Source organism: Oryctolagus cuniculus, chromosome 2, assembly GCF_964237555.1.
Source record: "Oryctolagus cuniculus chromosome 2, mOryCun1.1, whole genome shotgun sequence".
Taxonomy (NCBI): Eukaryota; Metazoa; Chordata; class Mammalia; order Lagomorpha; family Leporidae; genus Oryctolagus; species Oryctolagus cuniculus.
This window is the reverse complement of record NC_091433.1, coordinates 197,782,671-197,887,504: the sequence shown is the minus strand read 5'-3', so window position 1 is coordinate 197,887,504 and position 104,834 is coordinate 197,782,671. Positions and strand designations below refer to the sequence as shown.

Below are 104,834 nucleotides of genomic sequence, written 5' to 3'. Positions count from 1 at the left end.
CATTGTACTGACAAGTACTTCTTGTTCAGTGAGGTCACATTGTACTGACAAGTACTTCTTGTTCAATGAGGTCACATTGTACTGACAAGTACTTCCTGTACTATGAGGTCACCTTGTATTGACAAGTACTTCTTGTTCAGTGAGGTCACACTGTTTTATTGACAAGTACTTCTTGTTCAATGAGGTCACATTGTACTGACAAGTACTTCCTGTACTATGAGGTCACATTGTACTGACAAGTACTTCTTGTTCAATGAGGTCACATTGTACTGACAAGTACTTCCTGTACTATGAGGTCACCTTGTATTGACAAGTACTTCTTGTTCAGTGAGGTCACACTGTTTTATTGACAAGTACTTCTTGTTCAATGAGGTCACATTGTACTGACAAGTACTTCCTGTACTATGAGGTCACCTTGTATTGACAAGTACTTCTTGTTCAGTGAGGTCACACTGTTTTATTGACAAGTACTTCCTGTACTATGGGGTCATGAGATACTGACAAGCGGTCACATTGTACTGACTAGTACTTCCTGTACAGTGAGGTCAGAGAATGTGTCTGAAGGGGCTGTCAGTGCCTGGTCTGCTGGGTGGAGAGGGACGGCTGGGATGAGGGGCACCACGACAGTCTTCCAGCGTCCCGAAGCCGCCCTCCCCTCCCTGAGTGCCGCTTCTGTCATTCCCAAGAAAGCTAACATTGTGCTGGGTGAGATTTTACAGATTTTCTTTTCCTTATTTTTTCAAACGTTTTTTGTTCCTGAAATGAACCTTGTATTTTTTTTTATGGGCAGAGTGCTGGCCTCTCTCTGAAGTGCACGCCTTTGTTTCCCTGGCTGGGGGGGGGGGGGGGGAGGAGTGCTGCGCTTTGGAAGAGCAGGATGACCGGGACGCCCTGAGGAATTGTCTAGGAAGCCAGCGCTGTCGGAGCAGCCGGCTGAGATGAGAGCAGCACTCGTTATTTTCCTATGGACATCGCTGGCCCACAGGAGCCCTCCTTTGAAGGGGAAGCTTTTGAACTTGAACTGCTCCTTCCGGAACAGCCGGCAGCAGCCCAGGAATACATTTCATGACCAGAATTTATCACCCCAATGTAGGGCACGTGGAGGAATCTGTCAGGATGTCTTGGTGACATATGGGCTCTGTCGCTGTGGCTGCACAGGCTGCTTCCCATGCCAGCGGGGGAAGGGCTCCTGGCCAGTTCCTGTGCAGCCCACGAGGGGACAGAGCAGAGCTGAGCAAGACCAGGGCACTCGGGCTGTGGAAGCGTGAAGAGCAGGACGAGTCTCCGTCCCCATGGGCAGTGTTCAGGCTCAGCAGGCCAAGGAGCAAAGCTGGGGGCAGGACCACCGGTGCTTCTGTAACAAGCGTTTGGTTTTTTTTTTTTTTTAAGATTTTTTTATTTATTTATTTGACAGGTAGAGTTTACAGACAGTGAGAAGGAGAGACAGAGAGAAAGGTCTTCCTTCCATTGGTTCACCCCCCAGATGGCCGCCACAGCTGGTGCGCTGCACCGATCCGAAGCTAGGAGCCAGGTGCTTCCTTCTGGTCTCCCATGCGGGTGCAGGGGCCAAGCACTTGGGACATCCTCCACTGTCTTCCTGGGCCACAGCAGAGAGCTGGACTGGAAGAGCAGCAACGGGGACTAGAACCCGGGGCCCATATGGGATTCCGGCGCCACAGGCGGAGGATTAGCCAAGTGAGCCACAGCACCGGCCCCAACAAGCGTTTTAAAATGCAGAGGTTACAGGGCCGGTGCTGTAACACAGCAGGTTAAAGATAGGGTCTGCAGCGTCGGCATCCTATAGGGGTGTCACTTTGAGTCCCAGCTGCTCCACTTCCGATCTAGCCCCCTGCTAATGCACCTGGGAAAGTAGAGGAGGACCCTGCACCCATGTGGGAGACCTGGAAGAAGCTCCTGGCTTCAGCCTCATCCAGCCCTGGCTGTTGTGGCCATTGGGGAGTGAACCCTTGGGTGGAAGACCTCTCTCTCTCTCTGTCTCTCCTCTCTCTCACTAACTCTGCCTTTCAAATCAATCAATCAATCAATCCTTTTTTTAAAAATGCTGAGGTTATTCTGGAGCTGTGGGACGCGCAGACGCAGGCAGCAGGCTGAGTTTCACTCCTGCTGTACTATTTTTATTTAAAGATTTATTTATTTATTTGAAAGTCAGAGTTACACAGAGAGAGGAGAGGCAGAGAAAGAAGTCTTCCATCTGCTGGTTCACTCCCCAGTTGGCCACAATGGCGGGAGCTGCACCAATCTGAAGCAGAAGCCAGGAGGTTCTTCTGGGTCTCCTATGTGGTTGCAGGGGCCCAAGGACTTGAGCCATCTTCCACTGCTTTCCCAGGCAGTAGCAGAGAGCTGGATCGGAAGAGGAGCAGCCGGGACTCGAACCAGCACCAATATGGGATCCCAGATCTGCAGGTGGTGGCTTTACCAGCTGGGCCCCTGCTGTGTGCTATTAATACAAGCTACATTGTAGCTGATCCTCTGTACTTTACTGGTCCTCCTCTGGGGGAAGAACTGAAGAGTCTGGGATTTGACCCCACTTGCACACCAACTGTTAGCCTGTCCCAGATTCCTGGCTGCTGGGGTCAGAGACGAAGCGCAGCGCGCTGCTCCATAGCAGGACAGTCAGCGCCTGTGTTTTCATGCAGGTCCCTGAGCACCAGTCCCCACTGGGGGCATGCAGGGAATGGCTTCTGCGTCCTCAGTGGCCGCATCACAGGAGGAGAGCCCAGAGCCTAGGAACCAAAGCACCCTTGGGACAACAGGCTCGGCAGCGGCACTTCCAGTCTCCTTCCCGTTCTGTCAGAGTAGTAAAAAGTGTCCACGTGGGACCGAGACTTAACAAAATCAACCATTCTGACCATGCCACTAAGGCATTCTTAGGAGACTCCGGGGTCTCTTTCTGCTGTTTCATGGCACGTATGAAGAACACAGAGCCGGGCGCTGGGACAGGCTGTGCTGTCATCTCTGGGCACTGAGCCGGGTGGACTCTGCCCGGCCCTGTGACTGCCACACACAGGACGGTGGAGCAGCAGTGGCGTCCTCGTGTCCTTGCTACAGTAGTGCTCACTTCAAGCAGCCCCCACCTGCAGAGCCACAGTTCTCATATTCACTCTTCAGGGCATTTTAGACTGAGAGTAACAGAAACCCAATTTGCTGTACTGGCTACCGAAGGAAATGGTTGGAGTGGATCCTGAGCTCAAAAACTGTTAGCATCTCTGCGTGTGTGTGTGTCTCCATGTGTGTCTGCCGTGTCTGTGTGCATGTCTCTGTCCGTGTGTGTCTGTCTCTGTGTGCAAGTCTCTCTCTCCATGTTTGTATGTCTCTGTGTGCGTGTCTGTGTCTCTCCCTCCCCCTCCCCCTCTCCCCTGCCCCCTCTGCTGTCCCATCTCAAGCACTGCTTCCCACCCCACCCCACCCCCACCACGGCTGAATTCCCATCTACCATAAGGAGCTTTCTGTATATGTCAGGATACAGCCACCAGAACCTCTGAAACTCCGCTTGCGTGTAATTCGAGGAAAAGGAGCTCTTTTGTGTAACATTTGGGCACGTGCCCCAGCTACCCCTGTGCCTTGTGGAGGAACCCCGAAATGCAGGCACCCAGGGCCGGGGCCAGGCCGTGCTCCGGCAGCCGCACCGCGCAGGGAGAGGGGAAGGGCAGGGGCAGACCCCCGCAGACGTTCTTGACAAATGTCCAGCTGCCAGGGCCTCCTGCCTGTGAGTGTTTCCAACAGAGACAACAAAGGAAACCAGCAGACTGCTCTCCCCGGGGTCTCCAGGACTTCTTCCCTGGGGGCTGCTCCTGCTAAAAGCCAGCCGTGTGGAGGAACCCGTGTCCCAGCGGCCTTGCTGGTTACAGCCAAAGCTGAGTCAGTGTCTTCTCAAAGGCACAACCAGGGGCCCTCTGGGACGTGGAGAAGACGGGAAGCATGGTCAGGCAGTGCTGGGAGCCACGAGGGAGGCCCTGGTGGAAAGCATCATCTCAGGAGAACTGGACAGCACAGTGCTAAAACCAAGAGGCTGCTGGGAACCCCAGGGCCCAACCACAGACAAGCGTGAGGTTAACGACACGACCCAGACCACGAACAGCGTGGACTGTCCCAGAGCCTACAAGTCAAGGAAACGTGGCAAGTTCACTAGAAGATGTGTAAAAATGAAAGACTTGAGTATGTTCCCATATCAGGGGTCATTGGTCTGCTTAGGCCTTCTGTGTCCTCGTGGCTCAAGTTAGGTGGGTTGTATGTGTCCAGGAATCTATCCATTTCTTCTAGGTTTCCCAATTTGTTGGCATACATGTTCCACTTCTGATCCAGCTCCCTGCTAACACACTTGGGAAAGCAGTGGCAGTCATTTGGGGAGTGAACTAGCAGATGGAAGATCCTCTCTCCTTCTCTCCCTCTCTAACTCTGCCTTCCAAATAAATAAATAATAATTAAAAAAAAAAAAAATGCACGCCCAGGCCGGCGCCGTGGCTCAGTAGGCTAATCCTCCACCTAGCGGCGCCGGCACACTGGGTTCTAGTCCCGGTCGGGGCGCTGGATTCTGTCCCGGTTGCCCCTCTTCCAGTCCGGCTCTCTGCTGTGGCACGGGAGTGCAGTGGAGGATGGCCCAAGTGCTTGGGCTCTGCACGCCATGGGAGACCAGAAAAAGCACCTGGCTCCTGCCTTCGGATCAGCGCAGCGCACCGGCCGTAGTGGCTATTGGAGGGTGAACCAACGGCAAAAAGAAGACCTTTCTCTCTGTCTCTCTGTCTCTCTGTCTCTCTCTCTCTCTCTCTCTCTCACTGTCCACTCTGCCTGTAAAAAAAAATGTATGCCTGCTGTTGAACATGAAAAGAGAAACACTTCCCAAATATTATTCACAGTTAGGGGACAGGTGTTTGGCCTGGCAGAGAAGACTCCAGATGGGACAGCTGCACCCCAAATCAGAGTGCCTGGGTTTAAGCCCAGCTCCCAGCTCCTGATTCTGGCTTCCTGCTAACATAGCGAACCCTGGGAGGCAGCAGGTCATGGTTCAATTAGTAAGTTCCCTGCCACCTAGAGCTAGACTGAGTTTCTGGCTCCAAGCTTCAGGCTAGCCCAGCCCTGGTAGGTTGCAGGCACTTAAGGAGTGAAACAATGGATGGGAGCTTGCTCTGTCTCTCTGTATGGATGTAGCCTTCTGCATCTAAAATTAAATAAATAAATAAATAATTTTAAAAATTAGGTATTAAATGGGGCTGGTATTTTGGCATCACAGGTAAAGCCACCGCCTGCAACACTCTCATCCCATATGGGTGCTGGTTAAGTCCTAGCTGCTCCACTTCTGATCCAGCTCCCTATTAATGCACCTAGGAAAGCAGCGGAAGCTGGCCCAAGTGCTTTGGGTCCCTGCACCCACATAAGAGACCTGGAAGAAGCTCCTGGCTTCAGCCTAGCCCAGCTCTGGCCATCATGGCCATTTGGGGAGTGAATCAGTGGATGAAGATCTCGCTCTTTCTGTAACTCTTTGAAATAAAAAAATATATATATTTTGAAAAGGTGAACAATTACTGAAGCTGAGTGACAGGGAGGTAGGCAACCATCAAATTATTTATTTTCGGAGGAGAGAACCTCCACTTTGACTATGACCTTGTCTAAACAAGATAAGAGTCGGAGAACTCAGAGGGCTTCCATAGCCTTGGAAACTCATGACTGGAGCATAGGGAAATTACTGATGCCATAAACAGGAGTGTCAATTTGTAAAGTCAACAACAGGAGTCACTGTGCACTTACTCCTCATGTAGGATCTCTGTCCTTAATGTGCTGTGCATTGAGATTTAATGCTATAACGAGTACTCAAACAATATATTTCACTTTGTGTTTCTATGGGGGTGCAAACTGTTGAAATCTTTACTTAATGCATACTAAACTGATCTTCTGTAAAAAAAAAAAAAAAAGAAATTATCAATTCCCAACTTGACTCTCACTGGGATTAAACATGACAATAGGTCTGATGTGATTTCATCATCATTTAAAAAAAATCATCTATTATTTTTCACTTTATGTTTCTGTGTGGGAGCAAACTGTTGAAATCCTTACTTAATGTATACTAAGCTGATCTTCTGTATATTAAGATAATCGAAAATGAATCTTGATGTGAATGGAAGGGGAGAGGGAATGGGAAAGGGGAGGGTTGTAGGTGGGAGGGACGTTATGGGGGGGAAGCCATTGTAATCCATAAATCGTACTTTGGAAATTTATATTCATTAAATAAAAGTTAAAAAAATTAGTTATTTTCTGTGTGGTTTTGAAAATTTTCAATAAAAATTTAAGTTATGTTATCTGTGAATTCAGAAGCCATCTGTGCACGTATTTTCTGTAATGAAACAGGGAGCATGGGTCTGGATTTCTCAACTGAGAAGCAACATGCAGAAACAGCTGCCTGGAGGCCACAGTCAGCACAATTTTATTCAAACTAATTAAAAGGAAAACATTTCTCTTGGTCATAATATATCTTGGAAGTAAAGATGGATGGCATGTATAGGGCTCCAGGCTCTTTCTCCTAGGAGAAAAATGCATGTTTATTTACAGTGTTTCCGTGAGTTATCCCAAACCTGCGTGCTCCCTGGATGAAAATCAAGCCAAAGTGTTACTCCGGTGTGAGATCGCTGGTGTCAATCTCCATTTGTCATACATTCAGGGTCATAATGTCCCCCAAACACATGTTCCACGTGAAATAAATTAACAGAGGGGTGGAGAACCCCCAAACTTGGGTCTACTTGGCCAGTCACTGACTTTGGGGTGGCAGAAGAAAGTAGGAGTTTATTTCCACAGTGAGGGAATGGGCAGTGTGGCTAGCAGCTAACTGCAGGCTTCCTTGAGGAGCTTGGGGTTAGGACCGTGCAGACAAGCTGGGGCTGAGAGGTGCCTTCTCAGCTCCTGTGTGGATTGGGCCACAGTGCTCCTAGACTTCCTCTGATTGGTCAGCAATGTCATGTGATTTGGGAGTTTTTTTTTTTTAATAATTTATCTATTTGACTACTTATTTGAAAAACAGTGACAGAGACTGCAGGAGAGACAGAAACAGAGATCGCCATCTACTGGTCCACTCCCCAAGTGGCCAGAACAGGCCAGGCCAAAGCCAGGATCTAGTAACTCCATCTGGGTCTCCCACATGGGAGATAGGGACCCAAGTACTTGGACCACCACCCATTGTTTGCCAAGTGCAATAGCAGGAAGCTGAGTGGAAGTGAAGCAGCCAGGACCCCAGCCGATGATCAGACACGGGACGTGGGTGTCCCAGGCAGCGGCTTAGCCGTCTCGTGACTTGTCGGGCACTCCACTTCATAAGGGTGATCTGCGGCCATTCAGACAGAAACTCCGGGCTGATGGAGCGGGAGTGAGCTGTGGGAGAGCAGGCCCTGTGAGGACGCAGTATCTATACCACGGGCATGTGGGGCACTGTTTCTAGACAATTAGCAACAAGTTTTGAGGCCAGAAAATGTGAGGAGACTCTGAAAAGTGGTGGGGCCAGTGTCTCTGTCTGCTTCCTGCTGCTGTGACCAAAGCCCTGGGACCGGGTCACTGGTGAGAAATGGGCACTTGTTCAGCTCATGGTCCTGGGGAGCACACAGCACAGCAGTGGCATCTGGTGAGGGCCTCGCGCTGCTTCGGATGTGGTGGAGGTGGAGGTGGAGGTGGCGGAGGCGCCGCGTGGCAGGCCAGAGGCAGTCACCAGAGAGGACTCCCTTCCTCTTCCTGTGAAGCCCTGGTGACACCAAGGGGCTCCACCTCATCCTCGTCCAATCCTGCCTACTCCCCAGAGGCCCCACTTTCACATCTGAGCTTTGGGCTTTAGTGTCCAACCCATGAAGCTCTGGGCAAGACATTCACACTGCAGCAACGAAGATAACAAAGAAACCTTGCTGGTCATGAACTTCCACTGTTCTGAGACAACACCTCCTAATCCCCAAATGTTCCCCAGGGCAGGGGAGGCAGGCAGGGCCAAGGGGGGAGGGAGAAACCTGAGACTCAAATAAGGATTAGGAGGGTGTATACTGCTCTGTAGTCATCTCCTTAGTGATGAAAACCAGGAGAATGTGTAAATAATAGGTATTGAAACGTGAACTGTAAGGGTAGTGTTTCAGAAAGCCAATCTCCCCCTGATGAAAGTGAGGCTCTTGCCACCACGGTAAGAATCTCAGCCGTCCACGGCATCAGGTGCCTGGCGCGGCCCCAGCACTTGTTAAAGGCATTCTCTGCACACTCTGCCTCTGCGGGCCACACCGTTCACACCATTCCCCAGGGGTGTGGGCTTGCGATAGTTCATTTTGAGGCGTCAGCCCGGTGGGGAGAGCATTACGATGGGTGTGTCTGTGCATGTGCTTCCAAATGAGGCTGGCATGTGAGGCTGAGTGGGTGGGTGGGCAGACCCAGCCTCTGAGGGGTTGGGGGTCCGAGAAGCTAAATGGGAAGGCGGTTCTGGGACCTGGCAGGCTGGGGGTGGGGGCGCTGGATGCTGGACACGTTGTCTCCAGATGTCAGCTGCTGGCCTTTGGATCCCAGGACCACAGCTGAGGCCCCTGCAGGCGCTGACTTTCAGCCTTGAACTGACACTCACATCCTTAGCTTCTCTGGTGCTGGGCCCTCGGACTCAGGCTGAGCCACGCTACCTGGCCTGGTCTCTCCAGCTTACGGGGCACCTGTCATGGGACTCCTCAGCTGCCACTCCCTACCAAATTCTCCTTCAGCCACTCAGGTGCATATGCTGTCGATTCTGTCTAGAGAACCTGATATAAGGTGTGGGGAGCAACTCGGACTAGACTAAGTTACTGGAATTAAGACTTATTCTATGCATCTGCTCTCCCACAATATGGCGCTGGGAGAGGAGAAAACAGCTTCTACACAGCTGCCTCCAGTTCAACCAATAAACAGCAGGACCTGCTCCTGATTGGAGGAGAGCAGCGTACTCGGCGTGTGGGTAGCAGAGTTGGGATTGGTGGAAGAGGACTATAAAGGAGGAGAGAGACAACATGCACGAGGAACATCTAAGGGGAACATCTATCTGAAGGAACACCTGTGCAGCCGCCGCGGAAGTGGGGAAAGTGGCAGGGGGAACCGCCCTTCCACGGAGGTGGAAGGGTCGGTAGCCAACCCGGGAAGAACCAGCAGCAAACCTGGGGAGGGCCGAGCAGACAAAAGAACAGCGCAGGGTCCTGTGTCGTTCCTCCACGAAGACGGGGAGCGACATAATGGTGCCGTGACTCGGATATGAAGCCCAGGCAGGGTTTAGTGTCGTTCCTCCATGAAGAGGGGGAGTGACAATAAGGCTCCTCACTCCGGGGACAGAGGCAGTTACACTCTGATGTCCCAAAAGCCCCACCAATGGGTTGTTCAGCGTCTGCTTGCCCCAAGAGCACACGTCGCCCAATAACTCCGTCTCCTGTCAGAACCAGCCAGCCGCTCCCAACACTCCTCCGTACTGCCTGCCCCCAAACCCCAGCTGAGAGCCTGGAGTCTCCGGATTAGTCCTGTTTGCCATTTTATTCCACAATCACTGGGTACCTACTCTGCCAGGCGCCAGCTCAGGCCCTGGGAATACAACAGTTTGCAAATAGGATAAAAGCCTCCTCCCACAGAGCTTAAATTCTGATGACTGAGACTAAGAGAATTAGGTACACATATGGTGGTCAGATGGCAGTGAGCTGCAATAAGAATTTAACATGGGTAAGGAGAGAGGAGTGCTAGGGGCATGTGTCTTGCAGTGTTTGTGTTGTGTATTTGTGGTGTGGGGTGGGGGCGTGTCTCAGGTCTATGCCTGGATGCTTGGGAGCTGTCAGTCAGCAGAGGCTGCAGCTGGGCATGGTGACCCAGCCCGGGGGTGAGAGGAGTGGGGTAGCCACAGCTGTGCGGTGGGAGGAGCTCTGAGGAGGGCACCAGGGACCCCCCACCCCAACACACACCATATTGCACTGGGCACTGACTCGACGTGGGCTGCCGTGGTGGCCCTGGCACTGGAGTTTATTCTTCTTGGCTCTGGGGCTCCACCCAAGGAACCTGCACCAGGTACAGCACCAGTTCCCAAGCTGGCAAATCAGAGGGGCAGGACATAAACCATCAATGTTCCTCTTTAACATATGTGTTCAACTCGCAGATATCTGTATCAAACACAAGTTAGTTTAGAAAAAGCAGAGACAGTTCAGCCAGTGATTTTGAAAAAACAGTTTTGGGTCATCTGAGAAGAAACTGCTCCTAAAACATCTTCAGAGCATTCCAGAGGAACCCCACCTGCTGAGCCCCGTGTGTGCGGCGCCTGGTGGAGGCGTCTCAGCCACCAGGGCGCAGGGCTGATGTGCACACGGGCTCTGCTTCTTCTGGGCCCCCTGGGGCAGCCGCACACGGCCCTGCCCGGTCCACTGCCAGACGTGGCCTCTTGAAACTCGTCAGCGGCCTGCTTTCCCGCACATGCAGCCTCTGAGATGGGTGTGACCAGTCACGCTGACAACAGCAACCTCCGACCGCCAAATTCACCCCAGCTTACTGGGAGCATTCACCATGTGATGACAATGAAAAATGGACTAGGGCCGGCGCTGTGGCCCAGCGGGTTAACGCCCTGGCCTGAAGCGCCAGCATCCCATCTGGGTGCCAGATACACACCTGGCTACTCCACTTCCAATCCAGCTCTCTGCTATGGCTTGGGAAAGCAGTAAAAGATGGCCCAAGTCCTTGGGCTCCTGCACCCACGTGGGAGACCCAGAAGAAGCTCCTGGCTTCGATTTGATGCAGTTCTGGCTGTCACGACCAACTGGGGAGTGAACCATTGGAAGACCTCTCTCTCTCACTGTGCCTCTCCTCTCTCTGTGTAACTCTGACTTTCAAATAAATAAATAAATCTTTAAAAAAAAAAAGAGAGAGAAAGAGAGAGAAATGTACTGTGACAGAATACATCAGTGCTAAAATTTGACCACTCGAACAATTTCCAAGCCTCATCACAAGGCACTGGGCTGTCTCCCGAGTTGTGGTCACTCATTCCTCCCCGAATCAGCCTTTTTATTAACCTTTCTACAGAGCTGTCTGTTGACCCAGCCATGATCCCACCAGCCACAGTCACCACTGTTAAGCTCTTGGTATAGAATCTTCTGGTATCTCGCCTACATATCTGCTTGATTAGGGCTGCCGTAACAAAACACCACAGGCTGGACGATTTCAACAGCAGAAACTTCTGCCCGCTCTGAAGGCTCAAATCCGAGATCAAGGTGTGGCCTCCTCCCCTGGCCTGCAGATGGCGCCTTCTGGCCACGCTCTCATGAGCTCCTCCCTTGGTGCCCCCATCCCTGGTGTCCGCATTTCCCTCTCCCATGAGGACTCCAGTCAGGCTGGATGGGGCCTGTGGCAATGATCTCATCCGCCTTAATCGCCTCCAAGTGAACCACACTCGGGGCCCCCAACTATGAACCCGGGGAGACACAGTTCAGCCCAGAACAAAACCTCTCCACAGACACGTGTCACGTTCCATCTTCTAGATCCTTACCAGTTTGTTTAAGAAATGCTGGGTGGTCCCTGCTCAGAACCTCCGTGACTGACTTCTGCCCGGCTTCTCCCCAGCTGCAGCCAGCAGTGCTCACCTGTTTGTTCTTGCTCTGCCCTCGGCCCCGGCACTCTGCCTGGATTCCTGCACGGAGTCCCTCCTGCAATCCTCCACATCTCTGCTCCAGTGTTGCTTCTAGCACTCGGCGCAGCACCTGGGGCATCTGGCTCTCATCCTGGCTCTCTGAGCTGGCCCACGTATTGGGGAGCAGGATACTAACCCAGATACTGAGTCCCAGCTCCACCCAGCTGGGACTGAATTCAAATTGTACCAGAGGCTCTGTGGTATGTGTAAACATAATTCCTTTTCCTCGTCCCTCATTTTCAAAGCTGGGATCAGGCTCCGCACAATGTTATGGATTCAAAGTCCTTCCCAAATTCCTATATCGAAACCCTAACTACTCTCTGTGATCTAATCACACCCAAAGGGCCCCACAACATTCTTCCATCCGCTGGCTCACTCCCTCAAATGTCTGCAACAGGGGCTGGAGTAGGCCCAAGTCAGGAGCCTACAACTCCATCTGGGTCCTCCACATGGGTGACAGAACCCAAGTACCTGGGCCATCATCCACTGCCTTCCTGGCTGCCTTAGGAAGCTGGATCTGAATTGCAGTAGCCAGGAGGCTGGCGCTGTGGTGCACTGTTTAAGCTTCCACTGTGCCACAACACCAGCCCCAAGTCTATTTAACCGAGTGGATTTGGATTCAGAAGACAGAGTACACTTTGAACAGCTCAGCTAAGCCCACGAGGACCCAGGGTCCCTGCTGCAGGCCTGTCCTCTCTGGAGCAGTTCTATCTTGACAGATATCCCAACCGGACTGAAGGATGAGAGGCCATCTGATGACATGTGAACAAGCAGGATCTGCACCGTCAGAGATTCACCCCCCACTCCCAGGACATCTCGGTGCCTCCCTGAATTTTGTTTACCCCCTCCTACTACAGGCAGTCTGTGGTGCCGGCAGCCAGTGCCCACTTCCCACTTAGTCCCCACAGAATCTCCTACATCAGAACTTAGAGCTGGCACTCAAGACTGCTGCTCTGTGGCCATGCCCCAGGTCCCGAGCCTGTGCCCAGCTTCCTGGCACCACAAGCGTCTGCCTTCCCTTCAACCAAGCTGTGGCTGAGCATCCTCACTGCAGGCCTGAAACACCCAGCGCACCAGAGATCTGGGAGAAGCAACAGCTGCAGCAGATGTTCAAGGCGGGCCTGGTGCACTCCACTCTGATGTGCCAGGCTGCAGGGGGCTGTCAATGGCTGTGTGTGTTCGCATGTGTATGTCTGCACATGTGGGCACACACATTATCAAAGCTGACCTGAGAAGGCTCTCACCATCCAAAGAAACTACAATTTGAGTTTAATGAAGACAAAAACTGCAATGGCTTGACATGCATCAGACATGCTTGACAGTGAGTTCTTGATAAAATAAAAAACCTGAATTGTTCCCTTTCTAAGAATGACAGGGAACTAACTCGTTCTCTTGGAGATCAGAAGAGAGGCACAAAGGATCAAGTATTTATCCTGCCTTTCCATTAACTGCACTGTTTGGCGAATAGTGGATGAGGGAAGCACTGTCTTAGGAAACGAATCCAGCCAACAAACAGCAGCAACAAGATGGAATTCGGACTTCACCGCTTGCAGCCCTGAAGAATTAGACGCCAGGCACCGCGCATCAGCAGTTCTCAACATCAGGACTCCCAACCACAGCACCTACCACCTATCGTCTTGCCAAATGGATCCAACCTGGGTCTGGTCGAGCCTTCAGAGCCAGCAACTCTGAGAAGACAGAGGACCAAGGAACATTCTGACTGCATGAGTGCAGTCAGCAAGGTCCAGATGGTGGGGAGCAACAGGGCAGTGGCCCAGGTCCTCCAGCGTGTTCTAGGGAAAACAACAGGGCGGAGGGGACTGTCAGTTAAGAGAGTTAATGCCAAGTTTAAAAAAGCAAGTGACAGGGCTGGCATTTTGCATGGCGTTTAAGATGCTGCTTTAGGATATTCTCCCCTTTACTGGAATGCCTGAGCTCCAGCCTGGCTGTCTTTGACTCCTGCTAATGTGCACCCTCGGAGGCAGCACGTGATGGCTCAAGGACCTGGGTCCCTGCCCACACAAGTGGGGAACCCAGATGGAGAATCTGGCTCCTGGCTTTGAGTGGGCTCACCCCTGGCTGCTGGGGGCACTTGGAGTGAACCAGCTGGTGGGAACCTATCTCTGTCTGCTTTTCAAAATAAAATGGTAAACGTAACAATTTTTTGAATGAACTTAAAAGAAAATGTGCATTTAAGAAATGTAAGGAAGTCATTTCTGTGAAAGTCAGGACTGCTTTTGAAGGCCAGGGGGAAGCTCTGGGGCATCTGGAGAAACTATTTCTTACCAGGACGGCAGACCCAAGGGTATTCACTTATAAGTAAGCCATGTATTTGTTCTGTCACTTCACATATATAAAATTTAAGCATAACTGACTGTATCCTTTTCTTGAAAAAAAAAATCGAGTAGTGTTTTTAACAAAAAGAGAACAAAATACATTTTTAAAAAAGATTTATTTATTTATTTAAAAGGCAGAGAGGAGAAAGAGAGAAAGAGCAACAGAGACCTTCCAACCACTGGTTCACTTCCCAGATTGGTTCCCAAATGCCCACAACAGCTAGGTTGTGGCCAACATACAGCCAGGAGCCAAGGACTCCATCCTGGTCTCCCTTGTAGGTGGCAGGGGTCCAGGTATTCCATCCATCATCCATTGCTTTCCCAGGTGCATTAGCAGGAAGTTAGATTGGAAGCAGAACAGTTGGGATTTGAACCAGTGCTCCATTATGGAATGCCATTGTCACAAATGGTGGCATAATCCACTGGTCCGTATGGCTGGCTTATGCCAAAAATTTCTACGAGATTTGTTTCTCCATTTTGGTCTTTAAAAGATGTATGTGTTTCTTTGTAATGATGTAGGAGCCAGGGTCATGTGACTGCAGGCTCTGCCCTATACACAGTACTGGGCACCTGGGGCTGAAATGAGACCCAGCTCACGTTCTCCCTCAGAGCTGGGGGCCCCTCCAGCTGCATTTTCTCTTGTGTGCACACTGTCTGTCAAAGCAGGAGACCCAATCTATACCAATTCTTTCAGGATACTTCTGGGTTTCTGGTCTGAATCTCTGATTGATTCTTTATTGATTCCTTATAAAAATCAAAGCCTAAGATGATGGGCCAGACTGCAATAAAACAAACAAGAACGGTATGAGCCCAATAAGCATAATGGTAAAATCTCAGATCTCAAAGCTGTTTAGTTTATTATACACGTAACCACTTTTCACCACACCACATCTCGAGTCCAGCCTTCCTGGTGAGTCAGAGGTGTGTCACCCACGGAACGCAGTGGTGCATCCTGCAGGCTCAGCTCCATACCAGGAGGCGCGCGCCACAGCCTCCGGCCAGGTCTTCCCAAGTCCTAAAATTACTTCAGTCTTCAGCTTGCTTAGCTCCCTCTCTTGCTAATCTATCCGCTTCTTCATTGCCTGTGAATCCCGAATGACCAGGAACGTGCATCTGGTAAAAGAAAGTTTTATTTTTCCTAACTTTTACATAAGCAACAGCTCACCACATTCTCACTGTTTAACAACTCCACGATTCCTGGGTCTGCCAAAGCTCACCTCAGAGCACTCCTTCCCGACAGCATGCTGCACTGAACTGTATATATACAAATATATCTCCTTAACGCATTTATGTAATGAGTGCTTTCCTTAAAATTCTATTTTATTTCTCTACAAATTGGATTTTACTTTTTATGTGGCTTTTTTCTCACTTAAAACTAGCACTAGTTCAGCTTCTCAGGCAAAGCACATGTATGTACAGATGGGCAGAAGTGTATATCCTACAACCCAAAGCACATGTACATATATGTAGGTGGATGTTTATGTACACCACACACACACAGCACACATATGTACATATGTACAACAATCTTTTAAGTAAAAATTATCTTTTATAGAAAAGCCACTTCCATTTTGGAAAAAAGTCATATTAATAAGGTCGTAACACAAAACTTTATTATTGTTCTAAACAAAATACATTACATTATGGCTGATTCCAAAGAAACTGACAGGCTGTTCTGGGCATTCCTGTGTGTGCCTGACCTCATGCAGGGGTGCAGAACACCCCTAGGTCACACCATATCTCACACCTATCACACTCTCAGTAAGACCAGCATTACCCAGCTGACAACCAAAGGAATCTAAAGTGTTCAATATGTACTGTGGTACTTACTTCACAGAAACTGCTAATCCATAAACCACTCCTCTCCTCTCCAGCTGATGAGACTACCTGGGCACAATGAACGCTGGGAACTCACCCACTGGATGTCCATGCCCTGTGTGAGGCTCTCCAGCTGCATGAAGTCCTCCTTGTTGATCACCTCCTTCCCAGCACTTGTTCTCCAGCCGTTCTTCTTCCAGCCTTCCACCCAGTTAGTGATCCCTGGAGAACGCACACCCACCAGCTCATCAAGCTTGGGCACCCAGCCCTTCTTGCATCTCTGGTCATCCTCTCGCAACCGCTCAGCCTGGGCTCTCTACGTCTTTGGCCAGCCTTCATGGCGTTGCCCTTTGGCACAAACTTGAAATATCCCCATCTCCTCCCTTCCCTCTACCTCATATTTGATCTGCAGCTCCCAACCAAAGATGTCACTTCTTCCAAGTCTTCCCTGATCTCTTCCGCATCCCCCAACACTCTCCAAAACTGTGGGGAGCAACTCGGACTAGACTAAGTTACTGGAATTAAGACTTATTCTATGCATCTGCTCTCCCACAATGTGGCGCTGGGAGAGGAGCGTACAGCTTCTACCCAGCTGCCTCTTACCAACTTGATAAGCTGCAAGAGCCGCTCCTGATTGGAGGAGAGCGGCGCGCTCGGCGTGTGGGTAGCAGAGCACGGATTGGTGGCGAGGACTATATAGGAGGAGAGAGACGGCATGGTTGTGTGGGTTGGTTGGAGAGTGCGTTGGAGAGTTCGCGGGGAAGTTCGTTACTTCGTTCTTTCTCACTTCTCTCTACTCATTCTTGCTTTGGGAGTTTGCTGTTTACTTATTCTTACTTTACTATAGAAAGGACTTGTAAAAAAAGGGAACAACAAGCGTCCGGTCCGGTGCAGCTCCTCCGCGTGCGGAGGAGCAGCACAAAACACATACCCCATAGAAGCTATCAACACAGTGACTGTAGGTCACTTATCAATGTTCAGACTCTAAGTGCCCTGAGCATACCTTAGGGTCTACCTTCTGTTTGCACCTTCAGTGTGTGTCGCACAAGCATGGGAATATCAAGCAGCAGGACTGGGACTCCACACTCCTCTCTCCTTCCCTGACCTGACTAACCAGAGGCCATCCCTGCTACCATCCGGGTCCTGCTCTGTTACAATACTTCCTACTAGAGAAAGAAAGGTCTGTCTCCCTGCAGTACTGGGAAAACACTAAAGAAATACAACGTGTGGGGTCCATGCTTGGCGCAGTAGGTAAAGCCACCGCCTGCAACACCAGCATCCCATATGTACCAGTTTGTGTCTCCAATTCCACTCCAGACCCCTGGTAAAAGGAAAAGCAGAAGATGGCCCAAGTGTTTGGGCCCCTGCCACCCATGTGGGAGACCCAGAAGGAGCTCCTGGATCTTAGCTTCAGCCTGGCTCAGCACTGGCTGTCACAGCCATCTGTGAAGTGAATCAATGGATGGAAGATTGTTCTCTCTGTCTCTCGTTCTCTGTAACTGACTTTAAAAATAAATAAATCTTAAGAAAATTGAAACACAATGTGAAAGCTTACCATTTATAGTAAACATACTGTCTGTATACAGAACCAACTTATGGATGTTCTGAGCCTTTGCTTGTTCAATGGCTTTGCAGGCTGCCTTGAAAAAACACAAGCAGACAGTCACAGGTAAAGAATATTTAACCTCGACATAGATGTTCACAATGACTTCAAAATTCAAATATCCCTTTTTTTGTACTGACAATTTTATTCTCTATATGAAGTAATGCTACACATATTTCTGTTCATACCTATTTATGTTACGAGAATTTTTCTACAAAATTCCTCTCTTTCAGCATTGTTACTAATCACAAAGTACATTCTGGATGTTGAGCCTCACACAGATAGTAAAAACAAAAACAAAATTAACTGATAGGGGGCCAGCACTGTGGCATGGTAGGTTAAGTCTCTGCTGGTAGTACTGGCATCCCATATCGGTGCTGGTTTGAGTCCTGGCTGCTCTACTTCCAATCCAGTTCCCTGCTAATGCACTTGGGAAGGCAGTGGAAGATGGCCCAGGTGCTTGGGCCCCTCGCACCCACGTGGGAGACCAGGAGGAATCTCCTGGCTCCTGGCTTCAGATTAGCCAGCCCCAGCCATTAAAGCCACTTGGGGAGTGAACCAGTGATGGAAGATATCTCTCTCTCCTCTGTATCTCTGCCTTTCAAATACATAAATTTTAAAACAAAATTGATAGGCTCACAGTTGATGCTGAATAATGACCTATTTAAATATATCTGAAAACTTACATGAATTTCTGCTCTTTGATTCGTCTGTCGCCCAGGAAGTCTAATGCTGAGGTTTCTGTTTCAAAACAATGCAAAAGAAAATTATAAAGCTAATGCTCAAAGTAATTTTTCTTTCTTAATGGGAAACAATAAACTAGCATATATTTTTCTTATTGAAATGTAAAACAATAATATAAATACACAGCATTTTGGGGGCCAGTGCTGCGATCTGCAATGTAGAGGGTAAAGCTGCTGCCTGCCATGCAGGCATCCCATATGGCCATCAGTTTGTGCCTCAGCTGCTCCATTTCTGATCCTGCTCCTTGCTAATGCACCTGGAAAAACAGCAGAGGTTGGCCAAAGTGCTTGGGCCTCTGCACCCAGGTAGGAGACCCAGAACTTCTCGGCTCCCGGCTTCAGTCTGGCCCAGTCCTGGCCATTGAGACTATTTTGGAATGAACCAGCAGATGGAAGATCTGTCTTTTCCTCTCTCTGTAACTCTGCCTTTCAAAAAATAAAATAAATCTATCAAAAAAACAAAAACAAAACAACCAGCCTTTTTATAGCTGCCATTGTGGTACAATGGGTTTTGCCACTTCCTGCAAAGCCAACATCCCATATGAGTGCTAGTTTGTGTCCTGGATGTTCTACTTCTGATCCAACCTACCTGCTAAGGCACCTGGGAGAGCAGTGGAAGATGGCTCAAGTGCTTGGGCCTCTGCCACTCTCCAAGGAGACCTAAATGGAGTTCCCGGCTCCTGGCTTCAGCCTGGCCTAGCCCTGGATGTTGTGGTCGATTATGGAGTACACCAGTCAACGGGAGAGATCTAACTTTGTCTTTCAAATAAAGAAAAAATAAATCTTAAAGAAAACCCACAAACTTAAGGAAAAACACTATGCTTTTTAATATTGAAGTAATTTTTTTAAAATACTGAAGCACAGTTTAATGAAGAGAAGTACACCTGACAGCCCAGGGAGGCGTGTCGGGAGAGAACTGAGAGCCAGTCTGCTTTCAGACTGCAGTGTCTATGGATAAGGCAAAGGTGCTCCACTGTCTCCCCGCTCCTCTCAGTCTCAGACGTCTCTCTGCGTGGAAGGCTTTCTGAGTGTGAATTACTTTTTTTTTTTTTTAATTTAAAGATTTTTATTTATTTATTTGCAAGTCAGAGTTACACAGAGAGAGGACAGGCAGAGAGAGGTCTTCCATCCGATGGTTCACTCCCTAGCTGGCTGCAACAGCCGGAGCTGCACCGATCCGAAGCCAGGAGCTTCTTCTGGGTCTCCCATGCGGGTGCAGGGGCCCAAGGACTTGGGCCATCTCCCACTGCTTTCCCAGGGCACATCAGAGAGCTGGATTGGAAGTGGAGCAGCTGGGTCTCGAACTGGCGCCCATATGGGATGCCGGCACTTCAGGCTAGAGCATTAACCGCTGTGCCACAGTGCCGGCCCCCTGAGTGTGAATTACCATTTATTTATTTATTTATTTGACAGGCAGAGTGGACAGAGAGAGAGAGAGAGACAGAGAAAGGTCTTCCTTTGCCGTTGGTTCACCCTCCAATGGCCGCCGCGGCCGGCGCGCTGCAGCCGCCCCTGAGTGTGAATTACTAAAACTCTCCCCAGAACTTCTTAACAGCCCCCTTGGTGCAGGAAGATGAGATTCCCCTAAGCTCTGGGACTTAAGCAAAGAACTGGGACTCACCCAACCAGACTACTGATCAGTCAAACCAACAATATTATCAGCACAAAGACACCATGGTATGGTAATTTAGAGGGAACACTGGGCACAAGTCAAAAGCTGACTTTTCTTGTGAAAAACACATCAGCGTTCACTCCCCCCACCCTAATCTAGGGTTGGAAGCTAAAATGAGACGACAAAGTGAAATAAAGTGCCGTCATGGGGCCAGCACTGTTCTTCTGATCCAGCTTCCTGCTAATGGCCTGGGAGAGCCAAGGAAGACAGACATGTGGGAGACCTGGAGGAAGCTCCTGGCTCCTGGCTCTGGCCTGGCCCAGCTCCAGCTGTTGCAGTCATTTGGGGAGTGAATCAGTGGATGGAGGATCTCTATCTCTCCCTCTCTGCTTTTCAAATAAATAAAATACATTTTTTTAAAAAGACAGTGCAGTCACCTTTCCCAGCAATGGCAGTCACAGTGCCTGGGAGCATGGTGAACACTGCAGAGGGAAACTCAGAACTGGCGCAGGGCCACGCCACTTTCCCACATGGAGGTCCAAGGCCCTCACCGCCAGGGACCGAGTGTCTGTGAATGACGGCATCTCACATCACGCAGACTGGGCGCCTTGGGAAAGCCAGGAGTCCAGGGACCTGCCCCAGCCCACCCCTGCAAGGACCATCTCCCAGGGCCCCAAGTGAATCTTGGGTTAGAAGGCAGTGAGGCCATTCTGCAGTAAAAGCTTGTCAGTGAGACAGATGCCTAAAGTCAGGGCCAGGAAGCTGACATTCCAGAGAACAAAGCCACTCAGCACCAACACAAACCCAAGCTCTGTTCTGCTATGCTCCAACAAAGCTGCTTATTCGGCAGATTTTCCAAACAATCCATCAACAAGCAGATGCTGAGTCACCTTTACACAAGGTGTGGAACATGACCCAGTAAAACAAAGTTTAAAATTTCAGCTTTCTGGGAGATTGGCATTGTGGCACCAATGCCAGTATCCAATACAGGCACCGGTTTGAGTCCTAGCTACCCTGCTTCCCACTCAGCTCCCTGCTAATGCACCTGGAAAGGCAGTGGGAGACAGCCTGAGTGCTTGAGCCCCTGCCGCCCACAGGGGAGACCTGGATGGAATTCTTGACTCCTGGCTTTGGCTTGGCCCAGCCTCAACTGTTGCTGCCATTTGGGGAGTGAACCAGCAGATGGAAGATTTCTTTCTCTCTCTGTCATTCTGTCTTTCAAATAAGAAATTTAAAAAAAATTTTTTAATGTTTACTTGAAAGGCAGAGTGACAGAGAGATGACAAGGCAGAGAGATCTTCCATCTGCTGGTTGATTCCTCAAAGGGCTAAAACAGCCTGGGCACTGAAGCCAGGAGCCAGGTGTGGGTGCAGGGGCTGAAGCACCTGGGCCATCTTCTGCTGCTTTCCCAGGTGCATTAGCAGGGAGCTGGATTGGAAGTGGAGCAGTGGGGACACAAATTGGCGACCATACGGGATGCCAGTGTATAGCTGCAATGCCTATACCCGCTATGCCACAATGACAGCCCTAATAATTTTTTTTTTTTAATTTAGCTTTCCTGAGCAGGTGATTGGCACAGCACTTAAGATGCTGCTTTGGTTGGCCACATCCCGTTTCGGTTGCCAAGGTTCAAGTCCCAGCACCGCTTCCTTTTCCAGCTTCCTGCTAATGTGCAGCCCGGAAGGCAGCAGGTGATAGCTCAAGTAGCTGCGTCTCTGACACCCAGGTGGGAGACCCAAATTGAGAGTTCAACTCCTGGCTTTGGCTTGACCTAGCCCCAGCTGTTGTGGGCTTTGGGGGCAGTGAACCGATGGATAGAACACCTGCTTGTATCTGTCTCCGTCTCAGATTTCCATCAAACAAAAACTTTACAAACCTTAGTTTTCTCTCTTTACTTACAAAGGATGTCCTGGCCCCCAGTAAACACCAATTCCTGCTCGTGCCCTCCTCCGCCCGTTGCTGGAGCAGCAGCCATCAGTGTAGACAACAACAAATTCTCCTGTGAGAGGGGAACAGGAAGTATAGTTGGCCTGATATCAGTAGTAACTAAAATTCACCTCAAAAAGACTGGAGCTGAATTAGCATTTTAAACCATGAGGGTATCTCACGAACTAAGTTTCCTGTCCAGGGAAATGTGCTCAGCTCCTAGGTGGGGTTGCTGACACTTTCTGTGGGGAAACACTCGTTCTGGTGCCACATGACAGACAAGTTCTAGTCAAAGCTCTCCCTCTATAGAACCAGTGAGACCTCTTTCTTACAGCCCACGCAAAGGGTCAAAGGACAATGACACTGCCCTTCTGTGCCACAGCCACATTCTCTCTCAGGAAGCCTGGCCTAGCTCCTCCTGGCACATCTTCCCATACTGAAATGGACTTCCCATCTCTGCTTCTTTGCAACAGAAATCAGGGCTTGTGCCACACACCACGCTGTGCCGAGCAGACAGAAGAGGCCTGGCCTTGACCAGCAGCGCACTTTCAGCCCAGCAGCGGGGTGTGGGAGCCAACAGTGGCAATACATGCCAACATCATTCCAGCGGGTGGTGGGGAAACAGAGGCCAAGGCACAGGAGGGAGCGGAGCATGGATGGGCCCGTGTTCCTCCCAGGACCGTGGCGTTCGGGCGAGCCTCTGTGGCTCAGCTGGACTCATCCATCTCCAAGACCACAAGCTTCCTTCCAGCCCCAACATGAGGCCAGTGCTGTGTCAGGGGCCCTGGGCCTCAGGCAACTGTCAGTGCCCCAGGGGGCTGATGTGCTTCACACACTACTGGTAACTAACCAAATCAAGGGTATTTGATTGACTTTTTATTTATTTACAACTCCAAACTGATTTACAAGTACAGCTTGACAAAACATTTTCTATTGTTTCTCCTGAAGTTATGAGATTTTTAATTTTAAGAAAATTTTAATTTTTTAAAGATTTGCTTTTATCTATTGAGAGAGAGAGAGAGAGAGAGAGAGAGATGAAAAGAAAGGAGAGACATCTTCCATCTGCTGTTCACTCCCCCAAATGGCCACAATGACTGGGGATAGATTGAACTGGGTCAGGCCAAACTCAGGAACCAGGAATTCCATCTGGGTCTCCTACATGAGTGGCAGGGGCCCAAGTACTTGGGCCATCTTCTGCTGTTTTCCCAGGTGCATTAGCAGGGAGCTGGATAGGAAGTGGAGTAGCTGGGACTCAAACTGGCACTGGGATGTGGGTGCCACAGGTGGAAGATTGACCCGCTGTGTCACAACACCAGACCCATATTTTTTTTAAAGATCTTTCGGCACACCGGGTTCTAGTCCCGGTCGGGGCGCTGGATTCTGTCCCAGTTGCCCCTCTTCCAGGCCAGCTCTCTGCTGTGGCCAGGGAGTGCAGTGGAGGATGGCCCAAGTCCTTGGGCCCTGTACCCCATGGGAGACCAGGGTAAGTACCTGGCTCCTGCCATCGGATCAGCGCGGTGCGCTGGCCGCAGTGCGCCAGCCGCGGTGGCCATTGCCATTGGAGGGTAAACCAATGGCAAAAGGAAGACCTTTCTCTCTGTCTCTCTCTCTCTCTCACTGTCCACTCTGCCTGTCAAAAAAAAAAAAATTTTTTTTTGGGGATCCAGCATTGTGCCAGTGTCTTAAGTCATCACCTATGACACCAACATCACATATGGGAGACCTGGGAGAAGCTCCTGGCTTCAGATCAGCGCAGCTCTGGCCATAGAGGCCAGTTGGGGAGTGAACCAGCAGATGGAAGACCTCTCTCTCTCTTATTTATTTATTTGACAGGCAGCGTTAGGCAGTGAGAGAGAGAGACAGAGAGAAAGGTCTTCCTTCCATTGGTTCACCCCCAAAATGGCTGCTACGGCTGGCGCACTGTGCCACGCCAATCCAAAGCCAGGAGCCAGGTGCTTCCTCCTGGTCTCCCATGCGGATGCAGGGCCCAAGCACTTGAGCCATCCTCCACTGCCTTCCAGGGCCACAGCAGAGAGCTGGACTAGAAGAGGAGCAACTGGGACAGAATCTGGCGCCCCAACCGGGACTAGAACCTGGGGTGCCAGCGCTGCAGGTGGATGATTAGCCAAGTGAGCTGCGGTGCCAGCCGAAGACCTCTCTCTCTGCCTCTCCTTCTCTCTGTGTAACTCTTTCAAATAAATAAAAAAATCCTTAAAAAAAAAAAAAAAAAAAAGACAACAGCTGCCACTTGTAGACTACACAATGGCTTCTCTAAGAACACCCAGAAGTTTGCTATCTGCACACTTGATCATTTACAAAGTCTGACTCTGGAGATTTCCAAATAACCTGACAGATGAGGACAGGACCATCAGCTCAAATGCCCCTGCTAAGATGGGGGAGTTTACACACAGACATATTCTCGTAACTGCAGCCTTACCTAAGTAAGAAAACGCGTCTCTGCTAACTAAAGGCGCCGTCACCGGGCTCTGCTTCACATGCTTTGCGCTTGGCTCTGCACCTTCCTCTTCATTTTCATCCGTTGGCTCCCGGAGTCGCTTGCTGGCTTTCACCTGTGATTCTTGTTCATGGTTATTTTTCTGCCCTGAAAGAGAGCCTCCTGGTGAGCCAGAAACATTAAACATCACTCGAAACACTGAAGAATCAAGAGCCTCGGAGGTCACTTAACACTGGATCAGACTGAAGCACACTCTGCGCTCTCCCAGGAACAGGGAGGACTTGGTACACACTATCACAGACTCAGCCATCCTGGGAAAGAATTCTGAGGTCTGCATTTTCCAAGGCATCTGCCAAAACCAAAACTGGGATTTGATGGAGATAACAGACACCAAAGGTTGTCAACCCTTCAACGATCATAGATGTGGGAAATTGAGGGGCTCTTTCCTCAGGAGAAACTGGAACCAAAATTTTATGTAACATCAGTGATGTCCCTGAGTTAGCCCCTCCCTGACCCAAATACTACAATCATATGCACTCCAATATTGTAGTTTTTTATTTATTCATTTATTTATTTGGTAGAGTGCTAAAGAAATACTTATTTTCCACACATTTGGTTTCCACATTTGGTTCATTTCCCAAATGCCAGCTAAAGCCAGGAGCCAGGAACTCCATTTGGGTCTTCCACATGGGTGGCAGGAACCAAGTACTTGCACTATCACCCCCTGCCTCCCAAGTACATTAGCAGGAAGCTGGATAAGGAGAAGTGGGACTTGATCCCAGGGACTCCAATATGGTTGATGGCATCCCAGGCAGTGGCTGACCTGTTGCACCTCAATGCCACCCTCATGGACTCTAATTTGAGGACATCTAAGGAAGCGCAGGTAAGTCCAGTTTCAATAAACAGGCAGTAGGATATGTCAAGAAAAGGAAAGAGGGGCTGGCACTGTGGTGTAGTAGGCTAAGCCTCTCCCCGCAGCACGAGCATCCCATATGGGTGCCGGTGCTACTCCCAACTGCTCCTCTTCCAAACCAGCTCTCTACTATGGCCTGAGAAAATAGTAGAAAATGGATCAAGTAAGTCCTTGGGCCCTTGAACCTGCTGAGTGACCCAGAAGAAGCTCCTGGCTCCTGGTTTCGGATTGGCCCAGCTCTGGCCATTGAGGCCATCTGGGGAGTAAACAAGTGGATGGAAGATCTTTCTCTCCCTCTGTCTATAACTCTCTCTCTCTCTCTCAAATAAGTAAATAAATCTTTATAAAAAGCAAAAAAAAAAAAAAAAAAGACAGGAAACAGAAACAAAAAAGGTAAAATAGACTGGGTCTCCTCAGGGGCAGTACTGTTGCATTTTTTATTTCAGGGTGGACTCAGGGTTAACCCCAAGGGGGATTCAGGGTGATCTGGGAGTGGCCAGCAGCTCACAGGACTGAACTAGAGGATGAATTAGCAGCATGTAAAAGCATGGTGTCAATTTGAGTTAAATTTTTTTATCAGCTGTGAACTCTAGCAACTGAAATAAACCTCTAGTCTTGGTAAAATGAGGCATTGGACTAAACGACCTGAAACAACTTTCCATGTATCACTGTTTTATCAGGGGGGATAAGGGGCACAGAAGGAGCTGCTGACTCTCAAACTCACCACACCTGCCTGTATTTGCACCTAACGCCCTCATCCCAGCATTCACCTTTACCGAGCACCTGCTAAACAAGCCTAAGACAAGATCTCCAGTCTAGCAAGTACTCTGCTCACACACAGGCACGCATGTGAGTGCAATTCTGCAGAAACTGAACACTGATATAAATGACTTTATTTACTCTATCAGAAAAAGTTAAATTCAACTGAAGAATTTTACAGAACAGATAAAACTTGAAAGGGAAATCACAGCAGGCAGTTAATTTATACTTCTGAAGATGGTGATTTTTCCTTTTGGAAAATTAAACTTATATCAGCTTATAGAAATCATAACTAGCAAATATCTCAATAATTCTACATTATAATATCAAAAAATGGTAAAAGGAATTAATACTTTTGCTTTGATATGGCCCCTGATCACTCAAGATATTAAATCCAATTTACAAGTTAGTAACAAGAGTTCTCTGTAAACTTTTAAGAAAGTAGATTCACAGCTACACAAACTGATAACCAGCTTGCCTTGAGATTTAAAAAAATAATCAAAAACATACTTATATTGGAAGAACTGGTACATTAAATTACTGACTGGATAAAAACATAAACCCGCCTGAAGAACTATTAAGAACCCAACCATGGAGCCATACTTCCAAACTTGCTGTCTGTCCTGAACTGACTTCTCCGTGTGGATAGAAAGTGCAGCTGTCACACTCAAAGTCCTTTACAAGCTGCCAGAAGACAGAGGAGGCAGATGCACCGAGTGAGGCTTCCCACTCTAGAAATCAGCCCTTCAGGAGTGGATTCTGAGCATGACCTGCCTCTCCCCGGGCTCCGCTGTCAGGATCGCTGTGACGTGAGGTCAGTGTTACGGCATAGCAGGTAAAGCTGCTGTCTGCAATGCCAGTGTTCCACATGGGTGACAGAGTCCTGGCTGCTCCACCTCTGACCCAGCTCTCTGCTAAAGGCCTCGGAAAGCAGCAGAAAATGGCCTAAGTCTCTTGCGGGAGGCCAGGAAGAAGCTCTGGCTCTGGGCTTCAGCCTGGCCCAGTCCTAGTTGCTGCAGCCATCTGAGGAGTGAATTAGCAGATGGAAGATCTCCTTCTCCATCTCTCCTTCCATCTCTCTGTATCTCAGCCTTTCAAATAAACAAACCTTCAAAAAAAAGTTGTTATGACATCCCAAAAGAGCAGTTGCTCTCTGTGCAAGTATCTCAGTGTGTCCTCTAGAGAGACACTGTTTTGGAGAAGCTGGTTAGCACTATGCTTTGCTCAGTCTTATATATATAATACATATATGTGTGTGTATATGTATATATATATATATGATATATTTATTTGAAAAGCAGAGAGTTAGAGAGAGGGAGACACAGAGAGAGATCTTTCATCCACTGGTTCACTCCCCAAACGGCTGAGGTTGGGCCATTCTGAAGCCAGGAGCCTGGAACCTCATCTGTGTCTCCCACATGGGTGACAGGGGCCCAAGCACTTGGGCCATCTTCTGCTACCTTCCCAGTGCCTTAGCAGGGAGTTAGACCAGAAGCAGAGCTGCCGGGACTCCAACTACTGCTCATATGGGATGCTGGCGTTGTAGGTGGTGGCTTAACTGCTGCCACAATGCCAGCCACTCTGCTCAGTCTTACTTGGTGATATTACAACAGTTCCAGTTGAGGGGGGAGAAAAACACTTCTTCAAAGTCAGTTCCGGGCTCCCTTTTTTCAGGGACCCCTCTTGGTGCTGCTGGGAGCATTTTCTTTCACTTCTGCTTTCTCTCAATAAATCACTTCTGCTTTCATTCTCAAAACAAAATGTAGGTTCAAATATGTATTTTTAAAAATCTGTGTCCTTGGGGACAAGTACTTGGCCTAGCAATTAAGACACCTGTGTATCCGGGTTGAAGCCCTGCCTTCAGCTTTCTGCTAACGTGTACCCTGGAAGGCAGCAGCTGACGGCTTAAGCTGCAAGCCAGTCCCTGCCACCCACGTGGGAGCCTTGAAATGAGTCCTGAGCTCTGGGATTCAGCTCAGCCTAACCACACCTGTTGAGGGAAACGGAAGCGTGGGAGGAAGATGGGCGATTTCTCTCTGCCTCTCAACTAAAGCAAAATAAAAATGCTGTAGTAAAGAGTCACCCTGCTTATCTGAGTCCTGCATATCTGATGTCCCTTTTATTAGGCCTTGAACTTCAAATAACTATATTTTCTGTAATACATGGAACTGGAAGAAATTCATACTGTGGAGGGGCTGGCGCTGTGGCGCAGCAGGTTAAAGCCCTGGCCTGAAGTGCCAGAACTTCTTCCTGGCCTCCCACGTGGCAGGTGCTCAGAGACTTGGGCCATCCCATATGGGCACCAGTTCAAGTTCCGGCTGCCCCACTTCTGATCCAGCTCTCTGCTGTGGCCTGGGAAAGCAGTAGAAGATGGCCCAAGTCCTTGGGCCCCTGCACTCATGTGGGAAACCTGGAGAAGGCTCCTGGCTTTGGACCAGCGCAGCTCTGGCCATTGTGACCATCTGGGGAGTAAACCAGCAGATGGAAGACCTCTCTCCCTGTCTCTATCTCTCTCTGTAACTCTGTATTTCAAATAAATAGATAAAAGAAAGACAGAAATTCATACTGTATAGTTCTGTTCTAAATAAAAAGGCAACTCCACACAGGTCCATGACATTACAGGAACCATGCACATCCTTTAAAGTTTAAACCACAGCCCAGTGGGTCCAGTAAATGCCACTTTTTTTTCCTTCAAGATTTATTTGAAAGGCAGAATTGGGGGGGCAGGGATACAGAGACATCTTCCATCCACTGGTTCATTCCCCAAATGGCCAACGACCAGGGCTGAGCCAGGTCAAAGCCACAAGCCAGGAGCTTCTTCCAGGTCTCTCACGTGGGTGCAGAGGCCCAAGCACTTGGGGCATCTTCAGCTGCTCTTCCCAGGCCGTTAGCAGAGAACTGGATCCCAAGTGGAGTAGCAGGTACAAGAACCAGTGCCCACAAGGGATGTTGGTGTTGCAGTCAGCGGTTTACCCCACTACACCACAATGCTGGTCCCCAATAACTATTCTTTTTTTTTTTTTTAAAAAAAGATTTACATTATTTAATCGGAAGGCAGAGTTACACAGAGAGGTAGAGACAGAGACAGAGAGAGAGGTCTTCATCTGCTGGTTCACTAGCTATATGGCTGAAACAACTGGCTGGGCCAAGCCTGAAGCCAGGAACCAGGTCTCTGGGTCACCCATATGGGTACAAGGGCCCAAGCACTTGGGCCATCCTCTGCTACCTTCACAGGTGAATTAGCAGAGAGCTGGATGGAAAGTGGAGCAGCTGGGACTTAAACCGGTGCCCATATGGGATGCCAGAGCTGCAGGCCAAGGCTTTAACCCACTGCACCACAGCGCTGACACCAGGAAGTATACGTTTTAAAGACAAGGGATTCTGGCACGGTGGACACTGCATGGACGAGGAGCTCTGTGTCTTGGCATGTCTCAAACACTGTAACTGCCATGAACTACTATTCTTAACTGCTTTCTGCCCGTTTTCTAACCTGTGAAGCAGAAACAGTGACAGCATCCTCTGTGCGCCTGGAGTGTGGCCACAAAGATCAAATGACATCTGAGGACACAGAATGGGTGCAATAGGTCCAATCACAACACTGCCACGAGAACTGATACCTTCAGAACCATCTGGGCTTGTGGAGTTCCTGACAAAGGCCCAGGCCTCATCTTCCGTGGCAAACTTCTTAAATCTGGCAGCAGGAAACCGGTTCACCTGGGCTCGGCACTCATCCCTGGAAAACACATGCAATACCGTTTCCTCCCTCCCTCTCTCCCTCCCTCCTAACTTACATTTTGAACTGACCTAGATTCTTTTCTTAGGTTGGACACAGCTTGACAAAGGATGAACTGTTAGTTCCTTGGGGCAAAGGGACCGACTGTGAGGCAAACCCTATGGGCTTATTGTTTTGTCTTGCAGGTCAGACTCTACACCCAGTGCTATGCCAGCCGGAGAGTACGCCAGCAGTGGCTTCCCTGAACCCCACAGCATCCTAAACACTCACTGAAGCTTTAGCAGAAAACAGTATTTTCTTTTTTTTTGACAGGCAGAGTGGACAGTGAGAGAGAGAGACAGAGAAAAAGGTCTTCCTTTGCCGTTGGTTCACCCTCCAATGGCCGCCGCGGCCAGCGCGCTGCGGCCGTCGCACCGCGCTGATCCAAAGCCAGGAGCCAGGTGCTTCTCCTGGTCTCCCATGTGGGTGCAGGGCCCAAGCACCTGGGCCATCCTCCACTGCACTCCCTGGCCACAGCAGAGAGCTGGCCTGGAAGAGGGGCAACCGGGACAGAATCCGGCGCCCCAACTGGCACTAGAACCCGGTGTGCCGGCGCCGCAAGAAAACAGTATTTTCATGCCGGCATGAGGCTCAAGCCGGATTCCTATCCAACCAGCTGAGACCGGAGGACGGACACGTCCTATACACCTTTCAGCTTCTCTGCCCCCCACAAATGGCTACGTCCATTTCGATGGGATGTTATAATGCTACACGGCGGCTCTAGGGATGGCTGTAAGGCTGGACACGCCTACAGTTACCGATTATGTTAACTAGCTGCTCTCAGTAGGTCTCACGCTTTTCGCCCACTGGTAGTGAACTGTACGCTGAGTGGCTAACAGTGAACAGGCCGGCACCGTGCTGACGAGCAGACGCGGGAACTGCCGCAGGCAGGCTGGTACTGCTGCACTCCGCGCCCACGTGAAGTCCTTTTCCTTCTCTACTTCGGGAAGGCCCCTACCGCAAGCTCCACGTCGCAAACGCTTCTTTCTCAGTGCCAGAACACACGTGTGCGGGAAGCGTGGTGGTCGTGCGGTCGCAACTCCGGGGCTCGAGGCTCTCATTTGCCTGCCCCGGGAACTACCTAACATCAACACGGGATCCAGCCGCAAGCGCGAGCTTGAAGAAAGTGTCTTTCAAACAGGGAGGTGCTAGTCAGGCTGGGCACTATCTGAGAGGCGGCCCCCGCTTAGCGGACATCAAACATCTTCGGGGAGCGCTGGCTGGTGCTGGGGAATTCTGAGTCCCCGGTCACCTCCCAGCTCTCGCAGGCGTTTCTGAGTCCTAGCATACCAAGGGAGTCGAGCCAGCCGGGCTGACGCCGGCCGGGCACCCCCGCGTCCCCCCGGACCTGAGGGCTCGCGCGGGAGGGAGACGCCGGGCCCGCTCTCACCAGCTCAGGAAGACGCCGGTCTTGCGGCCCCTCCTGACGGCATAGAACATCCCGAGCCCGCAACAGCAGCAACGGCAGCGCACGGCGGCCAGGCCGACTCTGTGGGCCAGAGACAGGAGCCCGGGCATCGCTCACTCCCGGGCACCGGGAACCATCTCGAGCCGGAGCCACATCGGCCTCAGCCCAGTAGAGTACACGACCACGCTTCCGGCGGCGGCGCGGAGATATGACGCAAGCAGGGGCGGGCCCCGGGGCGGGGCCTGACGGTGCTGTGGGCGCTCCCGGGGCCGGACCTAAAGAGGGGTGTGCAGATTGGTGTTTCTCCCTGGACGAATGTCGCTTTTGCTTGTTTCTCAATTTATGTTTGAGGGCGAGAACAGAGACAGGCCGAAGCTGGGGGCTGGGGCCCTGGCGGGCAGGGGCTCGAGCCAGGGCAGCGCGCGACGGCGGAGGCGGGAGTCGGCAGTCGGCCTGCGCGGGCGCCCGCCGCCTGTGTTCCCGCGGGCGGTGCTCCCTGGGTGCCGCGGAGGCCCCACCTGGCAGTCGGCGTGCGGGGTGAGGACCCGGCGCCGAGGCCAGAAGAGGCTCCCAGTGGTGCCGAGGTGGCTGAGGCCGCGAAGGAGGTGGCACGTGCTGAGGAGAAGGCCACCGGCAGACGCGGGCATTGGGGTCCACTTTGCCGACGCGCCTTGGCGCGGCCTGTCGCTGTCACCCCTCCTCCCGCTGCTATCCGCCCTGCACGTCCTAGGAAGCAGCAGTACTTAGGAGCCGGCCGCGAGGGCCTCTGTCTCCTGCGTGGGCGCCTGCGAAGCAGACTGGCCGGGGCGGCCCTCAGGACCCTTGGCTGCTCGGGGTCAGGCCCACTCAGGACTTGCTTCTCTGCCGGGTGGCTGGCGGGGCTGCTTGACCACAGGGCGCTCCTGCTCCCCATAGGTGGCGGGGTGGCGGGCGGGAATTACCTTCTGGAATTTCATTGGTTACTCTTCCTGAAGATCTATCCTACACTCTGACTTACACTGGGCAAAAACTAATCCATTCTCAAAGGACTAAAAGCAAGTAGATACCAATGAGGGGATACAACACCTCCTTCAAGCCACTTATATGATTGTCTCTGATCACGTGAGGCTGCTGAGCACATATATGTTCCCTAAGTTCACATACAGATTTGAAAAAACATATACAGGAAAGAAAAAGAACTTGCATTATTTAATTTCTTTCTGTGATGTTAGGTGTGTAAAAAAAAGGAGTGAAAAGCAGTGAGAAAGACAAGGTGAAGCATTTTTGTTAATGTGCAGATTCTAGCTTATACATTATCTTTGTGAATGTGGACAATGGCTTAATTTGAAAGAAACAGTGAGAAAGGTCTTTCTTCCATTGGTTCACTCCCTAAATGGCTACGGTGGCCGGCGCGCTGCGCCGATCCGAAGCCAGAAGCCAGGTGCTTTCTTCTGCTCTCCCATGTGGGTGCAGGGGCCCAAGCACTTGGGACATCCTCCACTGCCTTCCCGGGCCACAGCAGAGAGCTGGACTGGAAGAGGAGCAACTGGGACTAGAACCCAGGGCCCATATGGAATGCCGGCGCCACAGGTGGAGGATTAACCAAATGAGCCACGGTGCCAGCCCCTGAAATATATTCTTTTTAAACATAATTGTTGGTTTTTAAACCAAGGAGTGAATTAAGGAAAATGATGATACTTACCATTACATGATTATAACTGAAAATACTTTTGTTGCATAGAACAAGCAAGATGTTAAAATAACCCACCCTGGATATCAAATGTGCTTAGACTGTCAGTGTCTCCTATCCTTTCATATGCGCACCAACCCAGGAATTTGCTGGATGTGGGAAACCTTTCCAGTCCATCTGGACAGGTAGTGGTGGGAAATACCCCCCTTGCAGTCCTAAGAATGATAAATTACTGTGTGATGATAGTTTAACTGCAGTCTTCCAGGGACAATGTACTTCTGTTAATCCATTTAAGTGATGTGTCCTAAAGATGAGCTGTGGATGAGCACAAGGTTAGTGAATCTGACACCTGGTTCTCTTTTCAGAAGGTGTTATCAAATGACCGACTCAACCATTCCAGACTTCAGTTTCCTCACTGGCAAAGCAGGGATGAAGTGTCTGTCCGGTGTGCTAAAGCTGCAGGGTTGTTGAGGTCCACCAGAGGGGTTAATGTGGAGCCCCTGGAGAACTGAATGATGAAAACGCAGGTTTGTGTGAACCATTTCTCACCTGTCTCCTTCTGTCACTGAGCTGTGACGTGCTCGTGCATTGACTTCAAATTCCAAGTCTGCAATTTACTGGCACTATAAATCTGTAGTCTCTGTTCTGTGAAAAATGGAGACAGTGACAGTGCACACTGTGGCCATGAATATCAACTAAGACAGTCTGTGTAGTGCCTCCAACATTGCCTGCTGCTCCAGCACATTTTCAGTGTCACATCGTTTTCATCTTGCACCTAGCTCTTGAAAATTAATGGTAAGAATGTGGTGCTTCTGATAAATGTATTGAAGATGAGCAAATGGTCAGTTCATGATAAAAGTCAAAAGTTTAAAGATTTCTCTATTTTAAATGTTGTTACCTTCCAACCACCTGAAGGTCACTGATGTCTAAAGATCATGAACTATTGCACAGGAAAAAGACCTTGAAGTCTTGCAAACAGGCCAATGGCCTCGTTTTGGTTTAAGCTAACCCAGGCTTTTCACCTTCATTACAGACTTGCACATTCATTTCCCTTACAGTGGCCAATAGATAGCAATAATAAAAACTCTGTCTGCTGTAAATGGAGGAGAGCTAAAGGACCTTCTGTTAAATTCAGCCCGTAAATTCTTGATCAGACAGGCCCATAAATCCATCCTGCATGCAAGGACTTGTCATGAGCTCTCACCCATCAGTTACTGTTCACATTAAGATTTGAAGGGGGAAAGGATGACTTTGAAGCTGTGGGCTCTCTCAGCTGTGTGACCTCTGGGTTCTGTGTATCACAGGTGCTGTGATTTCATATCCCCAACACAAGACCCTTCTTAAGGGTCCAGAGTTTTGTACCTGGACCAGTCATCAGTATCACTGAAGAGTGAGTTAGAAATGAAAACTTTTGGGCTTAGCTGCAGGTTGATTGCTTGTGCTCCCTCAAAATGCATATGTAATTGCTACCTGGCAATTGATGGCATTGAGAAGTGGTGCCTTTGTGAGGTAGTTGGGGCGTGGAGAGGTCAGTGCCCTCATAAAAGAGGCCCAAATTGATAAGTGACACAGCAGAAACACATTGCAAACAAGGAAACTGAATCAGGTGCCTGCAATCTTGGGCTTCCAGACTCTAGAAGGGTTAGGAATGAAAACCTGTGGTTTAGAAGGCACCCAGTCTATGGGAGTTTGTTATAGCTGCAGGAATGAACCCAGCCAGAACTTATTTTTAAGATTTATTGGGGGCTGGCGCTGCAGCTCAATAGGCTAATCCTCTGCCTGTGGCGCCGGCACACCGGGTTCTAGTCCCGGTCGGGGCACTGGATTCTGTCCCGGTTGCTCCTTTTCCAGTCCAGCTCTCTGCTGTGGCCTGGGAGTGCAGTGGAGGATGGCCCAAGTCCTTGGGCCCTGCCCCAGCATGGGAGACCAGGAGAAGCATCTGGCTCCTGGCTTCGGTTCAGCGCGGTGCGCCAGCCGCAGCAGCCATTGTGGGGTGAACCAACGGAAAAGGAAGACCTTTCTCTGTCTCTCTCTCTCACTGTCCACTCTGCCTGTTAAAAAAACAAAACAAAACAAAAACAAACAAAAAAAAAAACACAAAGATTTATTGGGGCTGGCGCTGTGGCATATTGAGTTAACACCCAGGCCTGCAGTGCCGGCATCCCATATGGGCGCCAGTTTGAGAGCCGGCTGCTCCACTTCTGATCCAGCTCTCTGCTATGGCCTGGGAAAGCAGTAGAAGATGGCCCAAGTCCTTGGGCCCCTGCATCCGCATGGGAGACCCAGAAGAAGCTCCTGGCTCCTGGCTTCGGATCAGCACAGTTCCGGCCATTGCGGCCAATTGGGGAGTGAACCATCAGATGGAAGACCTCTCTCTGCCTCTCCTCTCTGACCTTCAAGTAAATAAATAAATCTTAAAAAAATAGATATATTTATTTATTTAATTTGAAATAGTTACAGAGAAGGAGATACATGCATACACATACACACACAATCTTACATCTGCTGGTTCACTCCTCAAATGTCTGCAACAGTGAGGGCTAGACCAGGCTGAACTAGGAACCCAGAAGTCAATCCAGGTCTCCCACATGGATGGTGGGAACCTAGATAGTTGGGCCATTACCTGCTGCCTTCTCAGGTGTTTTAACAGGAAGTTAGGTCAGAAGCAGAGTAGCAGGAACTGGAACCAGCACTCTGATATGGAATGTGGGCATCTCGAAGGTGGCTTAGTGTGCTGTGCCACCATACCCATCCTATCCCAGAACTATTGAATCAACAGCTGCATTGACCACAGATCCCAGGCTGTTTGTGGTTTGTACATGGGCATTGGAGGTTCTTTTAGAGATTATTTAACTAGTAGGAAGATGAAGTTAAGAATCCCAAAAGTTGGATAACCTGACCCAATCAGAAGTTAAGTTTGTTCTGTAAAAATAATGGTAAAAGGGGCTGGCATCATGACACAGAGGGTTAAGCTGCCTTCTGTGGTGCCAGCATCCCATATGAGCATTGGTTTCGGTCCCAGCTGCTCCTTTTCTGATCTAGTTTCCTTCTTTTTTTAAAATGCTTTGATTAATTTTAATTGTTTTAGTAAATAGGAGCTCCAACTTTGGTTATTTAAAACTTTTTCATGAGAAATTAGACTCATTTATATATTTACGAAATATAGTGATCGTCGTAAGTGCTTTTTTCCAGATTGTCAGTATTACATAGATAATGAACACATATTCAACTTGCTTTGAGTAACATCCCTACATCAAGTTTGAAATTTAATTTGTAGAATAATTAGATGAAAAAAACACAGAAGAATGTTAAGCAAATGATTACTACCTTCATACATGCAACTTACAGAGCACAATTAAGCACCTAATTGCGTAAGTGTATCACCACAGATGCATGCCCATTTTCTTACTGCTTCTTCCATCAGTTTCTGTGAAAACAGAAAAGAAGGCTTTGGCATTCCAGTTCACAAAGCTTGTGGTAGTTAATCTTTGGCTCCACTGCCCTTTTCATGTGTAATAAAAAGGAATCATTGTCTACATTTCAGCTCCCCTTCTTAATGTTCCCTAACTACTAATGTAAAAGTTCAGAAGTACAAGAACTGAACTGTGATGTTAAGGCTCCGAGTGTAGTGGGGCAGCCTAGGATTAGAATGTAGGTGTCCAGAGGGTAAGACAGGCCTGCCTCCCATTCCTCGCAGAAGGCTTTCCTTCTGTGAGTGCCCAGTGGGAAGTGGACTGACATGCTCAGTGGGTGACGTGGCCTGATTTCTTCCCCATGGCACTTCTCTTGCAGCAAAAACAAGCACTGCAAATGCACAAGGGTCCCGGGAACCAAGTGGTCTGTTTTCAGTTGTCCTAAGATGCCAGAGTCCTGGCCTGGCCATGGCAAACCTCTTCCCATAATTTCCAAATCCTTGTGATGAATGCCAGCATGTCAAAAGTGGACTTGAATGGCTAGGATGAAAATAGACTTTCCAGTTCACTACAGTTCATCCTTATGGCCTCAAAGGGCCAAGAGGCTTCTGCTAACCACTCAATTTGTAGACTTCCCTGTGCTGTATGGATTATGGATGGCTAGAACAGTGGTTTAGTCTATCATCAAGAAAATGGAGTCAACCATTGTATGGATCAGTGAGCTTTGCTCTGATCCCTGGCTAGAGAACTTGGTACATCTAATTTTTCCCCTAAAGAAACTTTTTATTTAATGAGTACAAACTTCATAAATAAAACTTTAGGAATATAGTGATTCTTTCCATGTTGGAATATTCTTTTTTAATTCTATTATTATTATCAAACACTTGATTTTATTTATATGATCCCTTTAACACTTTATCCTATCTATATGATCACTTTAACATTTGATGTCATTTTAACACTTAAGATGGCATTTTTATCACCCATCTTAATGGGATTTGGGGTCCCATGGAAAGTTTTTAAACTGTACCCTTAGAAATAAGTCCATAGGAATGTATGCAGAACTATACAGCTTTACAAACTTCCTCCTCCTACTCTTATTTTTTTTACTGAGATCTATTTTCAATTCACTTTATACACATATGATTAACTTTGTGTTAAGAGTTCAACAAATAGTATAAAGAAGAGAAAAAAAATTGTTCCTCAACAGTCAAGACAAGGGCTGTTCAGGTCATTGCTTCTCAAAGTGTCAATTTCACTCCTACAAATTTTCCTTTAGGTGCTCTATTAGTTATCACAGATCAGGGAGAACATATGGTATTTGTTCCTTTGCGACTAGCTTATTTCACTAAGTATGATGTTTTCCAGATTGGTCCATTTTGTTGCAAATGATGGATTTCATTTTATTTTTTTACCACTGTGTGGTGTTCCATAGAGTACATATCCCATAATTTCTTTATCCAGTCTTTGGTTGATGGGCATTTAGGTTGATTCCATGTCTTAACTATTGTGAATTGAGCTGCAATAAACATAGGGGTGTAGCTAACTCTTTTATTTGCTGATTTCATTTCCCCTGGGTAAATTCCCAGGAGTGGGACAGCTGGGTCATATGGTGGGGCTATACTCAGATTGCTGAGATATCTCCACACTTTCTTCCACAGTGGTTTTACCAGTTTACATTCCCACCAGCAGTGGATTAGAGCACCTTTCACCCCACATCCTGCCAGCATTTGTTGTTTGTTTAGGTTTTCTATGTCTTCATGGCTCAATTTAGGTAGGTTGTATGTGTTCAGGAGTCTATCCATTTTTTTCTAGGTTTCCCAGTTTGTTGGCATACAGCTCTTTATAGACATTTCTGATGATTCTTTTTATTTTATTTATGTGGTGTCAGTTGTTAATTTCCTTTTCCATCTCTAATTTTATTGATTGGGGTCTTCTCTCTCCTTTATTTGGTTAATTGGGCCAATTTTGCTGATCTTTTGTATTTTTTATTCAATTTTGTTTAGTCTCTGATTTTAAATATTTCTTTTCTCCTACTAGTTTTGGGTTTGATAAGTTCTTGTTTTGCTAGATCCTTGAGATGCATTGATAACTCATTTATTTGGTGCCTTTCCAATTTCTTGATGTGGGCACCAATTACTAGAAACTTTCCTGTTAACACTGCTTTTGCTGTATCCCATACTTTTTGATATGTTCTATTGTCATCTTCATTTGTTTCCAGACTTTTTTTATTTCTCTTTTGATTTCTTCTATGACCCACTCTTCATTTGGGAGCATGTTGTTCAGTCTCCATGTGTTTGCTTATGTTCTGGAGATTCCTGAGTTGCTGACATCCAGCTTCATTGCATTGTGTTCCAAGAAGATGCACGGTATGATTGATTTTTTGAATTTGCTGAGACTTGCTTTATGGCCTAGCATGTGGTCAATCCTAGAGAAAGTTCCATTCACTGCTGAGAAGAATGTGTATGCTGTGGCCGTAGGGTAGACGCTCTGTAGGTATCTACTAGGTCTATTTTGCCTGTAGTGTCAATGAACTCTGCTGTTTCCTTGCTGATTTTCTGTGTTGTTGATCTGTCCATTGCTGAAAGTGGGGTATTACAGTCCCCCATGACTATTGTATTTGAGTCTATCTCCCTTTAGATCCCTTAACATTTCTTTTCAATAGCCAGGTGCCCTGTAATTAGGTGCAAATACATTTATAATAGTAACACTGTCCTGTTTAATTGATCCCTTAATCATTACATAGTGTCCTTCTTTGTCCCTTTTTACAGTTTTTGTGTTAAAGTCTATTTTGTCTAGTATTAGGATGGCTACACCAGCTCTATTTTGGTATCTGTTAACATGGAATATCTTTTTCCATCCTTTCACTTTCAGTCTGCATGCATCTTTGTTAGTGAGATGTGTTTCTTGTAGTCAGAAAATAGATAGGTTTTATTTTTTAATCCATTCAGGCAGTCTCTTTTAAGTGGAGAGTTGAGGCCATTTACATTCAAGGTGACTATTGATAAATAACAACTTTGCCCTGCCATTTTTCCATAAATATTCCTATTTTTTCTTTGTTTACTTTCTTTTTTTTAGAGATTTATTTTTATTTATTTGAAAGTCAGAGTTACAGAGAGAGGCAGAGAGAGAGAGGTCTTCCATCCGATGGTTCACTCCCCAGTTGGCCACAATGGCTGGAGCTGTGCTGATCCGAAGCCAGGAGCCAGGAGCTTCCTCCATGTCTCCCACACAGGTACAGGGGCCCAAGGACTTGGGCCATCCTCTACTGTATTCCCAGGCCATAGCAGAGAGCTGGATTGGAAGTGGAGCAGCTGGGGCTTGAACCGGCGCCCATATGGGATGCTGGTGCTTCAGGCCAGGACATTAACCTGCTGCAATGTTGAGGGGATTTGTTCTAAGAGGAGGAGCACGATGGGCGCAAGAGGTATAGAGTCACCACACAGACCCCGGAGTCAGATGAAAGCAGGCCAGAGGTGAGCAGCCCGCAGACTTGTTTATTTCAGTTGGTACAGCAGCTTAAATAGCCAAGGCAGCCAATCTGGTCAAGGGGTGGTCTATGCCCTAACCAATCACAGCCTGTTGCCAGGCAGGCTCCATTGTCATGTGGTTTCCGAAGCCATCCAATCACAGCCTGTTGCCAGGCAGTTTCTGTTGCTGGTGGCCATCTTGGCATGGCTTTCTCATTCCACCACACTGCACCACAGCGTCGGCCCCTGTTTACTTTCTTTCATAGTGATGACCATGTTTCTGTGTTTCTGTGTGCAGCACATCCTTAAGCGTCTTCTGCAGGGCTAGATGGGTGTTGACAAATTCTTTCAATTTCTGTTTGTCATGGAAGGTCTTTATTTCACCTTCATTCATAAATGAGAGCTTTGCAGGGTATGGTATTCTGGGTTGACCGTTCTTTTCTCTTAAGACTTAGAATGTATCTCGCCATTCTCTCCTAGCTTCTAGAGTTTCTGATGAGAATTCCACTGTGGGTTTAATTGGAGATCCTCCGAAAGTAATCTGGTGTTCTCTCATGTACATTTTAGAATATTTTCTTTATGTTTTACCATGGAGAGTTTGATTATAATGTGTTGTGGTGAAGATCTTTTCTGGTCATGTCTATTAGGAGTTCTGTGTGCTTCCTGTACTTGGATGTCCCTTTATTTCTCCAAATTAGGGAAGTTTTCTGTTATTATTTCATTAAAAAGGCCATCTAATCCTTTCTCTCTTTCCCTGTCTTCAGAAACTCCTAGAACCCATATGTTGGGTTGTTAGATAGTATCCTCTAAATTACTAACAGTGTTTTTTAGTTTTCTAATTTCTTCTTGTTGTTTTTGTTTTGACTGTATAATTTCCTGTTCTGTCTTCTAAGTTGGATATTCTTTCTTCTGCTTCACTGATTCTGTTGTTAAGGATTTCCACTGCATTTTTGTTTGTTCTATTTAATTCTTAATTTCCAAGATTTCATTTTGATTTATCTTTAAGCTCTCAATTTCGTGGGAGAAATTTTCGTTCAAGTCATGTACAGATTTCATTAGCTCATGCATTTGCTTCTGATTACTTCTAAGTAATCCTATGATAAATTTTTTGAATTCCATTTCTGGCATTTCTTCCATCTCATCATCTTCACAATCTAATATTGAAGTGTTGTGTTCTTTTGGGGGCATCATGTTGTCTTCCTTATTCTTGTTTCTTGAATTTGTGCATTTGTTATTTGGCATTTGTGGAGATACTCATTGGTTTCTTTGTTTTTTCACTGTGGTGTCTTTTATCTTTGGACCATGTCTGTGTGGATTAGTGGAGTCTCTGCTTTCAGGGAATACCTAGAGGCATGTAGTGGGGCTGGCCAAGAAGTTCTGTTCAGTGCTCCAGGGTGAAGGGCATGTCTGAGGCAACACACCCAGGTTTGGCTTGGTAAATCTTTTTTTTTTTTTTTTTTTAATCAGAGGGGAGGTTTGTTCCTGTCTGTCAGTATAGACTCAGCAGAGCTCCTGTCCTCGAAGGTTACCAATGCCTGGACGCTAGCCCCAGTGAGTATATTATTTGCCCACTCTGCCACAAGGACCACACAAAGGATCTGTTCAGGCCTCAGGAGCAGCTCAGATTCCCCAGCAATGTCTCTCACCAGGTAGCCAGGGAGCCCTGATTGTGTGGAGCCACCCACAGTGACTGCCCAATGTCTCAGCCACACCCTGAGTCCTCCGATGCAGCCTCAATGTTTTCACAGTCCTGGCACACAAGCCTCCCACAGTCACCCGGCCCCCTGTCTATTCTCCCCACCAGACTCAGGAGTATCCACTTGGCTGGTTGCTGGGCATGGATACAAGCTGGTGTAGCTGTTACATATGTCCAAAATGGCACCTGTTCTCTATCCGCTTGTTACAGGGTGCCATTGCAGGGTGATCAGGGAGAGAAAACATGTGTCCCCCACTTTTGTTTTTTTCCTCTAGTAGGTACCCTATCCCCCACGGGGCTCTAAGCCAGATTCACTCCAGACACTTCCTACAGCTTTTTTGCCAGTGGCTTGGGCTGCTGTAGTCCGGTCTCACCTCATTCTCCAACGCTGGTGCAGAGACTCTCAGCTGCTGGGGTCCTGAGTTGTGTGTTCTCACCCTCCACATAGGTCCACTGTGTCACTCCAATTTGCATAGTTTCTTCTGCTGTTTTCTCCCTATCTCTTCCCTGAGACTGCCTCTTTCTACTTTTAAAACTTTCTTCTAGACTAGAGCAGCAAGCTCCCTCCCTACTCTGCCATCTTAATCCAATCACTCCAGTCTGTACCTCGTTTCCTTCTAATGCACCTGGGAAAGCAGGGGAAGATGGCCCAAGTGCTTGGGCCCCTGCCACCCACATGGGAGACCTTGATGGAGCTACATTTTCCTGGCTTCGGTCGGGCCTAGCCCCAGCCATTGTGGCCATCTGGTGAGTGAACTGGCAGATGGAAGATCTCTCTGTCTCTCTCTGTGTAATACTGGCTGACTTCCTTCCTTCCTTCCTTCCTTCCTTTAAAGATTTATTTATTTGAAAGAGTTACACAGAGAAAGAAGAAGAGGCAGAGAGAGAGAGGTTTTCCATCTGCTAGCTTACTCCCCAATTGGCTGCAATGGTCAGAGCGCACCAATTCAAAGCCAGGAACCAAGAGCTTTTGTTGGGTTTCCCATGTAGGTGTAGGGGCCCAAGGACTTGGGCCATTTTCTACTGCTTTCCCAGGCCATAGCAGAGAGCTGGATCAGAAGTGGAGCAGTTGGGATTCAAATAGGTACCCATATGGGATGCTGGCACTACAGACGGTGGCTTTACTCATGGGGCCACAGCACTGGCCCCTATAATGCTGACTTTCAAACAAATAAATAAATCTTAAAGAAATATAGAATGGTGGATGTCCTAAACAGCACTCTGGCCTCAGAATCAGCCCTAAAGGCATTCCGATCTGGCTGAAAAGTCCATGAGAGTATTTCAGGCATGGAAAGCCAAGACACTCTGGCAAAAACAAACAAACAAACAAAAAAAAAAAAAACAAAAAACAAACAACAACAACAACAACAACCCTAAATGAAAGATCTCTGTGAGTGAGATCCCAGTGGAAAGAACAGGTCTTCAAAGAAGGAGATACCTTTCTCTGAAGGGAGGAGAGAACCTCCACTTTGACTATGACCTTGTCTAAACAAGATAAGAGTCGGAGAACTCAAGGGGCTTCCATAGCCTTGGAAACTCATGACTGGAGCATGGGGAGATTACTGAGGCCATAAACATGAGTGTCAATTTGTAAAGTCAACAACAGGAGTCACTGTGCACTTACTCCTCATGTAGGATCTCTCTCCTTAGCGTGCTGTACATTGAGACTTAATGCTATAACGAGTACTCAAACAGTATATTTCACTTTGTGTTTCTATGGGGGTGCGAACTGTTGAAAGCTTTACTTAATGTATACTAAACTGATCTTCTGTAAAAAAAAAAAAAAAAAGAAGAAATTATCAATTCCCAACTTGACTCTCACTGGGATTAAACATGACAATAGGTCTGATCTGATTTCATCATCATTTAAAAAATCATCTATTATTTTTCACTTTATGTTTCTGTGTGGGAGCAAACTGTTGAAATCTTTACTTAATGTATGCTAAACTGATCTTCTGTATATAAAGAGAATCAAAAATAAATCTTGATGTGAATGGAAGGGGAGAGGGAGTGGGAGAGGGGAGGGTTGCGGGTGGGAGGGACGTTATGGGGGGGAAGCCATTGTAATCCATAAGCTGTACTTTGGAAATCTATATTCATTAAATAAAAGTTAAAAAAAATTCAGAGACATTAGGTCATAATCATGAATTTTGAAAAGTGCCCTGTCATCAGATAACTTAGAATGCTGTGGAGAGGGAGGAAAAACACTTGATGGGAAAAAAGGTCTAAAGATAGGACCAGAACATTCACCAAAGGCATAAAACAATAGTCATCACACTACACAGGCTGCGTCTTTCACAGGGGTGTCCCATTTTTATACGCAACTCTTGATTTCACGGAGTCCTTTCAGACTTGGTGCATTATGGATATTTCTTAACTCAGTGATGTGTCTCTCAATCTTGTGGCTTTGGTGAGAGAGCATGCACAGAGCAATGATAGCAAATAATGTACAAATTTTTTTTGCATTCAAAGGACATGCACATCTGTTGCAAGGCTTTAAAATTTTGTTAGATAATCCATGACAGCTGAATGTGTTAAGTGAAGGAGACTTGCATGGCCCCTGTTCCTTTGTCAAGCTGTGAGGGCTGCATGGGGTGTGTTCTCTGTTCCTGAGCCATAGGTGAGGTGATGTGAACTGAAGCTACTGGGGTGAGGACACAGGCTGAGCTTGTGCTGTGCCTTGCATGGGTGTTTGGAAGCAGAGTTCACTAGTGAGCTCAGGCTTCTCACAGAGCTGTGGATGTGCCAGCATCTGTTTGGGCTACACACAAGAATGTTGTTTGCTGCAGTTTCGTGTCCTGTAATTGGATGCTTATTTTTTTAAAGATTTATTTATTTATTTGAAAGCCAGAGTTACACAGTGAGAGGAGGAGAGGGAGGGAGGGAGAGAGGGAGAGAGGGAGAGAGAGAGAGAGGTCTTCCATCCTCTGGTTCACTCCCTGTTGGCCGCAATGGCTGAAGCTGCACCAATCTGAAGCCAGGAGCTTCCTCTAGGTCTCCCACATGGGTGCAGGGGCCCAAGGACCTGAACCATCCTACTGTTTTCCCAGGCTGTAGCAGAGCTGGATCATAAGTGGAGCAGCCGGTACTTGAAACAGTGCCCATATGGGCTGCCGGCACTGCAGGTGACAGCTTTATCTGCTACACCTAACCCTTGGATGCTTTTTATTAAGAATTATCAATGTTGAACATTCTTAAATAAAACTGATTTGTTTTAAAAAATATATAAAATGACCCTTAGACATGCAAAACACAGGAAAAGATGTTCAACTTAATTCATAATTAGAGAATGTAAATTAAATTATACTGAGGTCCCATTTTCACTCATCAGATTGGCAAAAATTAAGACGGATAACCCATTTGGAGCAGGCATTTAGCACAGCAGCATTTAGCCTGCATCCTGGGTTGGAGTCCAGGTTCTGTTTCCAATTCCAGCTTCCTGCTAATCCTGGGAGATAGCAGGTACTTGGGTCCCTGCCATCCCCATGGGAGACCTGGATTGAATTCCATCCTCCTGTCTTCAGCCTGGCTCACCCTATGGCAGGTATGTGAGGAGTAAACTAGTAGATGGAAGATCTCTTTCTCTCTCTCTCAAGTAAAGTGAATGTTAAAATAAAAGTATGACACATTCTGTTGATACTGTGGGGAAATGCACAGTCCTTTTTCAGGGGAAAGTGGCAATATATAACAGAATCATGTATGCCTTTGCCTTTTGATGCTAAAATTCCAAGTCCAGAAATTTATCCTTAGGGTATTCTCCAAAGTGTGAATTCACTCATTGAAACATTGTTTATATTTACAAAACACTGGATGTGACTTAGATAAAGTCTAAATGCCTACACCAGACAGGGTTTGGGTAAAAACTCTTGTAACCACCAAATGGAGTACTACAAATTCAACCAGAAAATTTTGAATTTTAAGTAATTGTAGGGTATAAATTAATATTGAATTGCTATTTTGAATTTGTTGTCTCACATTGTCATGTAAACAAGAAAGTAATTATGTTTATATGTTTAGGAATCATGCTTTTTAAAGGATTTATTTATTTATTTGTAAGGCTAAGTAACAGAGGGAAAGGGAGAGACCAGAGACAAAGGCAGAGTGGGAGCAAGAGCAAGAAAGACAGAGAGAGACATCCTCCATCTGCTGATTCACTTCCCAAATGGTCGCAATAGCCAAGGTGGGTGGGCCAGCATGAAGCCAGGAGCTCCATCTGGGTCCCACATGTGGATGGCAGGGGATCAAGTACCTGGGATATCTTCTATTGCTTGCCCAGATGCATTAATAGGGAGCTAGATTGGAAGCAGAGCAGCCCGGACACAAACTGATACTCATATGGGTTGCTGGTGATGTGGTGGTGGCTTAACCTACTGTGCCACAGTGCCAGGCCCAGGAGCCATGATTTTTATTATAGGAGAAAAGAACACATAAATATAGAATCAAAGATTCCCAAGGAACACTGTCCTGTCAGAACTGGATTGAGACTATCAATGTGAACTTGTATTTTTATATGATAAAATTACTTTTAAAAATCCCATTTTTTCAGCTTTTCTACACTGAAATGGATACACCTCATGGCTAAGATTTTGGTCTTTAATAATGTCTTTTTTTTTCTCAGTAAAAAGAGTCAGGGCTTGTAAAGCAACGCCTCATTCACATCTGAGTCAAAAAAATACAAAATGAACCTGGAACATTCTTGTGAGCAAAAAGATGTTCAATGATTAAGGGGGATGGCTAGAACAGGGGAACTAACCTTAAAGGAACTGCTACCAGCCCAAATTGAGTGAAACTCTGTGCATCACAAGAGAACACTGTCTGAGGCTGACTGACACACAGCGTGATAAGTCAGGAGTCTATCAATAATACACAAAAGAGTTGACAAAGTATACTGAAAAGTCAAATAATACAGGTGATATTCCTATTGAGACTAGCTAATCCAACCACATTAGTATTGTTTACTTATTTATTGTGCAGTTAAGACTAAAGAAACTTGGGGCCAGCATTATAGTTTAACAGGTTGAGCTGCCACCTGCAGTGCTGGCATCCTATATGGGCACAGGTTCAGTCTTGGCTGCTCCGCTCTGATCCAGCTCCCTGCTAATGCGCTTGGGAAAGCAGTGGAGAATAGTCCGGGTGTTTGGGTCCCTGAACCCACATCTGAGAATCAGATAAAGCTCCCAGCTTCAACTTGGCCCAGCCCTGGCTGTTGTAGCCATTTGGAGAGTGAACCAGGGGATGGAAGATCTCTCCCTGTCTCTCTAACTCTGCCTTTTAAATAAATGACATATCTTAAAAAAAAAAAAAAGACTAAAAAAACTAGTTAGGGTATAAACACCAGTTAGTAGGCATTTCCTAATATATGTATTAGTGGAATGATCCCATAAGTTGTAATTGTGGACTTTGAAAAACCCTCTTAGGGGTTGGCACTGTGGTGTTAAAGGGTAAAGTCACTTCCTGCAATGCTGGCATCCCATTTGGGTGCTGGTTCAAGTCCCAGCCGCTCCATTTCCAACCCAGCTCCCTGATAATAGCCTGGGAAGGCAGCAGAGGATGATCTGAGTGCTTGGGCCCCTGCCACCCACATCAGAGACTTGGAAGAAGCTTCTTGCTTGTGGTTTCGGCCTGGCTCAGCCCCAGTGGTTGGAGCCATCTGGGGAGTAAAGCAGGAGATGGAGGATCTCTCTCTCTTCCTCTCTCTGTGTAACTCTGACTTTCAACTAAATAAATCAATCTTAGAAAAAATACCTGATAAACATACATAGGCAGCATTCTATCAGGTTCCAGGTTTTGAAAATTACATTTCTTGGGATCCTGTCAGTCTCAAAGCTAAAGAATTACAAAGGAAAAGAAGGTATGTATTTTAATTGCTTAACAATTTGGGTAGGAGTTTCGGAATTCCAATAGTAGACAAATTACAGAATGTCCACAACTTGAAACCAGAGAAATGTGCCGCATCGTTACTCACCCCACTCTTTTCTTTTTAAATTTGTTTATTTGAGAGGCAGAGTTAGAGAGGGAGAGACAGAGAGAGAAGTCTTCCATCCACTCGTTCTTTCCCCAAATGGCCACAACAGCTAGAGCTGCACTGATCCGAAGTCAGGAACTTTTTCTGAGTCTCCTGCATGGGTGCAGGGGCCCAAGCATGTGGGCCATTTTCCACTGCTTTCCCAGGCACATTAGCAGGGAGCTGGATCGGAAGTGGAGCAGCCAGGATCTGAACTGGCACCCATATGGTATTCCAGCACTGCAGGTGGAGGCTTAACCTACTAAGCCACAGCACTGGCCCTTGTTACCCCCCCCCCCCTTAAGTTAGAGAATCATTAACACAAACACCAGTGTGGACCCAGCACCTCCCACTGGGTGATGGGCAAGCATTGGGGTGGTCCCAGGCTCCAAAGGCAGCAGCAGTCTCTGGCCCCTGTTGGCAGCAAGCCATCTCAGTCAGCTGCCAGAACAACTGCCTTCCTCAGGTTGTGAGCAGCTTTCAATCTGGGAAGATTTTAACTAAGTACGCAGGGGCTGGCACTGTGGCTTAGTGGGTAAAGCCGCGCCTGCAGTGCTGGCATCTCATATGGGTGCTGGTTCAACACCTGGCTGTTCCACTTCCAATGCAGCTCTTTGCTGTGGCCTGGGAAAGCAGTAGATGGCCCAAGTTCTTGGGCCCCTGCATCCGCATAGGAGACCCAAAAGAAGCTCCTGGTTCCTGGCTTCAGATGAGTGCAGCTCCAGCCATTGCGGCCATGTGGGGAGTGAACCAGCAGATGGCAGACCTCCTTCTCTCTCTGCCTCTGCCTCTCTATAATTCTGCATTTCAAATAAATAATAATATATTTTTAAAAAACTAAGCATTGGGCCGGCGCCGCGGCTCAGTAGGCTAATCCTCCACCTTGCAGCACCGGCACTCCGGGTTCTAGTCCCTGTCGGGGCACCGGATTCTGTCCCGGTTGCCCCTCTTCCAGGCCAGCTCTCTGCTGTGGCCAGGGAGTGCAGTGGAGGATGGCCCAAGTGCTTGGGCCCTGCACCTGCATGGGAGACCAGGAGAAGCATCTGGCTCCTGCCTTCGGATAGGCGTGGCGCGCCGGCTGCGGCGGCCATTGGAGGGTGAACCAACGGCAAAAGGAAGACCTTTCTCTCTGTCTCTCTCTCTCTCACTGTCCACTCTGCCTGTCAAAACAAAAAACAAAACAAACAAACAAACAAAAAAACTAAGCATGGAAATGTTTATGGGAATTAGACCCGTTGTGCAGTTTCGGTTAAGACAGTGCATATTTTGTCTCTTACAAAGCATAAGATGAGGAATAATTAGGCCTGTTTAGAATAACAGCACAAGTGTAGTATCTGAGATGTACATTAGAGTAATAGATGTAGACAAGCAATTTTTAGTTATGTCAGGACTGAAATGTCTGAAGAAAGCTTGAGGTTCCTTAATATACATCATCACTTGGATTTGTAAGAAGTTGATTTATTTATTACAACACCATTTCTTGAATCCTATAACAATTGGGGTGATGCAGCTGCTAAGCCTGTTTCCTTTACAACACGAAGGAGCAGCCTGCAATGCAGGTGCCCTGTTCTATTTTTCAGCCCCTGGCACTATCAGCTGTGTCACAGCCCACAGACCTACCCGGATTGGTGACTTGAGCCACTCGATTCTTCCCCTATTTCAGATACCTCACTCAGTGGCACTCTCAGGGAGAGATGGCAAAATAGTTACAAAAGCCAGGTGATAACTGATTTCCTGGTTTGGCCATCTTTAATTGCATGCATGTCTAGAGCACGCCATGTCTAGAGCAAGTGCGTCACTTCAAGGCTTTGCTGGCCCTCCCCAGGCGATAGGTCCCACTGCAGTCAGTGCACCTGCTGCCTCTGCAGCCAAGGCCCTCAGGAAAAAGCTAACCAAGTCTCAGGCTAGGGGGCACAAGGGCATTGACTGAGCCCAGAAGTCAGGTGAAAAATAATTGTCATTAAGCCCATGCATAGACTTTGAAAATGTGGGGCACCTCTGTCTTTTTAATTCTGAATTAACAAAATAATGAAATTATGTTCAATATTGATGGAACAAGTGTAGATCTCCTGAACTGCCTTGGGTACCCTTCAGTTATTTTCCCCACTTGCAAAGGGTTTACAAGACAAGAGATTAAGGTACTGGTCAGAAGGGGATATACTGACGGTGATGACAACTTAATAATTTACTGAGATGTCGGCTGGATTACTCGGGTGAAATCAGCTGCCAAGAGCGTCACTGTATTACAGTGTATCAAGGGCTTGCCCACGGCAGTAACTGTCCTGAGCAAACAAGTCAGAATGGCAGGCAGAGTCCTGAGCGAGCTTGGACTCCAGTGTCTCCAGGCTTTCCCTTCTACTGTCAACCTTTTCTCCTGCTGAAAAATTTCTCTAAGTACTGCACGACTTTCCTCTGACTCTGGGAAGGTCAAACCTTCCTAGGAAGAGATGCTTGGCTGCTCTCCTGAAGAGACCATTTTCCTGCCCAAATTTTCTCTTGTATTTCATTTATCAGTATTTTGTTCTTTCTGCTAACCCAATCAAAGTATGTATTCTGTCTCCAGGGAATACTTCCATTTTAACAAGGACTGGAAATAAAGTGTTGATGTGGAGATGCCTTGTGAAATCTAGTTAATTCTATCTAAAATAAGTTATGATCATTGAAAGGATAATAAGGGAATACTAGGAACAATTTCTGCATATTTAAGTTTTTTTCTTTATTTGAAAGAGTTACAGAGAGAGGAGAGAGAAAAACCTCCCATCCCCTGGTTCACTCCACAGATGGCTGCAACTGGGCCAGGCTGAAGCCAGCTTCATTTGGGTCCCCCATGTGGGAGCAGGAGCCCAGGGACTTGGGCCATCTGCTACTGCTTTTCCAGGCACACAAGCTGGGAGCTGGTGTAGAAGTGGAGCAGCTGGGTTTTGAATCAGCGCCCATCTGGGATGCCGGTGCGGTGGCTTAACTTGCTGCACTACAGCACGGGTCCAAGTTCAACCCCTGAAGTGAAGTGGAATAATTCCTTGAAAAGCATAAACTATTGTCATCCAATGAGAAAGAGACAATTTTAATAGCTCTGTAATTATTAAAATGAACTTGTAGTTATACAATTTTCTGGAAAAAAGACATCTTTAAGCCCTAAAGATTTCACCAAATGCTCAAGAAGAATTAATGCCAACTCTGCACAATATTTTCCAGGCTAGAGATGACAAAGGAACACTTCCCAATGCATGTCATGGTTCTGGTATTAACCTGATAACAAAACCAGATGAAGATGACACAACAAAACAAAAAGACCAAGCTCCTTCATGACCATAGATATGCAATATCACCAACACTTTAGTAAATTGTAAACTTTTAGTAAATTGTAACCAACAATAGGAAAAAGAATTGTATTTCATGACCAAGTTGGGTATATTCCAGAGATACAGTATTTGAAAATCAGTGGAGCCCAATGTAGGAGTATTAACCAGCTAAGAGGAAAAACTCACATGATCATGTTGAATAGAAAGCATTTGACAGAACACCCACTCATGATAAAAAAAAAAAAAAAAACCTCTCAAAAATAGGAATAGAGAGGAACTTCCTCAACTTGACAAGGAATATCTATGAAATACTTCCAGCTAATATCACATATAATGGTGAAAGACTGCTTTCCCTCTCAGGTGAGAAACAAAGCAAGGCTGTCCTCTCTCACCACTCCTAGTCAACAAATACTGGACGCCAGGAAGAACTTTACTGCATGAACTCAGACTGCTACATTTTAATTTTTTAAGATTTATTTATTGGAGCTGGTGCTAAGGTACAGCGGGTTAAAAGCCCCAGCCTGCAGCGCCCACATCCCATATGGGCACTGGTTCAAGACCTGGATGCTCCACTTCCGATCCAGCTCTCTGCTATGACCTGGGAAAGCAGCAGCAGATGGCCCAAGTCCTTTGGCCCCTGCCCCCATGTGGGACACTCAGAAGCTTCTGGCTCCTTTTAGCTGAGTTCTGGCCTTTGCGGTCATTTGGGGAGTGAACCAAGGGGATGGAAGATCTCTCTGTGTAACTTTCAAATAAACAAAATAAATATTTTTTTAAATTTATTTATTTATTTGAAAGAGTTGCATAGAGCTTCCATCCCCTGGTTCACACCCCAGATGGCTGCAACAGCTGGGGCGGGACCAGGCTGAAGCCAGGAGCTTCTTCCAGGTCTCCCACCTGGGTAGGAGGGGCCCAAGCACTTGGGCCATTAGCAGAGAGCCAAATGGGAAGTGGGAGGGAGCAGTGGGGACACAAATTGCTGCCCATATGGGATGCCCTTGAGTGCAGGCTGCAGCTCTACCAACTATACCACGTTAGCTCTGGCTGCTATTTTTTAAAGTGACGTCATTCATCAAGGGGCTCAGAACGGGCACTCAGCTAAGATTACAGATGCAGCTATGCTTGTCTTCCTTTCTTGGACAAGCTTCAAGTTGACTTTAAAAAAAAAATTCCTGGCGCTGACACTGTGGCATAGCGGGTAAAACCGCCACCTGCCGTGCCAGCAGCCCATACGGGCACCAGTTCAAGTCCTGCTGCTCTAGTTCCAATCCAGCTCTTCCATGGCCTGGAAAAGCAGTGGAAGACGGCCCAGGTCCTGGGGCCCCTGCACCAGCGTGGGAGACCCGGAAGCTCCTGGCTTCCGGCTGGGGCAGCTCCAGCTGTTGCAGCTAACTGGGGAGTGAACCAGCGATGGAAGACCTCTCTCTCTGCCTCTCCTTCTCTCTCTGTAACTCTTTGAAATAATAAACCTTAAAATGCTTAAAATGACTTACTTAGGCGGTCATCTGCTGCCTTCCCAGGCACATCGGCAGGAAGCCGGACTCCAACCAAGCATTTGGCCATGGAAAGCGGGGGTCTCAAGTGGCTGCTTACCCGCTGCACCACAATGCCTGCCCCCACGTTTACTGTTAGGGGCCCTGCTCAGCTGCTTTCCTAGGTGCATTGGTGGGAAGCTGGACCAGAAGTGGAGCAGCCGGGACTAGAACTGGCGCCCATGTGGACTGCTGGCCCTGAAGGGGGAAGGCTTAGCCTTCTACACCAGAGCACCGGCCGTCGTGCAAACAGATCGTTCGGTACTGGTGTTCCCTCATCGAGACTCGGACGGACGCCCTGCTCCAGACTCCTGACTTCTTCAGGCGTCCTCCTGCCCTCCTTTCTCGTGACACCGAACCCTCCACGAGTGCAAGCGCCTCCTTACTCGGGGCACCTCGCTAGCACGCGCTAAGAGCCAATAACTAACAGAGTTTTTCAGGCCCTCACGTCAAGTGACTTCAAGCAACAAGATGGCGGCAGCTTCTCTCTCGTACTCATCTTTCTGGCTTCCGATCGCGGCCTCGGCGGACTACAATCGCTAGCGCCGCCACCCGGCCTCCTCCAATCCCTTCCCGCGGGGGCAGCGCGCCCACGGGGACGCCCGAGGGCGCAGGCGCTTCCCGAAGCTCCAGAACCGTCCCCCGCCTCCCGCCACAGCCATCAGGGCCGCCGAGGGCTCCCCGCCATCCGGGTTTCCAGAGGGCTCTCCCCAGCCTCATCCGGCCGGAACCGGGAGTCCGAGCCCCTCTCCTGGCTTCTGCGGGGACCAGGTTTAAACGTCCGGCGTCACAGGCTGTGAAGGCGCTCTCGGCCCGGGGTCTCCTGCAGCCCCAGGTTCAGGCCTGGAACCCAGACAGCACCTCTCGGGACACGCCCCAGGAGCCTCCGAGGGCGGAAGTGCGTCACCAACATATTGGTCCCTCGGGATCACTTCCTGGGACGCTCTAGGCTTCCCGCTGCGTCTCGGTGGCTCTTCCGGCTTCCGCTCCGCTGTCGCCTTGTTCCGGCCTCTTTCCTTCCGCCGCGGGGACTTGCCCCGCTCTCGCGAGATCTGGGCCTCTTCCTCAGCCGGCGCTCAACCAGGTAGGTGCGGGTGGCGTCCCGGGCCATGGGTTTCTGTCGGCATCGAGGGATATGTCTTCTGGGGTTGTTCCTAGAGCAGCGGATCCTGCTCACCGGCAGGGGATACGGCCGATTATGCGGTCGCTGCCCTCGGATGGCTCCTCCAGGGTCGAGGCGGGAGCTGGGCCGGGGCCGCTGACTCCTGGTTTCTGTCCCCAGGAGAAGCCATGTTCAGCTCGAGCGCCAAGATCGTGAAGCCCAACGGCGAAAAGCCGGATGAGTTCGAGTCGGGGATCTCCCAGGTGAGGGGTGTCGCTGGGCGCCGGGGCGTGCGGGCGCCGGGAGGGGCGGGCGCCCGCGTGTGCGCGGCGGGGGTCGTCGGGGGTCGTCGGGGTCGGGGTCGCCCACCGCCCTCTGTGCTCCGCAGGCGCTCCTGGAGCTGGAGATGAACTCGGACCTCAAGGCTCAACTAAGGGAGCTGAACATCACGGCCGCCAAGGTGGGTCCGGGTGTGCGGGGCGCGTCGCCGGGGCCACGTGCGTGGGGCCGCTGCGCCCTGGGCACCCTGGGCACCCTGGGTGCGGAGCTGGGGAGGCCGGAGAGGAGCCCGAAGGCCGCCCCCGTGGCCTGGAGTGGGTTTGCCGTAGAAAGCAGCGCGTCCTGCAGTTCTCGGGCGCGCAGTCCGTTGCCTCAGACGTGTGCTGCGCTTACAGCTCCCTGAGACGGACCTCTGCGAAGTTGTTTGTTTCGCGTTTGTAGTGCGGCTGGACAGCTGCAGAGGTCCTCGCAGCGCACAACCAGCCATCGAGTTGGGTTCAGAAAGATTGAAGATGGGTTTCTTGTGGTAGAATGCTGACCGTGGATGTGGATCTTAAGTGTGGGTTTTCTTATTTAGGAAATCGAAGTTGGCGGTGGCCGGAAAGCTATCATCATCTTTGTTCCCGTTCCTCAACTAAAATCCTTCCAGAAGATTCAAGTCCGGCTAGTTCGTGAGCTGGAGAAAAAGTTTAGCGGGAAGCACGTTGTCTTTATTGCTCAGGTAACCCGCCCTTGAATGTTTTGTAGAAGTCATCCCGTGTTTATGTTAGCCTGGTAGGTGGAGTAGTGAGATGAGTCCTGGGTCGCAGCATTTCAGAACCGCGCTGGGTGGGGGACGAGGACGTGGTTGCAGGCCGTGTGAGGCGATGGAGTGCTGTGCTTTTGTGCTGCTCGGTCTCTCCCTGTTTACAGTGATTAATCACTTCCATGGGTGGTCAGACCAGGAAATGGGAGGCTGTCGAGTGGAGATTTCTTTCCCTCTGTCTGATAGAATTACTCGTCGAGGCTCAAGGCTGCCCAGCTGAATCAGATGTAGGCTATGGGGTGGCAGGGGATGCTAAGGAAGTTTGTAGGAAAAACCGGCACATAGTCAGGAAAGTTCTGTTTGGTGCAACTGGTGTCTGGGGAACTCAGGCCAGGCCTGATCTAGATGAAGGAGCGTTCCCTGGGTCTGAGGCCCTCTCAGCACCTGTGTGGGTGTTAGGAACCTGGGAAGTGGTTTTTCCCAGCAGCATTTTAATATGGGCTGTGGATTCTGAAACCCTGAAGCATCAAGAATTAATGTCAGTACATTGTTTAGGTTGTTTCGCTGCCCTGACCTTTGGACTTAATTGTTACTCTTTGCTTTAAAGCAGTATATAACGGTTTTTAGCTTTGTGTCAACTTACCTATTTTTTTTGTATTCTGTTGCATGATAACTCTTACCCTACAGAGGAGGATTCTGCCTAAGCCAACTCGAAAAAGCCGTACGAAAAATAAGCAAAAGCGCCCTAGGAGGTGAGTGAACAGCATCAGAACTGTGGGTACCATTCCTGTGAACAACCCATGATTTGTGCCAGGTGTGGTTTGTCACGCAGGCCGCTCATGTGGGAGTTTTTAGGGCGCTCTGCTTGGTTCTCGTGTGTGTCGTGTCTGGAATACTTGGGCAGCCGCCTGTGTTCTTGTGGGCAGTCCTCAGTGGCTCAGTGCTGTCAGAACGGCGTACTCCAGTTCTTGGCAGAGGGTGGACGCTGAGGTCTGGTTTGTGCAGGTGCTAACGCATTCTACACTGAAGTGAGGTCTTCAAGAACTTCATGGAAAATGCTTGCTATGGAAAACTGCCCGAGTTTTGAAGTTATCTGGTGAAAAATAATTCCATTTTCCGTGAAGTTTTGAAGTGCTTGGATAGTTCACCTGAGCTGGGATGTGCTTTTGCTTCTTATTTTTACTGTAGGTTGGAGGTAAAAATAAGTTGGGTGGATGTTTCTGCTACTGACATTGCAGGTGAAAGTATCAGTGCAGTTGAAGATGCTGATAAAGTGATTTCTGAACTTAGCTTGGAATTCACCTGACATAAATGCGTGATTGCGTTCTTCCACTAGGCCGTTTGGTATTGTCACTGTCTCTGACTAGTATGCTTCACAGACTTGGATTATTGGGGTCCTGCATGCAGGTACTTCCCCTGAAGACTAGATTGGGAAAATGTGTGGCCTGTGTGGTCATCCCTAGCTATTGGTGAGAGAACTGACCCAGGGCTTGGAGAAGTGGCTCGTTACAGCTAATGATAGTAGTGCTAGGAGTTTATTTCTCAAGCTCAGTGTTCTGAAGACCTCGAAGTCTAGCATTGTGGCTGTTAGTGCAGGCAGGAGGGGAGTCATAGCTGAGGCTGGCAAAGCGGTGCCAGGGTTTCTTGACCTTGAATTAATGTGGCTTCCAGTTTGGACTTGGCATGTGCAGTTGGAGTGGTCTTAGTTGGAATTTTTTTTTTGGACGGAGTGGACAGAGAGAGAGACAGAGAAAGGTCTTCCTTTTTCCGTTGGTTCACCCTCCAATGGCCGCTGTGGCTGGCGCACTACGCTGATCCAAAGCCAGGAGCCAGGTGCTTATCCTGGTCTCCCATGTGGGTGCAGGGCCGAAGGCCTTGGGCCATCCTCCACTGCACTCCCGGGCCACGGCAGAGCTAGACTGGAAGAGGGGCAACCGGGACAGAATCCGGCACCCCTACCGGGACTAGAACCCGGTGTGCCGGCGCCGCAGGTGGAGGATTAGCCGAGTGAGCTGCAGTGCCGGCCTAGTTGGATTTTTGTTACTGTGATCCTTTGGTCATCTCAGTGCTGAGAACCGGAGTTAGGGATTGGGTGTAGACATGCATGGCACCCAGCTGAGGGACTGCTGCCCAAGGCTGTAACTTAACTTCCCCTTTAGCCCAAACCTGCGTTTCCCAAATCTTCTCAGGTAATGACTCCTGTGTTCCTAGTGGCAGTCTGTACACTTAAATGTTTCAACTTGAGACTTCATCTTCAGGGTGTTTGTTGTGAAGGTGGGACGTTATGTAGAAACTGTATATGGAACATTGAATTTGGATCTCTTCCTGTGCTGCCAGTGTGTGACCCAGTGCTGGCTTGCCATGCTGGGCGGGGCACCAGTGCAGCTTCCTGTGAGCCCCTGCCTGACCTGAGGGAAGCAGCTAGTGCTGCGCCAGGTGCTGTGACAGCTAGGGTGTTCGTGGGGTAGGTGGAGTCGGTACATTTTCTGCTATGTTGTGAGCTTCTGATGGGTTTGCCAGGACACAACCCCTTGGTGAATTGAGTGTGTCCTGAATTGAACCTGCTCCTCTGCCAGGCTACAGCCAGGGAGCTTGTGAACTTGATAGCAAGAGATTGTTGACTGTTGATAGGATGGGAATGAATTGGAAATCAGGAACCACATGAGAGGCTGGTGTGAAATTTGTGGAAAAGGGGATCTTAAAAAAGTTCATGGAAGTGGATTTTGTAAAATATGCATGGATTTCAAACTTTAAACTCCTTTTAATTTTCCATGAATGTTTGAAAGTACTGTTGTAGATTTTAGGGTGAGATATTGCCTCAGTTGATCATGGAGAACAGGAGTTTGGGTGGTACCTTGGAGGCCAAGGAGAGCTTTTCTGTGATCCTGTGTTACATTTTCCTATTTTTTGAATGTTTATTTACTTGAAAGACAGAATTTAAATCTGCTGGTTCACTCTTCAAATTCCCATAACAGTTGGAGCTGTAACAGGCCTACGTCAGCAGCCCAGAATTCAGTGCAGGTCTCCTGGGTGCATAGCGGGGAGCCAGTACTTGAGCCACCACCTGTACTGTCTTCCAGAGTACACAGAAAGTTGGATTGAGGCAGGACTGGAAACCAGGACGAGGCCAATGTAGGATGTGGGCGTCTCGGGCAGTGTCTTCCCCACTGCACCGGGGTCCTGCCCTAGTGTGACCACTGTAGAGATAAGCCTGGCTGCTGAAGAGGCTGCTGGCTGATTGACTTGAGAAATCTTACATGAGTGGAAATAAAAATCCATGAAGGCTCTCTAGCCTTCTATCTCTAGAAACAGTCCCAGTGCTTGGGGGAGCAGGGGCCAGCTTGTCAAGGCTTTTGAAATACGTGAGTAGGCCACCTGGTACCCTCTTCAGGTCAGGTGTGATGCAGGAAACGTAGCCGTCCTACTTGAGACTTGATGCTAACATGATGTCAGGAATCCGGAGCCCGCCAGGGCAAGCATTGCTGGGTTGCTTATTTCTGTCCCTCTGCTTTAAGCCGCACTCTGACAGCTGTGCACGATGCGATCCTTGAGGACTTAGTCTTCCCAAGTGAAATCGTGGGCAAGAGAATCCGTGTGAAACTGGATGGCAGCCGGCTCATAAAGGTCCATCTGGACAAAGCACAGCAGAATAACGTGGAACACAAGGTAATCGCTGACGTGAGATCACGGGAGAGTAGTGCAGTCTGAACTCGGCCCTCTCCTCGGCTCTGGTGATACTGGGAAAATTGGCCCTTGCATGCTCTGTACCTTTGAAGTATTTAGGAAAAGTGGAAGTAAAATACTTCATGCTCTGAGTAAATTTGAGGCTGTCATGTTGATGAGTTAGGGGTGGGGTGGTGTTTATTAGAAACCGGGTAAGCCTGGTACTACTTAACCAGTGCGGGTAGCCACTGGTGTCCCCCATGGGCTAGAGCATGTGACACAAAGGAGCACGGCACACAGGTGCTGGAGGGTCCTGTCCTGTCCTGTGACTCGGGAAATAGGCTTGTCCCTCAGCTTCTCGGATCTGGTTGCTGAGAGGAAATACCATAAAGGACACCATTCCTCACAATCTGTAGATTTCCAGGGGTGTATGTGTGTGTGCGTGCGCGTAAAAGTTTTGTGACAAATTATTTCTCTTGCAGGTGGAAACTTTCTCTGGTGTGTATAAGAAGCTCACAGGCAAGGATGTTAATTTTGAGTTCCCAGAGTTCCAGTTGTAAACAAAAATGACTAAATAAAAGATGCTTCACAAAGACGTGTGTTTCGAAATTCCACAGACACCGATGTCCAGCCTGGCTCCTGCACGGCTGGAGGGTTAGAGCAGAGGGTGCCTTTGCTGGGAAGTTAGGTGCTGTGAGAGATGTGTTACTGATCCCTGGTGAGTCTGATAGGTGGGTCTCAGGAAGATTCTGCTGAAAATGGTGGATGTTGGCCCTTTCACATTTTTGCATGTGAAAGGGTATACAGGGTTTTTTAAATGTGAATTTCAGGGCTGGCACTGTGGCCCAGCAGGTCAAGTCCTCTGCAGTGCCCACATGCCATATGAGTGCTGGGTCAAGTTCTGGCTGCTCCACTTCCAGTCCAACTCCCTGCTAACGTGCCTGGGAAAGCAACTGAAGATGGCCGAAGTGCTGGGGCCCTTGCACCTATGTGGGAGACCCAGAAGAAGCTCTTGGCTCCAGGCTGGCCCAGCTCTAGCCATGTGGCTACTTGGGGAGGGAACTAGTGGATAGAACTCTGTCTCTCCGCCATCTCCTTCTCTCTAACTCCGACTTTGAAATAAATAGATCATTACAAAAATGTGTTTCTATCTGTGTGCAGTGTTCTGATAGGGCAATCAGTGTTTCCCCTTCTTTGACATTACTTTGTGATTAGAGGCTTGGGGCTTGTTAGGTTATCTGACTGAAGTACAGTCTTCCCACTATGCCGTGTTAACACCAAGAATTTTCTCTTATAGTGTGATTTCGTACCCATTGTATTGTGCAAACCATTATCTTTCCCTCTACCTCATTTTTTTATTGTGAAAAAGGAATTTGCCATACTCCTCATTTTCAGGTATATAGTTCAGGAGCCTTAAGTGTGTCAAACAGGTCTGCAATTTTTTCATTTCTCTTGTAAGACCTGAAACCACTCATTAAGCCAACAGTGCTCTTCTCCCTGTTCTCTTAGAATCATTGACTGTACATAGATCCATGCTAGGTTTTCAATGGGCTGTCAAGGAGCAGTCAGTATCCAATTCCATAGTTGGCTGAAGGCATTGGGTAGCGCGGAACCTGGGGTTCATTCAGCATTAGGTGACCGCAGTTGTACCAGGTCTTCCCTAGGCATTGGGAGGGTATAGCAGATGTTTGGTTTTCCAGTTGTGCCAAGTGGCTTTCAGGAAATTACTAGGCCTTAGTGCTACATTGGAAAAACTGCCTTCTGCTTTAGAGAGTGAGGAGGCAGTCTTTGGGAAGGGAATCCCAACAGTTACTTCCCGTCAGATTGTTCCTGTATGTAGTGCTCAATTCCAGTGAGCTGTGGGGTGCTGTTCAGAGGCTGCGCTCCGGAATGAGCACCTGGGGGAAGAGCAGGAAGACAGACGTGAATGCTGCAGGTAGGCGTGTGTGCGTGCATCCTCACTGCACCCTCCATAGCTTGGGAGTGGCAGGGTCTGCAGCAGGATGAGCCCAAGTGGGAGGGCTTTTCACTCTCAAGTTCTAGAAGGGGACAACGGAGTGGAAGAGCTGATGGGAGCAAATCCAACCTCATTTCCATTTTATTACAAAAGACCCACTATACAGAGTTGGAGATGTGTCAGGGCATGGGTGTGAGATTTTCTGGTCATTGGCAGGTTCTCTGTGACTGGAAACATTTCCAAGTTACTCTAGAATGTTAGTATTTGTCTAAAAACATTCTGGATTTAGTGATTAGATATACAAGTTATGTGGAAAACATTTTCATGCAAAAATTTTCAAATTTCATACATAATACACATATCTTCATGGATTTTTTTGAAGTTCCGGTTGGCTGAGTTCATTTCTTGGGATTTTAAATACTTATTATTTATTTGAATGTCAGGGAGAGACAGGTCTATGCCGGTTCACTCCCCAGATGGCTGCAGTGGCCAGCCCTGGGCAAGGCTGAAGCCAGGAGCTGGAAGCATCTTCCCGTGTCCCACATGGGCAGCAGGGGCCCAAACACCTGGCCTGTCTCCTGCTTTTCCTAGTCCATTAACAGGGAGCTGGATCAGAAGGGCAGTTGGGATATAAACCTGAGCCCATATGTGATGCTGGCACTACAGGTGGTGGCCTTACCTGCCATGTCACAACGCCAGCCCAATTTTAAATACTTTGAACATCTAGTTCCTTTGAAAGTAAAGATGTCCAGAATACCAAGAAAAATGGAAGTTGGTAATTTTCAATAAAAACTTTGGGTACAATTTCTGGAAAGGAAGCAAAACTGAAGCTAATATTTCGTCCATTTGCATCTTAGATATTTTTAAATTTTTAAAAATATTTATTTGAAAGATGTTCAATCTGCTGGTTCACTTCCCAAATGCCCTCAATAGCCAGGGTTAGGCCAGGCCAAGCCAGGGGCTAGGAGCTCCATGTGGGTGGCCATCACATCACCTGCTGCCTTCCCAGGGTGCACTTCAGCGTAAGTTGGAAGTGGAGCAAGGACTCCAAGCACTGTGATATGGGGAGCCAGCATCCTAAGCGATCTTTTTTAGTTTTTAAATTTATTTTTAAAGATTGATTTACTTATTTGAAAATCAGAATTACAGAGGGAGATACACAGGGAGCTGGATTGAAGTGGAGTGTTGGGACTAAAACCAGTGCCCATATGGGATGCCAGCACTGCAAACAAGCTTGACCTGCAGCACCAAGCACTGACCCCTAATTTTTTTTTAAGATTTACTTATTTATTTGAAAGTTTGAATTACAAAGAGAGGGAGAACAAGAGATCTTATCTGCTGGTTCATTCACCAAATGACTGCAACAGCCAACTTGTCAGCCAGACCAAAGCCAGGAGCTTCTTCCAGGTCTCCCACATGGGTATGGGGCCCAGGGGTTCTAAGTACGACATTAGATTTTGAGGCACTGAGATGCATAGTTAAAATAAGTATTAGACTTGATTTTTATTGAAATTCCTAACAGCAATACAACCATGATGTAATGAAAGGTTTCAGTGATTGGAGATGGACCTGGTCACTAAGGGTTCTCACCATGTTAGGTTGTCCCCTTGATCATCATCACCATTAACAGCAGCAGCAGCAGCAGTGGGGGATGATTATAATGAACTTGGTGGAATGCGCTGTTGGCAATTACACTTTCACTCAAGACTCTGAAGGGTAAAATCTGGGTTCTTTGGCACTTGTTTAAATGAGGCTGCCATTCACTTGGTGTGCTGTTCCTTGTCTGTACTTAGCCGTCTCCTTGAAAGTAGGACAGCTGTGTGTGGGGGAGTGCTGTAAGCCACTGGCCGCGATGCCCACGTCCCAGACCGCACCAGTTTCGTCCTGGCTGCTTAAGCTCCTGGGAGAGCAGCACATGATGGCCCAAGTGCTTGGGCCCCTGCACTCCCATGTGGGAGACCTGGATATAGAGTTCTAACTTTATTCCTAGTTGTGTTGAACATTTTGCAAGTGCATATTACCTGAGATGTTTTGATGGGGAACTTTTGAAAACATACTTGTTTATTGGAGACAGGGAGCTCCCATCTGCTGGTTTGTATAGCAAATTCACAACATTCAGAGTTGGGCCAGGCCAAAGCCAGGAGACTGGAACTCTGCATCTCCACGTAGGTGGTATGGAGCCAAGTACTTGAGCCATCAGCTGCTGCCTCCCAGGGAAGCTGGGGCTTGAGCCCAGGTACTCCAGTATGTGTGCAAGTGTCCCAGTGGGTGCCTTACCCACTAGGTCAGACTCCCACTCCACCCATCACTCGGGCTTTGAAGGCAGTGCTGGCTTCAGTCTTTGCCTAGAAGCTTTGTTCAGGGTTCGCATGGCGCACCCAGAATCGCCCTGGATCTGGGTCGTGGCCTGGAGCCGTCACCTTGTTTCTAGGACTCTTCTCATCTGTGGAGTAGTGTTTGCCTGGACCGTGTGTGGTGATCTCTCCAGTCCTGAAAGTGTTCACTTAAATGATAAAATCTGAAGGCTCAGTGAGTACTGACCAGTTCTCAGCCCCTGACCAGGGCCTGGCAGAGTATCCGGGCCTTGGTAGAAATCTGAATGAACGCGCTTTCCCATCCCTGTTGTAGGGTTTGTGAGGGAGGAGTGAGGACCCCGACTGACAATGTCCGGGAATTCTCTTAGAGTGGCCGGGGCCGGAGCCATGGCTGCATGCTCCACATCGAGGGTGGGACCAAGCAGGAAGTTGCAGACTTGATTCCTGGTTGTCTTGGTCGCTTTTTCCATTTCATGCCGTGTGGCTTTCCCGAGTCTCTCAGCCTCTCTGGGCCTCCGTGCCCTCTCCATTGCAGGAGGCCACTGAGTGAGATAAGTTCAGATGGTTCTGTGAGATGCCGGCAGCTCCTCTGGCTCTTGGCTGAGGGTCTTAGATCAGGCCCACCTTGGGACAGCACAGGCAGTAGGTTACTGGGTGTATTTCAGAAGAGCAGTTACTTTTTTAATGTGTATTTTTTTTAAAAGATTTATTTTGTTTGAAAGGGTAACAGGGGGAGAGAGACAGATCTTCCATCGACTGGTTCACTCTAAATGCAACAGCTGGGGCTGGGCCAGACCAAAGCCAGGAACCAGGAGCTCCATCTGGGTCTCCCAGGTGGGTGCAGGGGCCCAAGTTCTTGAGCCATCACCTGCTGCTTCCCGGGCCATCAGCAGGGAGCTGTATTAGAAGCATGGGGTAGCTGGGTAGCAGTGCCACAGTGCCTGTCCCAAGGGGTTAATTTTTTTCTTTTTTAAAGCTTTATTTGAAAGGCAGAGTGATGAAGGGAGAAGGGGAGAGACGAAGAGAAAGCTCTTCCACCCACTGGTTTACTCCCCAAATGGCTGCGGCAGCCACGTTGAGCCAAGTCAAAGCCAGCAGCCAGGAACTCAGAGTCCAGTGTCCCGCATACGTGGCAGGGCCAGCACTTGGCCGTCCTCTGCTGCCTTCCGAGATGCCTTAGCAGGAACTGGATCAGAAGTGCAGCAGCCGGGTCTGGAACCGACGCTCTGAAGTGGGATGCCTGCATGGCACCTGCGTCACAAGCAGTGGCTTGACTCGCTGCACCACGGCTCCGGGTTCTGGCAAAGCCTCTGGCTGGAGTCTTCCTTCGTTCCTCGCTTTTGCTGTGTTTGGTGATCAGTACTGGTAAGCGTGGGTGAGCACTGACGTCACCTGCTGGCTGCTCAGACCCCAGCCGCCGTCTCTGCTGTCGGGTGCAGCCCTGATCTGACACAGCACTGGCTGAGGAAGATGAGAGTGTGTTCTGGTTCTCACTGGGTTGTGAAGAGGCAGGCTGGGACCGCGTCCTCGGAATGCCAGGTCCTGTGGAGACCCTGGAGACAGGTGCAAGAACCAACAGTGAACTCGAGTCCAGTGAGACAGGCGTGGAAGGAACAGCAGCACAGTGTGGCGTTTCCTTCTCTCGCCGCTGGGATCCTCGGGAAGGCTCGTGGCTCGCAGAGTCCGTTTCTTTGACTAATGTTTAGGTCATCCTTGGGTGTGCAGATTTGGGAGGGCAGGAGGAGACCAGCGTCCTCGGGTGATGTCATCAGCTGGGACGGCTTCCCTCCATGTTCATTTCAGTCTCCTGAGTGGGGAGGTCGTGCCGTGCCACTTGCCTGCACCCTTCCCGTGGTGGTGTGCTTGTCCCACTGTTCTATATGGTCCGGCACGGCCACTGACCGGGTGGTGAAACTGTTTTCCCTAGGGTGGGAGCTGTGTCCAGCGGGTCTCTCCCTTCCATCAGGGGTTAGTTTGGTTTTCACTTTCCAGATCTGTGCAGGACAGGTGCGTACAGGCAGGTGCACGGACCCCTGAGGCTCCAGACATACAGAGGCAGGAGGGTGGGCATTGAGGAAGCCAGCCTCAGCCGCTGGGGATTGGAGCGGCCACGCTGGGGTAGACTGTTTGCTGTATCAACTCAAACCCTTACAGCTGCCCTGCGAGGTGGGCAGTGGTCTTCGGGTGGTGCCTGGACAGCAGCTTAACTTTGCTTGGGAACTTGTTAGAAATGTAAACACTTGGGGACGGACACTTGGCCCAGCCCTGAAGCCCGGGGTTGGTCTGTTCACATCCCACGTTCCAGGGCCTGGGTTTCAGTCCCTGCTCTGGCTCCTGACTCCAGCTTCCTGAAAAGAGGAACAAGGCAAGCGATGAGAAGTTGGGTCCTGGAGCCAGCATCATGGCATAGCGGGTGAATCCGTCACCCGTGATGCCAGCTTCCCATGTGGGTGTCGGTTTGAGTCCCAGCTGCACCATTTCCACTCCAGCTCCCTGCTAATGTGCCTGGAAAAAGCAGCTGAGGATGGCCTATGTGCTTGGGCTCCTGTACCCACATGGGAGACCTGGAAGGAGCTTCTGGCTCTTGGCTTTTGCTTGGCCCAGCCCTGGCGGTGGGGAATGAACCAGCGGGTAGCAGATTCTCTGTCTGTCTGTCTGTCTCTGTCTTTCTCTTCTTCTCTCCACCCACCCCTCCCTCCTTCCCTCCCTCCCTCTCTGTAACTCTGACTTTCAAATAAGTAAATAAATCTTTAATAATAATAATAATAATAATAATAATAAAGAACCTGGGTCCCTGCCACCTGCATGGGAGCCCTGGGTCAGGTTCCCAGACCGTGGCTTCAGCCCTGGCCTGGTCTGGCCCCAGCCTTTGTGGGCATTTGGCTAGTGGTCAAAAGGTTGGGAGATCTCTATCTGTCTCAAATTAAAAAAAAATTCAGGGGGCCAGCGCCGTGACGCACTAGGCTAATCCTCTGCCTGCAGCACTGTTATTCCATATGGGCCTCGGGTTCTAGTCCCAGTTGCTCCTCTTCCAATCCAGTTCTCTCTGCTGTGGCCCGGGAAAGCAGTGGAGAATGGCCTAAGTGCTTGCATGGGAGACCAGGAAGAGGCACCTGTCTCCTGGCTTTGGATCGGCATAGCTCCGGCCGTTGTGGCCATTTTGGGGGTGAACCATCGGATGGAAGACCTTTCTCTCTCACTGTCTGTAACTCTACCTGTCAAGTAAATAAAAATAAAAAAATTCAGAAGATGAAAACTTTTGGAACTACCAACAGGTTGGATCCGAACCTTAGGGGAGGACCCAGCAGTCTGTTTTTGGAAGTCTTCCAGGTGGTTGTGGGGCAGGGTCAAGTTTGGGCAGTTTTGAGTCTGATGATAGTGACTGACAGGCCCTGTGTCTCCTGTGGTCAGTAGGTGCGTGGTGCACGCCAAGTGCTGTCCTGTGCTCCTGATCCACGAGGAGCCGGCTGGGCGGGAAGAGGATGGGATGAGAGCCCCGTCCAGTCCAGCAGGGAGGTGTGGAAGTGCTCAGCTCTTCCTGGGAACCCTGGTCCTTGGAGCCCCAGAACTGGGGAGGGGGCGGTCATGGGCAACGTCCTCACGGACAGAGTGTCCAGAGATGCAGCCACCACCCACGTGACCCGGGTTCTCATCCGGCTCTTGATCCCCACATTGCTCGTTATCTCAGAAATGTAAACAGCCACTGGCAGGCAGGCCGAGAGTCTGGGCCTGGCCTGCTGGAGCCACTCTCTGAGGGTCAGAGTTCACGAGGCATGGCCAGGACTTCAGTGCGTTTAAGAGAGAAAGAAGGGAGAAGGAAGGCGTGCTTCCTGCGATGTGTGCTGCTCCTGGCCCTGTGGGCAGGTGTTTGCAGACTGGAAACCTCTGGCTCAGATCGTCACGTCAGCGCTGCACCCAGTAATGCTCGCTTGCTGGCGCTTCTTAGGAATTTCAGGAACACAAACAAACGCGAGCTGCCCTGCACCCACCGTGAGACAGAAGGAGGGCTGTGTCCCGGGCGGGTCTGGGCTGGGCTCCGGGAGCTGTGGGTCTGTCCCTGCCGCCTGGCAGCCTGGCCTGAATGAGGTCCCGCCTTCCTTGCTAACCTTGGACCTCGGGCCCTGTGCTGAGGGGGCCCTCGCCTTCACCGGGGGTTGAGAAGGGTCCCTTCTGGTGCATGTGCAGGCAGCTGCCGCCTGGCGATGTGTGTGGCTGTGCCCAGCTCCCCAGCCCCTGCACTCTCTGCTCCCCGCCTGCATGCCAGTGCTGGCTCTGCTGTGCGGCCCACGAGGGCTCATGTCCCTGTGTTGTGCGTGTTTGTGCCTTGGCAAGAGGCTGCCCGCCCGTGCCTCTGACGGCGTCTTCCTGCTGAGAGCAGTGGGGTGGCCTTTGGCATCTGGGACCTGACGGTGGTTTCTCAGGCTCAGTGTGGCTGACAGTGGGGCTGGGCCGCTCCATGTGGTCGGGCGCTGAGTATGGTAGAGAGTCAGCAGCGTCTGAACAACCCAGCTGAGGTCGCAACCCCTGCAGTCCCAACCCACGCTGGGCAACATCCCGGGGACACCGCAGGTCTCACACCAGGGGCGGGGACACTGGCCTGTAGCAGGTAGTAGCGGGCAGAGGCCAAGACGCTGCTGAAGATGGCCAAAGTGCTGGGGCCCTTGCACCTATGTGGGAGACCCGGAAGAAGCTCTTGGCTCCAGGCTGGCCCAGCTCTAGCCATGTGGCTACTTGGGGAGTGAACTAGTGGATAGAACTCTGTCTCCTCCATCTTTCTCTCTCTCTCTAACTCCGACTTTGAAATAAATAGATCATTACAAAAATGTGTGTTTCTATCTGTGTGCAGTGTTCTGATAGGGCTTATTCACAAGCAGGAAGACAAAGGGAAGAGAAAGGCAGAAAAGAGCCCTGGGCGTTTGGGCTGCGGGGTGGCGGGCATCTCCAGGAGGCTCCTGCTAGTCCCCTCCACAGCTTGGTGGGGCGGGGCTCTGGGTTCCCACAGTCCAGGCCCTCCTGCAGGACAGCTGGTTTATTTCAAACAGGAAGCGGCTCGCAGATAACACCGCGGCCTCCCCTGCAGTGCTGCAGCCATGCGTCTCCCGGGAGCAGTGTTCTCCAGGAACGGGGACCGGCAGGACGCCCCTCGCGAGTGTGCTCAGGTGGGTGACAGAGCACACAGGTGCGGGCTGGCGGGGTGCCGAGACCTTGGGTTGCACCTGGGCTACTGGGGAGCGTACGCTTAGGTCAGCAGAAGATGCCGTCTGTCAGTAATCGGGCACCAGAGCCCCACAGCTGGCCGACTGGGCAGCTCCTGGAGGAAGCTCCGTCGCTGAGCCGGCGTCTCCTACTCCTGGCGACAGAGGAGTCAGAGAAGCTAAGGCCCAGCAGGCAGGGCAGCCTTGCTGCCCAGACCCACGGGTGGTCCCTGCGGCAGACCCCATTAGTCGGCCCTGGCGGTGGTGGGCGGGCTGGTTTGCAGGGTGCGGGTGCTGGAGAGCAATGGCCTTGCCCAGGGCTCAGGAGTGGGAACCCAGGTGAGTCTTGGGTGACTTTGTAAGAAAGGACTTTTCAAGTCCAGAGAGGGTCACCAAATGCCGATGGGGGTCATTTTGTCTCCCAGATTGGGCCCTGGCCCGGGCTGTCAGGACCTGGCTGTGTTGCTAAAGCAGAGGCCAGGTTGCAGCTCTTAGTTTATACCATAGTCCCGTAGCCACGGCTGTGCCCTGCGGGGCTTTGGCTCTGTGGGAAACACCGTGCCTGGTGGCAGCAGAGCAGTGCCCCAAATGCTCACTGAGATTCAATTTTGTGGACAACTTTGAAAGCCTGCTCACATGCGCTGAGGGAGAGAACAGGTGATGGTTGGCTTCAAGCTAGGGAGCCAGTAGGGAGCCGGCCTCTTGTTCCTCCATAGTCTGTGAGAAGCCAACAGAGGCCTGTGTGCTGGGTGGGGGTCTTGCGAGCTGGTGCTGCGGGAAGCGGACGTTGAGGCTGGGGTTGCCCTGAGGCCCCCAGGCTCCGCTGTTGATGCCGTGAGATCTCTGTAGATAGGCATGAACACTGTGTGTGCACCCAGGGTGTTAGGTTTCTCCTTGCTGTCGGTTTCATTCTCACCGGGTGCTGCTTCTGAGAACTCCACACCTGCCATCCTTTTTCCCTGCATAGGAAGCAGGCTGCTCTCCCGAGGGGTGAGGGGCGAGGGGCCTCGGCGCCCTGGCCCAGCCAGAGATAAGGATGTTGTTCTTACTGAGGACCGTTTATGCAAGGAAATTCTTTCTCCATCAGCGTCCTGTGTGTGAGCGGCAGCCTGGGGACGTGTGGACCACAGGAAAGACCCGGGGCCCTGGGAAGCCAGGAGCTGGCCCCGCGTCTGCTGGGTTCTGTTTGTGTGGCTGTTGCAATCTCTCTGCTCCCTCGCTCATTCGCTCGCTCCCTGCTTCACTCACTCAGTTTGGCGCCTGCTTAGCCCCATTGCTGGGGAGCTCTGGACAAAGCACGGGATAGTCCCCCACCCCTGGGTGGTGCCTGGACCTGGGGAGCTCCGGACAAAGCACGGGATAGTCGCCCACCCGCGGGTGGTGCCTGGACCTGGGGAGCTCCGGACAAAGTATGGGATAGTTGCCCACCCGCGGGTGGTGCCTGGGCTGGGCCTGGAGGACACGGGGGACAGAACCCATCGTCTGTTGAGTTTGAGACGTCTTCCGTCCACTGGGCAGTTTTCAGACGCGAGGGTGAGAGGTGCTTTCTCTCCCATCCCCGGGGTCTGCAAAGGCAGAGTGCTGTGTCCCTGGCCGCTGGCTGGGTCACCTCCACCGGCACGCCCCGCCCCCCGTCCCTTCATTAACCCTCTGCTTAGCTTTAGGTGAACACCGGGCACTCAGTGTTCGTGGCAGTAACATCAAAAAGCAGTCTCCATATTCTTTTCTTCTGTGGCTGCAGTGGGGACTCTGGGGAGGGTTTTAGACACATCCATGCTGCTGGGATGGGGTTGCTCAGATCCCAAGAGCTGGCTTTTCCAGCGTGGGTGACTGCACGTGTGCACCCTTGGTCTCTGTCCCCGAGGGTCCCGTGTATTTCTGGGAGGAATATGGAAGTAAGAGCAGAAGGGATCTCAGGTTCTCATGGTGGGTGGGGCTAACCCAGGGGCGGGACCCTGGCCTGCAGGGGCATCAGTCCTGGCCCCCTCCTGCTTTTGTATGGGCAGCAAACCACCAGTGGGTCTCGTGGGCTGTGCAGTGGGCTCTGCTGGGGTCTTCTGCATACACTGGATGTTGGGTTCCCTGAGCAATGGAGTTGGGAGGTGGTGATCTTTATGAGGGTCCTGGTGGAAGGAGGTTCATTCTCGGGCACTGCCCAGGGAACGATCAAGGTTCTCAGGGCGCCTGGCCCCTGGGGACCTGTTGCTGCACAGCGAGTTGGCTGTCAGCCTTTTTCCCTCATTTGCATGCCTCCTGAGCCTGGCACGCCCCTGGTCTGCCTCTCCACCCTGTCCCGATGCTCCAGGGCCTCCCTAGCACAGTGTTGTTTGAAATCTCCAGCTGCCAGAACCATGAGCCAAACAAACATCTTTACACCCTGCCCAGAATCCGGCATTTTCAAACAGGATTGATTTATGTACTACAAGGCAGGGTGATGGAGACGGGGAGAGAGATGGCAGCAACAGCAGGGGCTGGGCCTGGTTAAAGCCTGGGAGGCAGGAGCTCCATCCAGGTCTCCCACGTGGGCGCAGGGGCCTGAGCACTTGGGCATCTTCTGCTTTCCCAGGCCATAGCAGGGAGCTGGCTTGGAACCGGCCCCATATGGACCTGCTGCGCCACAACACCAGCCCCTCCCTGCACACTCTCCCCGCGGCTGGCTGCTCCATTCACTCTGTGGCTCAGGGCAGGGCTGATCTTTGCCTCCTCCTGCCCGGTCTCAGATAACTGTGGGCTCTGCTTCCGCACGTGCTGCACATCCCCCCTTTTTCATAGCCTCCACCACCTGCGCATCGCCATCCCTGCCCACTGAGATGTCCACTCTCCTTGCTTCCAGTCTCACTCCCCTGAGAATGATCCTTTCCCAAAGCTACTGCCTGACCCAGGCCCCCTGCCTCTTGTGAGACCCCCAGAGGCCTCGGCGTGATAATGGGTGCCGGCTCTTCCCTCTCCTGCCCTCCTCGCCTGCCCCACTGGCATGGGACACGCCAGCACCTGCCTCGTGGGTGAGCCTTCCCTGGGGCCTGGTCGGACGGCGGCAGCCCCAGCTCAGAGCCCACCTTCCCACCCTGCTCTTCTCTGTGCAAGGCGGCTCTGCCTGCCGCGCTAAGACTGACGCTCCTACTCTCCTCCAGCACCTGGAGCTGTGCCTGGCAGAGGTCGGCGGCGTCTGTGAGTGTTGCAGAATGAGTGACTGTGCGGAGTGGACGCCAGGCGGCATCTGCGGCTCGGCCTCTCTGGATGAGTGGGTGCCCTGCCTTCCAGGGGCCTTGGTGCTCCCCAGGGAGCCCCCTTTCTGGTCTGGTGGTTTCCAGGGGCCACTTGGCTTTGCTGGTCTTAGTGCCTCTCCCCATGGAGAATCAGGAGCAGCCAGCCTGACCCCACTATGGGACAGGTGCAAAGCCTCAGGCCACTGGCTTGTCCAGGGCTCCTCGCTAGTCATCCTGGAGCTGCCCCAGCCCCGCTGCGTTCCCACGGGGACGTGGGTGCTGGATCGCTCGTGTGTGAAGGGAGTCACCAGACCAGCGTGCCTGCGACAGCTCCGCCCAGACATTTCCAGCTCCTGGATCCCGCGGCCGCCCATGCAAGGTGCCCTGCAGTCTTGTGCCAGAGTTGTCTGTCCTGAGGACCAGAAGGAGGTCCTGGGGGGCCCCTCTGCTCCCGACACAGCCTGGACGCCATGGGCCGGCATGCTGGAGGCTCCTGGAACGAGGGCTGTGAATGTCATGGGCCAGGAAACCCCTCAGGGGAGCTTCCCAGTCGGCTTGCTGGGTAGCGGTGTGGGGGGGGGGGGAGCCGCCAGGGCCAGCCCCCAGACAAGGGCAGAATGGGGAGGCTTCACACAGCCCAGCTGCCCTGGGCCCACGGTGAGGGGCTGTGGCCTGCCTGGCCTGGGTTTGCTGCCACTGTTTACTCTTTCCTTCCATAGGAGGCAGTGTCCTGCCTGCACTCAGGATGAAGCTGGACCTGGCTCTTTCCGGCACTCTCATCAGCCTGGCCGTGCTGGCGCTGCTGCCTCCTGGATGTGCCCAGCAGGCTGCGGATGATGCCTGCTCGGTGCAGATCCTCGTCCCGGGCCTCAAAGGTAACCGCCCTCTCTGGGCCTGGGCTGGTCGGTGGCCTCCAGGCCAGCTGCAGGGTCCTGCAGACAGCTGGGCAGTTCAGCGGAATGGCACAAAGATGGGCTCCGGCTCCCAGCTGCTCACTTCCCTGGCCTGTTTCTGCGTCTGTAAAAACCAGGGCTGGGCTAACCTGTCCTCAGCCGTGGGGTTCTGCACTTCTGAAGAGAGCAAGGGGCAGCTGTTTGCACTCAGCCCTCCCTCAGACCGCAGGAAGGCGCCCAAGGCTGGGTCAGGCCCTGCAGGTGTGACCCCAGGGGACCCTGGATGTGGCCTGATCACCCCAGCCCGTTTCTCGGGTGAGGAAACCTCAGGCTCAGAGAAGCTCAGCAGTTTGCCAAGGCCCTCATGTTGCTGCCCTGGCTCCCGAGAGCTCCTTATTCCTGATTTTTAAGTTTAAAAAGCACCTTTTCATTTTTGCTTTATGAGTAATTTACTTCTGGAAGGTCAGTCCTGTGATCCAGCCGTGTGGCGGGGAAGCCACGGAGGTGGTGCTGTTGGAAGCTTTGTGCACAGTCTGCGTTAGGAAACCTCCAGTTTCCACACAGCACAGGTGGCAGAGTCCTGAACAGGCCCAGTGCACTCTGTGGGGCTGTGTGCAGAGTGTGGACCTGGGCTCAGTTCAGAAATCGGGAGTTTGGTCTATGGCCATACCACCCTGAACGTGCCTGACCTAGAAATGGGGAGTTTGAGGACAGGACAGCAGAGCAGACCCTAGGGGGGGTGAGCTGGTCCTGGTGGGTGCAGGGGGCTCCCTGCTGGGCACACAATGACTTTCTGCACCCATAGCCCCGTTCACCTCCTCCCTTCCCCACACAGGTGCTTGGGCCTTGGCTCCTGAGAGCCCAGACTGTGGCTAGTGGCACCTTTTGTGAGAAAGCTGCAGGTACTTTTTGTCAGCATGTGAGGGCAAGTGGGGCCGTCAGACCCAGGACCAGAACACCCACCATGGAAACCCCAAGACTCTCCGTGCTACACAGGACAGCAAGGCCACCCCTCTCGCAGGGCAGGGGGCTGCACGAAGGGCCCGCCAGGGACCTGCCCACCGCCAGCGGGGGCACACCCTCCCTCAGGATGGCTGGGGCCTGGCTGACACCTGGGAAGTGAGGAACTGGGAAGCCAGCTCTTCCCGGAGCCCTGCAGGAGGACAGCCCCGCGGGGAGGGTTTCTCCAGTCTGCTTTTGTTCTTAGTGAAAGCTCTCATCATGTGGGCCCTCTTCTGTTTTCACTGCCAAGACAGAAACTCAGACTGTCTAGCTTCCTTGGACATTTTGGGGAAAGGCTGGTTGGCCCCGACTCTGAGACTATGGGGGAGGCCAGAGTACCTGCTATGATGGTCCCCCCTTCTGTGCACCCATGGGCGGGGGCGGGGGTATAGGGGCAGCTCCAGGCCCCTTTCTAGGGGTTTCACTGCCTGCTTGGTCCTGTGGGGTCCCTCAGGGCCCTCTTCCTCTGTGGACAGGCTGTGAAGTGGCGCAGGTCTGCAGTGCCACACAGAGGCTGGACCAGTGACAGGCCCCTCTCCCGCCAAGCCTCTGTCTCTGCACCCATCAGCCTGGCTGAGCCTCTGGGAGGTGGTTTGCTGGGGGTGATGGGGGTGCGCAAGGCCAGTGCTCGGTGCACACCCCAGGGAAGGTGGCCGGTGTGGCACCTGACAGTCACTTGTTCTCTGATCTAAAGTGGTGGGAGGGGGGTGACACCTAGCCTCACAGAACACCCGAGCTGCACCAGAGGGCGTGGCTTTGATTCTCAGTTCTGACTCCGGACTCCTGCGCTGATGCAGGCCCTGGGAGCAGCAGGGATGGCTCAGGTGGCTGGATTGTTGCCTGGATTCCTTCTGGCTCCCAGCTTCAACCTGGTCTGGGCCTGACCCATGTGCGCATTGGAGGAGCGAGTCAGCAGAGGGAAGTTCCTGACTCTAGATCTCTAATGACCTGGGGAGCAAAGTAAAGCTTTATTATTATTTTTAAATTTGTTTAAAAAGATTTTATTTTATTTATTTTAAAAACAGAGTTACAGAGAGAGGTAGAGATGGAGAGAGAAGTCTTCCATCTGCTGGTTCACTCCCCAGATGGCTGCAATGGCCGGGGATGATCCAAAGTCGGGAGCCAGGAGCTTCTTCCGGGACTCCCACTGAAGTGCAGGGATCCAAGCACTTGGGCCATCTTCCATTGCTTTCCCAGGCCATAGCAGAGAGCTGGATCGGAAGTGGAGCAGCCGGGACTTGAACCAGTGCCCATATGGGATGCCAGCACTTCAGGCCAGGGCTCTTTAACCCACTGAGTCACAGTGCCGGCCCCAAGCTTTTTTAAAAAAATAACCTATTTATTTGAAAGGCAGAAGTACAGAGAGAGAAGGAGAGAGAGTGAGAGAGAGCGAGAGAGAGCGCGCAAGAGAGAGAGAAAAAATATTTTCCATCCTCTGGTTCACTCCCAAATGGCAACAATGGCTGGGGATGGGCCAGGCCGAAGCCAGGAGCCAGGAGCTTCTTCTGTGTCTCCCACATGGGTGCAGGGGCCCAAGGACTTGGGCTATCCTCTGCTGCCTTCCCAGGTGCATTAGCAGCGAGCTGGATTGAAATGAAGCAGCTGAGACTTTTACTGGTGCCCATATGATATGCTGGCACTGCAGTTAAAGACTTAATCTTCTGCACCACAGCGCCAATCCCCAAAGTAAATCCTTCAAAAAGTGGTTTAAGGGGCTGGTGCTGTGGTGTAGTGGTAAAGCTGCCACCTGTAGTGCCGGCATCCCATATGAGCGCCGGTTTGAGTCCTGGCTGCTTCACTTCTGATCCAGCTCTCTGCTATGGCCTGGGAAAGCCATGTGCACCCATGTGGGTGCAGGGGCCTAAGGACTTGGGTCATCTTCTGGGAAAGCCCCGTAGAAGATGACCCAAGTCCTTGGGCCCCTGCACCCACATGGGAGACCTGGAAGAAGTTCCTGGCTACTGGCTTTGGATAGGTGCAGCTCCACCTGTTGTGGCCAACTGGGGAGTGAACTAGCAGATGGAAGACCTATCTCTCCCTCTTTCTCTGCTTCTCCTTCTCTCTCTGTGTAACTCTGACTTTCAAAAAATTAATAAATCTTTTAAAAAATGGTTTCTGTGTATTTACTATATGTTTGTTCTTTTAAAAAGCTGATATTTATTTGAAAAGAGAGAGGCAGAGAGGGAGAGACAGATCTTCCATCCTTTGGTTCCCTTGGTTCACTCCCCAAATGACCACAACCACTGGGGCTGGGCCAGGCCAAAGCCAGGAGCCTGGAACTCCATCCAGGTCTCCCACAGATAGAGAATCCAGCTGAGGATGTAAAGATACAAGGAAAGCCACACAGGCTCCACTCGTGACAGGGTCTGGTGTCAGTGCCCTGTCCCCCTCCTGCCTCCCCGAGGGAAGGCTGTGGGTTGCAGTACAGTGCTCATGGCATCTCCTGGTCTCTGCTGGGTCCAGATCCATCCAACCAGTGGGATGCAGGAGAGGTTGCAGAGGCTGGTGGGCATGTTGTCTGTCTGTCTGTCTCTCGCTCCCTCTCTCCCTTTCCCGGGGCAGCAGGGTGAGTGACAGTGGAGGACTGATGGTTGGGTGGTGCTAGACTTACTCAGGTCAAGTGTGGGGCTGTAGCACTGCTGTGTCTTCTCCGGGGGCTGAGTGTCTCCCGGCTCACATGGTGGAGGGGGGTGCGGATGCCAGGTGAAATGATGCCACTGACTGAGGGCTGTGTGCAGACATGGAAGGAGTGTGGCAGGCGTGCTCACTGTAGCTTCTGCAGGAATCTTGACTGAGCACCTGCCTGGTCCAGGTTGTCTTCCAGGGGCTCTTTGAGGCCCAGAGCTGAGCCATGAGTGCTGTCTCCCTGGAGCCCTCAGCCCAGTGGGAGAGATGAGAGGCAGCACAGACGGCTGCCAGATAGGAGGCGACAAATGCCCTGGGAAGCTCCTTCTTCCGCCTTGTCCCTGAGTGTGCACGGCTGAGTGGTGCGGTCATTGTCCCTATCCTGGTCACACCATCCCGGGGTCCTTACTGTGGAGTCCCAGGCCTGCCTGCTGGGCCAGCCTCTCCGGAGCTCACAGCACACCCTGCTTCCTGCCCTTTCTCTGGCAACACTTCTACTCCCTGCTGGCTCTGTCCACTCAGTGTTCAGCAGCTCTTTGCTGAAAACCCGCCCACAGGAGACATCGCTGGCTTCTTTATCTAAATAATGTCTCCGTGTTGAAGTTGGTGCCTCATGTTATTCTCAGCTTTCATGTTGTTAGTGAGAATTCTCATGAAAAATCTAACGCTCATCAACACACATGCAGTCCTTAAGGACTCGTTTACGAGGGTCGGTGCTGTGGTGTAGGTGAAGCTGCCGCCTGCAGTCCCAGCATTCCATACAGCACCGGTTTGAGTCCTGGCTGCTCCAATCCTAATGGACCTGGGAAAACTGATCCCTGCTAAAGCACCTGGGAAAGCACTGGAAGATGGCCCATGTCCTTGGGCCCCTGTACCGGCGTGGGAGACCCGGATAAAGCTCCTGGCTCCTGGCTTCAGCTTGGCCAGCCCTGGCTGTTCTGGCCGTTTGGGGAGTGATCCAGCAAATGGAAGACCTCTCTCTCTGTCTCTCTCTCCCTCTCCCCCTCCTCTCTTTACTCCCCCCTTCTGTAATTCTTACTTTCAGATAAAATAAATAAATCTTTAAAGCGATCATTTTCCTCTCTGGTGGCTGGCAGTGTCACTGTGACACGGCTAAGTCAGCGCCCTGATGTTGTCTGGGTCTCCGCAGCCCTTCCATTGTGCTCTTCCGTGGCTTCCTTAGTCCCGAGGTCACAGCCATTGGATCTTCACCACCGTGAGGCCGCAGGTGCCTGCTCTCTCCTGGGGCTCCTGTGAGATGGATAGTGATTGGCATTTGCAGTTTTTCCTTCAGTGCTCAGCTTGATAACCTCAGAGCCAGGCGAGCAAACCTTTTCAGATGCTGTCAGTGTCGCACCGTGAACGCTTCCCCTTCCGCGTCTCCTGATGAATTTCTCCTCGTCTTTGTTCTGTTTTCAGCCTAGCTGTAGAGTGATTCATCTCCAAAGTCAGTTGTCTGACCAGGATCTCCCGAGGCTCCCGTTCTCGGCTGCATCGTCAGCCCTTGCCTGTGAGGGTTGTTGGCTTCCTGGCGCACACTCAGGGTCTTGCTGCTCGCTGGTTCCCTCCTGGGCATTGTTATTTTTCTTAACCGTGCTGGTACTCAACCCTCTGGCGAGTCTCCAGGGTGGTACTTCTTGTTCGACTGTCCTCACTTCTCCAAGTATTGCTGCTGTAACAGCTTCCTTTCTTTTCCAAAGATGAGAGGGAATATTTGAGAACTACTGGGAGACGCGGGGCCATGTGTGGTTGATGGCCGACAAGAGTGGCCCAGGGTGACTCTGGCGAGCGCCAGCTGCATCTTCTAGTGTTGTCTCCTCGCCCTTTGCTTTCCTCTGTGTTCACATGCACCCTCCGTTAGGCCAGACGGTCAGGTTTGGGGATTTTGCTGGGGAACCTGTAGTCTCAGCTGAGCATCTCACCAAGTCACACTCATACACACATTGCACTCACATGCACACACATGCTCTCTGCACTGTGCAAGCATGTTACAGGTCAGTACCTACACACATCACATTCCCCACCCACACATTCACACCCCACACACTCACATGCACACACACGCTCTCTGCACTATGCAAGCATGTTACAGATAAGTACCCACACACATCACACCCACACACACACTCTCATGCACACTCACTCCCACCCACACATGTGCCCTCTGCAGCCCTCGTGGGAGGAGGAGTACACAGTGGTGATGTGGGGTGGGGCAGGGTCCCAGGCGTGGGGGAAAAGAGAGATGGTGGAGAGAGTCAGGTGAGAGATGGGGTCTGGCTGGTGCCTTGCTGGACTGGGGGGAGGAGGAGACCCTGCTGAGCAGGGCCTTGGAGACTGCACATTACTTATGAGTGAGCTTAGCCACTGGTGGACGTCTGTATCTCTTGAGAGGGGCAGTGACCACCGATGCTCATTCAGTGTGGGTGAGAGGCGGTAGGGGAGACCGAGGACTCCCCTCCCTGTTCTCTGTCTGTCTCCACTACTTGCCCCCGCTCCGTGCCCTATACCTGTCAGCCAAGCCCTGGGCGTGGGACAGCATCCCCACCTGGTCCAGGAGGCCCCGCCCTGGGAGCCCCAGCCAGGCGGGAGTGTGTGCTGGGTGAGGGAGGTGCTGACGGAGCGCCTGTGGGAGTCTGTCCTTCCCCGAATCAGCAGGTGCTGGTGGGGAGCCACAGGGAGAGGCTGCTTCACTTCTTAGTGTTGGTGTGGGCTGCGGCCTGCAGTTAGAGGGAGTTCCTGAGGGTCTCTGGGCCAATGACGGACTGGGGGCCAGCCCAGGGGACACCGGGCAGAGGACACAGTCAGTGCCTCAGGTGGGAGAGCAGGGCAGGGAGACTGGGGGCCCCTGTGGGGTGTTGGGGGGAGGGGCCAGACTGGGGCAGCTCAGACAGGGTGACGGCTTTCTGCTGCTCTCCTGCACAGCACACTGGAGCCCCGCGCTGGCCAGGACAGGCGCTAAATGGATGTGCCTTCTTCCACAGGGGATGCGGGAGAGAAGGGAGACAAAGGCGCCCCAGGACGGCCTGGACGAGTCGGCCCCACGGGAGAGAAAGGTACCTGAGTGCCCGAGTGGCTCCTGCACAGCTTTCTCTGTGTGTGCATGTGTGTGTGCATGTGTGTGCCACAGCTTTCTCTGTGTGGGTGTGTGCATGTGTGTGTGCACATGTGTGTGTGTGTCACAGCTTTGTGTGAGTGCGTGTGTGCGTCACAGCTTTCTCTGTGTGCACATGCATGTGTGTGTGCATGTGTGCATGCACATGTGTGTGCCACAGCTTTCTCTGTGTGAGTGTGTGTGCGTCACAGCTTTCTCTGTGTGCACATGCGTGTGTGTGTGCACGTGTGTGTCACAACTTTCTCTCTGTGTGTGTACATCACAGCTTTCTCTGTGTGCACATGCATGTGTGTGCCACAGCTTTCTCTGTGTGGGTGAGTGCGTGTATGCATGCACATGTGTGTGTCACAGCTTTCTCTATGTGCACATGCATGTGTGTGTGCACGTGTGTGTCACAGCTTTCTCTGTGTGCACATGCATGTGTGTGTGCACGTGTGTGTCACAGCTTTCTCTGTGCGTGTGTGTCATAGCTTTCTCTGTGTGCACATGCGTGTGTGTGCACATGTGTGTGTCACAGCTTTCTCTGTGCGTGTGTGTGTCACAGCTTTCTCTGTGTGCACATGCATGTGTGTGTGCACGTGTGTGTCACAGCTTTCTCTGTGCGTGTGTCACAGCTTTCTCTGTGTGCACATGCGTGTGTGTGTGCACATGTGTGTGTCACAGCTTTCTCTGTGTGCACATGCATGTGTGTGTGCACGTGTGTGTCACAGCTTTCTCTGTGTGCACATGCATGTGTGTGTGCACATGTGTGTGTCACAGCTTTCTCTGTGTGTGTGTCACAGCTTTCTCTGTGTGCACATGCATGTGTGTGTGCACGTGTGTGTCACAGCTTTCTCTGTGTGCACATGCATGTGTGTGTGCACATGTGTGTCACAGCTTTCTCTGTGTGCACATGCATGTGTGTGTGCACATGTGTGTCACAGCTTTCTCTGTGTGCACATGCATGTGTGTGCACATGTGTGTGTCACAGCTTTCTCTGTGTGCACATGCATGTGTGTGTGCACGTGTGTGTCACAGCTTTCTCTGTGCATGTGTGCATCACAGCTTTCTCTGTGTGCACATACATGTGTGTGCATGTGTGCATGCACATGTGTGTGTGTGTGTTGGGGCAGGGTGGGGGCAGCAGCACACAAGGTCTTCCTCATCCTCTGTGGAGTAGCTGGGTCCCCATGCTGTGAGTCTAGCGTGGCTTACGTTTTCCTGGGCATTTGCTGTAGGAATAGCCTTGTACGCAGGCCATGGTTCATGCATGTGAGCGTAGCTGGAAGATAAACACCTCGCAGCGTTGTGGTCACGTCCAGCGTGTGCTTTGGAGATCCTGGTGACGTTGCACAATTGTCCTCCCAACGGGCTGAATCCTTTCCTCCCCAACAGGCAAAGCACAAGGCTCTGCTCCCCTCACTGCCCGGCTAACAGTGCTGGGGTCCCAGATGCTGACAGCTCCCCACCCCCCACTGCCCTCCCTCCAACCCCTGGCTTAGTGCACTGGGGTCCCGGATGCTAACAGCTCCCCCATCCCCCTCCAACCTGGGCTTAGTGCACTGGGGTCCCAGATGCTAACAGCTCCCCCATCCCCCTCCAACCTGGGCTTGGAGCTCTGGGGTCCCAGATGCTAACAGCTCCCCCTCTGCCCCTCACTGCCCTCCCCCTCCCCCTGGCTTACAGTGCTGGGGTCCCAGATGCTAACAGCTCCCCTCTGCCCCTCACTGCCCTCCCCCCAACCCCTGGCTTAGTGCACTGGGGTCCCAGATGCTAACAGCTCCCCCATCCCCCTCCAACTTGGGCTTAATGCACTGGGGTCCCGGATGCTAACAGCCCCCCCTCTGCCCCTCACTGCCCTCCCCCTCCCCCTGGCTTACAGTGCTGGGGTCCCGGATGCTAACAGCCCCCCTCTGCCCCTCACTGCCCTCCCCCTCCCCCTGGCTTACAGTGCTGGGGTCCCGGATGCTAACAGCCCCCCTCTGCCCCTCACTGCCCTCCCCCTCCCCCTGGCTTACAGTGTTGGGGTCCCGGATGCTAACAGCCCCCCTCTGCCCCTTGCTGCTCTCCGGAACAGGCTTCCTGTGCTGCTCTCCTGTTAGGGATGAGCTAGGGTCGGAGTCACCTGTGTTCCTCTCGTGTTTTGCTTGTTTTCTTGGGCTTTCATTTTCTGTCTTTTTGGAAAACCGTTTCTGGGATCCTTCTCTTCTTTTTTACTGGTATTTCTGTACATCCAAGGGAGCGTCAGAAAGTCCGTGGAGAATCCATTTGAGCTTTTAATTCCATTTCCCATAAACTTTGAGAAGCCCCCTCATATCTCTGAATATTTCTCTAGAAAATCTGTTGCTAGGTGTGGAATGAAGAACTTAACAAAGGCTGGGGTTTGCACCCTCTGAGATCAGCCGTTGACTTTCTCACGGGAGTGCTGTCCCTGCTTTGAGCGGATGGTGGGTGAGTGAGGCAGGTGGGCTGGCTCCCAGGACCCCAGCTGACGCCAGCATGCCCGGCTGTGCCAGGGCAGAGCCAGTGACCTGGCCAGGGCGAGCAGAGGGCACTGAGGGGCTGGAGGTCTAGACGGCCAGGTGTTTTGTCAACCACACAAAGGGATGGGGCAACGGCTTCCTGCTTCACGGAAAGTCTCTTAGAAATGCAAAGTGCCTGTTATTTCTACTCCACGACTAAACTTACAGACGTCAATGTGCTGCCTAATTGTGAGATACGCACGGCCATGGAAGGGGTGCTCCTGTTTCCTGGGCTGGCAGAGTTCATACTCAGCCCAGGAGTGGATCCTCCCTGCTCTCCACGGTTGTGAGCTCACTTCAGGGCGTTGCTGCTGGAGCTCTGGGATGACCCCATTTCACGTGGCTGTGGGCTCTGCACTCGCATCTCCTCCCGCCGGCATCTTCATCACTGTCATCCAGGCTCTCATTGCTCCCTCTCGTCACCCCCGACCTCGGGTGCTCCTTGTCAAAGCAAGTGCGAGTCATGGTGACTACAGACGTGCCTGCTGCATCTTCTGGATCTCCTCATAGGAGAGCTGGGCCAGGAGCTAACTCACGGCCTTGTTTGCTGTTGTGATTTCTGCACTGTGTGTCTGCTGGGTGCTGAGCACTTGGGGAGGGACACAAAGCCGTGCAAGTCTCAGCCCTGGATGGGGCCCCTAACAGCCCAGTGATGGAGACGCAAGTGGATCCAGTGAGGGTGAATTGAGGCAGAAAGCCATGGGCAATGTAGGGCTGAGTTTGGGATGGGTTATGAAACTTCTTTTTTCCAATTTTTCTAACATAGAACAGTAATGTGAGCATGGTAGAAAAAAATACAAAAGTGATGGGAAAATCTTCCATAATAAAATGATCTGGAGTTAGCCACTTATTTATTGTATTCTTTTTTTGTTTTTAAAGATTTATTTATTTGAAAGACAGAGTTAGAGAGGCAGGGGCAGAGAGAGAGAGAGAGAGAGTCTTCCATCTGCTGGTTCACTCCCCAGATGGCTGCAATAGCCGGAGCTGTGCTGATCCAGAGCCAGGAGTCAGGAGCTTCTTCCAGCTATCCCATGTAGGTGCAGGGGCCCAAGGACTTGGGCCGTCTTCCACTGCTTTCCCAGGCCATAGCAGAGAGCTGGATCAGAAGTGGAGCAGCTGGGATTCGAACCAGTGCCTATATGGGATGCCGGCACTGCAGGTAGATGCTTTACCCGCTACACCACAGCACCGCCCCCCACTTATTGTATTCCATTTCCCTTTGTTGTGATTTTTTTGTTGTAATTCTAGTGATTTTGTTTATGTTGTACTTCTTAAATGTAAAGCTCAATTCAGACGTAAGCTTCCTTCATGCTGTGAAGTCATCTTCCTGGGTGTCTGATACCCACGGCTGACTGTCAGAACAGCTGTGCCTCCTGTGTGAGCCCAGCCAGCCCGGGAGACGACAAATGCTGGATCCTACAGGGCTCTGGCATCAATGCTGCCGAAACGAGCAGCTCTGGTGTGGGGTCCCGGTGCTCTGCAGAGCAGGTTAATGTAAGGGGGTTTACCTGATTACTGAACAGGGGAACAGCTACACAGGAGTTTAGGACGGTTTCTCTTGGAGGTGGTCTGTGAGAAGAGGGCTGACCGCGGTGTGGTGTCCTGCAAATGAAGGAAGCAGGAGCCGAGAGCACACAGGGAGCTGACTACCAGGATAAGTAGGATAAGGCATGGCAAAAGGCTGGAAAATAGAGTGTCAGTGGTCAGTGTTTCTGGACTGCAGGATTACTGACACTTGCATTTTCTTCTGCATTCTTTTCTGTATTTTTAACATTTCCCGCAATGAACACGTATTGCGCTTACGCTGTGAGCGCTCTTTTTCAAGGCAGCTCTACCCTGTGGCTTGGTGTGTTGATGACAGGTTTACCTGCAAGCACAAGTGCTGGTTGGCTGATGTCTCTCAGACACCTGGGGCGTGTGCTGCCCCCTGCCACACAATGACTGCCGTGCTCTCTCTTAGCAAGGCTGCACTGTGGCATGCCCATGTTGGAGCAGGTCAGCTCTGTGGTCAGCTCCACACCAAGTACCTCGAGATGAGCTATGCTCAGGCAACCTGGAGGCGCCCTTCATCCCAATTTTACAGCTCTGTGGATGCACACGTGGCTTTAGAATGGCAAGGGTTCCAGCCAGCATTGCCAGGCGGGGAGACCGGAGGAGCACAGCCTGGGCCGGTGGCAGGAAGTGCATGTTCTCCTCTCTTCCTTTGTGGTGTGTTCTCTTGTTCTTGTGTCACACCAGCGTTGTGAGTAAGTCTGACGTGATCCCTTCTGGGCAGTGTGTGCTACCCTTTGGTGGACATCTCTCTCCCTTCCTTATGCCTGGCGCCTGGCAGCCACCCTCCACTCTGTGATTTTGCCTGTTTTGGATGCCACAGGCGATGTGAGAGCGGATGGCGTTTGTGTTCCAGTGTTGGCTTAGTTCACTGAACACGATGTCCTCCCGTCTGTCCATGCGTCACAGTTGATGGGATGTTCTATGTTTAAAAGTGCTTGCTTATTTATTTATTTTCATCTACTTGAAAAGCAGAGAGAGAGAGAGAGAGAGAGACTGAGAGAGAGAGAGAGAGAGAGAGAGAATCTCCCCTCTGCTGGTTCACTCCCCAAATGCCTATGACAGCGAGAACTGCATCCAGGTCTCCAGGGGACGTTCCAAGCGGTGCACCACAATGCCGGCCCTTCTTCTTCTTGTAAAGACTAAATAATAATCCATCCTGTGTGTGCACATCTTCTTTATACATTCGTCAGGTGACAGACACTTAGAGTGCTCCCTATCTTGGCTGCAGTGAACACAAGAGTACAGAAATGAAACCAACACAATGATTTCATTTCTTATGGGTATGTGTTCAATAGTGGGATTGCGGGATCATAGGGTATTTCTATTTTTAGGGTCTTTTTTTAAGATTTATTAATTTAAAAGGCAGAGTTACAGAAGGAGAGAGAGATATGTCTTCTGTCCACTGCTTAACTCCCTAAATGGCCACAGCAGGGGGGTGGCAGGGCTTAAGCACTTGGGCAATCTTCCACTGCTTTCCCAGACACAGTAGAGGGGACTAGATCAGAAGTGGAGCAGCCAGGGCTCAAACTGGCGTCCATCTGAGGTGCTGGTGTTGCAGGCAGTGGCTCAACTTGCTCTGCCACAACGTCAGCCCTAAATCCTTTATTTTTAGTGGGTTTTTTGGTTATTTGTTTGAGGGGTCTCCATGATCTTTTTAATAGCTGCGCTAATTTACATTCCTACTACAATGTACACTTGTTCCTTTTATTCTTTTCTTTTTTTTTTTTTTTTTTTGACAGGCAGAGTGGACAGTGAGAGAGAGAGACAGAGAGAAAGGTCTTCCTTTGCCGTTGGTTCACCCTCCAATGGCCGCCGCGGCCGGCGCACCGCGCTGATCCGATGGCAGGAGCCAGGAGCCAGGTGCTTTTCCTGGTCTCCCATGGGGTGCAGGGCCCAAGCACCTGAGCCATCCTCCACTGCACTCCCTGGCCACAGCAGAGAGCTGGCCTGGAAGAGGGGCAACCGGGACAGAATCCGGCGCCCCAACCGGGACTAGAACCCGGTGTGCCGGCGCCGCTAGGCGGAGGATTAGCCTAGTGAGCCGCGGCGCCGGCCCACTTGTTCCTTTTTTTCTACATTATAACACTTTTTATCTTTTGGCTTTAAAAAATATTTATTTATTTGAAAGGCAGATTGACAGAGAAAGAGAGAGGGAGACACACCCACACACACGCATGCACACACATACACACAGATGTACCTGTTGGCAATTGTGTATCTTTTTTCAAAGAAGGTTTCTTCAACTCATTTGTTAATTTTAAAATTGGATTACCTATTTTTTTTTGCTACGAAAGTGTGTGAGTTATTTATATACTTTGGATGCTAACCCCTTATCAGATACGTGGCTTGCAAATACGTGGCTGTCCCATTTCAGTGGTTGACTTTTCATTTTGTGGATTGTCTCCTCTGCTGTTCACTTTTCAGCTTGATCCAGCCCCACTTGCTAATATTTTTTTCTTGGTTGTGTGTGTTTTTGGTGTCATATCCAAAAAAGTCATTGCCAAGGCTACTGTCAGGGAATCCTGCCTCTATGTTTTCTTCTTCTTCTTTTACTTTCTTGGTTAAATTTACTCCTAAATATTTTAATCCTTTTGATGCTATAGTAAATGAGAGTATTTTCTTAATTTCTGTTTCAGATAGTTGTTATTAATATACAGAAATGCTACTGACTTTTGTATGTTGATTGTGTATCCTACAAATTTACTGGATATGTTTATTTTCTCTTTTTTTTTTTGGCATAGTCTCTCTACAGATAAGATCATGTCTTCTGCAGACAGAGACAATTTCACTTCTTCTTTTGTAATGTTAATGTTTTTCTTTCTTTTTCTTGCTTACTTGATTTGGATGGCATTTCCAGTACTAAGTTGAATAGAGGTGGTAAGTGTGAGTCCCGTTCCTGAACTTAGAGGAAAAGCTTCAGCTTTCTGCCAGCGCAGATGTCAGCTGTGAGCTTGTCATATGCGGTCGCGACTGTGCTGAGCTATGGTCCTGTCATGTGTATGTAACCAAAGCTATGCCATCGTAAAAGGATGCTGCATCCTGTTAAGTGCTTTTCTGCACTATTGACATGATCTTATTATTTTTACCTGTTATCCTGTTAATGTGGTGCCTCACATTTATCGATCCGTGTTTCTTGAAGCATCTTTGTCTTCCAGGGACAGGCGCCAGCCAGTCATGAGGCAGGAGCATTTCAGTGTGTTGTAGAATTTGGTTTCTTAGTGTTCTGTTGAGGTCTTTGGCGTCTCTCTGCTCAGGGGTGTCGGTCTGCATTTTCTTTGCTGGTAGCGTGCTTGCCTGGCGCAGGTATTGGAAATGCTGGCATTGTGAGATGAGTTCAGAAGCATCCCCTCCTCTTCAGTTTTTTAGAGGAATTTTTTTTTTTTTTTGACAGGCAGAGTGGACAGTGAGAGAGAGAGACAGAGAGAAAGGTCTTCCTTTGCCGTTGGTTCACCCTCCAATGGCCGCCACGGCCGGCGCGCTGCGGCCGGCGCACCGCGCTGATCCGATGGCAGGAGCCAGGAGCCAGGTGCTTTTCCTGGTCTCCCATGGGGTGCAGGGCCCAAGCACCTGGGCCATCCTCCACTGCACTCCCTGGCCACAGCAGAGAGCTGGCCTGGAAGAGGGGCAACCGGGACAGAATCCGGCGCCCCAACCGGGACTAGAACCCGGTGTGCTGGCACCGCAAGGCGGAGGATTAGCCTAGTGAGCCGCGGCGCCGGCCCTAGAGGAATTTGAAATGGATTACCATCAATTCCTGCTTCAGTGTTTGGCACATTTCAGCCATGAGCCATAAGGTCCTGGATTTCTTCTTTTTTAAACGGGAGATTTTTGTTTACTGATTCGATATCCTCATTCATTATTGACCTGTTCAGATTTTCTGTTTCTCCATTTCAGTCTTGTTATGTTGTCTGATTCTAATAATTTACTCCTTTCTTGTAGATTATCCAGTGTTTTGAGGCGTAACCGCTCACGTCAGTCTTGCATTTCTGTGGTGTCCAGGGTGATGTCACCTCTTTCCTTTCTGATTTGAGTGTTTTCTTTTAGTTAGTCCAGCTAAAGACTTGTCCTTTTAAAAATCTTTCCAAAAAGTAGCTCTTAGCTTTCTGACATTTGCTGTTTTTCCCTATTCTCTCTGTATGCTCTGCTCTTACGTCCTCCTTCATGCTAACTTTGGGCTGGGTTTGTTTCTCTCTCTATAGTTCCTTAAGGTACAAAGTAAGATTGTGTTGTGGAAAGCTGATCTTTTTCTTTATGTCAGCATTTATTGCTATGAGCCCCTCTCTCAGTGTGCTTTTTGCCATCTCCCACGTTATCTTTCAAATTTTGTGTCCATTTTCATTTGTCTCAATATGCATTTTTCAACTTCCTTTTGGTTTCTTCTTTGACATTGGTTATTCAGGAGGATGCTATGTAATTTCCTCATATTTAAGAAATTTCCAGTTTTCCTCCTGTTCAGGTTTCTAAGTTTCTAAATTCGTATCATTGAAGATGACTTCCATCTTTGTAAATGTGTTTTTTTTTTTTTTTTTTTTTTTGACAGGCAGAGTGGACAGTGAGAGAGAGAGACAGAGAGAGAAAGGTCTTCCTTTTTGCCGTTGGTTCACCCTCCAATGGCCGCCGCTGCAGCCGGCGCACCGCGCTGATCCTGGCAGGAGCCAGGAGCCAGGTGCTTTTCCTGGTCTCCCATGGGGTGCAGGGCCCAAGCACCTGGGCCATCCTCCACTGCACTCCCTGGCCATAGCAGAGAGCTGGCCTGGAAGAGGGGCAACCGGGACAGAATCCGGTGCCCCAACCGGGACTAGAACCCAGTGTGCCGGCGCCGCAAGGTGGAGGATTAGCCTATTGAGCCACGGCGCCGGCTATGTAAATGTGTTAAGCCTTGTTTTGTGACATAACATACAATCTATTTGTGAGCTTGAGAAGACGGTGTATTTGCTGCTGGGTGGAGCACCTGTTAGATGTTAGGTCCATTTGGTCTAAGTGTAGTTTTCAGCCAGTGTTTTCTCATTCTGCATGGGTAACCTGTGCATTGCTGACAGGGGTGATGAAGTTTCCTGCTGTTACTGTGTAGCTGTCTGTCTCTCCTTTCAGATGTGTTAAGATTTGCTTTGCACATTTAGGTGCTCCAGTGTTGGATGTATGCATGTTTATAATTGTTACATCCTCTTGAAAAACTGACTCCTTGTCATTATATGATGACCTTTTTGTCTCTTGTTATAGTTTTTGACTTGGCTCTATTTTGTGTGATGTTAGTTTATTACCACGCTTATTTTGGCTCCCTTTTGCATGGAATTTCTTTTTCTATTCCTTCCATTTCAGTCCATACCTGAGATTTTTTTTAAAGAGATTTATTTGAAAGTCAGGGTTACAGAGAGAGAAGAGGAGACAGACAGATACAGAGAGATCTTCCATCTGCTGTTTTACTCCACAGGTGGCTGCAATGGCCAGGGCTGGGCTGGGCCAGGCCATAGTTAGGAGCTTCTTTCAGGTCCCACATGGGTGGCAGGAGGCAAACACTTGGGCCATCTTCTGAGGCTTTTCCCAGATCATTAGCAGGGAGCCGGAGTGGAAGGGGAACAGCTGGACATATGGGATGCTTGTGCTGCAGGCGGTGGCTTAATCCACTGCGCCACAACACTAGCCCCTGTGCGTGAGACCCTAAAGCTGAAACGTGTCTCTTATAAGCAGCATGTAGTTGAAAACTTTTGTTTTTTTAATCCATTAAGTCACTGTACACCTTTTTGTTGGAGAATTTTATTCATTTATTTGTAAAGTAGTTATCAGTCAATCACTTAATATTGTCATTTAAACATTGTCTTCTGGCTGCTTTATAGATTCTTTGTTTCTCTCTTTTTTACTATCTTCCTTTGTGGTTTGATGATTTTCTGTAGTGGTGATTCCTCTCTCCTGATCTTATATGTGTCTACTATAGTTTATCTGAAAGGCAGAGTGATAGGGAAGGAGGGAGGGAGGGAAGGAAGAAGGGAAGGAGACAGAGAAAGAGCAATAAAGAGAAAGAGAGATCTGGGGCTGGCATTGTGGTGCAACAGGTAAACCTCTGCCTGCAATGCCAGTATATCATATGGGCACCTATTTGAGTCTCGGCTGGTCCACTTCTGATCCAATTCCCTGCTAATGGCCTAGAAAAGCAGCAGAAGATGACCCAAGTACTTGGGCCCCTGACACTCTACATGGGAGATCTGGATGGAGATCCAGGCTCCTAGAGTCAGCCTGGCCCAGCCCTGGCCATTGCAGCCATTTGGGGGGTGAACCAGTGGATGGAAGAACTCTCTTTCTCTATCTCCCTCTTTCTTTGTGACTCTGCCTTTCAAATAAATAAAATAAAATCTTAAAAGAAAAAGAGAGAGAGATTTGGGGCTGACACTGTGGTGCAGTGAGTTAATGCCCTGGCCTGAAGTGATGGCATCCCATATAGCACCGGTTCAAGACCTTGCTGCTCCACTTCCAATCCAGCTCTCTGCTATGGCCTGGGAAAGCAGTAGAAAATGGCCCAAGTCCTTGGGCCCTTGCACCTGTGTGGGAGACCTGGAAGAAGCTCCTGGCTCTTGGCTTCAGATTGGCACAGCTCTGGCTGTTGCAGCCAATTGGAGAGTGAACCAGCAGATGGAAGACCTCTCTCTCTCTCTCTGCCTTTCCTCTCTTTGTGTAACTCTGATTTTCAAATAAATGAATAAATCTTTTTTAAAAAAAAAATAGAGAGATTTTTCCATTCATTGTTTCACATCCCCCCTCTACCCTGCAAATGATTGCAATAGCCAGGTGTGGGCCAGGCTGGAGCCAGGAGCCAAGACTTCCACCCAGGTCTCCCACATGGGTAGCAGGGGCCCAACACTTGGGCCATCCTCTGCTTCCTTCCCAGGTGCATTAGCAGGAAGATGAACTGAAAGCAGATCAGCTGAGACTCAGATCAGCACTCTGATATTGGATGCAGACATTGTAAGCGGTGGGTTAATACACAGCACCGCAACATAGGCCCAAAAGGTTTTGATTCGTTGCTACAGCAAAGTTTATGTAAACAGTTATAATAATCTTTTAAACTGAACGTAGATTGCTTATAAAAACCCTGCAGGGGCCGGCGCTGTGGTGTAGCAGGTACGTAGCCTGCAGAGCCAGCATCCCATATGGGCGCTGGTTCGAATCCCAGCTGCTCCACTTCTGATCCCGCTCTCTGCTGTGGCCTGGGAAAGCAGTAGAAGATGGCTCAAGTCCTTGGGCTCTTGAACCCACCAGGGAGACCCAGGAGAACCTCCTCGTTCCTGGCTTCGGATCAGTGTGGCTCCAGCTGTTGCAACCACTTGGAGAGAGAACCAGAAGATGGAAGACAGCTCTCTTTCTCTCTGCCTCTCCTCTCTCTGTGTAACTCTGCCTTTCAAATAAATAAATAAATCTTTAAAAAGAAAAAAAAAAGAAAACCCTACACTTTTATTCTTCTGGTTTTATCTTTTTGATGTAATAATTTTTAAAAAAGATTTATTTATTTATTTCTCCTTCTCCCTCTCCTCCTCCTTCTCCTCCTCCCTCTCCTCCTCCTTCTCCTCCTCCTCCTCTTCCTTCTCCTTCACCTCTTTCTCCTCCTCCTCCTTCTCCTTCACCTCTTTCTCCTCCTCCTCCTTCTCCTCCTCCTCCTCCTCCTTCTCCTCCTTCTCCTCCTCCTTCTCTTCCTTCTCCCCCTCCTCCTCCTTCTCCTCCTTCTTCTCCTCCTCCTTCTTCTCCTCCTTCTCCTCCTCCTCCTCCCCCTCCTCCTCCTTCTCCTCCTTCTCCTCCTCCTCCTTCTTCTCCTCCTTCTCCTCCTCCTCCTCCCTCTCCTCCTCCCTCTCCTCCTCCCTCTCCTCCTCCCTCTCCTCCTCCTCCTCCCTCTCCTCCTCCCTCTCCTCCTCCTCCTCCCTCTCCTCCTCCCTCATCTCCTCCTTCTCCTCCCTCTCCTCCCTCTCCTCCTCCCTCTCCTCCTCCCTCTCCTCCTCCCTCTCCTCCTCCTTCTCCTCCTCCTTCTTCTCCCCCTCCTCCTCCCTCTACTCCTCCTTCTCCTCCTCCTCCTCTTTCTCCTCCTCCCTCTACTCCTCCTTCTCCTTCTCCTCCTCCTCCTCCTTCTCCTCCTCCCTCTCCTCCTCCCTCTCCTCCTCCTCCTCCCTCTCCTCCTCCCTCTCCTCCTCCCTCTCCTCCCTCTCCTCCCTCTCCTCATCCCTCTCCTCCCTCTCCTCCTCCCTCTCCTCCTCCTTCTCCTCCTCCTTCTTCTCCCCCTCCCTCCTCCCCCTCCTCCTCCTTCTCCTCCCCCTCCCTCCTCCTCCCTCTCCTCCTCCTTCTCCTCCTCCTTCTTCTCCCCCTCCCTCCTCCCCCTCCCCCTCCCTCCTCCTTCATTTATTTATTTGAAAGTCAGAGTTACACATAGAGATAAGAGGCAGAGAGAGAGAGAGAGAGAGAGAGAGAGAGAGAGGTCTTCCATCTGAATGTTCACTCCTCAATTGTCCGCAACCACAGGAGCTGTGCCGATCCAAAGCCAGGAGCTAGGAGCTTTGCTTGGGTCATCCTCTACTGCCCTCCTAGGCCATAGCAGAGAGTTGGATCGGAAGTGGAGCAGCTGGGTCTCAAGCCGGCGCCCATATGGGATGTCCACGTTTCAGGCCAGGGCGTTAACCCGCTGCACCACACACCGGCCCGTACATATTTTTCTATTGTGTATATTTTTGTAAATATTTATTAATTTGAGAAGCAGTCACAAAGGGAGAAAATGAGAGAGAGAGGGAATGAAAGACAACACACAAGAGCTCCCATCTGCTGGTTCACTCCTAAAGTGCTTGCAATGACTGGGGCTGAAATGGGTCCAAAGCTGGGAGCCAGGAATGCAATCCAGGTCTCCTGTACGGGTGTCAGGGGTCCAACTACTCGATCTTTTACTTCTCCCTTCCCTGACTCATGAGCAGGGAGCTGGATCAGAAGTGGAGAAGCCAGGACTGGACTTGGTGCTCTTGTGGGACGCAGGTCACAGCTTAACCTGACTTGGGGTCCTTTTGCCCCAGCGAGAACTCCTTCAGCATTTCCTGGAAGGTGTGAGTTTCCCTGGCGTCTGTTTGCTCGCGTCTGCAGGAGGCTGTGCTGGCTGAGGTGCTCTTGCTGGACAGTCTCTCAGTGCTCTGGCTGCGTCATCTGCTCTTGCTGCCTGCAAGGCTGCGGCCGGGAGGCCCGGGAGCTTCATGGAGCCCCTTGCACGTTAGGTGTTCCTTTTCTCTTCTCCTTCCGGAATTATCTTTGTCTCTCAGTTTTGGCAGTTTGATTATAATGCATCTTGGTAAAGTCTTCTTTGGGTTGAACCTGTTTGAAGACCTCTGAGCTCCAAGTACCTGGGTGCCCATGTCTTTTCTCACATCTGGGAAACCTTCAGCCATTATTTATTTAAGTTTTCTCTCTCTCCTCTCCATGTTCTCTCTCTTGCGCTCCCCTCCATCTTTCCCCTTCCCTCCCTGTTCCTCCCCATTCCCTCCCCTCTCCTCTCCTTATGAGATTTCCATGATATAACTATTACCTTTCTTGATGATATATTTTAAAATCTTTTAAAAATTATTTATTTATTTGAAAGGTGGAGAGACACCGAGAGAGAGAGGAAAAAGGAAAGGCGGGGGGGGGGGGGAGAGGGAGAGAGAGAGATCTTCCATCTGCTGGTTTACTCCTCAAATGGCCACAACAGCCAAGCCTGGGCCAGACCAAAGTCAGGAGCCAGGAACTCCATCCAGGTCTCCTACTTGGGTGGCAGGGTTCCGGGTACTTGGGCTGTCATCCATGGTCTTCCTAGGTGCATTAACAATGTGCTGGATTGGAAGCAGAACAGCTGGACTTGAACCTTCACTCCAATATGGGATGCAGTGCCAAGCCGCAGCTTAATCTCCTACACCACAACACTGCCCTCTGGAGGTGGATTCATTTTTTCTTAAAAAAGATTTATTTATTTATTTGAAAGTCAGAGTTACACAGAGAGAAGGAGAGGCAGAGAGAGTGAGAGGTAGAAAGAGGTCTTCCATCCACTGGTTCACTCCCCAGTAGGCCACAATAGCCGGAGCTACACTGATCCAAAGCCAGGAGCCAGGAGTTTCTTCTGGGTCTCCCGTGTGCATGCAGGGGCCCAAGGACTTGGGCCATCTTCTGCTGCTTTTCCAGGTCATAGCAGAGAGTGGGATTGGAGTGGAGCAGCCGGGACTTGAACCGGTGCCCATATGGGATGCCGGCACTGCGGGCGGTAGCTTTACCTGCTCCGCCACAGCTTTGTCCCCTGGGGTGGATGCTTAAGACTGTACAACTTCTGTTGACTCCGCAAAGCTGGGCCAGGTGTGGAGAGCTCCTCATTTGCATGCCGTTCCCAGTCGTGCTCAGGCAGACCATCTTTCTGGGCAAGATGCTTGCACTCACTGTCCATGACGGTGCCCCTGGGGAGCTGGGCTGGGGGAGGGAGGGATGAAGCTTGTGGGGCTTTCAGGTGCCTGGCATCCAACTGGTGTGGGTCCGCAGGCGAGGCATCCCGAGTGGCTTGTGGGTGTGCCTTCGGCGGAGTCTCCAGGGCAGGGGCAGGGGCCATGCTGTCTCTTCCCTTCTGCCTCTCCCAGCCACGCAGCTGCACTGACCATCTCAGTAACCTGGGTGGGACAAGAAGGAAGTGGACCTCTTGAGCCGTGTCCTGCCTGGCTGGGAGAGCTGGATGCATGCCCACTCCCTGTGCTCTCACTTCCCCCGTGGGGAAGAATTGCAAGCCAGGGGTCTCTGTGGGCACAGAGCTGTGCCACCTTGGGGAGGAGGTGCCCCAGGCCAGGTGAAACTGCTTCTCTTCAATGTGTCTGTCCTTGGATGTCCTGTTCTTGAAGTGGACTGGAGCGTCCACGTTGGGCCTCAGACGCTCACAAAGGCACATCTGAGATGATGGTGGGAAGTCCTCCTCTGCCAGCTTCCTGACCACGCCTGCCTGTGCACATCTGGACTGTGAGTCCCTTGAGGCTCCCACCCTGCCCTCCTGCAAACACGTGCTCCACGGTCTGGGGTGTAGTTGGTGTTCCTGTTGACTGGTCTGTGTTCCTAGCAATGGAACTGTGGATTACGGAGCATCGTAGCACACACATTGGCCATTCACAAATGCAGGGTTAACGTCAGATAGTCTCTTTCCATTTTTAGCTCTCTCTCTCTCTCTCTCTCTCTCTCTCTGCTAGATGAAAGGACCCACACACTCAATGGGGTGCGTATGCCAGCTTTGATGTTCTCCATTTAAACCTCTGAGGAATTCCTTCCCTGCCTTTTTCTTCCTTCCTCCTCTCTCCTACTCAGAAGGGGCAGGGTGGCAGCAGCTGCTCTGAGGCTCACAGGCAGGGATGCCAGTGCTGGTGAGGGTAGGGCCTGAGGCAGGAGGTGGTGGACGAGGACGGCCTAGACAGCCTCTCTCAGTGCTCAGTGGTGGGTGTGGGGTCTTGGCCCCAGCCTAGACTAGAGGTGTGGGAATGGGTTCAGCAGGCTTCTGGAATCTGGGGGACTTGGGGAGGAAGGGGTCCACAGACGGATGTGGCATCTGGCACCCAGGGAGTCAGCTGGGGGAGTGGAGGAGAGAGCAAGGCCTTTAGCTTTCAAGGACTTAAGCCCTGTTACTTTTTTGGCCCTGCGACACTCTACAAAGGTTATGTACTATCTCCATGATCTTAATGGTCGGGTGGGGATAATCACACATCATGCTTTTCCCAGCGGTCACAGCTGGTCATGGCAGCTTCTGACAGCCGCATCTACAGCAGCAAGTGTACAACTGGTCCTTGTAGAAATGGGGCCGTAAGAATAATAGCCCTAAAAGTTCCAGCCGTCCTTGATGCATGGGGAACCCAAGACTTGGAGGAAGAGTGGCCACCTTGCCAGTGGGCACAGGACCAGAGACAGAAGCAGAGCTTCCTCCCATCCCCAGCTTGGTGAGGTGGCTGGGAGAAACTGAACTAGGAGTGTGTGGTGGGGAGGCGGCAGGTGTGGAGCCAGCCGGGTCAGGGTTTGCACCAGGCTCCACCACCCATCAGTCACGTGAGCTTCTGCAAATGGTTTCACCTTCCTGAGCCTCCATTTTCGCAGTGTGCTACACTGTGTGCTACACTGCCTCACAGGACTATTGGCAGTGGGAAATGGGAGGCTGTGCACAGGACACAGATGCCCAGCATTGGTGGCGGCTTCTGTCTGCACAGACAAGAATCTGTGCAGCAGTTGCCTGGGTATGGGCCAGAGGCATTGGGGAATGGGCTCCACGTCCAGGCTCCGCAGCAAGCAGAGAGCCCCAGAGGCGCCTGCTGGTGAGCTGATGGCGGACACGTTTCCTCTGAAGGACGTTAGGGCACAAAGAGAAGTCGGAGCAGGTTTACCTTTGATGTGGCACCTCTGGGAGTAAACTTGTGGTGGTTTCCTTTTGAACACTGTGAGCTGGGAGCAGTCTCTTTCCAGACCTGTGGGGCCCTCAGGTGCTCTGCTTCTCTCCCCACCTTGGGATAAATGCACCTGGGACGTCGGATGAGTGGGCCGGGTGACCTCAGTCGCACGGACTCAGGGGTCCCTCTGTGTGACATGGGCAGGAGCTGTGCAGCATTCCGGAATCTCCTCTGTGGCTCAGATCAGCCCTGAGATGCCTAGGTGGGTAGGCCCTCCCCTGCCCCGCCTGGCCCCTACAGGTAGGGTGTGGCCCCCTTAGCAGCAGGAAAGCAACCAGGGCTCTCTCGTTCTGGGGCTGTGCCGCAGGCCGTGCTGTCAATCATTTCCGTCACAGACAGGGTGGATATGCTTTGTAAACAAGTGCTTGATTTGAGCCAGTCCTCTGTGTGTGTGTGTGTGTGTGTGTGTGTGTGTCCTTTGCCACCCACGCTCTGTGCTCTGGCCTCTGCTGTGAGTTCAGAGGATGTAACTACTTAGCAAGACGAGCCTGGGAGTTCCGGGCAGCAAAGTCTGGGTCAGTGTCACGGGGGACCGAGTCCCTTTCACCTCCTCTCTCTTGCAGAGCTGCAACAGTTTGCGTTGTGGGTGATTATACATCCTAATCATGCACCAACGTGTCTGAGAAAAAAACCCGCAACCCTGGCCCCGATGAGCGGCACTTGGTCTGTGGCGACATCCAGCAGGCAGCAGGGTGGCTGCCCAGGGCTGTGCTGTAGGAGGGACTCAGTGCCACAGAGCTGTCCTGTGACTTGGTTGGCTCCACGGCTGGGCGAAGGCTGCCACTCCTCTGTCACTGTCCAGAGGGTGGACACGGTGCTCTGGGGCCCCTGCGGGAGGGAGGCCAGCACTGCCTGCTCTTGCTATGAGTAAGAGGTGGGGCAGATGGGGCAAGGACCCACACGACCGCCTGGCACGCCATGCCCGGTGACAGGTGCTGCCAGGCACAGGGACAGGTCTCGGCTTCAGAACCGGTCACATGATGAGAGCTACAGTGGGACGGTCCAGGGTCCTCCTTGCCCAGCTGCCCTACTCCTCTTTGGAGATCCAGAGGGGAGCCCGGTCTGTGTGTGCAGTCGTAGGTGCTTGGTTTGGTTTGGGTGCAGGAACAGGAGGCGGGAGGCACCGTGTGGCTGGGCTGCAGGGAAGCGCCTCGTTCCTCCTCCTCACACAGTCACAGTAGGAAGAACCCAGGAGAGGTAGCACTGAGGGAGGTGCCATCTGGCTGCCCCTGGTCCATAGTGAGGGTGTTAGGGGACTGTGTCTGCCCTTGGGAAATATGTCAACAGGTAACCCATGAAGCTGTGACTGTCCTGGGTGTGACCTTGAAGAGATCAAGAGCTGTGTGTGTAGACTCCTCTTGTGCGTGTGTGATGGCCTGTGAGCGTGTTGACCGTGTGTAGGAAGCCTCTGTGTCCCCTGGGCGTGAGCATGAGACGCTGAGGAGGAGCCTCCTCACCTGGGCATCAACCGACTTTGATCTTGTTGTTTTCCACAGGAGACATGGGGGACAAAGGACAGAAAGGCAGTGTGGGTCGTCATGGAAAGATTGGTCCCATTGGTGCTAAAGGTATTTGCGATGTGATTCTTGCCTCATTTCCCTCCCAGGCTCGTGGTTCTGGACTCTGAGGATAACTGGAGCCCAAATCTTCTTGCTTCATGTTCTCAGCTGTGCTTCTGTGCCTCACACACACTGGGTCAGTTCTGCAGCGATGCTCCTGTTCTGTGAGGGACCACAGCTGGCTGCTGGCTCTGCGTCCCCACTTCTGCAGGGCATCGCCTGCAGGGACTCCCGGGCCTGGGCAGGGCCTGGACTTCTCAGCCGCAGCTTCCTCAGGAGGGGCCAGGCGGCCCCAGAGCCTCTGCCATGGGTTTGCTCAGCAGTGCTCTGCCCCATACCCCTGTCCTCGGCATCACCTTTGAAGCCAGGGCTGGTCCCACCCCTGTGCTGGACTCTGGAGGACACCATGGGCTGAGGGAGGGAGGACCTGGGGGGAGGGTGGCCGGAGCTCTCCTTGGTGGTCTCGGGGGAGCCTCCTTGGGGCCCCACTGTGTGCTGGCAGTGAGGAGGCTGAGCTGGGGGCGCCAGTGGTTGGCACAAGGCTGCACTGAGAACCACGGGTAGGAGGGCATTTGGTTGTGGTGCCTGGGTTCACAGATTGGCCCTGAAGCAGGTTAACCCGGCAGCACGAGCCGATGTCTGGAGTTGGAACTGTCAGTGAGTTCGGGTGGCTGGTTCTGATCCCAGGCCTGTTCCTCGTGTGATGGGGAGGGCAGGCAGGCCTTTGGGAAGCACCTGGTCTAGGCGTGGCCAAGCCTTTAAAGAGAGCAAGGCAGGCCGGCGCCGCGGCTCACTAGGCTAATCCTCCGCCTAGCGGCGCCGGCACACCGGGTTCTAGTCCCGGTCGGGGCACCGGATTCTGTCCCGGTTGCCCCTCTTCCAGGCCAGCCCTCTGCTGTGGCCAGGGAGTGTAGTGGAGGATGGCCCAGGTGCTTGGGCCCTGCACCCCATGGGAGACCAGGAAAAGCACCTGGCTCCTGGCTCCTGCCATCGGATCAGCGCGGTGCGCCGGCCGCAGCGCGCTGGCCGCGGCGGCCATTGGAGGGTGAACCAACGGCAAAAGGAAGACCTTTCTCTCTGTCTCTCTCTCTCACTGTCCACTCTGCCTGTCAAAAAAAAAAAAAAAAAAAAAAAAAAAAAAGAGAGCAAGGCAGCAAGCATGATGTAACGAGGGCTCCGCAGGCTTTACAAAGCTTAAAAAAGCTGTGCTAAAATATTTACAACCGAAGGTTTGCCACCTCAGTTACTTTGCAGTGTCCAGTTCCACGACCATAAACACATCTCAGGGCTGGGCATTCACATCACCCCCAGATGTGGTCCTAGTTAAACGGCAACTCCACACCCCTTCCCCAGCTGGACAGCTGTTCATCGGCTTCCTGTCTCCGGGGATTGGCTTACGCTACACATCTCACCTACGTGTCTGGCTTACTGCACCCAGTACAATGCTTTCACAGCTCATGCATGTTGCAGCAGCTGCCAGAGCTCCCTTCTGTTTTAGAGCTAACAGTCCCTTGCATGGATAGACTGTACTTTGCTTACCCATTCACCTGCTGAGGGACACTCGGACTGTTTCCACCTGTTGGCTGTTGTGTGTGGTGTGCAGTGGATGCTGGTGTATGGAGAGGGTTGTGCATACTGTTAGCACACAGCAGGAGCTCTGGACCAATATAAAGATCTCACCAGGGGCAGCTGGCCAAGACCACCCTTATTTGCTTATCTGAGATCCTCCTGGCCCCTTGTCAAGCTCAGCTGTCAGTCATTGTCAAGCCGCGATGCTGGGAAAGGAAGACAAAGTGGTCAGTTGAGCAGAGACTGCCATTTTGTGAATGGCACCTGAATCTGGAGATGCAGAAGATGCCACCCTTTCAGTGGAGACCTTAGGTTCTTCTGGGAGAGGAGAGAGCACTGTAGAATACGAGGGCCTTCAGAAAGGTCATGCAAAATACCCCTTGTGAAAAAATTCAGCATGATTTTGATTTTTTATAAAGGTTTACTTATTTATTTTGAAGGCAGAGTTAGAGAGAGATACCTTCCATCCACTGGTTCATTTCCTAAATGGACACAACAGCCACAGCTGGGCCCAACCGAAGCCAGGAGCCAGGAGCTTCTTCGAGGTCTCCCATGTGGGTGCAGGGGCCCAAGAACTTGGGCCATCTTCTGCTGCTTTCCCAGGCACATTAGCAGGGAGCTGGATTGGAAGTGGAGCAGCTGGGACTCAAACCAGCAGCTATATCGGATGCCGGTGCTGCAGGCAGTGGCTTTTACCCGCTATGCCACAGTGCTGGCCCCACGATTTCAGGTTTTTTTTGCACCAAAATGAACTTTTTTTTTTCAAGATAGCTTCTTTCTTTCTTTCTTTCTTTTTTTTAAGATTTTATTTATTTGAAAGTCAGTTACACAGAGAGAGAAGGAGAGGCAGAGAGAGAGAGGTCCTCCATCCGCTGGTTCACTCCCCAAATGGCTGCAATGGTTGGAGTTTGCCATTCTGAAGCCAGGATCCAGGAGCTTCTTCCAAGTCTCCCTTATTGGTGCAGGGCCCAAGGACTTGGGCCATCTTCCACTGCTTTCCCAGGCCATAGCAGAGAGCTGGATCAGAAGTGGAGCAGCCGGGACTTGAACTGGTACCCATATGGGATGCCAGCACTGCAAGCAGCGGCTTTACCTGCTATGCCACAGCACCGGCTCCTCTAAAATAAACTTTTAATTGCACTTTCTGTACACTTTTTCAAGTAGGCGTGTATGTGCGTAACTCACATAACTGCTCATTGTTTGTCAGCATCCTCTTGTTCAGCCCAGAAGCCTCCTATGCTGGGAGGAGCTGAGAGGCAGAGGGGTCGAGTGGCCTGTCCCGCCCACCAGGAGAGAGCCCGGGCGGCAGGTGTCTGGGCCCTTCCACACCCCATGCTCTCAGGAGGGCTCTGACGGAGCCAGTTGCTGCTTGTGATCCTCACGGAGGTCCACTCCAGCTCCGACCTTGTACGCTACGGGTCTTCCTGCTATGACAGAAGACACATAGGGAGCTGGCCTCAGCATCAGTCACCACCCACAGGGTTAAGGATGCATAAGGTGATGTCCACAAAGCAGTGTGTGAAATGGCTGGACTGTCCAGAGTGGACTTAGACATGACCGTCAGATAATTCCCCAGATCCCATGGTGTGCACCTGGTCCCTGTGTTACATTATAGCTCCCTGTGCTTCACAGCAGAGAAGTGGGTGTGCAGATCCCAGGGCATTGTGCAAGAAAGCTTAATGTTTAACCGTGGTGTTGTTAGTACAGGGATCACGTCCACTTGTGCGTGGTGACATCACCTTGCTTTTCTTTTCCAGGTGAAAAAGGAGATTCTGGTGACATAGGACCCCCTGGTCCAAACGGAGAACCAGGTATGGCATAAAATATTAATTATATGTATTAAAATTGCACTTTAAAAAATGTAAATAAGTGCAGTATGGCCAGGAAAACAGGCAGCACCAATCACCAATCAGTCCTCCTCTTGTCTATCAAGAGTGCACCTGTCACTTACCAGTCCTGCTCTTGTCCATCAAGGGAGCACCTGTCACGGATCAATCTTGTCCATCAAGGGTGTACCTGTCACTGACCAGTCCTGGCCTTGTCCACCAACCCTTTTGTGGAGCATTTCTATGGTGAATTTTCTTCTACAGGAAGGCCCCTGGGATGAGCCCTTACCCTTAGGGGACAGGATTTGATCAGCTGACCTCGGAAGGAAGGAATGGAGGGAAGGAGCTGCTGTTATAGTGCAGCTGCTTGCAGTGTCGGCATCCCACATCAGAGCAGTGTTTGGAGTCCCTGCTGCTCCACTTTCAATCCAGCTCCCTGCTAATAGTCTGGGAATGCAGCAGAAGATGGCCCAATTGCTTGGATCCCTGCCACCCATGGGGAGACTCAGATGGAATTCCGGGCTCCTGAGTTCAGCCTGCCTCAGCCCTGACCATCGCTGTGGCCATTTGGGCAGCGAACAAGGGGATGGAAGATCTCTCTTTGTCTCCGTCTCCGTCTCCGTCTCTGTCTCCACCTCTCTCTCTGTCACTCTAGTTTTCAAATAAATAAATAAATAAATCTTTAAATAAAAAGTTTGGAAGGAAAATGAAGAAGCAAAACGGCCCACTTGCATGGGGAGGTGTCTCCCGAGGAAGCTTCTGTGACCTCAAACATTACTGAGCATGGAGACAACTTAAAAGTAGGTCTTAGGTAAAACTTCCATTAATGCAAACAATAAAGCCCCAAATCCGCCAAACATCAGGTTTCCAATGCACAAGAGCAGAGGTGGGGCCTGTGTGAGAGGCCTGAGGAATTCCTGGCTTCCTGCTGTGAGCTCTAGGACCCAGCGTCCACAAGGAAGCCCAGATGCAGGGCCAGGCTGAGAACGGTGGGATCTGGCAGGAAAAGGCCCGGGGGGGGGGGGGGCAGGGTGTGGGGTGTGCCGCCTGCACACTGCAGCGTGGGGGCGGGGAACACTGGGCTCCAGACCCTACAGAGAGATGCAGGGCCACGTGGAGCCCCCCACCAGAAAGCTGAGGGGCCAAGCCCAGCTCCTCACAGGAGGAAGGTGAGGATCCCTAAGGACCAGGAGGAACGAGCAGCCTGACAGTGGTTGGCAGAACCGAGACGACGTCATCCAGGTTGCCCGTCAGCCCTGTGTTCTGAGCAGGGTCTGGGGGCTTGCTGTCAGGCAGGGGGCGCAGGTGGTGGAGCTGGGAGCACGAATCAGCAGCCGCTCTGCCTTCCTGGGCTGAAAGCCAGGCCTCTGCACACACGGGGGTGTTTTGGCTGAGGTGATGGGCAGTTAGGGGTCTCCCTGTTCTCCCATGTGAGGCAGGGGTGGCAGCTGTGTGCAGGTGCAGGCTGGGTGGGGGTTTTTGGCCTGAATGTGTGAGGCATTCAGAACGACACCTGCTGCACTGCAAGACTCAAAACGGCAGCTGTTGCTGTTCCTGTAGAGGGGAGGTTGTTCCCCCGGCTCTGCTTCCTGACCCGCCCCCCCATCAGAACACCTGTGTCCCACCCCATTGGTGAGGCTGAGCACAGTCCTCCTCTTCATTCTGTCCACCCCTCTCCCCCTTTAAAGATATATTTATTTATTTGAAAGGCAGAGTTACAGAGAGGCAGAGCAGAGAGAGAGGGACAGAGGGAGAGAGGTCTTCCATCTGCCTGTTCACTCCCCAGATGGCCACACCAGCTAGAGTTTTGCCATTCTGAAGCCAGGAGCTTCTTCCAGGTCTCCCACACAGGTGGAGGGGCCCAAGGACTTGGGCCATCTTCTACTGCTTTCCCAGGCCATAGCAGAGAGCTGGATCGGAAGTGGAGCAGCCAGGACTCAAATCTGCACCCATATGGGATGCCGGCACTGCAGGTGGCAGCTTTACCTGCTATGCCACAGCGCTGGCCCCCAGTCTGTCACTTTCTCATCAGCTTCTGCAAGTTATCATTTAAATGCACTCCAGTGTTTCCTTTATCATCATTATTATTTAAAAATTTAGTTATTTGAAAGAGTGGTAGAGAGAGAGAGAGAGGGAGAGACAGAGAGATCTTCTATCCACTACTTAATTCCCCAAATGCCTCCAGCAGCCAGGGCTGGGCCAGATTGAAATCAGGAGTAAGGAATTCAGTCTGAGTCCACTTGGGCCATCACCTGCTGCCTCTCAGGCATTAGCAGGAAGCTGGGTTGGAGGTGGAGCAGCTAGGACTTGATCTCAGGTTAAAACAGTCAGTGGCTTAACCCCTTGGACTTCAAGTGTCTCCCCTCTTACAACAAAGCTTTAAAGGCCTCCAAGGAGCCCTCCCTAACTTGGCCTGTTCCAGCTCTTCCCCACCCAGGCTTCCTGAATGTTTCCTACTCAGGCCTCCACTTCCTGCCTCTGTCCTTGCATCCTGCTGAGACATGCCTGGGATCAGTGTGGGGGCTCCCAGCTGGCCTGCAGCGGTGCCTGGCCTCTGGGGCACGGCCCCCTGGGCCTTGCTCCCACCAGGTTCCTATGACACTGGCATCCTGCTCCCTGTTGGAGTCCAGTGTGGCTGCCTGGAACCCCTCCCTCCTGGCATCTCCACGCCCCTGCCAGCAATGCTCACTCTGTGCTCTGAGCAGATGTCAACTTTGATTCTGCACGTGGGCGTCTCGTGGGCACTTTCTGCTTCCCAGTTAGTCCTGTCGCAGTGACACCCCCTGCCAGGGAGTCACTCACATCGGACACCAGCGCTGCCCTCATTCCTCCCAGCTCACTCCGCGTTCAGATGTTGGCCAAGTCCCTGCTGGTCCCACCCCTTCCAGTTCTGCCATCTCTCCCCTGCTACTTCCCACGGCCCCACAGCCCCACAGCTCCACAGCGTGACCCCTGCTATCCCTTCGTGGTCCTCTGCTCCCCTGCACCGTCACTTTGATCTCCCACTGCAGCCGCTGCCATGTACAGGAAAAGTTCATCTGCTCTTGCCCCTCCCCCAACTCCTTCCACTGCTGCTCCTTGTCTCTAGCACCAAGTATGGAATCCTTACTGTGGCTCAAATGGTGGGCTTGTTGAAAGTGATTTATATTTTGGGGAGGGCATTTGGCATAATGGTTAACATGCTGCCTGGGGTGTCTGTATCCCTCATCACAGTGCTGAGCTTGAGCACTGGCTCCGTTTCCTTTTTTTTTTTTCTAAGATTTATTTTATTTATTTGAAACAGAGTTATAGAGAGAGGTAGAGACAGAGGAAAAGAAGTCTTCCATTCACTGGTTCACTCCCCAAATGGCCGCAACAGCCAGAGCTGAGCTGATCTGAAGCCAGGAGTTTCTTCCGGGTCTCCCATATGGGTGCAGGGCCCCAAGCACTTGGACCATGCTCCACTGCTTTCCCAGGCACATAAGCAGGGAGCTGGATCACACGTGGAGCCGCTGGGACTGGAACCAGCGCCCACATGGGATGCCGGTGCTGCAGGCCAAGGCTTTAACCTCCTATGCCACAGCACCAGCCCTCCACTTCTGATTCCAGCTTCCTGCCAGTATGTACCTGGGAGGCAGCAGTGGCAGCCCAAGTACTTGGGTCCCTACCACCCTCATGGGAGACCCAGATTGAGCTCTGGGCTCCTGGCTTCAGCCTGGCCCAGCCCTGGCTGTGTGAGCATTTGGGGAGTGAGCCAGTGGATGTGGGTCCTTCTGTCTCTCTGCCTTTCAGCTAAGTTCTTATAAAGATTATATCTGGGGGAGGGGTGCACTCTGAGCCTCCCCCTGCTCACCCCGTTGACACCGTGGGCTGTGTCCACAGGCATCCCGTGTGAGTGCAGCCAGCTCCGCAAGGCCATTGGCGAGATGGACAACCAGGTCACCCAGCTGACAAGCGAGCTGAAGTTCATCAAAAATGGTGTGTTGTTCTCAGTGCTTGCCTCGCCTGTGCCTCCCTCCTCCCAGCCCTGATGCCCCCGCCGGCTGTGTGCGGTGTGTGCTGTGCCTGCAGTGTGTGATGTGCCGTGCGCGCGGTGCGTGCGGTGCGCGCGCGGTGCCGGGTGCGCATCAAGTTTGTTTACGGAAATGCAAGTGCTCACTTTCCAGCCCTGCCCTCCCCCGCAGCTGTGGCCGGCGTGCGGGAGACGGACAGCAAGCTGTACCTGCTGGTGAAGGAGGAGAAGAGGTACGCAGACGCCCAGCTGTCCTGCCAGGGCCGCGGCGGCACGCTGGCCATGCCCAAGGACGAAGCGGCCAACGGGCTGATGGCCGCGTACCTGGCGCAGGCGGGCCTGGCACGCGTCTTCATCGGCATCAATGACCTGGAGCAGGAGGGCGCCTTCGTGTACTCGGACCGCACGCCTGTGCAGGCCTTCAGCAAGTGGCGCGGCGGCGAGCCCAACAACGCCTACGACGAGGAGGACTGCGTGGAGATGGTGGCCTCCGGGGGCTGGAACGACGTGGCCTGCCACATCACCATGTACTTCCTGTGCGAGTTCGACAAGGAGAGCGTGTGAGCCGCGGCTGCGGGCCCTCCCGCCTTGTCCCAGCTCACGGCTGGGGGCTTTAACTCGCACCGGGACAGAAGCCGGGTCTTCAGTCACTTCCTTCTCTCTGGGCTCTGTGGGAGAGCAGGCGCACTTCACTTCACCGAGGTTGAAAGACAGGTTCCCTCTCGCTATTACCCAGGTAGGGACTATTTACTTTTTCTGTAAGCCCAGACTTCAGGTAACCAAAATAAATTCTCCAAACTTTACCTTGGGAGGTGTGTCATCTGTTGTCTCCTGCGGTTCTATCTATTGGCTGCTGCTGTGGGACACACTACCCCCAAACCTACCGTGGACCTCATGGTGTCCCTGACCCAGGGCTTGGCTTGGGGCGTGGCTCCACAGGGTCTCTCCCCAGCCAGGTACAGGCCACTCACCGGGGGTGCAGGCAGGAGTCAGTTCCTTCTGGGTTATTGCTCTTGGGCCAGGGAGATAGAGGTGGTGGCTCCTGCCGTCCTCTCTAGAGAAGGAGCCAAGCTTGCCCACAGCCAGGACGCTGGAGACAGTGGCCCGGACAGGCTGCTCACTGACCAGCATCGGACAGAGGCTGCCCCTGCCTTCTGTGAAAGCTACTAGTCCCCTCTGCTCAAGGATTCCCCTGCAACCGACCCACCACTCCTGCTCTTCTTCC

The 104,834-nt window shown here is 51.0% G+C and overlaps 3 protein-coding genes across 7 annotated transcripts; 2 read left to right on the top strand and 1 right to left on the bottom strand.

Annotated features, from left to right (window-relative positions):
* Positions 1 to 14,810: 14,810 nt before the first annotated feature.
* On the bottom strand, positions 14,811 to 31,200 carry RNASEH1 (ribonuclease H1). Of its 2 annotated transcripts, none has more exons than XM_017350628.3 (8): positions 30,969 to 31,200; positions 29,424 to 29,539; positions 24,117 to 24,281; positions 21,653 to 21,752; positions 18,085 to 18,139; positions 17,351 to 17,435; positions 15,893 to 16,017; positions 14,811 to 15,115 (listed from the first exon to the last, which is right to left on the bottom strand). In XM_017350628.3, exons 1-8 carry the CDS (start codon positions 31,094 to 31,096, stop codon positions 15,107 to 15,109), a joined length of 783 nt encoding a protein of 260 aa, XP_017206117.1. In that variant the 5' UTR covers positions 31,097 to 31,200; the 3' UTR covers positions 14,811 to 15,106.
* A 21,849-nt stretch (positions 31,201 to 53,049) lies between these two features.
* Positions 53,050 to 58,452, top strand: RPS7 (ribosomal protein S7). The gene is given in 7 exon segments (NM_001285834.1): positions 53,050 to 53,156; positions 53,355 to 53,437; positions 53,563 to 53,634; positions 54,031 to 54,174; positions 54,886 to 54,950; positions 57,714 to 57,864; positions 58,344 to 58,452. Coding segments are annotated over 6 exon segments (585 nt in total). The 5' UTR covers positions 53,050 to 53,156; positions 53,355 to 53,362; the 3' UTR covers positions 58,422 to 58,452.
* A 7,472-nt stretch (positions 58,453 to 65,924) lies between these two features.
* Positions 65,925 to 104,412, top strand: COLEC11 (collectin subfamily member 11). 4 transcript variants are annotated; one of them, XM_017350634.3, is made up of 8 exons: positions 66,033 to 66,051; positions 67,176 to 67,292; positions 71,254 to 71,409; positions 78,036 to 78,107; positions 96,161 to 96,232; positions 99,550 to 99,603; positions 103,480 to 103,575; positions 103,764 to 104,412. In XM_017350634.3, the coding sequence occupies exons 3-8, from the start codon at positions 71,280 to 71,282 to the stop codon at positions 104,171 to 104,173; spliced, it is 834 nt and encodes a 277-aa protein (XP_017206123.1). In that variant the 5' UTR covers positions 66,033 to 66,051; positions 67,176 to 67,292; positions 71,254 to 71,279; the 3' UTR covers positions 104,174 to 104,412. The 4 variants fall into 4 exon arrangements, with proteins under 4 accessions (XP_051689246.1, XP_017206123.1, XP_051689247.1 ...); XM_051833286.2 differs by lacking the exon at positions 96,161 to 96,232 and having other exon boundaries at positions 65,925 to 66,051; XM_051833287.2 differs by lacking the exon at positions 96,161 to 96,232 and having other exon boundaries at positions 103,782 to 104,412.
* The last annotated feature ends 422 nt before the right edge of the window (positions 104,413 to 104,834 follow it).

Excerpts from the sequence above, each read along its gene's own strand:
- RNASEH1 (XM_017350628.3), bottom strand. The coding sequence starts at position 31,096 with ATGCCCGGGCTCCTGTCTCTGGCCCACAGAGTCGGCCTGGCCGCCGTG. Across the intron at positions 17,436-18,084 it reads ATCAAAGAGCAGAAATTCAT|GCAGCCTGCAAAGCCATTGA; the intron begins GTAAGTTTTCAG and ends TGTTTTTTCAAG. Across the intron at positions 16,018-17,350 it reads CAGTATGTTTACTATAAATG|GGATCACTAACTGGGTGGAA; the intron begins GTAAGCTTTCAC and ends TGCGTTCTCCAG.
- COLEC11 (XM_017350634.3), top strand. The coding sequence starts at position 71,280 with ATGAAGCTGGACCTGGCTCTTTCCGGCACTCTCATCAGCCTGGCCGTG. Across the intron at positions 71,410-78,035 it reads CCTCGTCCCGGGCCTCAAAG|GGGATGCGGGAGAGAAGGGA; the intron begins GTAACCGCCCTC and ends CTTCTTCCACAG. Across the intron at positions 96,233-99,549 it reads TGGTCCCATTGGTGCTAAAG|GTGAAAAAGGAGATTCTGGT; the intron begins GTATTTGCGATG and ends TTTCTTTTCCAG.